Raw genomic sequence first — 144,179 nt, forward strand, 5'->3', positions numbered from 1 at the left:
TTCCCCTAGTTGCCGGACTGCTTCCTAGATCTGAATAAAAGTACTATGCTCTAAACAATACTCACAGTAAGATATAATAAAAACACTAAGTATTGAGCGTAAGTAAAACATGTGTGTTGCTTTTCGAAGCCAGAGAAATGAAGACGATATCTTGTTTTCTCCCGTGAGATTACGTTAAAACGCTTATACTTCTGGAAGTTTGAGAAACATCGTATTTAGACCTTATTTTAGTTTCGAAATAAAATTATCAAAGAACATTGTTAGTGTTTTCACCCTTTTCTTTTCTTCATGGCATTTTGCAGTAAGCAAAGTGCAGTGTCTGGTTTCAATTCCAAAAGCCTACAACACTGGTTTCATAAAGAGCGGTAATTATTCCATTATCAAATCAGTGTTGGAGCCTGAAAGGTATTTGCACAATATGAAGAGTAAAAATTTAAGAATTGTTCATAGTCGATTCAGATGTGGTAACCACAAACTGGCTGTTGAAATTGTGCGGTGGGGAGGAGTTGCTAGAGAGGAGAGAGTATGTAAATATTGTTATGATAATCTGAGTGTATCAATTGTTGAGGATGAAGTTCATTTTATTACATCGTGTTACTTGTATAACAAGTTCAGAAATATCCTTTTGCCAAGTATTTGTACTAGTAATCTTTGTACTCTCGACAAATTTGAGAAAGTTATGACAGATAATTCTTTGTCAGAATCTTTAGCACTGTATATTGTTAAATGCGCACAGGCAAGGCAGGTTTATCTCAGAGGTTAAAGGGAGACAACTTTATATAGTTTACGAGTGCTTCACTTACTTTTGATGATTATAGTAGATCTTTTCTTAATGATTGTAATTGTTGTTTGTGATTTAAAATTGTTGTGACTTAATTATATACACATGTACTCTGGGCTGGAGGTCTTTATTACAGAATAAAAAAGTCTTTAGTCTTGATAATTGATGTCACTTACTTCGTTAATCTAAACTTCTTCAATGCCTTGATTGCCATGTCACTCTGTACTGCATCTGCAGGTCTCTTCTGCATTGCTTAAGAGAGAATGAGTACATAATACATTATTTCAATTACATCACAGCGGAATATAGGAGGAAAGTCAAAAGTGACAGGTTGTACACTATTATTGAAAAAAAAAGAAGTTTACTTTTCGTTAGCACAGTAACAGCGTAATGAGTTGTATTGTATTACAAGGACTTATCTATGATCATCATGTGTAAAAGTACCTACCTGTTGGTTTCATTTGGGTGCCTTCCTTATGATCCGATGAAGCAACAGCAGTCTTCCCTATGGACAATGGGAGAAGTTGAAGGAAAAAGTTTGCAAATCAACAAATTAAACATAAGTGTCAAATTTCCATCAAATATTACTTTGATGAGGCTTGTGAAAATGGTTTGTAAACATGACCAAGTGCCACAATGTTCAAACTGTCCCAAACAATCTCTAAGGAAAATAAACGCAAAATTATTGGCTCTGCATGGAAAAATAAAATTTTGACTGTTTACACATACCTTGTGCATGTTTGACAGGTTTTGTACTCTGCTGCTTTGGAGTTGCTTCATCTATTACCAGCAATGACATTTAAATTTAATTAGAAATAGTGACACTCTGATACTGTTTTTTTAGAAGCTGTGTAAATCTGAGATACCCTCCCACAGTATGACATATATTGGATACCCCCAACAGTAAAACATGAGGGCCCCACTGATGACAGTCCCTTTGTTATCCCCTAATGCCGAGCACCAGTCAGGGAAACAACAGAGCTATATGCTCCACTGTTCACAGAAACTGTTATTCATATTCAGAATTTAACTAGGTAAACTTAACTTTTAACTGAATTTAAGATAAACATAGATTTGTCCTTACCTCTTGATGGAATTGGTCTTGTTCCAATTTTTGCCACACTCTTCAGCCATTTTTGGTCATCTGAATGAACAAATGCCACATAGTAAACAACCATAAGTATAAAATAAATGCTCAGCATATACAATGTTCCAATGAAACCCCTCATGGGAACCCACATGTAATGGGAACATGTCAGCTCGTATAAATCATATTTACTGTAGTGTTTCTTGTACCGGAGGTGTCTGCTTTTAGATCTACCGAGAATTGTAAGAGTTGTGTAATTAAGGTAACTTCCGCCTGTATCCCCCCTCAAAATTAAATAGCATAATTAAATTGAGCGGCAATGCATGCCACGTATAACACATAACTTTTAGGGGAGAGGGGGAGTGGGGGGCAGGGTACGGGGGAATCTCCATACAAAATAAATCGCACATCAACATGAAAATAAAATCATCTGCGACCAATCCATTGGTCTTCGTAGGACACACAAACACCCTCTTGCCCATCCCAGTGATCGATCCCGTTGTGTTGAAGGGCGGCTTACATGCGAGATCATGTTAGGGCTATTCCAATTTATTTACATTTGGAGATGGGCGCGGGGTCACATTGAGATTTTCATAATTCCGTACCAATTATATGCGGTGATGTCAATTGCGAGAAACTTGCAGATAATTATTGTTATATTCCATTATTGTTTTATAAAGCTCCAACAATTTGACTGATGGCACCTGAAACCACATTGATTTGAATGTATATAATTTCAACAGCAAAACAATCGAGTCCGCCATCTTGGATGCTTAACCTTCGACCCAGGTTACCCGGAAGCTGTAGTCGGTGAAAGGGGAGTTAACTTCAAGCATCGCGTGCTCATTCAAAGTGAATTATACCGCATCCATTGATCCCTGTGAGGAGCTCAGTGTCATTCGATTATCCGGTTTATTACTTGCCCAAGAAGAGTTCACCCGTTTAATAAACATACAGCTGTATTACACATTGTGTAATACCAAAATGCGTGCTTATGTACTCTCGGAACACGTTTCACGAACAAATATTGAAAGCTCTCAACATCCCTTGGCTTATTCAACGAGATTGCGTGTGGAGATGATAGATCACTGAGAGGAGCTTATGCACACCCGATGACCCTAGCAACCTTGTTGCTAGGCTGATGTCACATGGCATTGTTTTGCCTAGGGATCTTGCAACAAAATTCCACAAATTACGTCATCGGGTATTGTGACGTGATTATAAACTTTGAGGTGCAAGGCCCCGTTCCACAAGGCGATTTTACTGTAGCGCAACGACAGTCGTTAGTCTAAGTTAAAGTAAGAGTTGCATAACCTTAGTGCTAGGATAAGTGGAACGGACGCGTGAATTGTAAAGGTGGGCCGTTGTATGGTATTAAAATTTCATACTTTTGACGTGTTTAATGTATTATTCTGTTTAACTCGATTGGATTATGCTGTGGATCGTGTAGGTGTCAGCCTATTTACACTCAACAGTATAATTCTAAAAATGTTATAAATGGCGAGTAATAAATAAGATACTAAACTCGTTCCCGTGTGAAACCAATTTTATGAAACTCTTATAATATCTGCAATGTCAGGCGTTTACCATGCTTTTAAAGTTCATCAACGGAATCAGCCACTTCTGACACCATGTTTCACTTGATCAATCAGCTACTTTATATAAGCTTGATTGATTTATAGAAATCAAAAACAAAGTCTTCATTTGACTCATGTATTCAGAACCATGCTACATCTGGTTACAAGGCCTTACGTCACGGGAAGGTAATTCCCGTGCTATATATAGATTGTATAAGGGAATTTCACATGCACCAACACAGAAGGTATTCCTGATAAACATTGAACATGTATCTTATGTGGCATTGATGCCAAATATTATTGGTCATGGAGTTTTTAAATGAAACACAAAATTGTTGCAATAGGAATTATTAATGACTTTTGAAGACAGAAGTAAGCATTGTTGGCTTTTGTAAGTGGCACCAAAATACTTATTTATTTGGTTTTGTAGCAGGATTAAAAGGATTAAAAGCCCTGAGCAGAAGTTGCACTGTTCAGTAGAGTTATTACCCCGAGTTAGAAATAACAGAGTTCCTAGAACTCTTAGAGCCCTAGTGCAAATATCACTTCATGAGCGTCAGTGAATTGTTTACTCCATTGTTGACGACTTTCACATTTTTTATTGTGAAATATCTAGAATGATGTCCCACTAGAAACAACATCATAGCTGAAGATTGTTGACATCATTTCCCAATGGTGGTTTTCTCTGAATGAGTGTTTTTACAAATATTGTATCTGGATGATAATGTAGTTCTTTTTAGAGCTGTTGAACATTGATGGGAGAAGGAGTTACACTCTGAAACTGTGGCAGCAGGGGGTCAGAAGGTCATGCCTGTTTATTGACTGCCCTCACTCTGAGATACAGAAGCTCTTTTCCGGCATCTGAAGGCTGGGTGTGTAGCATGGCAATGGAGGCACAAATGAAGAAATAGCATGCAAAGCGATTGCATCCCTTTTCCTCATTAAAATTATTGCAGATTTCTTTCCCTTTGAACTGGATGCGCTGTCTACTGCGCCAGTCTGTGGATGGATGTGCATTCTTTGGAAAGGTTGTCCTACCCTGTCTTTGACAAAAGTACCCTGTCTAGGACAAAAGTCTGTGTTGTGAGAAAGGCTGCCACACACACTGCACTATCTCTCTTTTCTGTTGGCTGCTACAGAGTCGAGAAGGCTTTTGTCCTTGATGCCCCAATAGACTGGTGTGTTGTAAGTTTCGAGGAGGGTAGCTGCTCTTTGAAAGAAGGCTTGATGGTAGTCATTGAACAAAGAACCCTCGTGTTGATTGGCAATGTCGACTATGTCAGCCATATATTTGTGTAGTTCTTCTCTGCGATCAGCCACTTCGCACACAATGTCAATGTATTTTGTGAACTATGAAACAAAGTCTCCAATGGTAAAGGGTTGAGTTAAGCGTTGATCTAATCCCCTTTTAATTCGAATTTCATTCCCTTCTCCATCCATTATGGTGCAAACATTTGACAACTCATGCTCAGGCAATGTCAATAAGGCGATGTTGACACACTTCCCCTGCTGAATCTTGGTTCCCAGTGCAGATGAGATACAGACTACATTGGGTAAATCATGAGGAGCAATTCTGAGTGAATGCCTTCCGCAAAGCGTGTTGGGATGTCTGGTCGTCTCTTGTGCTGAGAAAGTGGATGTCTGGTCACTTGATCTACCTGGGTTCTCCGCAATTTGTCGAGACAGAGATTCGACTGTTCGTTGTAAACCCTGATTTGATTTTGTAGTGTAGCAGCATTCTCCAGTAAAGTACAAGGCACTTGAGACAGGGGAGACAGATCGGGGGCGCCGCCATATTGGAAAAGGGTCCAATTGGTCTCTCTGGCGTAGGAAAAGTAGTCCCATCTGAATTTTGACATTCGTCACTCGTAACTGTCGAAGATGGTATCCAACGATTTCCATTGGCCTCTAACAAGCGTACTAGGTCTTTTCTGGTCATGTTTGGTGTCTGGATACCGAGATTTTTGATTTTACATATGTCTTGCATCTTAAAATATACCAAAGACACAGTTAAATGTGTTCAATCATACTGCATAATTCCGCACGTCCCGATGTGCTTTAAGTTGCATCTGATATGTATATAATACATGGGGAAAATGTGTGATCCATTACGCAACGAGTTGACAATTGTTTTAGGTACGCCTGTTTGCGCTAAGACGGAACCCGTTCGCAAAAATGGCACGAGTCGCTCTTCGGCTTGTCCCGGAATAACACGAGTTGGTCAAGAATGCACGCTTTCGTAACATCGCCTGTTTTTTTTCCGTAGTTATAACAAGCGATTTCATTGGATTAAAATTTGTTTCTAATGATGCTTTCTTGCCGAAATCTGCTACAAGTTTCGTGATTGGTCAATTTTGAGCATGTGACCTCAGGCAGCCAATCAAATTATAGCTGTGATACCAAGCTCGTGTTTGATAAATTTCAGAAGTTGGCGAAAGATTTTTGTTAAATCGCGTTATTCTGAACGTTTTAAGCAGGACATGTTCGATGCGGACCCGTTGTCGAAATGTGTGTCCGAGAATTTTATTTTCAATAACATCGCGGGAAATAGTGAATAATATTTTAATTTATCGATAAAAAATGATAAATTGAAATGGAATACGTATTTCAGACATTGTGAAATGTGACAGATTTAATAAATGAATGATATTACAGGTAGATCTAGGTCCATAAAAATATATACTATTTTGAGGTGACGTGAGATAAACACATATTGATGATTTGAGATTTGCCGAGCGCGCTCCCCCGCCTCGGCCTCGGTTAAACGGCTCATCGTCTATAACGCCCACCATTTATTTGGACCCCATTGGGAGCGTTGTAGCGAGGGACCACTGGAGTGTGATATTTGACACAGGTCGCACACAGATCTATGGACCATACTGAAGAATAGATCTACAAGAAAACAACCTAACGTAGGTCGCACTTTAAAAACTTTGTCTGCCAACAGCCGCCAATTTGAATGTCAACAAATAACCACCCAATCCGAATGTATTGCCAATATACAATTATTTCAAATTCCAAAACAATATATTACTCAGTTGAAGCATTTAAAGTGTGACCCTCATCTGGAGGGCTTTCGGGTAGAAGTTTCCTGTAGAGTGATCCATGGTTCCATGCAGCAACATGTTACCATACAAATCTTTAAAAAGCAGTGTCCAACCCATAATTGAAAATCAAGGGGGGACTTGTCCTCCCATTATGTAGAAAATAGGGGGGATTTTGAAAAAGTAGGGGGATAATTGCTTTCTTCAAAAATGTCTTATTTTGTATTATGTACTGGAACATCATCATATAAAAGTCTAACAGATCAGAATGAAATGAATAACAATGCTTCGTGAATTTTTTCTATCAAATTTTAATCAATAAATCCAATAATGATTGAATGATTAAGAGGCAGTACAGTCAAACAGATGCAGTGAATGGATAATTGTGCATACTAACTTCGACACTGATGTGTCTACTGTGCTTTGCGACTTTGTCCTGTTTACGAGAGACAACTGGTGATCGCCTGTTTGTGCATGTCTGGATAGTGTGGAGGTTCTAAAATTATTGCAGCCGTCACCAGTGAAAGTGTTACTCATTTTTTTTTGACAGCAATAATCACAAATCATGGCACCAGTTTCATTTTGGGAGAGCCACGGCCACTCTTTCAACCATTTTCTCTGAAATAAGCTTGTCTGGGCTTTTTTTGAGTCACTAGGACCGGGATCGATTTCCCCTTCAGTTTGAGAAGTAATTACTGTGACTGCGCTTTCATTATTGTCTTTCTTAGAACATCTATTTTGATTAAAAAAAGTCTGTACTTTTTTTTTTTTTTGCGCGACATTTTCACTATTCAAAAGATCGTCTGCAATGGCATTTGGCGATTCATATTGTGTGATTTCAGAAACGAAACTAAAACGAACTAAAATGCTCAAAAATATTTTCAGAACTATTCAAGATAGAATATTTATTGTCTTTTAACATCTTGTCAAAGGTTTTTGATTACTAAACAACAAAATACAATATAATTTTTATCAAAGTTTTGATACGCTTTCTACTAAGCTTAATACAAAGACACTTCATATACCGCATCCCATAACTCTAAGCTATGAATACCACAAAGGACACACAGATATAAAACTACTTTCAGTCCTGACAACAAAGAAAAGGAATAAAGACACAAAAACACAAATGAAATGTATACACTGAAATTTATATGATTTGGCATACCACTTATTAAGAAGAAGAAGAAGTTGGTCCCCATGGCATCCTTGTATTTTCCCCCAGTAGTCCCCATGATCTTTTTTAACCCACACCTCGGTGCCAACTGGTGGCACTTTTAGAGGTATGAACGTTTTCCTTGTGTACTACAAATAACAAATGTATGTATTATAAGACCATGCTGTAGTGTTTTGTCACTTGACAGAAAATAGTAATCACATGATCAGGATAAATATAGGAATATTCAATTTAAATATACAATAATTCAATAAAACAATCAAATAATAAACCAATAAAACTGGTGAGAGGATGCAACTCATGTAAAAAAGAAATCACAGCTTTTGTATATGTTAAAACCAGCAAACTAGACCTTGAAGACTTGTATGATAAGGTTTTTAGCACTTCTGATTGGATAATTAAGTATACTCAAATGGAAGTTACCTGCACTGACATTAGTAGATTTATTCAACTTGTAATATCGACTTTACTAGTAAAGTTTTGCGAGTTAATACTACAGTTTGGAAGCGTAAAATTCTTTCCATGGTTGCATAAAATTACAGGTCACTTTATTTAGGAAAGGGACGATATCAAGTTGGTAAATTGTATTGAGTTTTAACTCTTTCAACACCACAGGTTGGTACGCCGGCAAAGCCGTAGCCATGTCAAAATAATATATAATTTTATGAACCTAACTGTCATATCATTCATTTATTTAATTAGACCGATAGAAATACAAATGTTGTTAAAAAGGGAGTTAGGAAAAGTATTACAACTTGCCCTCGGTAACAAATGTGCAAGACAGTGAGGACGTAGTAGAAAGGCCAGGGCTCAAAATAGAATGGACAGGCAGGGTGCTGTGCCCTGCTAAAACGCTCACTTGAAAATACTAATCATGATTTAAAAGTGATTCCTAGCATTAATTAAAACCTGGCTAAGAAAGAAACTGATGTGCTCAATCAATGAATATAAGAATATTTCCATCTTTAATACATTAAAGAATGATGCAATTTTTTGCAACCTGATTCTCTCTGATGCAACCAAACTGAACATTCTTAAATTGAGCCCTGCGTCTGTATCATGATGCCCTTATTTAAAAAACAACCAAACATAACAGTCAACACAAACCTTTCAAAAACACAGAAAAAACATGTTTCTCTCCGTTAACATCAGCTTGGATAAAATGTAGGCAGATATGGACTTGAATCTGAATAAACAACCATTTGAATAAATGACAGCTTCATAAACACTTTGAAGGTTAAAATGTTCCAGATATTTTTTGTCTTCCAACGTGAACACAACCAAATTACCCATAATAGGTTCACCCATGATCTAAGTAATCTGTAAGGATAAATCATTTACAATTTACTTTGTGTTCATATCTCCAAAGAATTTTACATCTAGTCACCTTTTAATAAACTGCTGTTGTAGCAGTGTAGAGAAGAAACACAGAATTTGCAAACGTGCCCAGCAATCGTGGCAAGATGGCAACAATACATATAATTAGGCCTTATAAAAAATGTCAAACAATTCTAAATGAATAACATGACATACATGTACTTCAAGGCATGAAAAGAATGGTAGAAATTAAGGAAAATTACCATTTTGTTACACCAAGATTCTAGTTCATCCTTACCTACCTCTGCAATCTCATGTTTTACTTTGTCTACATCAAACTCAATCTTTCATTATTGATTGCAAATGGGAGCAAGTAAGATGTTAATTCATTGTACAAGTTAAAAAACTTACAGCTCTTTTTCCGATGCCCTCGTAGTTTTCGATTTTGCACAAGTAGCCATGTTGTCTTTTCTGCATGCTGTGGTTATACTAAATCTGCGCATTCGACGCGGGAAAAACTACGCATGCGTCCAGGGAAAACTCTGCATGTGTCGCGGGAAAGAGTTGCCTCCCCTTTGCACTATAGGTGGCAATAGCTATCAGTTACATGGAATGTTATTTTTAGCAACTGTCCATCGAATGGACACATGACGGACTTGGTCAAAATGGTGTCCAAGTTAATTTGTGCGGTCAAATTTTAAAACTTTAACCCAACAGCTATCAGAAAAAAACATTATTTAGTCACCCCACAAATACCAGTTTTTCCACTGAATAATCCCACAATTGCCTTCCAGTGAGAGCGGAAGGACGGACAGACCAATATTTGCACTTTAAGAGGTAACACAATGAGGTTAAGAAACCCATAATTCATGGATCAAAATAAAAAGTGTTCTTACATTTGAGTTTTGGGAGTTAAGAGTCCAACATTTAAAAACAATTACGGGGTTAGCTCCTATCGATCCCATTTCCTTTATTTATACATCTATATATTGCATATGACATGTTTTATACATCTCAATTAAAATATATTATCTAAATCAGGAGAATCTGAAGATGACCGCATGTGAACATCACCAATTTCAATAACTGGAAACGTTAAAAAAATATTTATGTATTTTACAGACAACCCTCATGAAAAAGGCTGGTTTCGGGGTCCATGTATCGAGAGTCGTGTTGAGAGAAAAGAATTACCACAGTATACCCAGCCTTAAATCAGAAAGAGCCTTTTTGAAGAGTGTCAATAATTAGGTTTCCTGTACTTACTACACTGTATGACAGCACAAGTCAATAGATAAACAAGATCATTTTAATGGAAGATGTCTTTATTCGACTCTTCCAAAAATATAGACTTAAGCATGAATAGGACTCAAAGCAAAACCAATTTAACAATAGCTTTGTACATTCACAACCTTAATTTACTAATGTTTCAACATCCAAGGGGCCGTTTCTTGTATATAAACAAATAAAATAAAACACTGCTATTTACACAGTGTGGACACGCAAATAAATTTTTAAAGAAAAAACCTAAATACTGTTTTCAGCAGTGTCTTGTGCTTAAATAAACAACTTTCATAAAATGTAATTATTAACTTTTTCAAACGATATGCATGATACTACACAATGTTCTATTCTTAAATGTGTCAATACAATAATCCCTGTTAAATGCATATGAATTTCAAAAGATTAATAATTTAACATATTGAACTAGCTTCTAGTGGTCTCAAATGCATCACTTATTTGTAAATTGTAGATGAATCTGAATTTAAAAGAGCTATTGTGAAATTAATCATTTAAAGATGCTGCTTTAATTTGCTCATCCTTACCCTATAGCAAAATAGTCCATGCCATCAACTGGGGGAATCAATAAAGCTGAGGCAAGTTATATTGAATTGAATTAACATTAATAAAAAAAATCAGTTCAATTTGATAAAAGTCATTTTACGTGGAATAAAAATAGTTCCACACAATTGACATTGAAATCGTAACACCCATTCACCAAATTGCAATACAAATTCAAAACACATTCATCCTTACATCATTGTGAAAAAACTGACACTTGCTGTTGGGAAACAATTTACCAACTTGTTTGTATGTTTATACCCATATTCCCCATAAGATCAAAACTGCTAACACCAGACAGGCCAAGCAGTATTTAGTCCTTGAATTACTGCATACTGTCAATGTGCACAAAATCAAATGTTCTTCAGACAATGGTTGTCGTAAATTATTCACTATGACAGTACTGTCAATGTGCACAAAATCAAATGGAACTTCATTTCCTTGTTTCAGCATATTGTTTACTTTCTTCTTTATTGTTTCCCATCCTCTTTTCCAAATCTTTCCTTTGTCTTGTGCTGACATCTTAAGCGCATACTTGCATTCAGTCTGTGTTGGACATGTTCGGTTTGGAGATCCATCGAAGTAATGAGGCAAATACTTTCTTAGTTCCTTCAGTTCATCTGCATCCCATCGCACTCGCTTCGCTATTTAAACAAAACAAGATTTTTTTATAGCTATGAATGCAGCTTCATGTCAAAGTTATGTTACATCATTAGGGTATAATCTTATAAGTATTATCATTGTAAAGTAAGCTGTCAATGGAAATTTCACCTGTGATAATTTCAGATCAAGCAATCTAGCAGCAATCAAATACATGTATAAACAAATTTAGGAAGAAAAGTAAATAGACAAAGTTGCATCTTCTAAAATTCACTTGCCAAAAAACAAATATGAATTTTTTTGTATCATTGAGTGGAAAAATCATTGTATCATATACACACCTTTTCTTCCCTCATCGGGTTCAGAAAACAGGTCCGTTGCATCATCTGCATCAACTGTCAAAGAAAATAGGGGCCCAATGCCCCATCAAAATAAAAAAGAGGGGCCCTTGACAAATAGTTTATACTTTTGGCACATACTTAGTAAGATAAATTTTGAAATGTATGATGTTAATTACATGCCTAAAAACAGATATAATTACTTGGAAACTACTAATAAAATGCCATGGCCAACATACACTATATAAAGGGGCTACTATAAAGATGTTTATTTTACTGTAAATGTACCTTTGTGCAACAACAACAAAACACAAATATATAAGATAAATGATTTATTATATTGGGGGCTGTCTCGGTAGCAGGCATGGAATGACTGGGTCTATGACCCTTATGTTAGAAGAGAAGGAGGAACTATGTTATAAATGGATGTCCGGAGGTCATGCCGACCTGGACTGAGGGATCTCCCGGTCCTGGGGTCTCGTGACCCGGACTATCCCATGTTTTTGGTGTCCTGGGGTCATGCCAACCCGGACTGAGGGATCTGCCGGTCCTGGGGTCTTGTGACCTGGACTATCCCATGTTTTTGGTGTCCTGGGGTCATGCCAACCCGGACTGAGGGATCTCCCAGTCCTGGGGTCTCGTGACCCGGACTATCCGATGTTTTTGGTGTCCTGGGGTCATGCCGACCCGGACTGAGGGATCTGCCGGTCCTGGGGTCTCGTGACCCGGACTATCCCGTGATATGGTGTCCTCTTCTATGAATTGGGGGCAGTAAAGCCAAATGAGGTTGAGAATCGACCGAGAGCCCCCAAGAATAAGAAATATAAGTATGTTTTAGAATTGTAGAAATAAAACTCTCCTTGCCATTTGAAACCAAAACAGCGGCCAAAAATCAGGGTGTATAGGCATCTGCTTGAAAGCGTCAGTAATGTCTACTTTGCACATGAGGGCACCTGTTCCCCATTCCTTAATGTTTTTGATAGTGTAATAGGCGCCCTCTAGAGCCTGTAGAAAGGCGCCCAGTGACAGTAGAATTATAGATATATTTGACAAAAGGTCAGATGTTATACTGCGGTATTTTGCGTTGTGTTCTCTTCTCCCTGGGCAGTATTCTTATGTCTCTACATTCTAGGAGGCTCCTGACTGGGTTATCAATTCTAGTTAGAAAGAAAACACAAAGAACAGAGTTAGGTTTAAAGTTTATTTAACATAACAAAACAACAGGGGCAAAATCCTAACCTTTTCTTTTCCTCACGTAATTTTCCCCCTTCCCTACCTACTTAAACCTATTCAACAATATAACTTAAACTTGTACTATTAACCACCCGTCTAACATAACTCCCAGAAGTAAAACGTCTATAAACAAACCTATTCAATCACTACTCTACTTTTCCCCCACCCATACATCTTAATCTATCACCTCAATGAAAGCCCTAAAATAATAATGAATGATCCTGTCGACCGTGCTTACCAGGTACTGGTGAGTGACGACTGACGATTCCCTACCCAGGGTAGGCTTATAAAGCCAACATGCGGAGCATGTGACCAGGAAAACGGACACAACCAATGAACACGCTCCTTACATCTCGGCTCTCTCAATCATGGCTTCCGCCTAGCCGAGCATGCAAGGAGCGTGCCATCGTCACATCTTCCCAGCCACTACGCCCGCGTGGGCATAAGCCACTACGCAAGGACTACAAAGATAGGTACTACGTCAGCCGTTCAACTCACCCTTAAACTAACCCACCCATGACGTTCTTAAATATATATGTTTTAACCCCCGTTCGACTACATCTCCCCCCCCCCCCCCCCCTCCTTAAGTCAAAAAGTTCACCTTTTTGCCACCTTCAAAAATACCAAAAACAAAACCAAAACAATTCTAGATAAATCAACAAGTGTAAAAATATAGAAAAACCTGTGGATTATATCAAAACAAATAAAAAAATAAATAACCGGATTTAGGCACAAAAAATACGAAGAAATGCGATTTGTTTCTCAATCACTAGAGAAGCTTGCCAGCACTTCTTGATCTTCCACGTCTTGTGCCTCTCGGCTCAGGCGTCGTTTTGGTTGAGCCGACCGTAATTGAGCAGCCTGCTCACGTTGTACTCTTCTAGGCCCTGAGACAGGGTCTCTCCGTGGCAGTAAACAGTCTCCTGGGTCATGGAACTGGCGGTTCCTCCTCTGCACAATAGTGATTATTTCTGGAAGGGAATGAGTCTGTGCATGTTTCAATGCCTTGGGTTTACGCTGGAAGACCCTCCGGCAGATGGAGCACTCCCTCAGATTATGGTTAGGGCGGTGTGCCCGGACCCAATGGTCCACCATCTGCCGGTATTTCTTGAAGTGTCTACTTGTGCAACCCTCCACGGCACGTCATGCCTTCGTCTGGCCAGATAGGCCGTTCCCTTTCAGTAAACTCAGACATTTCGGCCTCAATCGCAGCCGCATCTAGTTTCCCGATTCAGGTTTATTGGTAACAGACTGATCTGGTAAACCCAGCTTTGATAAGTAAGGACACCTATCACGAAAATGACCTGGTTGATTGCAGACATAGCAGGTATTGGGCCTAACACTACGTAAGCTACGTTTGAAACTTTCCAGACGATCATCGATCAACTTGGCAACTGCCTCAAGTGTCACCCCAGTACTACCAACTGGTTGAACAGTTTGATTGATTTTTGATGTCTTAAATATATATGTTTACCCACAATAACCCCCGGTCGACTACAATAGCTTGATCAACCGAAACATAGGAGAGAGAACAATCATCCTTGTTGGTGAGACTGTTGAGGCTGGGAACTGTGTCGTTGTCGTGAGGTGCAGACAGGTCAAGGATTGATCCCTTTTTGAGGCTGTATTTTCCTGTAGCCAACCCTAATGGGCTGACTCTGTACACTGGGTAACGAGATTTTGGCAAAGGTCCAATAACATAGCCTTTCTGCACCTCTTCACGGATTAAGTTAGCAACAATGTCGGGTTCAGTCTTAGCACTGGCATTGTTGGTACATTCAAATGGTTGAGATGGGACTGATGAAAGTTTGGGGTCAAATCCTTGACGAAGGCCCAAATTGACAAACTCTGTGAACACTGAATCTGGATGCCCTGCTAGCTCATGAGCCATAACATTAACATCGATGGGGGTGAGAATTGCGAGTCACTGGTGAGAACTGTTGAAGTTTGAGCAATGTTGTTGGCTGTTTCCCCTTACATTGAAGACCCAAGTGAAGGAATGGGCAATTTGACTTTGAACAGCCAAATTCGTTAAAATTGTTACAAAGTTCACAACCCTCATGACAAACACGTGGCCTGCCTCCAATATCAGATGATGGGATATTCTTGGGTTTGTTTTGATTGTGGTGTTGTCTGTGGGCAGGATAATCTGAGTCGGCAACGTTCGGACAATTGTCAGTGGCATGAGCGACGCTGTGGCACACGGAACATGCTTGAGCCCGCAGTCTGGATGTGCAGATGCTTAACAATCTCAAATCTTGTCCTCCAATCAACTGGTATACCTGCTTCTGCATAGGCTGCGATTCTACAAGCAAACATGACATGATAGTTGTAAAAAGCAGATGTATTGCTGTAAAGCTTGGCGAGATCCAACACATTTTGTTGATGTTTATCCAGTTGTACTCTGAGGGTGTAGTTTGAACCACACAGTATATTTCTATAAATGTCAAAGGCCTCCATGAATTCCCTCAGGTTTAACTGCCGGTTGAGACGAGAGGAGGATAAACCATTGCGAGGTTCACCTGTCTTGATCTTGAACCAAGAGTGCAAGATTTATATATTCACCTTTATGAATTTTCTTCACCAGGGCGGCAGGAACTGAATCGATGTAAGGGAGAGAATTTGATTAAACGGCTTTGCCGGCACTTCCCCTCGGACAAAAACTGGATGTAGACACGGTAGTGGTAAGGTTAGCGGGTTGACAACCAGGCTGTGCCATTCACTGAAGGCATGAATGCACTGAGTGCACAAGTTCATCGAATTCACGTCGAGGGACACTGGCGGAAGGGGAAGTCACATTTGTTGCTGCATTGCGCATGTCCATCAAACCAACAGTGGGAATGGTGTCGTAATTGGTATCACTGTCACATTCCCTGTCTAGGGCAGAAATCGTATTCCTGGTAACCGTAACTCCACGGTTATTTGAGCGATTTATAAAAATCAAACAAACACAAATGTAGATTTGAGTGGATGAGAGATATATTTCGTTATGTTATCAATGATAATTATGCACAGGGAAAAATGTTGCATTGAAACACTCGCACCATGCAACTGGTGTGTGTACATGACGTAATGCATGAACACATTTCTATTTCCTAAAAAAGTCACTAATTTTCTATTGTTTCTGACTGTCACGTTCCTCGGTTCTCAGTTGTGACAGTATGCAGCGGACTTGCATTACGTGTAGTTGTTTGTATCTGTCACTTTTTTCTAAGTGCCACAATAAAAGCTCGGCCCCATTAATGGCATCTCGAACGGAGGCTGCCATGGGCTGAACACTGTTTTCACTGTCACTGTTTTCCTCTTCCTCTTCATCGTCGATGATTTCGACGGGCATTGCTGCGGCAACCAACTCTTCGGCAATCGGCAGGTCATCGTCGCACGCGTTCCACATCATGGCCGTCTCTTGGGATACATCGATGCTGTTCTCCTTAGATTAGTCGCAGAACTTTCGTACAGCATCGATAACATCTTCTTGAAACCCCACGAAATCTTCGTCAACCCCGAATGCTGGCCCAAGTCCCTTCATCAAGCAGTAGTTGATGGTGGCTGTCGTCACCTTCATCAAGGCTTTGGCTGTGTGAAGAACAGCATCTTTCACTGTGACTGTCTTCAGGAACGCAACGGGGTCCAATCCTCTTTCAGACAACGCACTCACTAAGAATCTCCGATAATGTGCCTTGTATGCTTTTATTATCCCTTGGTCGAGCTGTTGAATAAGGGAGGTTGTGTTTTTCGGCAATAGGAATGCCTTTATGAGTCCATCATGCGACTGCAAAGTTCTTGCTTGGGGATGGGCGGGGCTGTTATCCAAAAGAAGGATGGCTTTCTCCTCCAGGTTCCATGATCGGAGATGGTCATGGACAGCTGGGACAAACTTGTGAAAAAAACGATCTTCAAAAATCTTGGCTGTCATCCACGTAGTTGCAGAGGCGCTGTAGTGTGCGGGCAGTGTTTCTCTGTTGACGTGATGAAAGCACCTGGGATTCTGGGCACTGCCGATCACCAAAGGCTTCAACTTGTGAGTCCCAGCCCAGCACGTGAACAAAACTAATTTGTCTTCACAGAAGAAAACAACAATTATCCAGAATGTCAAGATACCTGTATTTGAACCTCAGTGCAACACAAACAAATCATGACAACAATACAGCAAACATTTGCAGCCAACTATTGCCAGTAGAGGTGACCCTTCAGTACAGCATACAATAATACAAGCAACTGACAATGGTGCTCTCCAGGAATCATTTGTCTCCTGCAGGTTTCAGTTTAAAAGATAAACCATTCAGTAGATCCTGGTCATAAATACCACTTTGACTACAGGAGGCCAGAACATAGTCAAGTTTAACAACACAGAACCTAAGTAAAACAATCTGCAGTATATCAACCTCATATCATATGAAAAGTAATGTATATTTCTGTCACCATTTCAGTTACAAATCAATGGCTGTATGTCAATGTTGGATACTAAAGTTAAACATTTTTTTTAAAAGTGACCTTTAAGAAAGTACGGTCAAATTAAAACTAGCCAGCTGTTATTAACTGAACAACTAGCAAACAGTAAAAAAATTAAGAATCTTCAAACTAGCAAAAGGCACAAGTTCTCATTGTGGTAAATGCGTGTAGCAAGCTTGATGAAGCTAGGATGCATAGTTAAAAAGATATGGGCTGTACAAAACACCCACCCTAAAAGTTTAAGTTTCTTAATGTTTCCATGGAAACGGCAAAAATTAAAAAGTTCAGAATCTTCAAACTAGCAAAAGGCACAAGTACTCATTGTGGTTAATGTGTGTAGCAAGTTTGGTGAAGCTAGGGTGCATGGTTAAAAAGTTATGGGTGGTGCTTGTCATCGTTTCTGGTCATTTAAGATTAGCTTCCAGTGCTACCTTGCTCAAACAATCATATCCAAGGAAGACTCCTAGCCCACCTAAGAGAAAACACAAATGAACTCCATGATACATGCCAGTTGTACAGTTGCAACAACCTTAAAGATATTGATAATCAGTTGACAACAACAATTCTGAAGTATGTTTTTCACATCTTCATTTACACATTCAGTAACAATGGAAAATAGTTACTGTCACAGACATGAACTTTCGTTCAATCCTTTTCAGAAAAGCAATGAGAAGTTTGAACTGTAAATCATACATAATTACAAACTAAACAAATATGCTACTATATAATAGTTATTTACAGACAATAGTTGAGCAAACAAATGACTTAAACACTAACTATATAAGCATTTTCTTTTCTATGTTTGAACAAAACTGAAAAAGTCTGTACAAAGAAACAACCAAGTTTTGAGAGAACAGGAAGGGGCAATTGTCTTAGGAAGGAGATTTACTTCCGGATTTTTTTATATTTCTCTATATGGGCCCTGCCCAAACTGTTGGGAATGGATTCAGAAACATCTGCTTAGGAGACACACAACGAGTTGTCCTATTCAAACAGATGTAACATTTAACCTTACATTCTTGAAGACCCAGTCCGATGTGTTGACTGGACGAGCTGATTCTATCCTGTCAGTGTTTGTCAAACTAGTAATTCTAGCATTAATGTCCTTCAGTGCCATCTGCACGTTATTCAAGAGTGAATCTGCAATGTTTTGATGTACAGCCTGTACTTGTGAATTTTCTTCAGTGCCAGTTCGTTGTAAATATGCAAAGAATTCCAAATATATTTCCTCATACCCGGTACTTCCCGTATTGACAGTCAATGTTTGCACGCACACTGGTTAATTGTCCCAAATCATCATGTGTCTCTCTGTTTGCCTTGCTAGTTTGGAAAGTTTGTTGACATAATTTTGCACGTTTTCTTGATATAGTTCGTAACCTAGCTCCGTTAAACGTCTAGATCCTTTACGTGATGCCATAGTGTAATACTCACGCACAATTCTTGGAAGAATGATGTATCAATAGATCGTGGTCATCAGAGCGCTGTGCCTCATATACGAGAGTGGCGATGAAGGTTTTTTACTATAACGACTTCGAAAAGATGCTTGTATTTGTTTCTTTAATCGTCATAAACCCGTAGTACAAAAAGGGTAAAAAACCTGTACATGTCAGCACTTGAGTTATGGTGATAAGACCTTTGAGTAGGCGTAGAAACCACTGATTTGAAACACATGCCTTTTCCGGAAGTATGAAAAAAAAGGTAAGAAAAGATAACTCTTATTGACTTAGAAAGTGAAGCGTCCGTAAAATATTGCCTCGTAGTGGGCAAGACAACTAACCAGCCTTGTATCCAAGCTTAATGGCATTTGATGGTGACTGAAGATCTTCCAAGATGTCAGAATCCACCTGGGCACAAGCAAAGGCAGTCCGGACACACTTGTCAAAATGTTGAGGCCTGAGGTAGTCAGACAGATTGTTAATTTCCATACCATCCTGTTTGTAAACTTTCTCTTCTCTCAGGACATACAGGAACTTTGCTGTTAATCTCATAATACCACTGGTATAATACTTCCTGTTTATCCCATTTCCAACCAATCGCTGCATCCATGAATTTCCTATGATGACTATCAATTTGTCTGTTCTGGCAATTTTACCAATGGTGTCATTCCTCATAATAGAGAAAACCTCTTTAACGAGAACTTCACTTGCTTCTGGATTGACTCGTCCAGTCAACACATCGGACTGGGTCTTCAAGAATGTCAGGTTAACTGTTTGAATAGGACAACTCGTTGTGTGTCTCCTAAGCAGATGTTTCTGAATCCATTCCCAACAGTTTGGGCAGGGCCCATATAGAGAAATATAAAAAAATCCGGAAGTAAATCTCCTTCCTAAGACAATTGCCCCTTCCTGTTCTCTCAAAACTTTGAGGTTGTTTTCATGGTCACTTTTCCTTCTTAGAATTGCAAAAAGTTCCTTTACTCTCTTGGGGTTTTCATTTGAACAAAAGATTATTTCCCTCATTTCTTCTTCCTGCTTGTGCCTCCTGTACAAGTGTTGTGAAAAGTTGGATACATTTTTTGCACATTATGGACAAGTATGTCTTGTATTGTAGACACGGTCACTCTTTTTCTTCTTTCCATTCAAGGATGTTGACAACTTCATAATTTTTCTCACGAACGTATTTGGGAATGTAACATCTGGTACAATGTCTGCCACAGTGCTGCAGACATCTTCAGTAATATCATCAGAACTTTTTCTCTTGAAAGCAGAAAGGTTTGGTACTTGTATAATATTAGAGCAATCAGAACTGTCTGGAATCTCATCTGTACTTAGGTTGTATTCTGAACCAGAGTCAAGGTAATCACTATCCATAAGATCTTGTCCAACAGCAGTCAGTGCAGTGTTGTGCTCGTCAATCTTTTCACCCACTTTGGTGAGATTAGCGTTCATTTTACGAATTATGTTAAGCAACGCTGACTACATGTCAGACATATCAACCGACTCATGGTTGGGTTTTGGAGACTTTGTTGCCTTGTGCTTTTTTGGAACTTGAAGTGCCAGGTGTAGTGAGAATGCTGTCGTCTGACTTCGGACTTTTCAAAGCTGCTTCAGCCCTGTTTTACCAACACGTGGTTTTGTATCATCCAGCCACGCAAGATAGGGCACGCAAGAGCCGCTACCATTGAACTTCCCTGGTGTAGGCGATGTTTTTTGCATAATTATATGCTTGATTAGTGTTTCAGTAAAATTATATACTGCTTCACTAAGTTAGTCAGGCCTGAAATTATTCAGTCAGACATAACACGTCTCGACTCTAAGCCGCTAAGCACTGACTCGCGCATTCGCTCTGCTATCTCACGTGATCCGGAAAATTACGGGATTAGGCGGTCGAATCAGTAAGTGACCACACAAGATCAAAATTGAAACATAGGATTAGGTTAAAATTAAAGGCAACATAGATCCAAATACATGTCATTGCACTCACAAATGTTGAGGTTTTCCGATTAGTATCCTGTCTGCACTGGCAGGTAGATATGTCACAATATAAGTTGTAGTAATATAATGTATCCCACATTAAGTTTGTTCCTCATTAGTTCTTTCAGGATGATTCTGGTCTTCTGGATTCCAGGTCTTTCACTTTGGAAAGTAGGTCTCCTCAAATAATGGAGAAACAGACATTCCTGCTGACACTCACTCACTCAGCTCTATCAGATGGCCTTTGTAACCTCAATGTTCATAGTATCATTTTCTGAGGACATCCCTTTAAGACATTACGGGTCACGTCAGAACGACCTTTCGCAAACTTTTACCGACCAATAAGTCAATAAGACAAGAAGTCAACATTAGCCAATCAGAAAACAGCTTTTTCAGGATTTATGGCTCTAGTTTCAAACTGGCAACTACGCTAGAAACATATTTCGACAAATTCTTTATAAATAATTTGAAACTGAACAAAAGAAAATTCTGGAATGGCTAATAGATGGTCTAGATTGTATGGATTCAGTTGTAAAGTTCTCGTTCTGAATACCCTGTGTTAACGTATTCAAGGTTGCATGATTAGAAAACACATTCCGACTGTCACTTTCCTGATGTGGTAAGCGACGCTCTGATTGGTCAGATGAAAGGTCATTCTGAAGTGACGCGAAATGTCCTCAGATCTTTGATTAGCGAGAACTAACATCTGATTTTAATTAGATTGGATTAACTTGTATTGTAGAATAACCTTTCAAATTTATCTTTATTCTGATTCAGCATAATTAATCTGTTTCCCCCTAAATGTAATGCTGATCATCAAACTTTTAATGCTTTCTCCAAGTTTACACAATCCATGCTTGTAGGCCAGGGCCAGTTAACACTGTGAGGCACTCAGCGTGAGCTTTGACAGGGGTCTCCTTGCAGTCATGGTGAAATGTGGTTTGCAGGATTTGCTGATTCATTGAAGTGGCTTTACAAAAAAATAATAAGAAAGTGCAATCCCAAATTAGACTTGTGACCACTTTCTACCAGTTGTCGAACTTTCATTATTGTGGAAGCCCTGGTGGCTGAGTGGGTTAGATCACAGACTTGGTGTGCTGGCGAATAGGTGCCCCACTCACCCAAAAAGTACTTGAATTTGTACTGAACTAAGAAAGAGTTATCCCCAAAATGACTTTTGTTTACAGATCTTGTTGCCACATTTTACAGAACACATTAAAGAGAATTTTAACTTTGTAGGATATTCTTTTCAATCTGTGTAAACATGGTATTGTATATATTGTTGTATACCGGTATTGTAAAAAAAAAAAATTTACATATTTGCATGTGTAGGTCGTCTTGCTTGAATCTCACCAAGTCTGGTTAAGACAGATTTGACTTCTCTGTATGTGCCATATTTGTTGTGACAAAGTTTGTTTGAATGAAGTACCTGCACACTGTCAACAAGTTACAGTAATTATTCTACAGTTCACATCATATGCAATGCTGTATAGTTTTGTGAATAAAGTATGTTCAATGAAGTCATTTTGCCTTGTCACTTTTGTACAGCATATATGCTGTTTGGAAGACACGATGTGTGAGTTAACAAAGGGACATAACTCCTGACAAGTTAATCCACGATTAGTTATGAAAGAACTTTATCTCCTGTTCAGCAGACGACTAATGCCGATTTATTGGTGACCAATATGGAGCCATGATGGCCGGCTTCCCTGGAACCGGAGTTGCAGGCCACACAGTGCTGGATTGTACACACTGGTGCATGGATTTCATGGGCGTATCTTCACATGAGCGAGTTGGTTTTAACACTGCTTTGAACAGTATTCTAGTTACATCACAGTGTGTCAGCTTAATGTGGGAGAAAAGCCTGAAGTGACAGGTCTCAGATATTCACAAGCATGGGTATGGCGCTGACATAACTTAACGATCCATGAAGATCCGGGTTAGAATAGGTCTAACAAGAGGCAACTAACAGCATCGGGTGGTCAGACTCACTAACTTGGATATCCCAATTGCGTAGATTGCTCATGATGTCAATCACTGGATGGTCTGGTTCAGACTGCCATCTCATAGCTTAAATATTGCTGAGTGTGGCGTTAAACAACAAACAAACCGAGTGACAGGTCGAAACCGGATTCGAACCCAGGATCTTAGGTCTCTGGCATGTCATTAATTGACTGGCTGACCTGTGTCCCCCATCTTCACATGGATTGTAAAACAAAACAAACAGAAAGAGAGTTTTACAGTATTTTTTACTGCATGAAAAAAAAAATCTGTACATTTCAATATCAATAATGGTTACAAAATAGACCGCTAAGCAACTGAACTTAGCATTGACTGGAATGCAATACTCCTTTCGGTTAGTTATTACAACACCCCTTCACTAAATACACACAATCAGGGCTTAACAGCTTGCACAGTTAGCCCTAACCATGTATATCTGCGTCAAATCTTGTCAAATCTGTCCACACCCAGCAAGATAACAGGAATTCATCACCAGCCCCAAACATGTGTTTGTATAATCCTGTTTGCCAAAAAAATACAAACACATGTTAAGGGTTCAATAACCTGTTCTTCCTGGCAGGACCTAAAATAAACAAGACTGACTATTTTGGCAGCCAATGGGTGTAGTGGTGTAGTTGTCATAGCCGTGTGAAATCACCCCTAGAGGGGCGAGTCAACCGATGATATTATGAACGTATCATTTTTTGAGTAATACAGTTCAACCTTTTTATTTAAAAAAAATCCAAAGTCATGTATCCAAATTTCCATGTTTTTCCAAAACATCAGTATTACTCAAAAAAAGGAGATCAACTTGGGGTGACATTTCTCAGAATAACCTGCAATCTTGACCATTTTGAGAATAAATATGCCAATATATTTTGACGTATTTCTTGTGTAAAATACATGTGGTGACTAACGGTCACCAACCAGTGGTTGAGACTGCATGTTCTGAGAAGCTGCCAGCTGTTGCTGACTACATGAAATCAGCACCTGTCAATCATATCCGGGTCCTGTCAGGTGATAGCACTAAGAAAAACCTCATTATTATTCATTGTCAGTTTACCGCTTCTAAACGTATACTTCACAGCAACAGTAGTGATAACTTTGTGCATGTTTTTCTTCATATACATTCAATATTGACATCTTTTTTTGTTACAAATATATCTGTATCATATGAGGGTTACATGATATAGACAAATATCCGATAGTTGTAGCATGCTGCCAAACTAGCTACAGAACACATTAATAGGAATATAAGTCTGCCTCAACATCAAATACAAATAATTTTACCAAGACTAGACACCTTTAGACTTGACATTTTTTCATTTTTTAAAAATAAAAGTCCGAAAATTTTGCAAATTTAGTTTTCAAGTTGAGGCAAATTGTTCCATAATCAAGCTAATATTTTTTAATCATTCAATTTTACTTATCAACTACAATAAATATATTACACTCAAGTTCACCTTAACTTATACAGCTTAGATTACACAGGTATGAAAAACCAGGGACTCAAGTTGGTGCACACTAAACATGCATAATAGAGCAAAAGGTTCAAGAAAACACCTCCCCTATGAAAAGTAAACATCAAAAAGGAAAAAAAAGGAAAAAAATCTGTAAATTGGGGATGAAGATATTTAATACTGTTTTGCCGTTAATGTTCTAATAATGTATTTTCTATAAGACGTTTGGTCAATCAAATTGGGTCAAAAGCACTCATTTTATTTCTTTTTATTCTATAGCACTCGTGTCATGTTATGTTATGTCATTATACCAAAAATTCAATTTCATTGGACACCTAGATTGTAATTTGACTACCACCCTCAGACTAGGTAAATGTCCTTTGACTAGAAAAATACTCTACCTAAACATACTTTGTAGACCATATTTTGGACAAAATTAACGTTATTCAATGGAATCGGATCAATTGTGTTTCATCACAATAACTAAGGTATGCTTTTGTGTCATAATGATAAAAACTAAAAATGAGTTTTCCAGTAGAATTAACACTGAAGTTATGGGAAAGATGTTTTTGCTTCATAGTGATTAAAAACTAAAAAAGTATTTTCCCACAGAATAAAGTATCCACTTGACTTGTACACGTTTGTGTGAAGGTCTTACACATAAATACTGTGTTCTGTACAACCCGCTGCACAGTGCGTACAGCATTGCACAGAAAGCGTAAAACAAGTCTTGTCAATATGCTTCAAGACACAAATCATACAATCCATGATCTGTAACCATAAGCTGGTTGTCCAAGTCTTGAGAGAGTAATTCACATGGGTTTCCATATGAGTCATAATTAAAACCTGTCCTCCTCCATGAAGACGTCAAGCTCCCGTATAGTGCCAGAGGTCGTGACATTTAAAAGCACATCCCACAACATGTAAATGCCTAAAATCATCTACAAGATCTTCTCACACACAATCCGTCACGACCTCAAGCTCCTCTGTATAAGAGTCGACCTCTGAGAGAAGTTATCACAGAACGCACAGAGTTAGGATTGCACAGCTTATTGAGCACACTAACAACAAAGGGGGACAACTGCTGATGGCACTACCTACGGCAAGGTTCTACGGTGGCCAGTGGAGTCACTCTATCTAGGAGGCACGAGTAAGGGGTAATATTGCATAGAACCCGTTTTTTGGAAGCGCTGCACTGTGTCGCTATATCGTAATCTCCACGCCATCACCTCAAGGTGACACTCAACTCTTGGACGACGACGGTGTTGCACTGGCCATGGCGCACATGTCTTGGTTATGTTGGTTGTCATGGGAGATGGGGTCACATGATGAGCATTTTAGTGTGGAGTGATTTGCTACGGAGGTTGCCTGAAAATAGGATGATGGTCTAGGAATGAGTATCCACTACAGCAAGGCGAGTTGCCGGGTGGTCGGCCCGTAACCATGACAATGAGCCTCCACCTCATGAGTGAGATAGTAGCCATGGAGCAGCAGAATCAGACCAGCTGATTGCCTGTTGCCATGGTGACTGGTCATGTGACTATCAGAACCAATCACGGCCCTTGTAGTGATGAAACTTGAGCAATCATGTTGAGAACAGCTTCTCGCCTCACTCAAATGACATCAGATTTACAGGAGGCTGAAAAATAAAATGAAACTGTCACAAAGCTGCTAGCATAATTTTTACATACATTCTCACCACAAAAATTTACTCTTCCAAATGAATCCTTACATAACATTGATGATATTGCTAAGATTTATTCCTAGATGATGAAGTGTTGCACTCACCCGATGCGAATACCTCTTTGATGCTTCGCTCAAGTATCTGCACCACTGCAAGGCTTGTGATTGTGAACCCGCTCGAAATTTGTACACATTTCCTGAAATAAACAAACCATCCATCAAACACCTGTACTTATGTTACAGATACTTCAATGTCTTGCACACCGTAAAGAATAATATAACACAAACTTTTACACCCCCAAAAAAGTCTACAAAAATGAGAATAGGCCACAAAGTAATTTCTTGTTTTATTGGATATTCTTGATGAAGTGATGAAGTGGCATAAGATGTTTTATTTAAATGTCAGTTTCCTTAAAAATATTTTAAAAAATAACTGAAAATACAGAAGGAGGTTAAAATATATATATATATTTAATGAAGAACTTATTCAAAATTTAGTGTATGTGAAAGAAATAGACTTAATATTCCAGTGATTGGAGAATGTCTTACCCCTGACAGGATCTGTAAGCTGGAATGCATCAGGCTGAAGTGGGTTATCTCCCATGACCACCATCCAACCAACCACCGACATCATCTTGCTTGGATTCGACTTAAACTGCAATAGGTGGGACATAACATTTTAATTCTTGAGAAAACAATTTAAATCCAAACACATAATTATAAATTTAGCAACAAAATTATTTCACACAAAGTAATAAGTGGCAATTATTTCCGTTACATCACTGATTTGAACAGATGCAATAATAACTGAATGAATGGCTATTTAGAACACTCACAGCATTACGATCTGTACCACGTAAGGATTTTGCTGGGTAGAACAACAGATTTGTACCCCACATGGCGACCCAATATCGTGTCCATGACGACACCTGAAACATAAAACAGTTGGTAATAACTTGGCTTCGACAGGGAACGTTGTGAGTGAATGCTGTTTTGAGACATAGTCATCATGCGACTCCTAAATAATCAATCCTGGACTGGACAAACCAGTGGGTGATAGCACGAGCAACTGATACTGTGACATACCGTTGGTTTCTTCCCCTCCTTGAGCAGCGTCTTCCTCTTCAAACAGCTTTCACAAGTAAAACTGGCCTGGAATATAGCTTCTGGGGGTTCCTCCGAGTCATGGAAATGCACACTGAAATCAGCACCGTCAATGTGAAATATACATGTGCCTGACAAAATCACCACGACAACTATGCCTACAACGCCTGTATCCTCTTAGGGTAAAAATATTATTATACTTATCCTGACTCATACTTAATGCTTATATCTACTCATTTCTGAAAGGTAGTGAAAACCTCCTGAACTGTGTTCCCGGTGAACAGAGAAAACATCTCACCCTAATGCAACCCTGGACCGCATACGTTACCAAGCCCAGTTACTCGTCACTCTCTCATTTACCCTGCTCAAAATCAATTTGCATCCCAAACCAATATCTGGACTGAACACTTACCTGTCTTTATTGGGCCAAAACGACTCGGGTTCACTAGACGTGGAATCTAAGTGCTCTCTACCTTCGACTGAAATTGACAACATAATTATCAAAACATGTTCATCTCAAGGTCATATCACATATACAATAAGCAGCATCAGACACAAACCAGGTATACAAGTATTGATCATCATGGACGGTACACATCCAGGCACTGTATATAACTACTTATCCTCATGCCAAATAACCATTAAAGTCAAAAGCCATTAGATAATTTATTTGATATTTCCAGTCCTGTAAGTGACTTACAATTTTGAAATTTACTACAGACGGATCCGTCGCTGGAGGCACATGGGGACTCCTCCAGGACGCTGTCGTCCAGCAGGTGGCGGATGCCCTGGACGTAGGGGGCGGTGGTGCGCGAGGGGAGGCTGTACGTGCGGTCAGCCTGGGGGTGGGTGCAGCTCATGAAACTGAAACAGTCAACAGATTTACTTAGTTATTGTGATGTATTCATTGTCAGAGTCATCATTTAAAAAGAAAATCCCCTTGACAAGCAGAGATTTGTTGTTTTTTTGTTTAACGCTGCACTCAGCAATATTCCAGCTATATGACGACATTCGAGACCAGACATTGACATCATGAGCATCAATCAAGTCAGCAATCCTGACAACCCGATCCCGTTTGTCGCCTCTTACGACAAATTTTTAACCCGGATCTTCACGGGTTGACCAGCTATTAACATCATCAGAGCAGCAAGTGGCTCCATGGTTGGTGAAGCAACTCATGTCTTTAACTGACCCGTGAAGATCCGGGGTAGAATAGGTCTTCAGCAACCCATGCTTGCCGTAAAAGGCGACTATGCTTGTCGTAAGAGACGACTAACGGGATCGGGTGGTCAGACTCGCTGACTTGGTTGATGCATGTCATCGTATCACAATTGCGTGGACCGATGCTCATATCAATCACTGGATTGTCTGGTCCAGACTCAATTATTTACAGACCGTTGTCATATACTGGAATATTGCTGAGAATGGCGCTAAACAACAAACATGTACTTAACTGGCAGCCTCAGCCACAGAGGAGATGCTTGAAAATGAATAACAAAAAATAGCTGTGATATACAGTCGAGACACAGCGAGGCTTGGTTTAGATAATGTGATATTTGGTTTTGATACAGCAATATTTGGTTATAGCTGACAACATGTGAAAACCTACTTAGCGCTTAAGCTGCGTGACTTTCTGTGCGAAGGTGCGAACTTGGAGCCAGCTCCAGGTGAGAGCATGTTGCGTGGTTCCGTGGAGGGGGAGGCGGGGACGTGGTGATGGGAGCTGACATCCTCCCGGGACGACGAGTTGGACTGGGAGTGAGGGGGTTCCAGCTTCAGGGATAACCTGCAACACGAATACATCATCAATACATTGCTCTCATACTCAAAAACAACACTGCATCAATACATCTCTCTCATACTCATAAACAACACTGCATCAATACATCGCTCTCATACTCAAAAACAACACTGCATCAATACATCTCTCTCATACTCATAAACAACACTGCATCAATACATCGCTCTCATACTCAAAAACAACACTGCATCAATACATCTCTCTCATACTCAAAAACAACACTGCATCAATACCACACTCTCATACTCAAAAACAACACTGCATCAATACATCGCTCTCATACTCAAAAACAACACTGCATCAATACATCTCTCGTACCTAAAAACAACACTGCAGCAAAACATCTCTCTCATTCTTGACAGTTACTTCTTATACATGGCCAAAGAAATAAACCAAAGGATGTTCAAAATTACAGAAAGAATCATTATCCTCAACAGATTGCTGAGCATTTTGAAATGAGTGAGACGTCAAGTTGAACTGGTACATACTTGTAGTTATCATCCTCGACAAACTTCTGGAGCTCCTCGATGTAGCGGACTGACTTCAGGTAGTTTTGTACATGCTCCAACACTGGAAGGTGGTCTGCAATACACCAGATCAACCGTTAAACAACAACAACAACTGGTAGCTGTCACACCATCAACAACTCCTAAATAGCCAGATCAGACTAGTTTCTCTTACAGACTTGTGTAAATTCGGGCTGATGTACAAAAATAGAAAAACACAAAACATTTCATGTGTGCAGTGTTCGCCCTTTATTCTACTACACTGTATAACTTGTTAACTTCACAACTATCAGTAGCGGACAAGCATACAGCAGATGGAAAAAAATGGATTTTAAAATTTAAAAAAAAAAAAAAATCACTTTTAATTTTTTTTTAGGATAGTCAGAATCTGTAACCCAATCTTATTTTAAAGTCTTCAGTACATTGTTTAATGTATATATATATATAGACTTATGAGGAACTTGTACACACCGTATTGCGACTGCTGGAAGTCTGCTATGACTCGCAGGATGTTGTTCATCTGTAGTCTGCGAGGCTGACTCTCCATGCCGCCGTGGTGCGGATGTGCCACGTCAATGTAGATCAAGTCAGTCAGGTACAACCCTGCAGTGGACAAGCGTTCATATCATGTTTGGTAGTTCTTGTCAGATACATACAAGCACATTAGGCCACATAGATGTGTGATAAATTCAGTATTTGGCATTCAATAATTATCTATACAGAAAAAGCATTGGCAAACTCTTTTTATGAATTATTTACATGAAACATTTTTTAGAAGATGTATTTTGTTTAATTAGTTGGCATAAGGTTTGTGTGTTACCTCAGTGTCTTTTAAACCGAAAACCTTTTTGTTCCCTCGATTGATTAATTAATTAGATAAGCTTAAAATGATGTCCTTACACTTCTTTTATTGAATAATTCCTTAATTATACTGATTTTCTACCTGCTGGGATACACAACATATTCAAAACAGTGCAGTACAGGTGTTGTCCAACAGAGGGTTTTGGGGTGTTGCATGAACTATGAGTAGTTGTGAAGAAGCCATGACTGTCTGGCTCATCACAATGACAATCAATATTCCAGGAGTGGATTTGAATACTACGCCCCAGGGTCTCACTGACTCACTCATCCTCACTTGTCAGGATGACACAACCAAATTTTATCATTTGTTATGCAAGCTGTGTCTAATTCTGGGCTAGAAATAGCCTTCTCATGTCCATGAAATATGATGAAATAATCTTCAAAATTTCCATAACATATTCATGATGAAATACCTGTCACAATACACCATTACATCGGGATTTGTTTCACACAATACTTGAAATTAACAAAAGTCGGCTATGATTTTCTGTTTTTATGCATTCTTGCAAATTTGAGAGTATTTCCTGTCATGATATTCAGGGATAATATGTCAGGTGGGTCATAACATCCGTGAGTCCGAACCCAGCCTTGCAATTGCAACTGTAACTTGAGTTAAACATACATTGACAGACCTGCAATCTACATAAACAGCCAGATACCCCTGCTGCTATCGAGACATCAAACTGCTGCCTGCTTGGTGTACAAAATCAGTTTGCAATGTACAACCCTCAGGCAGACTGATATTTACGTCTCGTTTGAATGATGGACATGAAATTGACGAGTAATCTCGGCTGATTGAGCTTAATCTACACGATTATTACAGTGAAATGCACAAGTTAATGAGTGAAATAGACGTGTGGATACATCCAACCTCCTTCCTCCAACATAATACCCTTGTCCAATGAACTTATTTGTTATGCCTGAAATTTTCATCCAAATGCAAAACAAATTAAATGCAAAACAATAAACGTGACATTAAACAGCGCCTTTGATCTGATCTAAATACATGATAAGGATGCTAATCTCTCTCCGTGTTTATTGATTACGGCCAATTTCTAAGTTTCTTCTGATTTTATTTACAACTTTCCTCCCAAGCCCTAAAGAGAATTTGTTTTTGCAGGTGAGAACGACCCCGCCTAACTCCTTACTCCAGCTCACTCCTCCTTCCATATGGTCAATGGCCGTTCAGTTAACTAGGTAGACATTTTCAGTAAGAACCTTGGTTCACACAGAATAAACAGAATTACATAGAGAGAAAAAAACATTGGTTAGCATAACACTCTGTTGTTCTTTCAACTTTATTTATTTTTATTTTTTTAATGAGAATGTGGTAGCCAGACTTCTAACACAAAAGCCTACTCTGGTGGTACTCAGGGTCTAAGTGAAAGTGGTCTGCTCTGTGACACTGTGAAATGTGCAGAAACTCACCTAGATATGGAATACATGGGAGCTTGACATTCTCCATGTAATCTCGTAACTTCTGTCGATTACTGTTCTCAGAAAACAGGTCAGCCATTTTTTCATACATTGATTTGTCTTTCTTGGAAAGCATCTGAAATAAACAAGCATTTATTTTTAACTGGCTAGACAAGCTAATTTCAATAGAATTTTGATTTTATGCGTAGAAATGATACCCCAGCATCCCTCACTTGTCTCAAGTGCCAACTATGGAGAGTCAAGTGATCAAACTGCGTCACCGATGCTCTACCCTGATGGCATGTCTTAATGTTCATGCTTTCAACCACTGGTTCTGGGGATATAGCTAGAATACTAGGTCTTCAGCAACCCATGCTTGCCGTAACAGGCGACTATGCTTGTCGTAAGAGGCGATTAACGTAATCGGGTGGTCAGACTCGATAACTTGGTAATCAATGCATGTCAACATATCCCAATTGCGTAGATCAATGCTCATGATGTCAATCACTGGATTGTCTGGTCTAGACTCAATTATTTAAAGACTGTTGTCATATTGCTGTTATATTGCTGAATGTGGCGTTAAACAAAAAACAAACAAAACAGCCAGGTCACCCACAACAGAGTTTTGGTACAACACTATGTTTGCTAAAACAGATCATATCATAATGTTTACCTACAACACCTTTCATTATCTACCCACAAACTTCAAAACAATTCACAAATGTTGGCTTCATTAAAACTATTTTCAGTAGCATACAAATTCCATCGCAGACAAACAATCCCAAAATAACATCTAATCACCAATTACCTCCATCCATGACCCAATTACAACAAATTCCTGCCTACATAATCAAAAGCAGTCTACACAACTACTCCTGGATGGGCCATTTAGAACATACTGATGTAGCCAAACTGAATATCACAGCCAAATGTCAGGAAAAATTACTCTGTTGTTTACATGGAAATATCAGCTTCCCACCAGCCTTGTTTCCTATCTGATGGAAACACAGAGCAGGAAGTATTGCCTTTACAAAGCTTTAGATACATATCAAACAAACACATGGTACTAATCTAATTTGACCTTGCACAATGTAATTATAACAGCATTTGTAAATACGTCACATGGCTTATTGATTGCTTGGCAACCAAACTGTCATGTCAGGGTAACCTAGACAATGTATTTTGATCTTAAAAAAATATAATTCTGTAATTACATTCCTGAATATTACATATATTTCAGTTATTGCATTTTCTAAATATCGTAAATGCAGAATTACAGGGGAAAAGTTTGGTTAAGTAGCTTAACTGGATTCAAATTGCTGAGGTTTCCTAATTGTATCTGTCTGGCTGGTAAAAATAAAAACTCACCATTTATTTTATTTGATATAATTATATACTGCCCTAAAAAAGTTAAGAACCCATTTTTTTTCATTTGACTACAGTTAATCTGGCAGATGAAGTAGTCTTTTGAAAAAGATCAGGTGTTCTTAAACTTCTTTTGCTTAAATATATTTTATTGACATGGTCAATAGGATTGGTGGCGCAAAAGTTATCCAACCTAGGTGGCCCCCTCCCTAACTTCTTTTGAGTAGTATACATGTTTGATGTTTGTTACAAATCAGAAATTCCCATAATCTAGTGTTATCTAAAAACTACTTCTGTTTGGAAGTGATCACATAAACCAAATTACAAATGGTACAAAAAACTAAATTATCAAAACTCTTTCAACTTCAATTGAATTTGGTTTATATGCTATTACAGAAAACATCAAGTATGATTGACAGGCAATGAAGCGGACATCGGTGAAATTGATTACTGACAATCAATCTTCCATTTGTGATAGGTCTAGAGGTTTATTAAATCAAACAGTGTCTGTACTTTGTATTATGTTGCACAAATTGCGTACTAGACCAAAGCAGACTCGTCAATATTGACAGATTTAGATTGACGCTGACCCACTCTCAAGGGCTAGTCACAGGCCCGTGATTACAGAGTCACAAAATCACAGGATGCACGGGCCAAATCGATGATGAAAACAAAAACTTCATCGTCAGCTCGCAAGGATCGGGGTGGTGTTAACTGTCTAAACACCATCAGATAACTGTCTCAACATCGGGCGCCAAATTTACATATTTGGACAGAAAACTAGCAAACAGGTGATCACCATTTAGGCAGCGAGTGGGGCTTTCTAAAACTAGGGTTCTCTACCGTGCTAAATTTGTTATTCATGCATGGACGCTAAATGCTATAGAAACACACATCAAACACTCTTCAGGATATAAAACATTGATTGAGTGAGTTTTTTAGCAAACACTCTGGGGGATGTTTTGGTATGGATGTATGGCTGCATCATGATGGTGAAATATCACCTGTACTATAATACCAGGACAAACAGATTGTGCCGAGTCAGCAAATACCGATCTTTTACACTGAAGGACGCTGGAAATTACAGGACTATAGTGCATAATTGATGTTCAAGAGTGACATCCAAAAGGGACGTTTCCTTCCACCATACAGAGCCTTACGTTGACATTAAGAGAAAAACCTCTGTTGGTATTTGGCTTCTCCCAGGTGACTGTTGTTTTTGGGGAGCAGTTTGTTTGAATGATTTCTAAATATTCTTCACGATGAGGAACACGCTAACTCCTACAGTCATGTACTATGCAGGTGTTGTTTTATTTAGGACGTGTGCACCAAAGATAGACCTGCACAATACTAGATTCAGACTCTGTCGATCCTAATTTCTTGCCGAATCCAACAGTACGAGAACAATCAAATACACAGCCTTGTGTAGATAATCTGTATCATTGATGACTTCATATATTCATTGATATTCATATTAAATATTAGGGGTGAAACGATACAAGAAAGTCACGATACGATACATATCATGCTAAACAGGTCACGATATGATAAGTATCGTGGTACGCATATTTACATCAAATTGCATGGAAACTTTGTGACTACAAATATTTCAAGACAGGTTCAATAGGAAAAGCTAGCTGTAGACACATGTTAGTAACTACTATTTTTAGAAGTGAACTTGACACGCTAACGCCTCCCTGTAGTGAACGACCTCCTACAACAAGCATGTGGTACTGGCAGCCTCGGCCGCCCCAGAATCTCCATGTGGTGATGGGGGCCTCGGCCGCCCCAGAATCTCCACGTGGTGATGGGGGTACATTAGACCAGGAATATCGTCGTAGATTGCATATGGATTACAAATCCCTCGGTACGAAACAAAATGATAAAAGAACGAGTATAACTTACCATCCATGTTCTGGACAGCCGGAACACTGCAGCACTCTGCAATGCCGAAATTACTGCCATAACTGCATGTAGGTTGTTGAGGTCAAGAAGTTTCTGAAATGTGCAATTAACATGAAATGAGCATCAATTCAGTGAAATGAACATGCAACATACATCCCCACTTACTTGACACATTGTACGGACTGATCTACCCCACTTCTAGCTTTACTTTAAAAAATAAAGTATTCTACTTTCTAAAGTTAAAATGAAAATTTAAATTTAAGTAGAATCACATTCTTTTAACAAGACCTAATTATATCACCATGATCTAATTTGTACTTAAACCATGCAACTACAGCCACTATAACTGGACATATTGTACTCTATGACATGTCGTCTATCACAAAAGTTTGAAACAGAAAATGTTTCAAAACTTGTATTTGAAATTGACATGAAATGTACAAAATTTTCAATACTAACAAGATGCTTGAAAGTATAAATGATATTCAAGACATTCAAGTAGTTTGAACTTATCCATGCACACAATCTGTGCATAAGACGACTTCACAATGTTGTAACATACCTTTGCAATCTTGATAAAATGAGACAAGACCTCGGCTCGGGTCTTCAAGGTTTGACAGTTTAATATCTCCTTTTGTACCCAGAAGTTGACCTGGAAGAGAGTCCAAATGCATAATGTATCTGAAAAACTGTGGTGATGGCATTGTGAAATAACTAGAAAACTATATAAAATGTCTAAAATGAAAATTTTGGGTTAAGCTAACTGTCAAGGGCATGCATCTTCCATCAGGTGTCAAACCGACCACTAGATACTCATTGTGTCTTTAAATCCACAACAGAAAACACCAGCTGCTAAAAAGTTCAAGAATCAACATCAACATTTTCTTGCTAAAGGCATGACCGACCAAAAGGATATGGAAGCATGTCTATTAGCCAAAATATTTTGGTTTGGGGGTCAAATATTATCGCTATCTTCTTAGCTGTGATAATAACACATTTGCTTGTCTATAATCTTAAATTTGGGCTTCAAACGAGCTAGTTGGTTAAGCCAGACATGAAATCGATTACTGAAAGGCAATACGCAGATAGGTACTTGGCACACTGCCAAAGATCGTACATTTCATTCACGAGCATGAAGAACATACATGGGTTTTGTTAGCATAGCTGAAGGGTATTTCAGCAAAGAGCGGTTATCAGATCCTCGTGTGTATTTCACACAACTGAAACTCTGAATGTTTGTGACTTATTAGTAATTACATATCTAGGCGAGCATTGCTGACAATCTTGGCATTGATTCCGAACTGACTGACTTGAGTGCAGCAGTGTTTTGAATGTGACAGGTTGTTTATTTTAGATGTATGGTGTATGAGCAGATAATATGTTGAAGTGAAATGTACTAGTGGAGAAGTGAAATGTACAAGTGGGCTGAAATGAACGCCAATTCCAACCTTTCTATTTTTTTACAATAACAAAACGGTTTTCCATAGACTTCTAATGAAGTGCACTGCATCAGAAAATGACATTGCTGAAATGAGGATGTAACTTACATGGTTGAATCGTCTGGTGAAAGCGACGACATTGGGGGCTTTGATGAGCTTCTCCTTCGTCGTCCACGCACATGATGTAAGCTCCTGAAATTGACAACAATACACAATGTAATGTACGCAATGCATCTCCAGCTCATTCCTCTCATCCCAGGTAGGCAAAGAAACATTGCCCAGAGCACTTGGCCTTCCATCATTGAAGAGCTGCTTACAATACTTCAACTACTTCTTGTTGTGGAAGATACATTGCTTATTTCAAGGCTGCACTGACTTTTCCCCATGTTAAACAAATAGGTAGATTACTGTCAATGTGCAAGTGAAATGAACTCGATTCACACTGACACACAAACTATCAAAGACTGTGAGCCAAAATTTCTACAAGGAGACAAAACCTGCCACATAGATGAGATTTCTACAAGGGTGTCAGTGTTACAGTCATCCACATGGTATGCTTTCCAGACAAGTCAATCTGAAGCGTTTGTAAGTTGTTTTGAGATTGCCACTTGAGGGTAATTAGTGTGAATAAATTGATCTTTTTTCTTTCCCAAGAGTTTCCTGGTATGCAGAAAAGGGCTTGAAATTGATTACTTGTTCAGAGTTTGACAGATACAACAGATTGCTGTTTTGTACAATTTCGAAGCTTCATATTCAACCACTAAAGGGTAAAACCTTGTTTGTTTAACGCCGCACTCAGCAGTATTAGACCTACATACCGCAGCCTGGAAATATTGTGTCAGGACCAGACAATCCAGTGATGTGCCAGACCAAGTCACCGAGTCTGTAGTCTATTTTAACCCTTACTATCAACACAAAGGCCTTTTATCCCAGAGAAGGCATAATACACAAATAGTGGGTCATAGTCACTACATTACTGGGGCACAGTCCTACATTATTGGGGCACAGTCCTACATTACTGGAGAAAAGTACTACATTACTTGGGCAGTCCTACATTACTGGGGCAAAGTACTACATTATTGGGGCACAGTCCTACATTACTGGGGCACAGTCTTACATTACTGGGGCAAAGTACTACATTACTGGGGCAGAGTACTACATCACTGGGGCATAGTCACTACATTATTGCATTGTCTTCCTGATAACAAATGCGGATGTACGAGACTATTTGAAACACTACAGTAGACCACACTTGAAACGTGGGCGTTAAATTGTGCAATGTTCCTAGGTGTGTCAGTTGTATCACATTCTCCATTCAAACAACGAGAGGTCAAGAGGATTTGGGACGTACACACTTCAACATTTCCGCTTATCGAGGACATCTTTACCATCCAACGTACAGACACAATGGTATTGTTTCTGTGTGGTTCTGTAAGAATATACTCACATATTGAGAAATGAAATATGTGGAGAAACATGTGGTATATAACATACATTAAGCCTCCAGTAGATCCCTACATTCCAATTCTTCCACGAAATATTCCCAGACAATAGGTTTGAAATAAAAGCAGTTACTTACATCAGGTTCAATGGACTGGAAAACTGGCAAATCGAGGAGAGTTATCTGACTCTGGAAACAGAAAAAAAATAGTTTAACATTCTGTAAGATATGATTTGTTTGTTTGTTTGTTGTTTAAGGCCGCACTCAGCAATATTCCAGCTATATGACAGCGGTCTGTAAATAATCAAGTCTGGACCAGACAATCCAGTGATTGATATCATGATCATCGATCTTTGCAATTGGGATATGTGAAAAAACATGCACAACAGCCAAACATCTTTGAACAAAACACTCAAACATCTTTGAACAGATGTTGGCTCCTAAATGAACAATACTCTACACCAGCAGGGTTATGTTAGGTGTTCACAAACAATCTTTTTAATGAAACCCCTTATCCGCTGTAGCTGTCATTTTGGTCACCAGAGAAAACCATCCAATGGACGAAGTACCATCAGATGACTCCTCAGCAACATTTATAGAATTGTCATGTAAGCACAGGGTACTTACAGCAAAGTCATCGGGGGACACCTTGAGAACATCGAACACAACAGCATCATAACTCTTCATTCGGGGGAGACTAGATCTCTTCTCTAGTGACTCTTGGCTTCCCTGACTGACGCCCTGAAAACAACAGAGAACATTGTAAGGAAATCACTAATAATTTCTTGAAAGACAAGTCTGAGATGGTGATGTGTGGAGTGGCGACAATCCTGTGATTCAGTGTATAACCAGGTGCAGCAGCCAAGCCTCAAACCATTATGACAGCAAGATTATCTTTGCTTCCTTAGTCATGCTGGTTTGAAAGGATCAGATTATTTCTAGGCTGAGGTTAGAATTTGTACACAAGGTCAAGACTGTAAAGGTCAATTTTCAAAATATGGAGAGAGAAAACAGAATACAAACTCGATGCCTCAATTTTGACGGACAAGAAGGCCTGGTCAGTACATCTTTAAAATGAATAGGCACTCAAAAACATTCTTGAAATTTGCAAACAAATCATAAAACCTTTTCATGTTGAAATTTAGAAATGGAATCCAACTTTTTGAGTTTTATGTCGGCAATTAAATTAAAACCATCTGAAAATATTTCATCACGTTTCTTATCCAAATTACCACTCTTGTTTTCTTCAAAGGCCTCTCTAATGATGTATTGGGCATTTAGACCCCATTAAATTTAAGACACCTTAAAAAAGATTCAACTGATTGAATTTTCTCTCTGGTCACTATGAAATGAACCTTAATAATTTAGTAGCTTTCATTTCCTGATAATCAGGCCACTCCAGCTCTCCTGCAATGGTCTGGCTAACCAACAGATGAAAGATCCCTGGAGATCATAGATTAGATCCCACAGAGGAAGCAATTGCCAACAGGTGTGCCGTTTTTATAATCTCACCGATAACTTTCTCACTCCAAATAAAAACAATCTTCTATCTCTTGTAAGCTCAGAGCGTCTTCACCACTTATTTATAGGACCTGAATGTTTTCACATATTTCACCACCGTAAAAATGTGTTTCCACTTCTGAGATAGTTTCCCCAAATTCATCCATGAAGCTCCCCATGAGGCCGAGCCGCTCTAACAACTGCTTACCCTTTAATCCTTAACATATTTCCCTATTTCGTAACATGGTAAGACCTTCCCTTTTGGAAGTTTTCCCCCATCCATTTGTCTACATGTTATCAGAGAAACAGCTTTGCATGGTACATCCGCTGCTTAATTTTCAAGATGCCCAGGCTGACGTGTCTGCCCCGTTCTCTACCTGCCTGCCTAAAATAGCTCCCAACTTGATGCTAGATCCTAAACCCACGCATCTCTGGCCAGATTATTATCCCAATATAATGGACTTTCTCAGCTTCATCTTTCCCTGGTGATGTAGCAGTTATAAATAGCAACCTGCTTTTACTGGAAACAATGCCCGGCTTCACAACCATCTCCTTGAAAGCATCAACACACTGACAGTGCTTACTGCATGGATATATTGTCTTAGTAGCCATACCTGGCAGACCACAACAGAGTCTTAAATACACGCAGTAAGAGCCTGACTTAGCAAGTCTCACTGCTGCCAAATCCAATATTTCATCAGCTTTAGGCTGGATGCAGTTGTTCAATATTTGTATAATGTCCAGTTTTAATAAAGAATAGTGTCACAACTGTGTCACAACTATGACAATAATTGCAAGAGTATTTCAAGTTTTGATGTTCATATCGTCATAATAATGCAGAGGACATAATTTCATAAAACAGTGTGATTAATTTTTTAAAACGCTTGACTGATTTTTTAAATGGTCAAATCTACCAGTACATTTCATAAAACAAGAATAACATTTCCATATGGTGATCCAAAGTGAAGAATATTTCTTTTGTTCTCAGTATAGACAATCTTAATGTTAATTTGCTACACGATAAGTTGCAGAGGACCACCTCATATTGTTATTGTTGATACTAGGAGGCCAACTTCTTCCTACCTTGGGGCACTACAACAACAGTGGCAAGTATAGGATATGTACGTATACTGTCTACGACCACCAAGGTGATTGCCGACCACCGAGATGATTGCCATCGGGGCTTGCTGTTCAAATACCTTCAGTGTTAAGCACTTCCCATGATGAGGAGAGGCATCGCTTTGCTGGGGATTTGATCACTCATCATCCACATCAGGAACCGATATACTTCTACTGACATACCTAGTCTATTTTTACACATTTGGTGAGTAACTTGATTGTGAAGATACTCCAATACAGACTGGACTACAGGGTTAGAACTAAGCTCAAAAACTTAACTAGCCCCGGTACAATGCTTTTGTAATGTTAAAACAATGGGTAAATTGGTAAATTTATACTAACCTGCAAGACCTTATACTAGCCCAGGGCTATCCCTGGATTATTTAAATCATTTTCAATTATACCAGTAGTCTGAAAACTCAGTTCTGCTTACATTTCAATGCTTAGACAGACAAGTGGGGCTAGTTCTGGACTTTTAATGGACAAACTTCCCCTGTATCCTGGTTGTTATTGACAGAGCTTTTTAATTCCAGTGAGTGAGTGAGTGAGTTGGGTTTAACGCCGCTTTTAACAGTATTACAGTTATATCACGGAGTGTCAGCTTAATGTGGGAGGAAAGCCCGAAGTGATGCAGGTCTTTTTAATTCCAACTAGCACAGAGTGGACTAAGAAAGTAATAAGAAACGAAAGGCATAACTGCTACATACAACTGGGATCCCATGTGAGCGAAGCCGGAACATAGATGCGGGTCCGTGCCCTCGGCACATAGTATACACATGAACATGCAATCCCAGTCCTACATCGTATTAGTATTATTAACAGCTGACATGAATGCTGTGACCAGAATGTTGCTACAAACTCCTGCTAATACTACAAAATGTCTGTCAACCAGAATCAACCTTGAACTTTCAAACTTCCAGGATATTATCAGCATTATTTGACCTTGAGATTTGCAATATTAGGATGCAAATGGAAGCGAGGCAATAAGACGTGTGTGGACCCTGTGCCTGCCCAGGAGGACCAGACATCCAACACACATCAGGTACAAAGTGTTTGTTCCCCACCAAAAGAAAAGTCAATGCCTGATCAATAAATGGGGTCCACAATACTTTGATCCTGATCAATACTTTATCGATCTCCAATTACTAATCCTAGGATTGGCCGAGCCTGGCTATTCTTCAGACAGGCAATTCTGGCAAGATGCCCTGACGGCTGTCACCATGTCAAGATATTTAATAAAACCCAATAAAGCTAGGTCAGAAAGTGGAGGGAATGACCTCTTAGCCAAGCTGTATCATGACATTTTCGTTCAACAACAACTTATTTACGGATGGCATATTTCTCTAATCTTATCACAGAAACTTACAGGAAAATGAGTTCATTAGCCATTTCTTGTAAAAATAAACGTAAAAAAATAACACCTAAAAATAATAAATTTAAGAGAAACAACATGTCTCTTTCTTTCTTGAATCACTGAGTTAAGAAAATCATCGCAACAACCCACCAAGTGTATCAACATGGGATAATTTGTTTAGGGAAATAAATTTTCTAAGTATTTCATGCAACAGGTTTTGAGAGAAAACTGCTGTGAAGCTAAATGAATATGGCATTTTTAATAACACTTTTCTCGTTGTCTGTAATAGGTAATTACGCAAACATGGCCCCAGATGCACAGCAACTTTGTTCAAAGGCTTGAATTATTACTGTCTTCATTCAAAGAGGGCCCTTCGGGGCTAAACTTATTCTGTTCAGTGATACCTTCAGTCTCCCTGTGAAGTTTTCTATAAGATAAGAATGATGCCTATTTAAAAGTTAAATCTTTCATGTGGAAGATTACAAAAAATTTCTCCTAAAGCAATTCAAACATAATTTGATAGGAATGTAACTACATCTAATCAGCTAATAATCATTAAAAATTCACTCTTAATAAAAAATCTGACTTTTTTTGTAATTCGACAATGTAATTATATAAACACTTGTTATGTTCAATACAAACAAAGCTTCAGACAACTTGAAGATACAAACAATTCCCCTAAATCTGTCAGCTCGAGCAGATTCAGTGTTACGAGGAAATCAATAGAGTCCAATTAACAGGCCCTGGCGTGTGACATCACTCTAAATCTATCTTCTCACTCTGCTGTTGGCTGTAGCCAGCCATTCATCAACAGGATTACCTGGAGACTGAAACAATAGCTGACAACTGTCTCCGGACCAACTGTTAAGGAAGATGTGATGAGACAGTTGGACGGAATCTGGTCCACCTCAGGAAACCTAGACTTGCATATGTCTCTATTTATAGAATCATATTTTCTAGATAACATAAATAATAATAAGTTGTCCCTAGAAGAGACTGGCGTACTGTCCACTTATCTAGACTTGGCTACTATAAGGATAGAATTACTATACACCCATGGACCTATCATTCAGTACAGCCTTGGAGCAAGGCTACAGGAAACTGTAAAATGATGTATTGGGCATTTATATATTTCTAGGTTAATAGATTTGTGTGCAAATGAGAAATATTTAAAAAAGAACCATATGTATACCTTTAGCTATCATAACAAGTGAACTACAGCCCAATGTTTGAGAAGTGTACCCCTTTGTCCCTTATGTTACAGAATCAATAATGGATATATTTCATAGGCAAGACAGTGTCCAGGTACCGAGACAATGCTTGTAGTTGCAATGCCTGTTTAAGGAATGGGAGATGAAACCTTGAATTCCAAAGCAAGAGCACAAAAAAATCTCAAAATGACAAGCTATGCTCTTGATAAAAAAAACCCAGAAATCATGCATGTAAAAGCATTGCATACTTCAAATAAGTGTTTACAGAATCTGAAAATACTCTCCAGGGAATTTTGGGTGAACATGAAAAACAACATCACAACCCTGGCATTTTAGCTGCAGGTGGAAAAGACTCCACAAAGCAGTTGTTACTCAACTGTGAGAATAGTTTTTGACCTTTTACATCTGCAATATAAAACCTATTTGCCCCAAACCTGTCAACACAGGCAGCAATAACAACATTCCGAAACATTCATCCTATCTGCACACTGTGACCTACTAACCGATGTGAGCAGAAAAAACCCTAATAAATTACTTACACAAAACATCCAGTCAACTTTCACACTTCCAACATAATCGTAACTGTGAGCAAGGCCGGGTTTATCTGCTGTAACCGTATGCTCCACAAGCCTTGCCATCGATCACAGTACCACTAATAAACACCACATTCCTCTCCTCAGCACCGGAACCAGGACAGTATGCAACAAGTACACGGCCAGTCAACCGCGGCGACTAGTGCACCTGGGTCGTGCAGTAGCGCAGTCAATACCACCATCAGCATCACAGTCACACCTTCCGGCCTGTTCTGTACCACGATGTTTACAACACGGATTTATGTTCTAGCAAAATTCATTATCAGTTGTTGATCTGGCACCTAGCGAGTGAGTGACACAAACAATGATATATAGGAATGACAAAAACACTGCTACAGTACATGCATGTATACACCAGAGGGACCACTCCACAGCCCTGGATCCAATGAAAGAAACTACACAAACCTCCTATATATTTCAATACAAAAGACCCATGCATGAACTTTCTGACAGATCAATTTTGTTTTTGTTCAAAGTGATATACTGGTACATATATTGAAATGCAGAAACCGAAATCTATCATCAAAGAACAAGATCTGTAACCATGGTAACTGCTCCATGGAAGTAGTTATTTGACTAGTCTTTCAAATGCTTCCTCAGCTCCTCTGCATCTCATGACCAGTACTTACGCCCACCTGGAGGGACGAACATACAGAGTTTTTGTACCTACTTTTCTCCAGGTATGGGGGAATCTTAGGGAGTAAACTTTAGTCAATGCCAAGAGCGCTATTTCCAAAAGATACATTGAAGTCCAGGGTATATAACACTAGAGAGAAGGTGCTGAACTGTATTCCAGGTGTAGACTCTGCAGTTCATTGTCTTTTGCCTAGGGTGACAAGGTGGAACCTTGAAGGGAGCATTGGATCCAACCATCACCAAAACGTGGGGTCATCGTGAGTAAAAATAGTTGTTCTGACAAGAATGGTTCACAGTAATGCTGACATAAAATCTAACTCAACTCTTTTCCTAACTCCGTTTACATGTACGTTCATTAATCCAATATAAATTGTAAAATGTTCGACTGAAAATTTAGAGATGTGTGAATACGATAATTTACAGACAGCTGGTCAATGGATAACAATCAGGAAGCTTTTTTAAACCGCAGAGTTAACTTGTTCTAGAAAATGGCTGTAAACAAACTCCACATCTATGTGTCGTTAGACAGGTTGAAAGGATGAACATTTGCAAGAGTTCCTCTCCACGCACAGACCATTGGCAATTTACTTTCAAATACCATTCCACATTACCATTGTTGTTGCAGAGAACCTGATAACGACTGAAATGAACACTACCCTAATACCCATTACCAGCTTGGCCTGAAGGATTAACAGGCATATTGTATGTCTGGCTGCCTGCATCATCTCCCACTACAAAGGATGCTGGAGGATCAGTAGTCTAGTTTGGAATGCTTCAAAAGTTTAACAGTTAGGTTCAGACACAATCCTAAGATCACATCTACAAAGTAACCAACTCTATTTGTATTCTGTCATTGTGTAATTCTGCTCCCGCCAACAAAACTTTGCTGGCTGAAGAAATTAATTCAAGCTTCCTAGAAGAAGAATTCTACTGAACTCTGAACATCCGATCTACAACGGCTCCAGGCAACCTAACAACTATTATTCCTGTTGCCAAAACAGCAAGAAAACAAAAAATACAATCAAACAAAAGTTAAACATTCATCATGATCGATCATGATTGAAGGGGTTTCAGCACTTGTAGGAAAGTAAATGAAGTGTTTCCCTCTAGAGCAGGACGAATGTCACACACGTTACTAATGGAAATAGATTGCAATGGAATTCTTACTTCCCGATGTGTACTCCAACGTTTGTTGAACCTGTTTTCGAGCAGCATCACAAATATCAGAAGAGCAAGTCGACAGACCTGTAACACATCGGCTGCTGCTGGTGCATCTGCATCATGATGTCTTGCAACTTAGCTTTATAATACCAGACTGCTCCCATATCCTGTAGCCAAGAGAGCGCTGAAAGATGCACTCCACATCGAAGGTACACAACGTGTTTCCTCTCACCTGCACTGTAAGCTAGTCTTAACACACCAGCAAAAAACTCTCGAACTATACATCCTTCATATAAACTGCAGCTTCATAAACAGGTTCACTTTGTGGACTTCTTCAATCAATCCGGTTAGGAAATTATCCATCGGGTATAATTTTTTCAAGCACATGGATCATTTTTTACGTCATATTTCCTCCATAACCACATCACACTGATGTGGCTTGCCACAGACATTTTTTACATTAGACTTCCACAGTTACCACAACGCACCATGTGACTTGACTTGGTAATAAGCTACCTTCACTATGAGGACTTGCACTCAGGTACCAGGTTTGGGTGGGCCTGCTCCAGTGGACCTTGTACCCAGTGGCTTTGGTACCAGTGAGAATTCTAGCTGCTTATCTCCATGGTGCCACGGAGTGTAAGTTCTGCACTTTCACACAGCCCTTATTTCAATCATTGATCAATTGATGTAAACCTTAACACTTCAAGAAAACCCTGTATTCAAGTATTTAAGACTGTAATACTTGTGAAATATAACATGAGGTGAAAATTCTGGATTTTTATATTGATGGGCTTGATCAATAATTGCTTCACAACAATCTACTGTAACATGTGTTTATCAATATTGCATAAGCTACAAAATATCAATTCATTATCCCACCTCAAACACAAACACAAGTAAGCCCTAGGCAATCCCACTGTCTTCAAGAAGCTTCATAGTGGCTCGTGAACAATGGATCTGCAAGGTATGTAGTGCAAATCAATCAACAGACAAAGTAATAATGATTACGCAAGTCCCTGGAGGATGTTGGGATTCCCGAACATATACTTCATGCCGGTCACAAATGCCAACCAGTGACGATTGAGTGTCCAGACATCGTTCCCAGATTGTTGTTCATTCTTTCAACCACTGGTCCATCTAGCCTGGACTTACATTCTGCTATGATACAAGTGGAATATTGCTCATCGCGCAATAGTGACAAAACGGTTTCCATATTCAAGAAATCAAGTCGATTGTACTGTTCCGACTTTATGATGAAAATGTGTTCATGAATCACTATCACGTAGTGATGATACCATGTGAGCTGACCCACAGGTGGCACCCATCACAAACACATGCAAAGGCAAGGCAATTGTTCAACTGAAAAAATATGGGAACATATTGTACAACTCAAAAGGGAATTTGGAAATGTCCTCAACATGTCTACAAAAAAAACTTTTCGAAAGCTCTGAGACCTTCCCTCTCTCATATATATTTAGCAAGGTAAGCAGCTTATCAGACAAAAAACCAAGATGAATGCGTGGGTGGAAAGTCTCCTTGCTGTTCCTCATCTTCTCCAGAACACTTCACAGCCAATGCCAAGAATCAGAAGCTATAACATGCTAACTGAAGACTATTTTCTTTTGCCAATACTTGAAGAGAGCTCTTCACACTCTTACTGTCGATGATTTACGAGAGGAAGGTTGCGTTTCTGGCATAGCAGATAGTTAACAACAGGCCTGCTGAACATATAATAACAGAGCTGCTAAACTTGTCTCACAGAATTAACATTTGACAAACATAGGTACAGTGGAGGCAGAGGCCCTGTCGTCATCACCAATGAAGGCTCTGGATGCTGTAACTAGTCAGCAAAGGATGACAACTAGAGCAGGGAAATTGTCCAACAGGTGACGAGCATGCTGCTGGCCGACATTTAACCCATATTACTGGTATTGTCAGTTCAATTCAACAGAGAAACAGATGGAAGGTACAAAAAAGTGAACATTTACAAGTAAGACTGAAAAAAGTTTCTATGGCAAGAAAACATGAATGGCATTATTACAAATCCAATTCACAACTTGCTATTGAAAAAGGCTGATGCTAAACACATTTAGAAACTGAAAAGTTACCTCTATTGTCCTCATGGGTGCTGCCTTCACTTAGCCATAAACACTTCTAGCCAAATAACTCAGTACTGTATATAGAGAATGGCGATTAAACAGCAAAAACAGGAGATTCAACTGAAATCCTTCTGTTGGGACAGGATTCTGCAAACTACCGTAGCGTTGAGAAGATGGTTGGTTCTAATACTTGCAGATGCCAGCTGTTGGCCACAAAAACACATACAGAGCTATATGGATCCTCCAGTATATCACGATGGCTGATGTGGATCCCAGTAATAGTCTCACAGTTGGAAATGCTAGCTGCACGACGGGTAGGAATTGCTTTCAAGCAATTGCTGGCACTCTGTAAACCTGTCATGGGTCTATGAAGTTTTTTATGATGGGATAAAAAGATGTTCAGTGAGCAACATCAATCATGGCCTAAATATCTGCACCAAGTCTTGTTTACTGTTGTTGTCTGGGGCTATAGGTTCCAAACTATTCTCACGAACATTGTATGAAACTAATTTGGTCAATGTATTGTTATCTTGAAATACATCCGACAGAAAAATTAGTCTTGATCATACACATGAAAACACCAGAATTTTTTTTTATAAAGGTGGCAATATCTTTAGGTTTTTTTTTTATCTTCTTTCATGAATTATTTCAATGATATTTCAGGATTCTTTTTCAGACTTTCATAAAAGTGAAGCGTTTCGTGGTAAACTAGGTAAGTAATACCGTAATCGACATAATAAGAGCCCAGAACGCTGTCAAAATTAGAAATACAGGGCTCTTATTAGAATATTATTTTGGTGAAAAACAACAGTGTTAAAAGAGCGTAAATTTTGTGGTCTATGCTGACGACTGATAAAATTTTCAGAATTTAATTTCCCATAATTAAGGATGCATATAACACGCGTATGATACACAAATGAATAAGTCTTGTGTACATTGATCAATTGGAAAGGGTGCTAATTAGGATAGTTCACTAGCCAATATATTGGCAAATATTGCAGTGGGCACTGAATAGAGAGGGTCGCTTATTACATCGAATATGGTACCAATAATACAAATTACAAGGACATCTAACAACATGACCTACTCATAGTTTGGAAAGTATTAAGAGTTCATATGCCTTAAAGTGTTACACCAGAAAGTATTTCTCAATCAGGTTATCACTGAGACAAAACAAGGTGTCTGGACGCAAGTTAGACAGGAACACCTGGCATGCAGACAGGAAACTGTTATGACTTGAAACATGTCAACACTGATAAGAAGTGCAGGTGGCTTTTTCTCAACATCTGCACACATCCAAAATTTGAATACTTTCAAAGCCTTTTAATCACCTAAACAAGGTCTGTTTTGGTCCATATTGATTAAATGAGCAAATCTGTTAGATATTGTTATGACAGTTATTAGGCGTGTTCACATGAATTTAAACCAGATTTGTTTATTTCAAGACACATTTGGTAATAACTTTCCAATTGAAGCTGGGATCTTTTGGGAAGACACGACGGATGGATCAAACCAGCAACCCGGTGGCGCTCTATCAATTACACAATCGACATTTGAAATCTTTTTAATTCAACAGTGAAATACAGTAAACTACAGTTATAAAGAACTCATGGTAAACTAGGTTTGTGATCCCCATAATATAAAATAAAATAAAGGCATCTTACAACATGACCACTAATTGTAGTTCGCTTTAACCGTAGTTCGTATTAAGCATAGATACAGCAAATGGCTTGAACCAAAATACAGTTTGTTATATCTGCGAGTTCGTTATAAGCGTGTTCATTATAAACTGTAAAAACATGTTCAAAACAAATTACATAATCTCATCCATGGGTAAAATATTTTCTGTTGATTAACTTACCCCAAGACAAAGAAGAGGATTGACCACGGCTCCAAAAATGACCATCCCACCAGAAATATCTGACCAACTGACCACATACTCATTACTACACTATGTCCTGAGCAGGACAACTAAGCCGATCAGTGACCAGATTTTCAATAAGCAATCACTCATCCCCAGTGGACAGTCCATGCTCCAATTATACCTGTGTGATCATGATACAGCGTAATAGAAATACAACTACTGTTGAAAGCTAGTATTGAACAGATATCAAGTCATTCAGGCTATCAAATCATTAGAAGGTAACATTGTTAGAACCAGCGAGACCCAATTCCGCTCATGCGGAAACTGGACATTAGTCTATCATAAAAAGGAATGATTTAACGAGTCCGATGCAATGAAGTTTTCATGACCTGTTTGTACGGTATACTGAGTTCACCTTCACATACTTTCTCATTTCTTTGTTCCTTGCCTACCCCAACCACACCGAGTTGCATGACAACTACATGTATCTTTTAATACTACTTGGGGACAAATTGAAGGTTTCTTGGTATGATCGACCAGAATAGACGCTGGTGAAAGGGCTGACCTTTACAGCCGATCTACTGTCAGTGCGGCCCTCAGCTTCTGCACGGGTTGAACATGGCGTCCTGCACCGAACCCTTGTTGCACGGCACGCGATTCCCCTGCACTAAACCCTCTAAAGTACACTATCCAGTCAAAGCGATACAGATGGTCCTATTTATAGATCCATTAACAGTGGTTTGACAATTGATCTCTCGGTATGCCTTAATAAAAGTTTCAGGTTGTATTCCACAAACGGCTTAGGATGGTCACTCACATTTGTCATTAACTTTTTTCAAGTTGTCAAAAATACAAAAATGGCTTGATTTATTCACTGTAAAGGTTAACACTGTTTGAGTCAATACCTAAAAATCCCACACAGCATGAGGAAATGGATTAAACATTGATCATAATCAATCATCTGAACATCACTAATGTTTTACTCAAATTACACATCAGGTTTGGCGTGCGCTGCACTATAGGCGGAGATACTGAGTGTGTGGCTTCTCCAGAGAAAAATCAAATACCTTGATCAGGTAGCACTACAGATATAAAACAAAATACCATTTCCTTTGTAATTGAACAGGAGCAAGTTTATCAATTTTTTCCAACAGAAAAGCATCCAACTAACTATATATACTGTATGCAGGTTTAGAAATTCATGCTTGTCCGAGCCTAGAAAATATTGCTGAGGACAATCTACATCCACTGAGGCTTGGCTACTTACATTCCATTATGGACATGTATGTTGAAACAGGTTTTGCTGCACAGCTGGGGTAGTCATTGTCAGTCTTATAATATACAGAGACTGGGCAGGGACTGTTGATAGAGTCCTTTTCACTACCTTCATGTAGATTCAAATCGACTAGCTACACGACGCAAGGAATCAATTCTCACAAATCCGAGTGATGAGAGTTTCCAAGGCTGGTACGGAGACAGAGGGTGCCGAGTAGGCATGTTACTAATTCTCTCAGAATAGAAGTTTACACTGTTTACAGCAACATTAAATTGTCTACTTCACTCAAAAATAATCAGCATAAAAGGTGGGGTCGAAGGTGTTTACAACATGGCCCCGTCACAATAATGCAGTTAAAAGTGTTGAGTACAGGGTGTTTGTAAGCAAGAAGCATGACACTGCTACCTGACCCAGGTACACCACACAGGGGCCAAGGTTTATGTACCAGGTATGCATACACAGTGACTCATCACTAAGTAGGTCACATTTACGGAAATACCCCAACAACATCCTGTGAACGTGTACTGGCGTCTGACAACTACATTAAAATGACATTACAGCTCAAGCGAGAGACAACCTGTACTCTTCGTACTGGGTCAATGCATCTTGTCAACAGAATCAGACATACAAGTCCACACACCTTCTTTCAATGCCAGGCTTTCCCGGGCATCAACACAAACACTGCCTATTTTCAATCAACAACAATGAAACAGCTTGTTGCAGTGTTGGATGAAATAGTAAACACATTATTTTCCCATGACTAGACATTAAATTACAAGGCGACGACTCTGGGCAATTGTCAGTGTAAGCAGTTTTGAACATCTCAATAGACATATATACTGCATGGACAATCATGCTCATATATACACAATGTTAGGAAGCTATGCTGACAGATTACTATGAATGAGGCCGATTAAAGGGATAATGTCCCTATCAAGCGGCAGTGTAGTAAGTGGGCTTCAGGAATGTCAGTTTGCCTTCTATAAACAGAACAGACAAATCCCCAACCCCGGAACCCACAGTAACAAAAGGCACCACTTCAGCCCCTAGTTGAAGTATTGCTCCAGAAACGTAATACAGACGGACGGACAGACCGAATGATGACTATATTCCCACGCATTATATGTTGGGGGGATAGAAATGTACGTACTTAACGCTTCTGTTGTTGACTGGATTTGCCGTGATGTGGATGGTTGTAGATCTGCATGACTGACTAAACCTTTTCTATTTCTTACAATAGAAGGAATGTATGAATTTGGTGTTCACATCTGACAATTGTATACCATTATCCTACAAAGGACAATGCTAACACACCTCACAATAGATGCAAATATAAGGGTTGGACAGAAGAGGTTCATGTCGTCTTTGAGGTTTGTTCCTATAGTATTTGAATCTGGAGACGCACTAAAACCCTCGTGTTGGGGCCCTGTACACTAATTGGGATGCAAAAATAAACCTGTGCCTGATTTATGATTCCCTAAATCCTTCAATCCTGCTTATGTGAGTGAGTGAGTGAGTTTGGTTTTAAGCTGCAATATTCCAGCAATACAGTGGGGTATACCAGACATGGGCTTCACACAATGCACCCAGGAAAGGAATCAAACCTGGACCCTTGGTATTACGAGCCACCTCTTTTGACCATTAGGCTACCCCATCGCCCCCAATTATGCTTATGAAAATATACATGATGTTATAAAACTTAAGATACATTCAACTTAGTGATATTCAACTGAACAGATGCTAGGCCAAGACAGTAATAGTCTAGACATTCAAACTGAAATTAAATTAAAACCAATTACATGCATGTAACAAACCCAAACAATGTGATCAATGTTGTACTTACATCAGCCAACGATGACTGCGGCGTGACGTAACACTCCCCGCTGCTGTCACTCTCCAGGGACTTGACCATGGACTTGCCCGGGTCATCCGGGGTCAGAATGCGGTGTGGGATGTTCATCTTACACACGTCGCACCTGCAAACAAAGGACAAACACATTAGATGGCTCCTGGTTACATGAGAGATGGCTCCAGGTTACATGAGAGATGGCTCCTGGTTACATGAGAGATGGTTACTGGTTACATGAGAGATGGCTCCTGGTTACATGAGAGCTGGCTCCAGGTTACATGAGAGATGGCACCTGGTTACATGAGAGATGGCTCCTGGTTACATGAGAGATGGCTACTGGTTACATGAGAGATGCTCCTGGTTACATGAGAGATGGCTCTTGGTTACATGAGAGATGGTTACATAAAAGATGGCTCCTGGTTACATGAGAGATGGCTCCTGGTTACATGAGAGATGGCTACTGGTTACATGAGAGATGGTTACTGGTTACATGAGAGCTGGCTCCCTGTTACATGAGAGATGGCTACTGGTTACATGAGAGATGGCTACTGGTTACATGAGAGATGGCTACTGGTTACAAGAGAGATGGTTACTGGTTACATGAGAGATGGCTACTGGTTACATGAGAGATGGCTACTGGTTACAAGAGAGATGTTTACTTGTTGCTCATAAGGAACATGAAACCAAAAAACGGGAACTGTTGCCCATGTAACCAAGTGTCACACACGCTAAATGCAATTGGTGTATTGTGTATTTTACATGTAGTAAAACCTTACCTGAAAGACTTACCAGCACAAATAGTGACAAAATTCTAAGAACACCCAGATTACAATGTACAAATGTCTATCCCTGTCTGCTTGTATTTCGAGAGCAGGAAATTTCAACATCTCATATATTATACATTCAGATAAGTCTGTCACAGATGATTCATAAACCTCAATCATGTTTCAGTATCATTAGCTGGCATAGTTCACAACATTCAATTGAAGAAGCGACTATAGGAAGGTAATTAACACATATATAGCCCATGTATAAAAATAGTAACAGTATTGGGAAAGCGTATGTGGTGTGACATCATGACAGCCTATTGGTAGATAATTAGTTTAACATAATCAATATCAACCCGTCTAGCCAGACAATAATGCAAAATATATCCAAGCAGATCTGATCTGCATCACCTGAAAACCCTGTCCAGTCTAACCCACGAGCAGCCAGACGAACATTACGAGACCACTCCAAACCCTGGACATACTCACATCCTGACATACATCATGTCTAGTGAATCAGGCAGCTCCAGGTAAAACCAACATGATGAAAACACACCATTCCCCCATTGCAACCACCGATCAATTCATCTCCGACATAAAACTGCAACAACTCAGCTAAATTCCCCTGCGTTGGGGTCTATTTTGAGCACAGCTCATCGTGCGTAGGTATATCGTTACAATGCTGGCAGCAGAGAGTATCCTCATCAAGGCTTATACAGTGGATGTGCAACCTTATCATAGATTAGGAAACCCTACACCATATGATTTATTGGCTCCAATTATTCAAAATGACCTGTGATTTTGTGACCTGAGATTGCTTGAGGATCAATGACCTAGTGCAGGTTTATTGGTTTTGGCACGAGACAGGTCCATATGTGGATTGTGTATGAAGTCGTCCGAAGCCAGCTGATAATTCATTTAGAGTATTCACCTATGCAAACTGATAGACACACAATGACATGAGTTCACAACCTGAATAATTCATTCATAGCAAAGGTTTGTAGATATTTATGATCCTGGTGTGAGCTGAACACCCAAACCAAACTGTCGGTCATACTGGCTCATCATTGGTCAGCACATTGGGGACAGTTGGTTCCTGCAAGTTTTGACATGACAGGTCACATCTGAATAATCTGTGGTTATTCAATACACCATCACAAACAAACTTGTACAGCACCACTGAGTCACTAGTGGTGACCGGTGGTGACCGGTGGTGACGGGTGGTCAACTGACTTGCTCAACAGTGAGGCCACTCTGGACGAGATGCATCAAAGCGATGTAGTGTCACACTTATCTGAGAGAGTCACACAGGTTCCACAAAGCTTCATACCACAATAAACTGATAATTTTTTATCTTGTAATCATTACTTTACTTAAGCACATAATCTAAAAAATAATAATATATTTATATTCTACAATCTATCAAATAATGTTTTATCTACTGGCATACTAAATATGTACAGTGGAATCTGTCCAAATCGGCCAGTGTAAAATTTTCCATCCCCTCAGTTCCCTAATAAAATATTAGTAAAATATAAAACTGACCTACAACTCTGTAGTTGGGACTTTTTACAAGTAAAGCTTCAGTCCCAACAACAAATTTACTATTGAAAAAGTGATGTCTAAATCGGACTGGACCAGACTGGACCGGATGTTCTCTTACTTTGAATAACTCAGCTCGTCATTGTCAGCTAGAACAACAATGTTAATCCTACATGTAATCCTATTGATTATAACACTTTGTTGTCTGCCTAGTTAACTAGAATTGACTCACCTGTTAAGAGAAACTCAGCTTAGTTAGATTACCTCAGTGTCATGAGCCAGTAGCATGGCATCAGTAAGCACTGTCTCAGATATACGTATCGTTGCTCTGTTTTCAGGCCAACTTTTTGTACTCTGTGTAATCCGGACCCTGATGTAAACTGGTCCCAACCGAGAATGAATAAGAGAAACTAACAGAATGACAAAATGTAAGATCTTGCTCGATAACAACAAACCATCAAATGCTGAAAATAGGCCATGTTGTTCCTGTCTAAGATCTACCTTCAACCATAATGAGTTACTGGCTAACTCTGGCATATAATGCATGGCACCTAGTGCTACAGGCGCTGTAGATCAATTTCCCAGGCATGTTCAAGCAAATTAGCACTTATGCTGTAACCACACTGTGCACAGCTAATCCAACACAGGCTGTCACAGGTCACAGAGCCACAGAAGAATTCATATTATGGTTATCAGACCACCATTAAGTTATCCCTATGCTATGATTATCTAGTCTTATTGTTACTTCTTCACCATTACAGATCTTATGCCTTCATAACGATTGTTGAACCATTTTCTCATAATCCACCCACCCTTTCTTCACAACTGTTGCAACTCAAAATGTCTTGTCACCAGGTTCCTACTTTTCACATCTCACTTGCAGAAGGTTTTGGGTAAATGTCATCGAATCTACATTTAGTTTCTAACCTACTAAATTTAAATACCCCCTTACCATAAGACCCCTTTTTGCTGTCTGAAGCATAATAGCAATAATGTGATGGATCGCAGCACAGATAGCTGGTCAAAGCAACCTTGGAAATGCCCAGGCAGGTTATAGTGCTCCCTGGAGTTGAGACACAAACTACTTGTGTGTGTATGCAACAAGATTAAAGGCATGCTTGAAACAGACATGAAGTCAATACAAGTTCCTGTTCCTTCCAGTGAGAACAAACATGCATCGAGAGGCTGCAACAGGCCCATCTTCTCCATCCTCACATCATAATCAGTGGATTACATATCACCGTTACACTGGGATTGTTGACATGAAACTTTCCATGTAAACAAGTCAGCTAATACCCATTTGAAATACAGTTATGTAAACTGTCATGTCATGATCATATTTTTTACAGAAAGTATTTTGTTGAGATTACAGTCTGTTTCTACTAGAGTTGTTGCAATAGGCAGTGAGTATCTTTACTAAAGTGAAGAATGGAAGTAATATATGTTTAGTATTGTTTACCACTATGGCAAAACTTAACATAATCCATTGCTAACCTGCTAACAAATCCAACATTTGATACCACAACAGTTTATGACATCAATCTGAGTTGAATGCAGCTCTGTACAGCATGTGGAGGGAAAGCCAGACGTGATGCAGCTCTTGACATTTATCACTTGAAAATGTGAAAAAGTGAAAATCACAAGCATGTGGGTATTATGCTGAACCTAGAAACATCATTGGCTTGTGCCATGCCTAAGGGATGCAACTCTGCACTGATAAGTTTGGCGCCCTAGAGATCAAATCTACATGGGACCCCCTTGTTGCTTAAATTGTAGGTGAGATGGTGAAATGGGTTTTTTACTTATATATAACTTGTATATAGCTATATGCATGCATGCATGCATGTGGATGCTTGTACTAGTTCTGGACTATTGCCAATTTCATAGTGCTACCCCACTGAGATACCATGCCACAGATTAACATGAATACCCCATTCAGTATACTGACTCCAAGCAGACCAGTCCTTGTTTTATCCCCTTAATACCGAGCGCGAGTCAGGGTAACAATAAGTGCAATCTTTTAACATCTTTGGATATCACAGGGCAGGGGATTGAACCGCCAACCTCCTCCACTCCTTGAATTTGAAACCCAACAGGCTTACACTAAAGTAATTCTATGACAGACAGACAGACAGACAGACACATAGCAAGAGCCTTGGTCGTGTGAAGGTAACAAGGCAACCAAATCTGGCCTGAGTTGGATCTGAGGTTGGGGCACAGCCTGATACACAGTCTGACACTTAGTGTTTTTCTGTGAAAACAATGTTTTTTACTGTCATGGACACGTTCCAAAAGAATAATCAAACAAGCTAAAAGAATTGCACATCATCTCCGCATTTCATCCAATTCTTTCCCCTTTACAGCATTAGCCCTGCAAACTTAATTTAGTGTGGTGGCAGATTTGTTTAAATGATTAGACACTTCCACTTCACCAAGATGAAAATGGAGCTTATTTTCATTTTCCAACAATACTTTTTTCAGGCTAACCATTTAAAACAATGGTTACTAAAATTCTGCAAACATTTCTGGAAGTCATTCCTCAAAAAAATGAAACTGACGATCCAATTATAATGAAGTTGAAACAGAAAAAATCTCCTCCTTCCTGTTTTCAAGTTGAAATACATGTTTTATAGCTTGACTGGATATAGTGAAAAGTCAGTCTTCCTGGTGTTATTAAGTACATACATCGAGAACCGAGCTGTGGCATAGAATGCTGTTCTAGAATCACACTAATCAGGTGACCAGAAGTGGACACAGTTTTTTAATTCACATTATTTAGGTGTCCGTAATAACCTGTAGCCCCTCAAAAGGCATATTCCAGAATCACAAGTCTTAAGTGTAAGGAAGAAATTGGAAAAACGTATGTGATCTTAACCATACAAGCATTTCCAAATTATACCAGAGAGCTATCAAAGTTACATTGATAACATCTACATCTTCACACTTAAGTAAGCATATCTGTTCATGAGGCCCATTCCACCCACACTATCTGCCAGATTAACCTACATCATCAGCAGACCTGTTTCACATTGGTTGGCCATGCAACCTAAAACCTCGCCCTGTTTCAGTGGAAGGGTTGAAAGGTCAGGGAGCATTTGCGTCAGTGCAGTAACAAACTGTGAGTGTTGTTATATCACACAGCCAAAGGCTATTGGACTGTACATATGTGCAGCTTTGGAAATATTAAAAGCTTTATGACACAATTTAACCTAAAAAGCAGCACTGGGAAGGGCAGAAAGCAGCCATTAACAGAATTAATTTTTTTAAACGTAATTCACTGGCAATTTGGATAACATGCTAATTTTTCAAAAAATTAGTAAATAAATAAATAAGAATTCAAAATCAAGTGAATAACAACCATGAATCTGTTTGAAATCCTATTTATATTTATGTGTTCCAAATATTTGAAGGGAGAGAACCCTCAATTTGTGTCAGTGATAGGACAGGAGCAAAGTCTGGTCTGATAAGAAGGCTGGCTTCCCTTGGCGCATCTGTCATGCATAGGCTCAAGTAGTTTGAATATTTGAAATTATGCTGATTCATTCTGATCTTATGGATAGTGCTCAATCTCAGACCTTAGATGGTTTGGTTCAGGGACGTAGTTTCATGTGTGAGACTTTCTGCTGCTTTGAACAGTATTTCAGTAACGTCATCTCAGCTTGTGAGAAGAAAGGGTGAGGTGAAATTGGGTTTGACGTCACATCCAAGATTATTGCACTTATATAGCGACGTGCATGCACGTGTGTGTTTGTGTGGCTTCTTGTTCTAGTCCAGACTGATGCCCATTTAGAGTGCTAGCTCACTGAGATACCATGCCGCAGTTTAACATGAATACCCCCACACACAGTACATATAATGACTCCGAGCAGACCAGTCCTTGTTTTATCCCCTTAATGCCAAGCGTGAGTCAGGGTAACAATAAGTGTAATCTTTTAACATCTTTTGGTATGACGCGGCCAGGGATCGAACACCGGACCTTCCGCTCTCAGGGCGGACGCTCTACCACTAGACCACGGAGGCGGTTGATGTAAGTCATGTGCCATGAAACCTAAGAGCACAGGAAAGGTGCTAAAACCACAATCTGCCAGGTCTTCTTTTCATGAATTTGAATCTTCCACATACTGCTCTATACATGATCAGGAAATGAAGATTATCTTTTTACACTTGCACAGATCGAAACGATAAAACCACACCAACCCCTATACAATGGTGACAGACCATGACATCCGAGTTGCAAGGCAAGGACAGATCATCCATAAGAGTTTCCCAGTTTTTCCAATGCCTTGGGAGAAAACAAAATATAACGCTTCTAAGCGTTGGGAACATGAGACATGAAATAGTACTGAAATTTACCTTGACATAAGTGCTCCGTCGGGGCTATCAACATTCATGTCCTGGATATTCGTGTTACCAGTCTGTGATATTCAAGTATCTTCTCAAACAGATCCCCAATGGATCAACTCTGTCCAACACCTCTACAGTGGTCTTTAGATGTAGCTTCAAAAATTCACACTGTCACCTGTCTAACACGCACTTGCTGTGAATAACCTCACACCCAGCTCTAATGGCCAATGTCCAAAACCCTTATAAATCTAACGTAGTTGCTAACTAGACTAATCTTGTTCTGTAAACACATTGTTGTGTGTTGGGGTCACGACAATTGTTTGGTTTTCTCATGATGTAAGTGGCTGAGTGTGACGTGACTATTTGGCCATAACTCACGTCAGCGTCTAGCTCTTAGACATGGGACTATCACCTGTTGCTTTCAGACTGGCCTTGAAAGTGCATATATTCAGGGTATATCTGGGTCACTTCCCCAGGAACTGGGATTTCCCAGTCACCAGGTGTTTCTTTTCCCACAGGTAGATAAGAATCAATACAGAAACAAGTCATGGTTATTTATAAATCATGTATGATGTAAACACTTGTGTGTAGTTAGCATGAGGCTGAAGTGGTTTAAGAGGAGCAGCAAACATGGCTCTTACTTTGGCTACCTTGAAACTTGAACAAATTGCTGGGATATCTCAATGCATGAATCAGTGAGTGGGTGAACACTGAGTCATCAGTCAAAGCTCAGCACCATCAGTACTAATTGTCTGGAGCAGACAATGCATGCTATCAACATTGGTGCATGCTGTATCATGGCCTATACATGCTTATATGGGCCCCGTAAAACACTGTCTACATAGGATGTTTTGACACCTAATCTGCCAGGTAACCACCCACTCAGGGTTAGAACTTGGCCTGATAGCCCAGGGTAGTACAAATTTCTAAGGGCTAGCACAAATTTCCCCTGTTTTAACATTACAAGGGCATTTTATCTTTACACGTCGTAGAATGCTTTTGAGTTTAGTTCTAACCCTGCTGGCAACCCTGAGTATGGGTCAGTAAAGATAATTCTGCAACAAGATCCCACAAGGTTGGTGGTTGATAGCATGAGCATCAAATGTCACTAAGGTACAATGACCTGCAAGGGCTGACAGGTGACACAAGTGAAAGATATCCATAAATCTAGAAATCATTGTGTCTTAAAAGAAAGCAGACAAAATCTGGAATATAGGAACATATTTAAATTTTTCCAAACTTTCCTGTTTTTAACTTGCAATCCAGAACAATGTCTTGGCAACAACCTTTATGACCTAGGGTTCATTGACCAGACAAATGTCAATAACTGTTGCTTCACCAGGACTTGGCCGACATCGAAATAATCCCCATCAAAATCTCATCCTATTTAGCTGATTAATAGCATTCAGCCATCGTGGATTTAAACGATGAATGACGATAACCCCAGACTGACCGTGTTCCCAGCAGACGCTGTACTGGATTCAAGACAAGGCTGAATATCGGGTGGGCCAAAACTTGGTTTTGTGATTAGTAGTAGTGATAGTAGTAGTAGTAGTAGTAGGCTAAGTTCCATCATTGCCAGAACAAGGACCCCTCTAGTAGAAGGCTACAGACTACCATAATCAATCCTGTCGGGAATCCAGGACAGACAGGATTATTTCCTGTCCGTTTTATACAGCCAGAATTGCATCAAATCAGTGAACTCAATCACTGTTTCAGTGACATAAACGTCCAAACCAATACAAGTGCTTCCATCACAATTGAAGAGGAATTTTGATGTTGAATTCCCCTTAAAACAAACACCTTAGGTTTGTGATTTTTGTCAATTTGGATCCACACTTGTATAAAACAGTCTGATTCTAAATTTTTCCCTGTCAAATTTTCCATTTTATTAAATTCTTGCACGCAGGAAGAGAGATATTGCAATGAACTATTGGCAAATAGATATGTTTATTTATGCCAGTCACATTCATGACCTTTCCTTGATGGTAATAAATCGTTATATCAATGCTAATTACACCAATAAAGCAATCATCAACTACACGTATATATATATATATATATCAATCAAGTCGGCATCTGTTACGAACATCACCTACTTGGGATGTCCAATCACATTAAGGTCACTGGTCAATAGGGGCTACCAACAGGTCAAGCCCGGCTGACCACCACATGACAATCAATAAACAACCTCTCTAAGCGTAGTCCTCATATACAAGCTATTAACCTCAATCTGGTCACTGATTTCATAACAGTAGTTTGGACAAGACCCATTGTATGGTCTTAGTGAAAGTATTCTGTCTTCAAGATTAGGAAATAGCTGATATCTTAATTAAAACAAAATGCGTTCACACAACATAAATCAAATCAGGCATGTGATCACTGAAAAATAGATAAACCAGTACTCACTTCATCAAACACTTAAACCTCACAGCAAGTTGTTTCCACATTCTAGAAACTCCAAATTAAGAATGAACGATGAATCCAGAAACATCCCACAAGCATCGTGTGGGTATCAAGCATAACCCACGCTAGCCATGCCCGCCCAATGTGTAAAACATCACTGCCGCTTGTCTATGTATTTTGACCTGTCAACTTAACAAAGGAGGGCTATGGTCAGGGTGTCTGTGTGTGGCAGGTACAGGGCCATCGCTGTCCAGACTTGACCAGCAGTACGTGCTGACCAGCTAATCTTCAAGACAAGTACTTAGTCTACCAGCTTACAATCTCTGATAATCTGGGACAGCAGGAAATATGGATTCTTTCCCATGGTGAATGTTACTGCTGTTTTCAATCTACGCCAACAAAACAAAGACAAATATTCTTTTCAGAGATTCTACAACTCATGATGTGTTTGCATAAGTTATTTATTTTTCTAAATATCAACTGTTTTTCTAACTCCAGGTTTCTGTCTTCAGAAAAAGCTAAGGTCCAAATCCACAATGAGATGTAACTGCTAAGGTGAACGTAAAGGGATCGTTCCAAAAAGCAACTGTAGCGCTAAGATGATTGTAACTCCCATACTTTACGACAGTTGTAGTGCTAAGATCACTTTGGGGAACGGTGCCCGGTAAATTTACACATTCAAAATCTCTAGTCCGAAGTAATGAAGGTCGGAGACATTTACTACTTGGTGGAGCCTATAGCATGGTATGGTGCTTACAAACCAAGTTCGTAATCAGGGCAAATCTGACCTCATTATAGAATCCTGGCATACCCAAGGGATGCAACTCTTAGAAGCATCTCTGAAATGCAATACCTAAGTACATGCCTTGCAAAACTGGGCAACAAGTGCCAGCTCAAATACTGCAAGGCACTGTCATCATCCCAGTCACTTCCTCCTGAAGAACTAGTGAACACCATCATGAGACAGCCGGTACTATCAGTTCCTGTTGGTGTGTGGAACTAGGTTAATGGCCCTTTCACAATCAGCTTACCTTACTCAGTGTCAGCTTCAGTGTCAACCACTCACCAATTAGCTCCGTACAGTGACGCAAGTTGCCCGCCCCTACTATTACTAAATCAGGATTATTGAAAGGAAGGAGCAGGGATTCCAAGTTAAAGATAAAACAAAACTAGGCATTTCCAGGTCTAGGTTAACAGCAACGTGGGTTATCTGCATTCTACCTTGATCTCTGTCATGTGAGTGGTCAGTCTGTCCAGTCATCAGTGGGACGTGCTGGTCACTGGGCCTAGAGGGTCACACCATGTGTCCAAGTTACAGGGCTATCTGGGCCTGGGACGTGTATCAATGAGACAAATGGAGGACAATTCCCCACACAGACATCCCTACTCGGATAGTATGGCTGTCAATGTGGCCTTCATCCTATTCTATACACACAAAGCGTAGAACAACTCGAACCTGGAGTAAGACGAGTTCTATGGATGAACAACTTCTTTATTACAATTAGTGCGATGCTTGATAAAGGTGTTAGGATCTACACCTAAAACGTCGCACTAATTGTAATAAAGAAGTTGTTCATCCATAGAACTCGTCTTACTTCATCACTCCAACTTCTAAATGCCACTGAAAGAAGTAACTCGAACCTGTATGTAAGTCACTTTTTTCCACAAATTATGAAACCTGAGCCCTTCATTGAAACAAAGTGCTAAGAAAAAAACAAACCTTCAATCACAGTAAAACATGGTTTCATTACACTCTAAATCTGCTATTGTCTGTGTTGAGAAACCCAAGTTATTGATGTGTTGGCGTGGGCTATTGTCCCTTTATTGGAGGAGAAATGTCTCGCCCCTAGTGAGACATTTTCAACAGACAATGAATATTCATAAACTATTCACCCTTTTATCCAATATAACAAAATCTTCACAGTGGCAATTTTTACTATCTATATACAACTTTCAATTCTGAATTCACAATGAATTCACAACTCGATAAATTTACAACTACCAAACAATCACAACATGGAGTTGTAATATCCATTCCTGAATTAGCCACAATAAATTCACAACTACGATAAATTTACAACTACCAAACAATCACAACATGGAGTTGTAATTTCCATTCCTGAATTAGCCACAATGAATTCACAACTACGATAAATTTACAACTACCAAACAATCACAACATGGCTAAACCTCACAGCTTGTCACCACACTATCAATCCTAATCATGCTTACACGCAACAAACATCAAACAGTTCGCACAGAAAAAAACATCCCTCTCAGAAACACCCCCAATTCATGGCTGCTATCCCACACAACAAAGGTCCAATTTTGGAGATAAACCTCTTACTCACCTCCGACAAAAGACCCGTCATGTAGGTATCCCAGAACCAAACTTATCGCAATCAGCAAGCCAGTGTTGTGAACAAGCAGCTCTACATTCCACACTCCCACACAACAGACCAGCCTCCGTAGCCTCCCGACCTCCTCATTGAACACACAATGGTGTGGACTGTTACATCACAGTGCGCCACCCAGTCCCAATTAGCGCGCACCCTGCCTCCTCCCCTGACCCCTCTCTGTCCACCCTCGGCTGTTGAACTGGGGGTGATTACCAGCTCTCTCTCTAATCATTAACGCGTCATCTGTTACATCACCCCTCATCTCCCTTGGTTATCAAGACTCCCCAGTAGAATATTAGTTTTAACTGAACAATCCATACCTCCAGTAACCTGGATTAGCTTTGGGAATGTGTTGCTACAGATTTCAAATAGTGTTGTACTTCTGTTGTACTTTTTCCAAATTGACAAAATCAAGGCTATTGTCATTTTTAGCTCATTATAAAAAGTAAAATGGGCCCTAAAATTAAAATTTGACAACTATGCAGTAAAACCTGGACTCGCCTGAACATAACTCCCATTTTATAATCCCACTTCTGACAATCATAACATCTCTTTGGAGAACTGTGGAAGTGGTGGAACATTTAACACTACAGCCATTGGAGGTCTTTCTTAAAATAGGGGAGTTACGATCATCAGATTTTTGTGGGATTGGGGTTTGGACCATGTCACAAATCAAGTTGGATCCAGCAAAGTTTCAACTGGTGTGTTCTCCCACCTGGCTCTCAAATAATCCTTACCACAACACAAGTTCACAACCTTCAGCAGTTTTGTTGAACAATTTTCTAAATGTCTGCCTCACTTGACCAACTTGTCTGACATGAACTATATACCTACATTATATATTAATGCATCATAACATACTATTGCTGCGGCAGATATGACCTCTGAGCTCAACTATCTACGGAATGTCACTAAAGTGTAACGTGAAGATAATGTCCACGCAAGGAATGCGAGCAGAGCTACTACACTGGTGCATCCAGCCAAACAAACAGCTGCATGATTGGGAGTCAGGAGTAACGTTATGTGAATCAGATAGATGTGGTTTTCTAAAAAGTACCTCACTGTCATGAAATTAATAAAGTCATGATGATTCATAGTTAAATCTCTTTATTCAAATCTGTTTTGCTAAATCATGCTCTCATCAAATTGCGCATCATTTGAAAAATAACATCACCTAAACATAAATACAACGCTGTTATATTTTTTTCACATAGTAATAAGCCACTGGTTTTGAAAAGCAATCTTACCCGACTTTCTCAGACTTATTCATGACGTAGCTTTGCTGTGACCTTGGGTACGTTGCCTCCATTGTAATGTTTCAAGGTATTTGCCGACTCCAACTCCAACACCGTACTTTTATCCTCGAATAATACACCTCTTCACTTCATTATGCATGTAGACGTATTCACCACGGGATGGGTTTATTTATCTTCAACCTACCCAGCATTGCACTGACGACAACCAACCACGGGTATGTCACCAGCGTTCAAGAACAGGTTTTAGAAGAAAAAAACCCCAAATAATCTCAATCTTTGATTCACATATATGATTCTCACACAACTGAGCAGAATTTGAACGCCCCTCTCGGGTCTATGAATCTGTGGATGTGCCCTGTGGCTGGTCTCTCGTGTCAACCAAAAACATGTCACTTATGTTGACGAACCAAGTATGAATGTTTATCAAGAGCAGTGATGATGACAGTCTTCACTGATGAAGTGACACAACAAGATGCTCTGCAACCTATCTCCAAAGTTACAAGACACCACAACGTCAAAAGGCCTCCACACTAATTCCTATTCACAATCCAGAAACTGTAGTAAAATATCACATACATCAAAACTTGACAAGTTTCCCAAATCTTTACACAGTGGCAGACATGTGGTCGATCCAACTAGCAGTAGACCTAATTCCGTTTGCTTCATTGAGAGAAAAACTCCTGGTCAAGCAGATGTGAGGGTAAATGGCTGAGGTGGAGCAGGCTTCCTTCACATGTCTTCACTACCCTGACATTCCAGCCAAGTAGGCCATGGAGGAAGCTAGCCTAAGATACCTGGCTGTATGTCAAGGAGGCCCCAGCCCAGTGAAATATGTTCTATTTTTCAGGTTAATGATACAGCTTCATGACAAGAGTGGAGACATGGGAATGTAGTTCACATGCCAAGTCTGTCAGCAGGACTATTAAACAACTCTTCTGCTCTGGGTTATTTCAGTCTTAATTTTAGACCAACAAAAAAAGACAATAGTCGAGGAGGATTCTTAAAGAAATACTGATGTATCATATACAGTTATACACTATTTGTAAACCTGTTGGGGCACGGTGGCCCAGTCATCGGGTGCTGCAATTCGCTGCTCAGAGTTGCGTCCCTTGGGCACGCCAGAAACCTATGATTGTGGGTTCGAATCCCAGATCGCCTTGATTATGTTTCTTGGTGTGTCAGCACAATACCTGTGCTCGTGGGTTTTACCAGGTGGTAAACATCTGAGACCTGTATCACTTCAGGCTTTCCTCCCACATTAAGCTGACACACCCTGATATAACTTGAATTCAGCAGCATCAAACCCTACCCACTCACTCTAAACCTGTATTCATTATTCACTAACACGCTCAAAACAATGATCAAAACCAAAATATACATGATAAAAAAGTGAAAATGTTACATTATTTATCTGGCTGGTCGGTTTGCTGTTCCAGCTATGATGGCAGCCATCCAGCTGTGACGATAATATGATATTATTTTGATATTATGAGCAACGAACCTCGCCCTCAAGGTGCAATGATCCAGACACGAGGCCATTAAGTAACTTCTTAAGTCAACAATTACATTTTGAAAACAGGTGCCAATATTAACCATTAATTCATCTAGGTCAGATATTGGTGGCAATTATACCATCCACCTTACACTCAGTGTTTAGAAAAGCCGCACCCAACACTATAAAAAAATATAGATCATACCAACACTTAAGCGAGTGCAAGTAGGTTGCATTGAACACCTAGCAGATGTATGGCTACCACCTGTCGAGAACAACAGGTTTTCATTGGTCGGGGGATCTTAATGACCTATTTTGAATTGGGTGACCAGGCTATGGTAAACTATTTGTGACTTCAAAGGAAGCATGGATCGAATTGAAATGAGTAAGTGAATCCATACAACACTCAGTGCCATTTATCATGCTGCTTTGCATATGAAGTTTGGTAGGAAGTTAATATACCATATTCAATGTAATAAGCACCCCACTCTAATAAGCACCCAAGGCAAATGCCTAATATATTGACTAGTGAACAATCCCAATTAGCACCCCTTCTGCTTGACCAATGTACACTCAACTTATATATTCGTGAATAATATGCACCCTTAATAATGTGCAAGTAGATATTGGAAACATATATCTGTCGTGTGACTTTTCTTTTGTATCATTTCAGGCTGTCAACAACCACAAAATTTACAATCTTACTTTCAACTGGGTTTTTTTAACCAAAATATTATATTCAAATTACATCCCTGCAACCTGGGCGCTTATTAATATTACATTAAATATGGTATAAGCATGGCATACCATGGTATGATTTGTAAGGGCAGGTTGGAAAAAAAGATTTACATAAAAAAGGTCTGCAATGATGCACAAAGACATAGCAATATATACCACTAAGAAGTCAAAGAACACTTGATTGTTCCATATTATTATGGTTGCCACTTTCTACAAAAAAACTACATCCCTGAAGAGCCGGGTTAAAGCAATCCATGCTTGTCATAAGAGTGAGTGAGTGCGTGAGTTTGTACGCAGTATTCAAGTTATATCGAGGCTTGTCAGCTTAATATGGGAGCTTGAGCCCTAAGTCATGCAGGTCTCGGACATTTACCACTTGCGTGAAACCCATGAGCATGGGTATGGTGCTGACAAACCCACAATCATAGGTTTTGGGCGTGCCCAAGGGACGCAACTTTGCACAGCGAATTGCGGCGCCTTACTTGACTGGGCCATCCGTGTCATAAATGGTGACTAACGGGATCTGGTGGTAAGGCTCGCTCACTTGGTTGATGCATGTCATCGATCCCAATTGTGATCAATGCTCATGATATCAATCACTGGACTGGCTGTCAATATTTACTGATTGCTGTCATATAGATGGAATATTGCTTATAGGGGAAAACAACAAACATCCCTAAACTAACTCCAGTCTGGGCTTAACTAGCATTGCTCAAAAAGGTGGTGACACTTCATTTAAGCACTTTTAAACCACAGACAATACAAGCAGCATCAGTTCTGTGAAGCAAAGACCTACATCAAGCAAGTTGAAAACGAGGAGGATTCATGTTTTAAAAAGCAGCTTTTCTAAAAGCAGGCTTGGGAGAGGAATGGCAGGATAATTTACTCTGGGTCGAAGAGGCTTGGAAAAACTTTCCAATTTTGATTTCATCCGTGTCACAGCCCCTTGCAAATTACTCAATAAGTCAAGCCTCTTACGTTTTAATGACACGATCCATTCTCCCTTGGTCCAACATTACGTCAACCGAGCTGGATGGATGGCTTTAATTCAATATTGGAAAGGCAAAAGCACATGAGTAGACAGGCAGAAGGTCAGGAAAGAGTCTGGTGCAATCCCATCAAAATCTTTGGCAAATGATGCTGGAATTAATGTCAGATAGTGTTACCGACAAAAAAAAATCTTTTGAGAAATGTGAAAGGCATTACTACTTGTCCATCGCCTGATGAGGGAGTTCCATTAACTTTAGTGAATGAAGGTCATTTAATACCAGTCAGCAATATTCAAACACAGGCCTCTCACATCTGGGCTTGGATGTATGATGGCAGCATAAGCAACAATCCCCCATAAAGGATACGACCCACGGTCAGCCCAGGGCACATACTGTGACCAACCAATCCTCAATTCCAGCTGGGTTTTTCAACCAATCTGAAGGTGCAAACAAAACTACATAGGTTCATTAACAGTTTAACCAGTTCCCACTGATCTTCCCTTGACAACCTACAATTGATAAAAACTAGGTTTTTTCACATTGCCAACAAAAGCAGAACCGACTCTCAACAAAAAATATTCTGGGATCAGTCACCTTTCTTACATTTACATGAGTGTCAGTCTGTAAAATAAGCTATTTATCATACTGTGTGCAAGATGCATCAAATGAATCATGTCTTAATGTCACCCTTGTCCATAGCTGTCACACATGTGCATCAAGCCCACTCACAACAGTGCCAGATAACAATGGCCGCCAGTGTCAGTTCAGCTGGCAAATCCTAACATTGTGCATGAAAATTAATTTCCATTCTGGATTAAGTTAGCTACTGGAAATGGACAGACAGTTTGTTTCACGCACAACGGGAGCTTGGTGTGGATCTTCCCTCGACGCGAATCTTCCCCAGCCATCAGATTTTGACTGTCTACATTTCACATCAGCTTCACACTCTTCACAGAACATGCCCAGTAATTGATGATTGGGTTGGAAATGCATGCAATTATTTATTTCTAGTAGCTTGTCTACAGGTCTCTTGCCTCGATAATACATACTTCAGATTTGTGGTGTCGTCATATCTATAATGTATGTGGCTCATTGTATGATGTCATGACAACTCACTATATCATAATCATGTTTAGCATTATTCCAGCTATATGAAAGTGGTCTGTAAATAATGGAGTCTGACAAGACAATCCAGTGATTGATATCATAAGCATCGATCCAATATTTAGGATACAATGACATGCATCACAACAAAGTCAGCGAGCCTGACCACCTGATCCCGTTAGTCGCCTCATACTACAAGCTTTGTCGCCTCTTTCGGCAAGCATGAGTTGCTGAAGACCTATTCTACCCCAGATCTTCACAGGTGTCACACTTCACTAACTATTGGTTCATCAATGTCAAGTCAATCTGATGTCCAGTGAGTGGGTGGAAGCAGGTGCAAGCAGAGTGCAAGCAGAGTGCAAGCAGAGTGCAAGCAGGGTGCAAGCAGAGTGCAAGCAGAGTGCAAGCAGGGTGCAAGCAGAGTGCAAGCAGAGTGCAAGCAGAGTGAAAGCAGAGTGCAAGCAGAGTGCAAGCAGAGTGCAAGCAGAGTGGAAGCAGGGTGCAAGCAGGGTGCAAGCAGTGTGCAAGCAGAGTGCAAGCAGAGTGAAAGCAGGGTTCAAACAGAGCGCAAGCAGAGTGCAAGCAGGGTGCAAGCAGGGTGCAAGCAGAGTGCAAGCAGAGTGAAAGCAGGGTTCAAACAGAGTGAAAGCAGAGTGCAAGCAGGGTGCAAGCAGAGTGCAAGCAGTGTGCAAGCAGTGTGAAAGCAGGGTTCAAGCAGGGTTCAAGCAGAGTGCAAGCAGGGTGCAAGCAGAGTGCAAGCAGAGTGAAAGCAGGGTTCAAACAGAGCGCAAGCAGAGTGCAAGCAGGGTGCAAGCAGGGTGCAAGCAGAGTGCAAGCAGAGTGAAAGCAGGGTTCAAACAGAGCGCAAGCAGAGTGCAAGCAGGGTGCAAGCAGAGTGCAAGCAGTGTGCAAGCAGTGTGAAAGCAGGGTTCAAGCAGGGTTCAAGCAGGGTGCAAGCAGGGTGCAAGCAGAGTGCAAGCAGGTGCAAGCAGAGTGCAAGCAGAGTGCAAGCAGAGTGCAAGCAGGGTGCAAGCAGAGCGCAAGCAGGGTGTCAGCAGAGTGCAAGCAGAGTGCAAGCAGGGTGCAAGAAGGACACAAGCAGAGTGCAAGCAGGGCACAAGTAGGGTGCAAGTTGGGTGCAAGCAGGGCACAAGTAGGGTGCAAGTTGGGTGCAAGCTGTGCAAGCAGGTATCACAATGGGATTGGTACCTCTAACTGAAAGCAAACACTAGACAGTATTCAGCCACAGCAATTTCAAATTAACCACACCACAACCCCTTTAAAACAGTACACACATATATTTCTTAGCAAAGTCAAATGCACTTAATAAATAAATACACCATAAAACCACATTTTGTCAACTATGATCATGCCTTGTGATACTTTGCCTCCGTCTACTTCCTGATTACAAATTCCTTTACCCAACAAAGCTCCTTCATCCAGTCTGCAAGATTACATAACTAGCCTTGGCGTGTTTGTTTGCAAAGTATCTCGTTTCAGATACAGACATGGGCCAGACAGTCGGCTGAAGAAATGAAACAAGGACCTTTTCAGAGGGATATATATGAGTAGGGTTGTAGATCTCCCTAGTGGGAATCTGAGAACGAAGCCACACAGAGCTGAGACTGCTTCACCCACAGACAAGGAAATAAATGTACTACCTACCAGGGGGACACAGATTCATAACAGTAAACAATATGGTGACAGGGTAGGGAGGGCTTCAAGTAGAGCAATGTTGAACATCTTGCCAAGAAAACTAGAACTTGATGAAGCATAAAGTCTCCTTGACCTCAGCGCTATTGGGAACAGATATATTCACTATAATTATTCTCGGTTCTTCTTATCAGTTCAAAGTTGTGCCAGCTTCAGTTTCAACACTTTTTAACTCTTTGAAATCATTTCTCCAAAGTATCTATAACACTGCTACATTGTTCCCAATTCTATCTTTGACAATCTGTTCACTGCAGATTGTGTCAAGCCGTCACTTGTGAACAGCTGGCCATTGATGTTGAATTGCATCAGATACCCGTTGTCATAGAAACCTTTCCAGACATAACAAGGGTGTGACAATATTAAGATATCTCAAACATATGTTACAAAGATATCGTTTACTGTTTACTAACTTGCCCACAGCCACGGGTGTCAATTTCAGTGAAATATACACTTACCTGAATCAACATGGTCTGTATTGACACGTAACTGACAGGAGAGTGTGCTCCCAGCCCTGCCCTGCCCTGCCCTGCCCTGCCCAGCTATGTGGCCGGGACTGACACTCATGTAGGCTGATATAATTATGTGTAGGAAGACACCCTTACTGTGCGGAAGTAGGTCCTGTGTGTAATAAGCATGCACTCGAGTGAAATGTACATGCAAAACACAAGGAAGGGAGGCGCACAGCCTCTACCTCATTGTCAGTGACAACAGAATGACAGCAATAGACACCATTGTGTATACGATCATGGAAGAATTAGAAGTATTAGGTCACCCCACACAAAATAGATATAACTATATCAAATTCTCATCAAAGTAAATCAACCAATGCTAAAATGTAGGTCTCAACCGCAATATCCAACTCCAAAAACGTGGAAATTGAAACAAAACTATACCATGTATACAGTGCTTTCACTTTCCAGGAAAACACAGATCATTGACACCCAAAAACATAAAATATTCCCAGAATTCTGAACAATATGGGTCCTCTGGACATTCACAAAACCTGGCAATCATCTACAGTTTCAGGGTCACTTGACCTACAAGAATTCAACTAAAACTTGCATAATACAAAATTGGCAAAAATATCTGGTATCATTTCAACAGTGAAAACAATAGTAAAACTGAACTCAGCATGTTTTGTCTTCAAAGTCTTTGTGTTGGGAGAAATTCTCCATCCATGACCCTGACTGAGAAGACATGATGCAATATATCTCTATCTTACCTGACATAGACGTAGGATCCTGACGGTCGCCTCAAGTTCCGTCGTTGTCGCTGCTTGGATGGAGGTCCATGGTAGGAACTATGGCGCTTTACAGTCTGAAAATGGTACAACAATCGATTATGACAAAATTCAATATCACAAGCTGGGCGATCAATAGGTGCACAAGTAGACCCATCAACTTGTAGCGAATCTCAGTGTGAGGGTTTGTCCTTTCCCGTGGTGATACATCGCTGTCAGATATATGTCATGAGAATGATAATGACAGATTCTCAAGGTTGATAGACATGGCTTTCTTACATTTAGTTTGGGGTGTTGTCAGGAAAATTAGGTATTTAGTAAACAGTTGACAGCCTGTGAAAGTCAAGCTTGTCCGCTGGCCCAAACTACAAAATGGAGCTGACCGTCCACTGACATTTACCGGGATGAGAATGGATATTTTCCTTTTCAGGCGAAATTTCTTTCCAAGCGTGGTCAATAATTTGGGGGTGTATCCTGGGGAAGCCATCAGATTTTGACAAATTTGTGGTCAAGAAAATTCGCGGATCTGCGGAAGATACTCAACCCTGCATTCAGTCATAGAAATAAAGTTCTTATCTAAAAATATATATCTACAAAATATTAGGAATTAAATCCAAATAGAGCCCAGAACAATCCTTAATCTAAACTTATTTTTTTCTCTAGGATCTGGGGAAAGATAGGGGTGAGGTCTTAAATGACTAGTGACATCTAGACAAGTTCACCCTGCACTGATCAGACTACACATTGAAAATAAACATTATTACATGTCAATGCCATAGTTGTGAAATTGTTATTTTCTGTCTCCGTCCAACTATTACAAACTATAAGGGCTTGTAAATAAGTAAATAAGTTTTTTTCTAAAACTGTCAATCAAATTTTAGTAGTGTTTTTCGGGATTTGTTGATAAAAAGCTGGATATCTACATCCAAACAAGGATTAGTATTGATATACATCATAATGATCATAGACTGTACAGTTTTTATACTGATAATCAAGGAAAGTTCATTAGTTTGAAAAGTACAAACACAATATGCACATGTTGTTTAATCAAGCTTCTGCCCCTATCTCCTCATACTTTATCCCTATCTAAACCTGGTGGAGTTGCTATTCAACATCTGACATGAAAGCAGTATAAAAATTAAAATGACCTTAGTTCAGAGATGATGCCAACAATTTACTGTCACCATCAATCATGGCCCTGTGTGTCTGTCTGTCCAGTGATGAATTGCGATGAACATGCTTTAACAATAGTGGCCTTTGCCCTACTCCAGGCAACAAACATGTATTTTACACCAACATGCCCATGGGTGCAGAGTGACATGTTTATCTGCCATGAGTTGGTTATTGACAAGTATGCCTGCCCATCACACACAGGTCATGAGAGAGGGGAGGGAGAAATGGACATGATATGTACATCATCACCATTCTGCAGCTAAATATGTACCTGGATGTTAAAAAATATATAGCAAACTGGATGTTGAAAATAATTAGCACACTTGAAGCTGACTGCAGCACAGTGACAAAACTGGTGACAAAATGTCACTAATTTATAGAACATAACTCAACAAGAATATTCTACCACACGTTTAACATGTTCTTCAGGAAAACTGCTGTCAGCAAATCCCCCCAAATGCTAAATTCACATGCAATCATTATAATCCCATTACTCTATCACAATGACGAGTCAGCATAATCTTCATAATGAGATTAACCCACATGGGTACAAAGTTACTTTTACAGAACTGCCAATTACCTAAAGCATCTTCACACCTAGTGTGGAACAATAAATCAGTTACATAACCCAACAATACAGAGTTTTATTGCAAAAACAGCCAGCATTGTTTCAGCTGAGATTAACATCAAAGTACTTTAGCACAATGGCATGTGTTCAACAAAGCAGATACCTCATGCTTGAGTTCCCAGAGACAATGAGTTTCGACAAAGTTAATCCCCTTGACTAAACTGTAGATTGAAGTGGGTCTTTGATGAAAACTGCTTTTGTAAGGAAGATGTTTATTTGTTTAATGTCCATCCATTTGTAAAATTACACTCGGTGGATATAGCATTTATGGTTTGGTTGTGTGTACATGTTTTTCTTTATGTAGTGTCAAATATCAGATGTCTATGTCAATGGACTGTATATAAGCAGTATTTTTATATATTTACATATCATAATATGAATACATTAGCTAATAGTTCAACCATATATTGTGACATGACCAACAGGTATACTTGTGCCATACGTGGCAAATAATCTTTTAATGATCTTGCATGACCGTTTTCATTGCCAATCAAAAAACCTGCTCGAAATATCCTGCAACACTTTTATCCTGAATTGAACTGAATTTATGAGCCAAAGTGGGAAAACTATTGAAAAGTGTCCCTCCATCAATTAGGTTTTGGAATAAGGAATAAAAAATGAAACAGGGTCCTATCACCCTCCACACTTTAGAGAAAACTATTTATTTGGTCTTAATAAGAAAGTATCATCTTGGTATTTTTTCAAAGAGAGACAATTTATGGCAAACAAATTTATTTACAGAAAAGATAAGGTTTAGGTATAGATCCTTATACCGCTGTCAAGCAAGGCTATATTTTTTGCAAAACAAACCATGACTAAAAAAAACAAAATTTGTCAGATTGGGCCTCAATGTGTCATTTCCTATTATTATTATTAGATTATGCTAACATGGCATCCAATAGGCTAACTTCTTCGTCAGGTGTATCACTTCAAAATGCCATTCAAAGATTTGAAACAACCAGTTGAGCCAAATAGGCTGCTTTTTCATATGTATGTGTGTTTTCAGCAAGGTAGGATGGGTCCATCTATCACAGGGAGCAATGCCTGCTACGCAGTTATCACCACCGCCATCAACATCGACGCTACTACAAGAATAGCCACACACCCAGTAAATATTTGTGAAGATTCTAACTTTAGCACAAGGGTCTGTTATTTTGAGTGAAGTTCATACGTAAATAAGTGTCAGTAGCAGTTATCTGTTCTCACAATTTTCTTCTCCAGAAATTCCAACAAAAAACAAGTCATTCAGCGACTACGTACAACAACATTTTCTATTGCCAATAACACACAATAAATCATTTTTTGGCTAGATACATATTGCTTGTAAACAAGACTATCAGAATACTGTTGTCTAAAGATGTAAGCACAACACAATGGAAGGGTGTAAGGACGAGTTTCTTGGTATTCAAGTCACAGCAAAGGACACAGGCTTCACAATGACTGGTTTCACCATGATGGGCTTTCACTTTGATGTGGTTTCACTTTGATGTGGTTTCACCATGATCAGGCTTCACAATGATTGGTTTCACTATGATCAAACTTCACAATGATTGGTTTCACTATGACCACATTTCACAATGATCAGGTTTCACTATAATCAGGTTTCCCTATGATTGGTTTGACCATGATCAGGCTTCACTATGTCAGGGTTTCAGTATTATTGGGCTTCATGGGTTGGTTATCATTTCTCCAACACCTCTCAATAACAGCACATTTCAACAAGTTTGAAGTTATCAATCAATCTCATATAATGCTCAAACCATTGAACCGTTTCATCAAAACTATTTACATTTATATATACTATATATTCAGAAAATGTGTGGCACTTTCTAATCAAATCTCAATCCTCGTGCCCTTCCCTAACAACTGCTCACAGTTAGTGGCAAGGACTCTCCACGCCTGAGTGGGTCTAGCCTTGTGGCGGTGGTATATGGGAGACATCTTAGGAATTCTCCCCACAGCAGGGATGCCCACCAGCAAGGCTTGTCCTTGCTAAGTGTGTAACCTCATCACCAAAACAGTCCACAGTCAAACAGACAACCTCGCAGGGGTAGTAACTAACATATTTAGTCCACTAGTCTTTATAATGATAACATACAGCAAAACCCTTAAAAATGGCAAATTTCTACTAGTCCTCATGACTATTGGGCAGCTTGGCAAGGACTACAGGAGTATTGCCAATTTCTAACGCTGCCTCGTCAAAAACTGAAGTTAAAGTGCTGTGGCTTACAGTCAGACACATAATGAAAAAAGATGTGTTATGGTAGCCGTGTGTAGTAGTGCGCATGTACTAGTCCGAACTAATGTTGATTATAAAGTGCTAGCTCACTGAGATAATATGCCACAATTTAACATGAATACCCCAATCAGATACAGTATACTGACTCAGACTCGACCAGTTGTTTAAAACCCCTTGAGCAAAGTGCCAGGCAGGGTAACAACAAGTACCATCTTTTGGTATGACCAACTAGTGATTGAACCTTTTGCTTCCGGGGGGGATGCTCTAAAACTACACGATAGAAGCAGTCTGCAATTCAGTAAGGAAAATAACCTGGTTTCTGTATAACCCCTGATACTGAAGCAGACTTACCCATTGCAAGACTGTTCTAAAGATGTGGATTTACATATAAGATTGGCAGTAAAGCAGACTATCAGCTAGATAACAGTCCCATGATTATACCGAGTTGATCTTGGTCTTCAGCAATCCATGCTTGTCATAGTTGACTGGATCAGGTCATCAGGGTCGTGCCTTGGTTGATGTATGTCATTATATCCCAATTATGTGGATTGATGCTCATTATGTTAATCACTGGATTGCCTGGTCCAAGGTCGATTATTTACAGACCGCCGTCATATAGCTGGAATACTGCTGAGTGCGGTGTTAAACAAACCAACTATATCCCAGCAGCCTTATTGTGGGTTTCAGTTCAATGCATAATACACATATTACTGAGTGATCTTATAACTGTGTTCTACAATGACTACCATCCACACAGAAACTGCATAACTGCAAAACACTGTCAACACTACCTAGAAGTGCATTTAGACTCAGAATGACATACATCGACGTGCAACAAATGGATTTCATCATGTCTGCCAAGCACACCAGGAACAAGACCAAGCATTCTATTATCACCATTATGTAAACACATTGAAAAGAGAGCAAAACTCTCACTAACAGCAATACTGTGAAATATATTCTGTGGTTGTGTAGACTTACCTAAACTGACAATGAGCTAAATGTCTTCTCAAGCTGCGTGTATTTCACTAGATCAGTTTGCTGATGCAGGTAGGCGTTGCACAGCCTCAATGTGTGCATGCAGCGCGGTGACAGGTGTTCGCTACTACACATAACTGCACTACCACACACGATCTGCCAGGGCTACCTCCCACAGAGGGTCAACTCATCAATATATTAACACAGCCAGTTCTAACAAGGTTCCAGCTGGCTTGTTGAAACAGTGAACACAGCTGTGTGTGACCACCTAATCCACATTGCCATGACTGCCATAACGACCACACTTCCTGGGAATCCACCAATTTAGGAGAATATGACCCAACACTGTTGTTCCGAGAGCCAAACACTATGGAGAACTGGTGTAGTGTATTTAGTGTTTATTATGCTCATGTGTGCCTTTGCTTCATCACCATGATCACAAACATGAGTGAGTATGGTTTTACGCCGCTTTTAGCAATATTCCAGCAATATCACAGCAAGGGACACCAGAAATGGGCTTCACACAATTGTACCCATGTTGGGAATCGAACCCGGGTCTTCGGTGTGACGAACGAAAGCTTTAACCATTAGTCTACCCGACCACGCTCACAAACATGAGAATGAGTCACGTGTCAATGGTGACTAATTTTGTTTGTTGTATAAGGCCGTACTCAGCAATATTCCAGCTATAGGATGGCAGTAAGTAAATAATCGAGTCTTGACTACACATCATGAGCATCAACCACACACTTGGGATACGATGACATGCATCACAAAGTCAGCGTGCCTGACCATCCAATCCTGTAAGTCGCCTTTCACTATTGTTTATGTTCAGCATGAGTTGCTGGAGACTCGGATCTTCACAGGTTCAATGGTGACATCCAGAAATCCAGCGTCAGCATAAATAATGGTCGGCAAATCGGGACCACATTTCTTTAGCTTAAATATGATAGGAGCCAAGCTGATTGACCCTAGCTACATGGGACCCTGTCCTTGCTATCAAACCCATGGCCCTGGTACAAAGCGATCTCAGGTGATCATAACTCCCATACCTTAACTCAGGGTTAGAACTTAACACTAGCCTGCTAGCCCGAGGCTAGTAAAAATTTCTTTGGGCTAGTACAAATTTCTCAATTTCCCCATTGTTGTATCACTACATGGGCATTTTATGTGTACCCGGGCTAGTAAAGCTAGTAAAGCTGAGTTTAGTTCTAACCCTGTTAACTTGGAGGTTGTTTTGTCTTAACTCTTACGATAGTTGTAACATCAACTACTCTGCTTGTCCCGATTGAATCACATAAGACAATAAGCATCCTACTGATAACTGAAGTCTTCAGTGAGTGAGGTGAGGTGTCATTTTTGAAATTTCAAGCTACGACAGTGACAATAGAAATGGTCATTGTACCTTAGTCGACCCTGGTACTGTGATTGACAAGGCTCCAAACACCTTGCTGTGTGTTCTAAGTAGATACCGGACAGCTTCCAGTCAGCACTCATAATGCCTGGATGTTCCCTACACTAATCAGTTAAACATGATAAAACATAACCTTTCAGTCAACAGCTGTATGGTGTTTTTGTTGTTCTCAGCTGATGAAGTACAGACATTCTCATGATTCACGCTATCATACACAAAGACATCTTCCAAGTTCACCTCCGGTCATACAAAGCACCATATTAGTTGAGCGCATCACAAAGAGTGCTTCAACATCCCACCCCTGTATCAGCAACTTGCAGCTATTAATAGACTTGTACATATTAGCAAGGTAACAATCCACATTTTTCCAGCAACGCAAGTTCTAATTTGTCAAAGCCTTTCAAAGCCTCCCTTGCAACCAAATTGCAACCTTTGCACAAAAAAACTTGGGTCTGGCATGGCAAGAGTATGCTGTGCAACACTGGGAATAATGATATTCATAATCAATAAGGCATGAAGAAGCTGGACCTACATGAATGAGACGGAGTCCCCCGGCTTGTTGTGATTTTACAGACTTGTTCATCATCACGTTCTGATGTGTTCTAATCCCCCCGACCATGTCCTAACATTGACTAAACAGCAATCTCCTCAGTCCTTGCAAATACACTGAAATGGGTGCTTGTCAATTGGGGGCTTCAGCCTGTGTGATTTGTGTTGAGACGCTGGTTAGCAGGCAACTGATGATGTCTGTGGCGAAATCAGCAACCTGGTGTCAACAATGCTCACAACAAACAGCATGCCTTTCACAGGAATTAATCCTGGATTAAATTCCAATTTTTGCAGTAAAATTGTAAATACATTTCTGGAGATATCTTACAGTGTCATTAAGACTGGAATAAACATGGCAATTTTGTAAAGAGGCAGATCTACAGGTTTCAGGGGGTTAGATCTCGTCCTTTTGAAAGTCCAATGAGTGTGAACTAAACATTACTAGAAATAGATACTCTTTCTGTGAATACATCCATTCTTCTCCCTTGAGACATGTGTATACATGCATAAGTACATTAAACAAAAAGTCAACAATCTAATCCATCCTAAAAAGTCGGGTACATAGTCCAACCATAAAAACACATTTAGGGTACCAATTACGTAATGTATCCTTCCTCACACGAGTCCTACCTTAATTCTTGGGTTAAGTGCACGTTTGTACATGTTTACAATTTACATTACCCATCAGCTTGATGACGAAGCCAGACAGTGAACTTCCATGAAAGCCACTCACCGGTGTGAGTCTATTACAAAAGAGCGGGTTTCAAATTTGAAATGTGCACTGTCTGCCACCTACACAGAAACAAACAGACATCCGGAAATAGACAACTGATATTGACACTTGACCCCAGCTGCTGCTCTCAACGATTTATAAAGAACTTTATTTGCCCTGTATCAACAGAGACTTGCTAAAATCCACGTAGATGGAGTCTTGGCAGAAACTGATCACTGCGGAATGACAGACAGGACGATAAGAGCATCAGGAGTAGTCAGCTTGTTATGGACATCACCGATATAGACTTATCTACGCCTAGATACTCGCCATTCCTGTTACGTGTAGTACCAAAGCTAATATGATGAATTGTCAAAGGATTGCACAAGACTATCTTTGTGTAGATGATATGGCTACTGATGCTAGATGCTAAAGTTGCCTTACCAAACATGATTACAAGGTGCCGAAGTGTTGCAATGGCGTCACATTATACTTCACACATACTAACTGGGCGAGTAGGATCAATTTCCTATAAGAACCGTTCTTGGAACCATCCAATAGCTGCAGCTAAAATATCCCTACAAGCATAAAAGCGGGGTATGGCACTTTTCAGATTTGGGTTCAGTGACCCCTATTAGGAGTAGGCTGTATGATTTCAGGAGTCAACCACTGAAAGATACCTGTCACAGGATTTATATCTCATCAACTGATGAGATGCCACTACATCATGGGGGACCGGGGTGTCATATAGTTTTCATAGTTCTGAAGAACGGAGTCTGAGGCTGCTGCTGCTGCTGAATGTGGAAAGTGGGGAGCAACATGGAGGGTCTGGGGTGGAGAGGACCTGGTCACTCACCACTGCCACCTACCTGACCAGGACCTCTCCACACTGTCCTGATCAATACCTGTCTAATGAAAAGCTGTGTGCACACCTGGGTCGGATTGAATGCATGAGAGATATTTTTCACAGGTGATTTTGAACAGACACAATGTGTACATAAGAAAAGTAGTCTTGAACATTTGTTGAATATATTCTGAAATTCTTTTGCAGGGCCAAGAATCACAATACATTTTTTTGCAGGTTTCAAATCAACAGCGAAAATGTCACATAGACTTTCAAGGTTTCAAAATGTATAAAATACAAAATGTATTTTTAAATTTCTCTACAAAAGAATAACCTTATCATGTTCTATGAGTTCTTTATGAACCTGACGTCCTAGAAGGGATTGAATAGGACTGGGTGGCCATTACGATTGACACAAATTTTCAGTCAGTGACTTTTGTGCTATTCTGTTGTAAGCAAGCCAATCCATACCCACTAGACTGGCACATAGCTTGCTTCTATATGTATGCTAATTCCTTTAATGCTAATATTGCACAAGTGTTCCTCCTGCTTGTGGAGAGTGCATATAGTTTTACGCCACTTTAAGCAATATTCCAGCAAGATCACGACACAGGGGACACCATGAATGGGCTTCACACATTGTACCCAATAGGGAAATGAAGACCAGGTCTTCAGTGTGGTAAGCAAAATCATTGGGAAACGGCCCATGTGTGCATGAAGGACTTCAATTAGAACTGACACACAAATATCCAATGTCTTGTGCTGGCGTAACTGGTAGTGGGTGGTGCACATGATACCGACTCTAGTACCAGCGCCAGACGAGATATGACATCTACGTTGTGGCAAGGAGCGTCACCCTCTGACATGTTATCAACATATATCTGACTGCCCATGTCGCCTGGGGGCTTGTCAATTGCATTCCGCGGTACTTGTTGACAGAGTGATCCACAACAATGCAGCTGATACCAGCAACATGTGACTAGGACATACAACAGTCATACTGATAACAAAGAATGCATTAACAACTCAAACATGCATGCTAGTGAGTTCGGCCAATATTTGTATTTATTTATATTTGAATTTGAAGCCATGGTGAAAAAATTGAGCACACTGTAAACAATATTAAAATATTGACTAGCTATTTAGTAGCTCAAGTAGTGCACTTGCTAAACGTCATGTACAATATATATTCATGTACAACAGTAACATGCATGCTATATATATCTTGAATACACATATGACCATCACGCCTGTATATTGTACATTGTTGTATCACCTGCAGCTGTGCCTGGATATATATAATACTTATGACTGTCCTTTCAACTCCACAACAATGAAACATGACCGTAATGGCATATAAAGATGGGTGCCTTTGAAAGACATTTGCCTTGTTTCACAATGTTCTTGTTATATCTTTGTACATTTCACGTCCAAGTACAGCTGCTCCGGCACATATCTCCTGGCAAGGCAAGGCACTTAGAAGTTTGTAACTGGGGACGGACATGCTCATTTCAAGTGGCTTTATAGAAACAAAAGTTGTGTACAACACCACAGTCGGTGAACTACAAAAAATAAAGCAAGCATCCTTACTTACTTAAAGTAGGAATTTAACGTGCGCTTTCTGATATATGCGTAATAAAGCAAGCATCCCTGTCCCACACATGTATATTTCAAGGCTTGGAGGCAAATCCCTAGAGCTAGCTTGAGCTGGCTAGACTTGCTTTTGTATGCATTTCTAGATATTTAAAAAAAATAAATACATATACTCCATGGTCATGGTGCAGGACTACCAAATCCCTTAACCTGTTCAGAACTACCTTTCAGACACTGTTGCATGAGACATATCCACATGCTTATCCAAGCATGGTTCTGTTTCAAACATCAACACGAAGGTACACACACAGCTAATTTCTATCCAATTCCTACAAAAACCTTGTACAATTTGAAACATCTCATTTGGGAGATTTAGTTTATGAAACCAACCTAGACATATGAAGTCATCCATACCTATACACTGACGCTAAACACTTCATCAATTACCAGCCTTCAGCATGCATATCTCAACACGACATAAATGTACATCTTAGCCATGGCAATGCCAGCTAAATTTCATTCATACCTTTCTCTTAGAAGCGTTGATCTTGTCATAACAGGTACATAATCCAACAGAGATCTGACTGGTAGTGTCCTCCATGTTGACTGAGAGAGTATTGCAGCGGGTCACAAGCAGAGCCTGGTCATAAACCCACTGGGACAAAAGACTCCACTGAGGCCTGCTCACCAGCCCATAGCTGGAGGAGTGTCAATCTATGGCCTCTAGTTGCAAGACAAACAACTGGTGGAGCGTGACAGTCGCACACCAGCCTGCCTGGGATCATTAAGTATTAGCGACTTCAAAGGGGTCACGGATGAGTGGTTCTATTTCAGGTGTAGTCTGGGTATGTGTGAAGTTAGTGCAAGAGATGAGTTGGATGTTGAAAGTCGGATATATTCTGGGTATGTGTTAAGACGGTGCAAGAGTTTAGCTTTATGTTTAAATTCAGGTATATTCTGAGTATGCATATTTGTTTAGCACTGTTTATTGATATTCAAGATTAATCTTGCCAGTTTGATGGAATAGCCAAAAACATCACATTGATATTTTAATACATTTAAATAAATTCAAGTAAGTTATTATTACTAGTAATGAGAATTCTGATGGTAGGGATTGATGAGCAAAATATTTATTGATTTTCTGGAACACAAATATGGGCTATTAACTCGACTTGACATTTTCTTAAGTGGTTGCACATTACTAACAAGTTAGTTTATACATCATCTGAAAACCACAGTTTATCTATTATAATTCTGTTGCAACATATACAAGATTAACATTTAATGAAGTTAGAGTCTTAAACTTCAACAGAAATCAAAATTTGTCACAAAATATTACTGCAAATTACTCTTGCCAACTTAATTATTACTCTTGCCAACTTAATTATGGCAGTTTGCCAACTAGGTGAAACTCAAATTCAAAGCATTTTCTTTACACATTATAAACAGAAAACTTAAACCCCAGCCTCCATGTTACAGAAGTATCCAAGATACAAATTGCTTCCATTTACCAAAACAGTATTAAACAGCGACATTAAACTGCAATCCAATGATCACGAAGGGGTGAATGGAAGGATGTTTACAGGGGGGTCCAGTTAATGGCCTGGGGGCAAGGCTGGCACCAGATGGGGGTGGTGGTGGCATATAGGTCAGTTTGTAAACATCCCTCGGCCTTGAGAGAACTGGGCAGACATCGAGCCCCGCAAATGGGGAAACAGCCACCAGGAAATGACTTCCACCTGACCTGCTGTATTGCACAACTGACTGACCCTCCATGAAATTAACATCAGAGTAATTAACAATAATTAGTCAAATCTGATGATATGTATCACTGCAATGCAATATGTTTATTGCCATGTCGAAATTAACACCTTGTAATACACTCCACTTGACCAAGTATGACTCAATGAAAGTTATTTCCTAATTGCAATTAACAAATTATAACTGGTATAACATCATTAAGCCATCTGCCGTGTATATTGCAGAATAAACATGACACCAGTATGGCTGCATGCAAAGAAAACTCCACATTGTTACTATTGTTAGTGCCTTTACACAAGTAATTAGCATTGTTTCACCATGCTCAGGTCGCCTGTGCTTTTGTTTGTGTAGTGACTTAATGAATGTACAATGGTCAATCCTGTATAGAACAACTGTCTAAAGATAAACATTACAACATCCCCATGTTTACAAGACCAGGGATTAAAGTTGGCTTGAAGAAGGAAATTGAGACCTACTCACACAAATCCGCTCAGCAGTCAATCCAAAGATACCCAACCCCCAAAGCAGGACTCAGGAAGTCCAAACATCACTTTTCAGATTCTCTTGGTGAATACACCAATCAACAAAAGGCTAAAAGATGTCGTAAAGTTATATGTGAGATTACTCGTTTAAAATCTGCAATAATTTAGAATATACACATTTTTTATTGTCTAATGAAAAATATACATTATTATTACTTTTTCAACCACCCTAATTATGATCAAACACAACACCTTTGTTGGCAAAATAGGACAGATTCATTAGTGAAACAAGAAATATATTGTCTTAACATTGTGTGATATGATTTTCAAGAAAACATAGGATAATAACTCCAATCTTAAGTTTAACACTTTGAAATTATTTATTTCGATATTGTAAGTTTCACACTGCAAGATCACCATTATCTACAACAGCAATAACCCTAAGATCCAACAACACTCAACGTGATTTCTGTTTTAGAAACTTATTCATTATGTCTATCCTTAAATAGATGTATATGTATACAATATGTATATAATAGTAATAATGCAACGAGCAGTGAGCATGGTGACTACCTATTTCTATCTCATGGACCAAAGGAGGTTTCAGCCATTGAGAATGTTAGCTTGAGCTATCATTGGCTTCCTCACTCCTATTGGTATCTAAGCATAGTCTTCTAATATCTTTTCAGGAGCTAGCGAACAGTGACCCCAAATTTAAAAAAACAGCTGCCAGAATGTCCAATAAAGCTTGATGGAAACGGGTTGAAGGTGTGATGGCGTACCTATGTTTGATAAATCAACAGGCCCTCAGAATTCAAACCATGTTATCCATGGGCATAAGCCATTCTGACAATGTTTAGGATAGAAATTAATTTGATCCTAGACAGAGACCACAATGTTCCACAGACTGTACATGAGCTTAAGCCATCCATTCATCAGCCCCCACTTTGCCTGATATTGACATGAGCATTTACAGGAGGAAAGGAGGTAGAATAAAGACACAACACTTCCACAGACAACAGCAAGTGACAGGACTCTCGATTCCATGACAACCTTCCACCAGACAAGTAAACACAACTTTATACAACGGCTTTCTTGAAAGCACCTTTTGGTCAAGGTTCCCAACTTGTTTTTTGTACAAGATGGGCGCCTTCGAGGTGGAGGGACAGATGGAAGTGTGAAACTTTTACTTACCGTTCTGGCCCTGTAAAGCGAGGCACTCCGGGGACAGAGCTGGATGCCATCCATCGTCTGAACCAGAACGTCAAACTCCATCAGGAAGATGGAATACTCGGCAAGTTTGTCGAAAAAATTGCTGTCCTCGGATTTAGGGCTGAGCGCCCAAGTTGTGATGATGCCTGTCCATGTGTCTGAAGCCTTGTTGCTTCCAAAAACTTAGCATAACTTACCCAGCTAAAAATAGCAGGGAGGTGAAGAAACAAGGAACAGACTCTGGTAGTGTAAACCTATCTCTCTCCACAGGCATATGCCAATCACAGATCCCATGAGAGTGGGAGGGGAGGGGGAGGCAAGCTGGGAGAGGGGGGTTGGGGGGTTAGATTGGCAGCCACTGCTTGAGGTACATCAGTTCAGCTGTGAAGAGTTTGCTCCTTAAATGATGGTCAAGGTGGTGATAATGGATAGCGGTCAGGACTAGTGTATCATGTCTTGCACTGCCAGCTCCATAATGTCCAACAGGGCTGTCAGTCGATGGCCTGGTCAATCACGGGATTTCTATGAAGCTGAGATGGTTTATTGGTCTGTTTATGGAGCTGGTCAAATCTAAAAGATGATGGCCAGCAAAATGAGAATCATCGATGGCGCCAAAGGACACATGGGACGCAGGTCATGAGGGATGTTGCCAATGGATCGTAGCTGACAGGAGATTACTGCAAGACATTACCCTGGGAAACGACTCCAGCTCTTATAGCCATTAGAAGGCATGGGACTCCATAATCCCACGATGCCATAGCCATAATTTGGCTAATAACACATTTTGAAGATGACAGGTTTTTTTCTGTATATACTGAACACAAAAGTTAAGGATCATGAATACTTTTGGGATATGTTTTGGAGTGAAGGCATTAAAATACCCCCAAAATACATGATCACTAACTTTTTTGTTTAGTATGTATAATCAGTCTCTGCTAAATTCGGTCGAGCCTTCTAGCCTAAACTTGTATCTTCTCTTTACCTACAGTAGGTTTTAGTATGGACCAAGGTCATCTGATCTTTGTGACCTTAAGAAATTTTACTAGACTCTGGCTTCAGAATAGTGGCTTAAGCTACATACTGAATCATACTGTTTGGATGTGAGTAATGAGTGGACCGACCTTTCGTTTGTAAACACCATAAAGGAAATATTTTGACATTTTATGAGCTAAGCATCTCATATCTTTAAGCATCAGATCCCTTCTTCAAACTGTTTAAAAATCCACATTTTAAACAGAAACCCCTCTGGCCGCTAACACTGACAACATCAGCTCCCAGGCCACTCCAACCAACAGATCTACATTTTTACATCTGACACAAGACCTGCAGCCAAAGCTTTCAATAAGAAAAATAAGAAAACTATCCATGACGACATTTGAAAGGCCATCCATGTAAAAATATATTACAGACCACATTCAACACATCTACAGTGCCTTGTATTGGGAACCTCAACAGAATTGGACTCAAAATTATTGTTGTCGAGTAGGGAGTTCGTAAACTTAAAAGATTAAACAATATTAAACAAAATGAAGGAGTTGGTGTTATTTTAGTCTCAGTTCACAATGCCGTCACTGGGTTGATCAGGTTTGGTTACTTCAAGACCAAAGTCTTATCACCCTTTCGACCTTGTGACAGTGCACAGGAAGTGCTAGAAGCCTCCGTACCACAGGGCAGTGCAGTGAAACTGGTACTGCGGTACTCTTCTCCTTGGTTTAGCCGGACACAAACATGGCATCCAAACCCAGTCTGTGGCAAAAGCTTTTGTGACAACTAGCCCGAACAAGTCTCTCAGCCTCATTTTCAGTAGAATCATCTTGGATGATTATCAGCTGAGCTTACAAGACCGAACATAATTTTTCTAGACTCAGGATTGCTGCTGGTCACAGACTGCTGTTCTCACATATTGAAAATGGTTGCATATAATTGACATTGCAAATTTTGGGGGATGCCAAATATGTCTGTTTGAATCATTATAACTCATCGAAATTGTACATATCACAGATATTTCTATTCAGGTAAGAAATAAACTAGAGAAATGAAGCCAAATTATTATTGAAAGCTGACATCTGATTGGCTCAAAACCACATGTATCCTTCAATTTGATTGGGCAGACAAAGTTCATTCATGGTTCCTCTGACATGACCTTTGATGGAGGTGTACTCAGATCTGAGATCAAAGTAAAAGATCTGATTTTAATGAGTTTGCATACATACACATCTAAAATCCTGTAAACCCAATCCTCATTTTAGCCAGGTCTTGCTACAACTTGTTTTGTTTTTTTAAACGCAGCACTGACCAATATTTCAGCTATATGACAGTGGTCTGTAAATAATCAAGTCTTGACCAGACAATCGAGTGATTGACATCATGAGCATCGATGTATGCAATTGGGATACGATTATATGCATCAACCAAGTCAACAAGTCTGACCATCTGATCCCGTTAGTATCCTCTTACAAGCATAGTCGCCTCTTATGACAAGCGTAATTCACAGGGCGCTGCAACTTGTACAAGCATGGGTCCTGAAGACCATTCTGTTGTGCATCTTCCCGAGGCAAGAGAGTTAACTGACTTTAACAGTCCAGTTTCCACCCTTGCCGAACTAGGCTGGAATTACTGGGCTCGATCGTAGCGCCACCAGTGGCTTTTACCAGTTATGTCCCTTCTAAGCCTCTCCTATGGACCAATCACATTCCACTTCTCGTATCACTTGCGTTTGCTTCATACAAAATGAGTCACGACGATCTGATTGATAATCAAGATCTATATTGTGATAAAACGGGTCTTACATCGCAAAATGCATCAAATCACGTGAGCACCTTGATTAAAAACATGAAAAGATTTGGAAAATATCTGCTGACAATGAGTTGGCAGTGCACATGCTTTGCAAATCCTGCAATCGACCGAAATCTTCAGGACAGTTTACGAACCGGATTTCGATTTCGGTGCACGATTTTGATTGGACTATGCATAGACTCGTTAGTCCAGCCAAAATGTAATTCCATAGTACCAGCCTAGTTCGGTAAGGGTGGAAACTGGACTTTTATAGTCAGTTAACTCCCTTGCCTCGGGAAGATGTCTGATGTAGGAATCCCCACACTCCAGTGGAGGTTGTTCATATAGTGAAAAATCATTCAGGCTTTCCCATCTATCAGAGTGAATTGAAGAAATTCAGAACTAATTACCGACATATATTTTATAAGGACTCATTATTGTATTAGAAAGTCATGAAAATGTGAACACAATGAAATATGTAGGACATACAGCCATCCGCAGCGGCCCATGCACAACTAATAGCGGACTAGTAATACGATTGCAATGGAAACATGTCGTTCACATCCGTGAAAAAACAATTTTAGTCAAGCAGCAACATCTTTACCAAAATTGCAACGAGAAGAAAATGGAGGACAACAATAATTTCAGCGGGCGTTACTTTTATATTTCCCAATGTTTCCATGTCTATTTGTACTTACTTTTCCATGCGATTCATTTAGTGACAAACAAGTCCAAGTATAAATATACATGTGGTTTTTATTTTGTTAGATCTGAGCATAATGGCCAGCCAGGGTTCTGTTTTCAGTAAAGACAAGCATGTGAATAGAGTTTGGCAAGGGATTTGCCTCCAAGCGATCCCCCAAATGTATTTAGTTTATAATGTATGGAATGTCTTTCAATTTCTTTCAAATCACAAAAAGCAATTGCCCCACTATAAGCATGCTGAGGGGCCCATGGTGAATTTAGGATATGAAAAGCTACTCGCAATCACCACTAGATCTACATCTTATACGGGTATATAGCAATGAACGTTTAGGACATTCGTAAAAGGGAGGAAAATATGTTATACAATCATCAGTCAAAGTTTTGTAGATATGTTCGTTATTCTATATTCATGACACATTAGAAATCTTGAACTTCGGCCATGTCCGCCATTTTCTCACACCCATTACGTTCCCGAAGTTAGTGCCAATTCACCATTTTTAGCTCTTTTTCATGGAAGCAAACGAAGTGTTTCACCTGCCTGTGCTTCCATGTCCACAAGAAGACATACTCTATTACAAGTGGCTTTGTTTGCAATGAATACGTCTTTATGATCTATCTTTTTCGTTTTCACTTCGCATAGTAAAATTCCTCACACACTATGAATGTTAATGAGGTCAGTTTTTCTTCATTTCACTCTGATAGACAGGAAGGCCTGTGATTGTTATAACCAATACTGCCACTGTTCAAAATCATCCAAAAAAGTACCCCAATTTTTCCACACATCATGCCATCACACCCAGCTATAGCTGTTTCCCAGAGTATTAACCTACACGAGGAACTAACTGATCCTCCTTTCTCATGGGTGCTCTCGTATGTGTGCTTCATACATCCTGCCTTAATAGGATGTTTATGCAAGGCTGAGTGCCTGATCACATACATAAATCAAAACACTCAATCAAGGTGTAATGGCCGTTACTGAAGCTGTTAAGAAATGAGTATTGACTTTTTCTTTAAAGGTTCAGTGAGGTCAGTGTAATTCTAGAGCACTGGAATGATTGCCCGTATCCACTTCGCTACTCCTACCTATGTTTTTTGACGAAAGGTGACCGGGTACCAGCCATGTTTCTAATGTCCCTTCATTAGAATTGGATCGAATATGCCTTGAAAACTGGTGTCCACTCTCTGATGTCGGCTCATTGACAAAACCTATTTCTGTGGGTCAGTACATTTGGCATGGAATATTGTCATAAAAAAAAAGAATTATTATCGGCTAATGCCAACTTCAATCTCATGTTCTCATGAAAATCTGATAAAAAAAAGAATAAATTTGTTGTGGTCTGATGTTTTAATTAAAATAGGTAAAAACATGGCTTGTATAGAAAGTGAAAAATACAATTTCTTCTATAATCATAAGTTTTGATGAATAAGACAAATCAAATCCAACCCCAAAATATCTGTTTGTTGGAAAAAGATGATCATATTACTTGTCAGAGGTTTTATGAGACAGTCCCTTACAAAAAGCTTCCAGTGTATCAACTTTGCAAAATCTATGTAATAGCTATTGGTGATAACATCTGTGGATAATGTTGTTATATGTAAAGATTGTGGCGCTTATGAAGAATGATAAACCTTGAACTTTAGAAGTGTATCATACGCATTTATTGATTACAGTATTTATAACAATAATGGCTGTTGTCATAGCAAACTTCAGTTGCTGTTTCTGAAAGATCACGATCTTAAAAATACTTTCATGAAAATGTATCATGACATAAGCTGAACTCTTTTTTCTGGTCTTTATAATTTCAGGTCATCTACAGTCATATACGGTCCACTTACAGCTTACAAAAAAACTATAGCCAGACTCTAGATAGACTGACATCGGAACAAGAGTTTTCAGATAAACATTACACAGTCCATATGTTATAATCTGTGATTAAATATACCGTATTCAACATAAACTCCCCACTATAATAGCCCCCAAGGCGATATTTGCTAATATATTGGCTAGTGAACAAACCCAATTAGCACCCTTCCGATTGATCAATGTACACAAGACTTTTTTATTCGTGTATAATACGCTCTCGTGTGTTATATGCACCTTAATTACGGGCAAATAAATTCTGTCGTGTATAATACGCACAGACTTTTCTTTTGTATCATTTCAGGCTGTCAACATAAACCACAAAATTTACGATCTTTCAACTCTTTCAGCAAAATTATTTCCTAATAAGAGCCCCCTATTTCTAATTTTGAGAGCACCCTGGGCGCTTATTACGTCAAATACAGTAATTGTATGATTATGCAACATGACAGTGACACATGACAAGCAGACACGTCATGTCCTCACCCACTGGTCCTCTGTCAGCAGGTCCTCTGTCAGCAGGTCCTCTGTCATCAGGTCCTCTGCTTTAACTTACGCAAACAACTTAATTTAAGTATAACTCTGTAGTAATACAGTGATTAATTATTACTCCAGGGGCAAAATATATTGGTGCACACATTTCTGATACTTGCACAGTGTTTCCATATCACTTTTCAGTCATTCTAGGCACATGATTGGCTGATTTGTGAACCCACAATCATAGGTTTCTGGCATGCCCAAGGAACGCAACTCTGCACAGGGAATCGCAGCGCCTTAGACGACTGGGCCACTCAAGCCTGGTGTGAATTAATAAGGAGTTAAGGGCTCATTGGGTCAAGTAAATACACAGACATGATCTTAATCACATGTTTTAGTCTCAATCATAAACAGAAAACATAATTGTATAGTTCCTTCCTATCTAGTGACAGTCATACCATCATGTAAACAAGTCGGTTGCTAAGCGTACAGGATGCTGCAGTGAAACATATGCCCCGAACTGCGTATGAATTCTTAATGAACACCTTTTTACTGTTATAACTTCAACGACCATTTTGATGAGTGAATGACATTGCCAGTGACCTTGTCATCTAATAGGTGGGAAATGTTGATGAACATACATCAATAACTCATATAACTGATCCAACATTTATTGGTAATCTGAAGAGCCAATCTGGATAGTGCAGAGGTCCACATCATGGTTTGTGATCTCTGGTGACCTTGACCTAGCAATAAGTCCCCATATGATGAGACAGAGACTGCTACTCCATACTGACTTTGATTTTTTAAGAAAACATACTAACTTTAATTCCCATGTCATGTTCATGATACAGACTCTTGTTTGTTGTTTGATGCCACACTCAGCAATATTCCAGCTATATGATGGCAGGCTGAATCTTCCCCAGCCATCAGATTTTGACTGTCTACATTTCACATCAGGTCCACACTCTTCACAGAACATGCCCAGTAATTGATGATTGGGTTGGAAATGCATGAAATTATTTATTTCTAGTAGCTCGTCTACAGGTCTCTCGCCTCGATAATACATACTTCAGATTTGTGGTGTCGTCATATCTATAATGTATGTGGCTCATTGTATGATATGTCATGAATTGGGTTGGTACAAAATCCACAACTCACTATATTATAATCATGTTTTTTGGAGTTTGTCGCTCTCAGCAAAATTCCAGCTATATGATGGTGGTCTGGACCAGACAATCCAGTGATTGACAACATGAGCATCAATGTATGCAATTGGGAAACAATAACATGCATCAACCAAGTCAGCGAGCCTGACCACCCGATCCCGTTAGTCGCCTCTTACCACAAGCATGAGCTGCTGAAGACCGGATCTTCAAGGGTTGATAGAGACTCTTACTTACTCTTTTACCTTAGTTCAATAGATGCAACATTACCCAAGTTACAGTACCACTATCTAATACCAAAAGACAAGTCCATATCACAAAGCCACAAATTCCAGCTATATACACCAGATATAGCCGACACTGTTAAAAGTTGGCCCTGGTTTCTATGAACATGGTGGAACTCGCTACATAAAATACACCTACTCAGTGTGAGGTATTGTAAGTGGGGTATAAGTTCAGTCTGTCACTTTAGCCACAAGTCTGTTGTCTGTCTAGTAAACATTTTTTTTGTCTAGTAAGTATTGTTAATAAAAGTTGATACTTTAACTTTCATGATGTCAAGTGACAGGTTCGGGCTGAATGAAAACTAAACTAGAAATCATGCCTCGACCTTCCTGCCTAATTTCCAATTTCCAATCTAAGGGTGCCCTGGGATCTTTCAGGTTTGCTGCTGAAGTATTTGAATGTGGTGACCCCTCAATCTTCAACCATTAATGTAAGGATTATCACAAGGGACTTTGACTTCATGCAAATTTCAAACACTCTCAGTAATAATTTTCTCATTCCCATGGCATTGCTAATGCCAGAAATATTTACAAGAAAGTTCAAGAAGCGATATTAAACAACTTCTTTTCCAATCTTAGTAAAAGCATCTGACAAACACCCCAACCATGCCATCAGAATAATTGATCTTGTTTCTATGGAAACCACACAAAAAAAAAACGATTAAATTTATAAATCTTAATTCCAAGGTGAACTTGGATAATTTTTGTTATGACCCGGAAAACAGATGTGACTGACAGAGCTTATTTACATAATCACCGCCATCTCTGTGGAGCCGTGGGATAATGTAGACAGGTTATGATGCCCCCAAACAAGAAAAAACTATAGAAACGTGTTTGATTCACTCCTACACAGCTGAATTGCTCCCAAACAAGTGAGATAGTTCCGACTCCAAGGACAATACAACTAGCAGACCTGAGTCCTGTACACATAATTATGATTGTCAGGGCTTACACCAGTTGTATCTCATTTCCTCCAGAATAAATCAAAATGAATCTAACACCCTTTGTTCATCTCTCATCACTCACACCTGTATACTTGAAACACAGCAGCCAGGTAGGCAAGGCTGGACAGGTAACACAGTTTAAGACCAAGCCTCTCCGCCCACACCTTCACAAATGTCACAGGATTGTCTGAGAACTACGTTCTCCTTGTACATCAAAACATAATTTGATGGCCATCTCTCACAATGACAGCCTATCTCTCAACTAAAGGTGAAAATAGTTAACTTTTAGCAAATGGAACAAGAATAAGTATATATTTTGTCATTTATCATTTGCAGTGTTTTCACCCCAATGGCATGATAAAAAGTTTGTGACAGGACATAATATTTGTTTGTTTGTTTGTTGTTTATCTGTTGTAGCCTTTTCAGCATGCATACCTATATGACTTTGCAGATCTTTATTTACTGATCGAATGCAGGCTTCATGTACACGTGAACACTACTGCCATGAAGAGTGCATAAGAAGTGTGAAGTGTTTTTTATTTGTTTTTTGTTTAATGCTGCACTCAGCAATACACCAGCTATATGACGGCAGTCTATAAATAACTGAGCCTTGACCAGACAGTCCAGTGATTGATATCATGAGCATGGATTCACATAATTGGGATACGATGACATGCATCAGCCAAGTCAGTGAGCCTGACCACCGATCCTGTAAGTCACGTCGTACCACAAGCATAGTTGCCTGTTACAGCAAGCATGGGTTGATGGAGACGTATTCCAACCCGGATCTTCACGGGTTCCGGCCATACTCAGGGACAACTAGGTACACTGTATCATATTTGCGGAGAGTAAGTAGGTATTCCTTTCACTGGAAGATTATCACTGAGATTTTAATTCCAGTAGCACTAACACTAGTATCTAAAGTGGTTACCATGATGTCACAGACACAGATTCAGGGTGAAACTAACTAGCTGGTATTACCAGTATTTGTGTTGACTGTGCAAAGGCTGATTGGGAGTTGACAGTGCAAAGGCTGATTGGGAGTTGACTGTGCAAAGGCTGATTGGGAGTTGACTGTGCAAAGGCTGATTGGGAGTTGACTGTGCAAAGGCTGACTGGGAGTTGACTGTGCAAAGGCTGACTGGGAGTTGACTGTGTAAAGGCTGATTGGGAGTTGACAGTGCAAAGACTGACTGGGAGTTGACTGTGCAAAGGCTGATTGGGAGTTGACTGTGCAAAGACTGACTGGGAGTTGACTGTGCAAAGACTGACTTGGAGTTGACTGTGCAAAGGCTGACTGGGAGTTGACTGTGCAAAGGCTGACTGTGAGTTGACTGTGCAAAGGCTGATTGGGAGTTGACTGTGCAAAGGCTGACTAGGAGTTGACTGTGCAAAGGCTGATTGGGAGCTGACTGTGCAAGGGCTGATTGGGAGTTGACTGTGCAAAGGCTGACTGGGAGTTGACTGTGCAAAGGCTGATTGGGAGTTGACTGTGCAAAGGCTGACTGGGAGTTGACTGCACAAAGACTGACTGGGAGTTGACTGTGCAAAGGCTGATTGGGAGCTGACTATGCAAAGACTGACTGGGAGTTGACTGTGCAAAGACTGACTGGGAGTTGACTGTGCAAAGGCTGATTGGGAGTTGACTGTGCAAAGGCTGATTGGGAGTTGACTGTGCAAAGGCTGACTGGGAGTTGACTGTGCAAAGGCTGATTGGTAGCTGACTGTGCAAAGACTGACTGGGAGTTGACTGTGCAAAGACTGACTGGGAGTTGACTGTGCAAAGGCTGATTGGGAGTTGACTGTGCAAAGACTGACTGGGAGTTGACTGCACAAAGACTGACTGGGAGTTGACTGTGCAAAGGCTGATTGGGAGCTGACTGTGCAAAGACTGACTGGGAGTTGACTGTGCAAAGACTGACTGGGAGTTGACTGTGCAAAGGCTGACTGGGAGTTGACTGTGCAAAGGCTGACTGGGAGTTGACTGTGCAAAGGCTGATTGGGAGTTGACTGTGCAAAGGCTGACTGGGAGTTGACTGTGCAAAGGCTGACTGGGAGTTGACTGTGCAAAGGCTGATTGGGAGCTGACTGTGCAAAGACTGATTGGGAGTTGACTGTGCAAAGCCTGATTGGGAGTAGCCACTTGAACTACGTCACTGCACTGTAGCCTTGCTACTTGAAGCAGCAGTGTATTGTAGATGACATCATCAAGGGAATGTTGCTGCATGTTAGAATTTGGGGGAAACACTTTGATGAGCACATTTTGATCAAACTGATTAAGAATTGGTACACAATCATACAGAAATTTGGATGTTTTCTGATAGATGTGAAATGAATAGTATCCATAGCCTAGTGTTCCCACTACTAATAAAGATACTATCACATCTTAATACATATATCAAAATTCAGATATTTTCTGACTTTTCCCCCTTGGCAAACAAACATCACTGTCAGTCACCATCTTTCAAGGGGAGGTAACCACATTTTCAAGGCAAACAAAGAATGTCAACTGACACATCCAAGGTACAAATCGCGTCTTGATTCAGTTAAAAATAATGCAAACAATTAATTTTAGAATCTACGAGGACTTAAAATAAAACTGAATATGTAAATAGTCTTAAAATTATCTGCCAGACAATTGGCAGACGGAGGAAATTTCATGCAGTCCAACAGAAAAGTTACCAGCTACGGGCAGGTGGGCAGTTATTTTCGACAGTGTCTTGAATAAGTTGAATTATTAACACATATTACATGAAAGGGGAATTTCAGTGGTCACAAGTTACACTTCATCTGTTTATTTCATATATTAAGTTTGCTAAATCATTCTCCATCACATAATATTTCTCCAAATAACCATTACTTGACATTTCATCTTATTATGCACTGCATCTCTCTACTTTGGAAAGTTATATAAGTTCATTTTGATTGTAAAATATTAGAAAAAAAACCCTACAAATCTCTCCAATGCAAACCAGTGAACATCCTTAAAACATGACTTTGATGCTCGGACACTGGACAAGGTCCAGACACTGCACACGGTCCAGACACTGCACACGGTCCAGACACTGCACACGGTCCAGACACTGCACACAGTCCAGACACTGCACACGGTCCAGACAATGGACACAGTCCAGACACTGCACATGGTCCAGACAATGGACACAGTCCAGACACTGCACACGGTCCAGACAATGGACACGGTCCAGACACTGCACATGGTCCAGACACTGCACACGGTCCAGACAATGGACACAGTCCAGACACTGCACACAATCCAGACACTGCACACAGTCCAGACAATGGACACGGTCCAGACACTGCACACAATCCAGACACTGCACACAATCCAGACACTGCACACAGTCCAGACACTGCACACGGTCCAGACAATGGACACTGTCCAGACACTGCACACAATCCAGACACTGCACACAGTCCAGACACTGCACACTGTCCAGACACTGCATACGGTCCAGACAATGGACACAATCCAGACACTTCAAACGGTCTAGACAATGAACACAATCCAGACACTGCACACAATCCAGACACTGCACACTGTCCAGACACTGCACACGGTCCAGACAATGCACACTGTCCAGACACTGCATACTGTCCAGACACTGCACACTGTCCAGACACTGCACACGGTCCAGACAATGGACACAATCCAGACATTTCACATGGTCCAGACACTGCATACTGTCCAGACACTGCACACTGTCCAGACACTGCACACAATCCAGACACTGCACACTGTCCAGACAATGGACACAATCCAGAGAATGGACACAATCCAGACACTGCACACTGTCCAGACACTGCACACGGTCCAGACACTGCACACTGTCCAGACATTGGACACAATCCAGAGAATGGACACAATCCAGACACTGCACACTGTCCAGACACTGCCCACGGTCCAGACAATGGACACGGTCCAGACACTGCACATGGTCCAGACTCTGCACGGTCCAGACACTGCACGGTCCAGACACTACACACGGTCCAGACACTACACCTGGTCCAGACAACTTAGCCATTGAGTATTTACTCACGTATTATCATTCACTTTGGGCATTGATACTTTTCTTTGGGCATCACTGATGAGTGAATCTTTAATAAACATAAAATGCTAACTCTGCTGTTTCAGGTGACTTCTACTTTGCATCTGTTTTGTTTTCAAATAATACAGATATTCCTGTCATGGAGCAGGACTAGTAGATACCTAACTGTAGAGATATGAAGGAAAAGGGAGACGACTCTGTACTGACAGCTTTGATCTATGAATCACTGAAAGAGTATCAATATTTAATTATTATTGCACAGGCAAAATATCCGTAAGGTCACTTTTCAATAACAGGACACCCAACAAACTGTTTACAATGTCTGCCTCCCATCCTCATCAATTTCCAAGTCAATGTCTGATGTTTCTAATCATCATAATGGACACAAAATGATATATCATGACATAAGAAATGACACATACCGTATTCCACGTAATAAGCGCCCCATTCTAATAAGCGCCCACGGCGATATATGCTAATATATTGCCTAGTGAACAATCCAAATTAGCACCCCTTCTTATTTAATCGTGTATAACATGTGTGTTATATGCATCCTTAATTATGGGAAATTAAATTCTGGAAAAATCATATCTTTGTTGTTTAAACACATTTCAGGCTGTCAGAATAAACCACAAAATTTACGATCTTTTAACTCTGTTGTTTTTCACCAAAATAATATTCTAATAAGAGCCTCCTATTTCTAATTTTGAGAGCGTCCTGGGCGCCTATTATGTCGAATACGGTATACCTCAAACTCACTTTGGGGTCCAGTGGGTACTCTGTCAACGAAATTAATTATGTTTATAATGAACTGTTAATCTCACGGGGGTCACTTGTCTATCAGCTTATCAAAACATCTGCGGTCACAGGCGGCTGTTCAAAGCTGTAATAAACAACTGAACTGAAGGCTAACGACTAACTGGAATAAGTACTGACACCTGGTCCTCAATTTACACCCTCAATGAACAACAGTAAACAGTGATTCGAAACTGCTTGAAAACATTGATGACATTGTTACAGACCAAATCAGGTCAGATCCGTCTTTCAGCCAACGGTAATCAGGTAATAGCAAAATCACAGATTTTCTGACTGACGGCCGTGATTCTTGCATCTGTATATCAATGAAACTACTTTCAATAATATATTTATAACATGTATTTACTTGTATGTTATCATGGTTATGTATTTTATAGTTTTTATGAGATGAATAAACATAGTACAAAAACATTGCACTTGAACTACTCATAACTGCTGTTGTGAGTGAGTGAGTGAGTGAGTGAGTGAGTGAGTGAGTGAGTGAGTGAGATCCTTATTGGCAGGCAATACACATCCACGAACTCAGACAATAACGCATGAGTGAGTGAGTGAGTGAGTGAGTGAGTATAGTTTTACGCCTCTTTTAGCAATATTCCAGCAATATCACGGCTGGGGTCACCAGAAATGGGCTTCACACATTGTACCTGTGTCTGGAATCGAACCCAGGTCTTCAGCGTGACGAGCGAACGCTTTAACCACTAGGCTACCTGACCGCCCCCTAACTTCAGTTGTGATAGTTGCAGATTGATCCTGTTGTCTCATGGTCACAGTTTCCTCACACATATGTAAGATCGAAAAGGGCAGATAGGTAATAAATCGGAAACAAAATATACTGCCAGACAGACAAGAACATGGATATTTACAAAAATGACACACATGGCAAGATATTCAAAAAACATTTTGAAGGTTCTAAAAATTTTCATCTTTTTTTTACTGTTTACTCCAATGGCCACAGCAACGTTTGAAACTAACAGTTTTAGACCACTAGTCCTTATCATGATAGCATATAGTAAAACCCTTAAAAAGGGCAAATTCCTACTTGTCCTTATGATACCTTAACTATTGGGCAGTTTGGCAAGGACTACAGGACTAGTGACAATTTCTAATGCTGCATGGAGAATATCAACAATTAGATTTCAGATTTGGGAGGGGATGCAGAAATATACCATCAAATGTTTGATTTTTTTAACATGGTGAAGTTTTTAACTTTAAGGGGGCAATTGTTAAATTTTGTTTGATACACCCATGGCTGTTTATATTAGTCATGATTGTCAATGCCATTATGTGTTTTATCAGTCTCATTGTAAGAAGCTATTTCACTGATCAAGCTTGACCATCTTGCTTGACAGGAATGAGAGCACAATGTAACCAAAGATATGTTAGATCATGGGGGACGTAATTTGAACATAATTATGACGCAAAAAGTGTACTTGATATTTAAGTGAAACATCTTATATACTGAATAAATGTCTGTTTTGAACTAGTGCCATGCGGCATTGGAGTTGTGTAAATTGTAAATAGTTAACAGAGGTAACTTAATAATCATTTACTCACTTACAGTTCTGTAGCCCTGTAGCTCAGTAGCTCAGTAACCCCTTTTCCAATTCCTTTGTTATGAACGTCATTCTATACTGATGAACGGATTATATTCACCTAATGTTTGAGTATAACAGGAACTCTCTATGTCAGAGACAGAGAGACTTACACATTGTCATAAACTGATAAAGGAATAAAATAATAATTGCATTTTGATGAAAAAAGTTCATTTAAAACTGATAATCATGAAAATGACCAATAGCACCCACTGGTCATTTGACTCTGGATTGTTCCATCATCTACTTCGTAAACAGACCCGTGAAGATCCGGCGTAGAATAGGACTTTAGCAACCCATGCTTGCCGTAAAAGGCAACTAACGGGATCGGGTGGTCAGGCTCGCTGACTTGGTTGATGCATGTCATCGATCCCAATTGCGTGGATCGATAATCATGACATCGATCACTGGATTGTCTGGTCCAGACTCGATTATTTACAGACCGCTGTCATATAGCTGGAATATTGCTGAGTGCTGCATTAAACAACAAACAAACCAACCAACTTTGTAAACATGTGACACAAAGACCATGCTATGTTTACATCCTTTATGATGTTTATAATTCATTACGAATCCCATGAACAAGTACACTGCTAGCTGTAGACATAGATCAGACAAGGTATTTATTTGTTGTTATTTTTGTTATTTATAAACCAAAATCAATGTCAATTTTCTTTCAATTTTGATGATATTAAACCATCATGACATAAAATTGCTAGTCAGTCTAGTGTTGATAAATAAACTGACTCGTTTCAATATCAGTTCTAGGCTAGAACATAAATGTACTTGTAAGGTTATGAACAATATGATAATTTTATGGTCCGATGGTGACTGAACTATCATTGGCGATTTTCACCTTGAAAATCAGTGATTTATTTGGGAGCAAATGTATTATAATTCATGTAAATTTCAGGAAAATCAACGAATTCATCCATCTGTCACTTCATCATTCATTACCATGCATAGTGCCAATGCGAAGAAAGTGTGCAATGAATCTTACCTTTCATGAATACAATGTCAGTACTGAACTTCAAAAATCCAAACGCAGTCAGAAAATTAAATGCACTCAATATTTTATGCAGAATTCAACTGAAAGCTTCCGAAATCAACGACAACGAAGTTGCGCCGCAGTTCAATGTGCACTACAATCGATGACGTCACCAATTGTTGTCATTCGACATTTTCTAAACTCCATCGTTGAAGAGCGATGCTATTTCCCAACAACACATTTTGTTATTTCCAAATTTAGGGCACGTAATTGCACTCAAGCGGCTGTATATTCAGAATGTTTAAGACACCGAGACGCCTTTTAATGGCCTCGTCCGTTGAAAGGAAACAAAAGAAAATATGCATATTACCTCATGTATATTGCTTGAATTGGGGACAATCATTGTTAATTGTTTTTGGAAAAATGTAACGTTTTTGTTATTTAAAATTATCTCCAAACAATATCCTGAAATGCAAATTGTGTACACATTTGGAGACATAAACCATTCAGAGAATAAACCCTGGAATAGTATGGCATAGGAATACAGTAGCTGTACAGGGTGAATAACTACTTTTTTCGTGTGAAAAAATAAAATAATATTTCAACAAAATATCTTCGTGGCCGGGTTATACAGTGTAGAGACAATGTAATAGATTATATGGTCTCTGTACAGTCTAACAAAACGACCCCTATGTCTGAACGTGACGAGTCACACGTGGGTGAAATGAACCTAAAGATGTCGACGACAGTCAGATAATGATGACCGGGGATACTGAAGAATACGGAATCTTATATTTGGGGTTTTATTGCCACAGTAAATAGAGTTAGCTTGGCCATTATACTTGAAGCTGTGCTATAAATTTGGTCAAGTTTCAGATGTTTGCAAACAAATTCTGAGAAGCAGACCGTTGTCCTTATAGTTAAAGTAACACTTTGATAGTGTTTGATTCAAACCACACTCCATTAACTGTCGTTCATAGCGGATTAAACTATGACATAGCATATTTATTTTTTATTAACATAGTAAATATTACATATAGTATGTAGGAATGTTTATATTTTTCCTCAAAATAAACGATTAAGTAGGATAATGGATTCACAGAGAAATGTATTTCAACACCCTGATAAAAAAAGATGTTGAATCGAAAACAAAACTATTGTTATTCAAATAATACCAAGTGTCTTAATATGTTTACAACGTCGTGTCTGTCTCCCTGACCCAATGGGGGGGGGGGGGGGGATATTACGAAATGAATCCAACTCATGTCTAGGTTACCTCAGCTCCTGAAATAAGCATTGCACTGGACTCCATTTAGATATTTTTATTTTGTAGATATATATTAAAAAATAAGATTATTTTATTTCTATTTTTCAGGAACTAAATATTAGTCGAGAGATCGCGTACCCGTGTCAGAGCCAGCCCAGCTATTTAGACGAGTCTACTTTAATGTAGGGGGACACACGTATCATAACGTCTTGTTTTCTCAATAGACAGGTAGGGACGTATCTATTTTAGGAAGGGGTCAGAGTGAGGGTCGACTTGATGTCGCCACAATACCAATACAATATTCATTATCAATCTAATATCTTACAACAGCATGAAAGTGAATTCAAACGGTAAATTCATTATTGTGAAAACCTAGACACGTGTCATTGAACCACGGCCATCAAAGGTAAATTAATTGTTTTTCTTTTTTCTTCTCTTCCCCACAAAACACTAACGATTTTACATGTCGAAGCGTTCGCAACAGCTGACACGCAGTGATTCTTTTACGCGCGCTTCATGTTCGTCAAGGAACAAATCCACATAATTTTCTTGTAACATTTGACGAGCCCACTTTTAGTTTTAAAAACTAATTTTGGGGTTGCCTTTTAATTTAATTTTCTTTTAAATGATTCTTCAGAGTAAATGAATTAAAACATCTGAAAATCAAGGGATTTTTAAATCAAATCCAGTATTTATATTTCTAACTTCAGTTAATTTAAATGGAAGTTTCTATCCTAAGTTACTTCATTTTTAGCATTATTTCAAGGTTGTTCACTTTGCACAAACTAATGTGAAAGCAGTGATTTAAAACTGAAGTATGAGTGTAATAGATATGACGACTGTCACATAAAAGTCATACGTTCAGACCATTATCAAGCATAAATGTGAAAGACCGCGCACGGGTATGGTGCTGACAAACATAGTAACACAATCGGGACGAACTGGTTTCTGGCGCGCCCAAATACACAGCTCCGCACAGCGAATTGCGGCGCCTTAATCAGGCATCGCATACACTTATAGGACAGATTTGACAGCGGATAGGTGTTGGATAGGTAGTGCGGTAGTGGTGGGATGAACTCACTGGACATGCTCGGTGTGTGTGTGTGTGTGTGTGTGTGTGTGTGTGTGTGTGAGTGTGTGTGTCAGCTTGTAACAGTCCGGACTAATGCCGGATTTATGGTGTTTGCCCACTGAGATACCACTCTGCAGTTTAACATGGATACCCAACTCAGACACGGTATACTGACACCGAGCCGACCATTCCTTGTTGCAACCCCTTAATTTCGAGCGTCAGGCAAGGTAACAACAAATACCTTTGACGCAACCGGGGATTGAACCAACGACCTTCCGCTCTCCGGGCTCTATCACTTGACCACGGAGGCGGTCGTATGCAGGTAGGGAATTCCACTAACGTGTCAAAGTCACGAGCTACTTTTGTCCTTCCAGCCTCTTGGCGTTGTTCGATGGCTTCCTTTCACGAATCGTTACAAGTTTGCAATTATCTGAGCAGCGTTTCTGCAAATTAGCCTCGAATTCTGCATCTTAGCGCATTTTGCCAAGGACGTTGCTTTATCTTTGATCAGGAGGTAATGTTTCAATTTTGGGATATTATTCCGTAGCAGACAGTCACCAAAGATGAGTGAGTGAGTGAGTGAGTGAGTTGGGTTTAACACCGCTTTTAACAGTATTCCAGTTATATCACGGCGTGTCAGCTTAATGTGGGAGGAAAGCCCGAAGTGATGGTGGTCTCAGACGTTTGCCACTTCGGTGAAACCCACGAGCACGGGTATGGTGCTGACAAACCTAGAAACATAATCGGGTCGAACCGGCATTCGAACCCACAATCATAGGTTTCTGGCGTGCCCAAGTTCTACGGATTCTGGTGCTACCAAGGGACGCAACTAATTCCGGCGCTTAAGACGACCGCGCCTTGGTAAACAGTACATGCATGTGCGAGCGTGTCAGCTCTGTGACGGACGGGGAAACTTAGTGCTCTCTTGCTGATCCGTCAATGCCGATCGTGTCGCAAAAGTAATTTTGATAAATCTGCCAATGTCTTATTTTACCAATGTTTTTTTTTTATGGAAACCAGGATTCGATTCCGCAAAGCGATTGTAGAGCTGAGATTATCGTATAAAGTCTTTGTATGAGAGTGTCGACAGTAGTAGCACTAAGATCGCTTTGTGTCACTGGACCCAGACCTAACAGAGACCTACGGCAGTCGTACCGCTAAAATCGCTTTATGTCACTAGACCCAGACCTAACAGAGACTTACGACAGTCATACCGCTAAGATCGCTTTGTGTCACTGGACCCAGACCTAACAGAGACCTACGGCAGTCGTACCGCTAAAATCGCTTTGTGTCACTAGACCCAGACCTAACAGAGACTTACGACAGTCATACCGCTAAGATCGCTTTGTGTCACTGGACCCAGACCTAACAGAGACTTACGACAATCATACCGCTAAGATCGCTTTGTGTCACTGGACCCAGACCTAACAGAGACTTACGACAGTCTTACCGCTAAGATCGCTTTGTGTCACTGGATCCAGACCTAACAGAGACTTACGACAGTCATACCGCTACGATCGCTTTGTGTCACTGGACCTAAACCTAACACAGACTTACGACAGTCGTAGCGCTAAGATCGCTTTGTGTCACTGGACCAGAAGTGACATGAAATGGGACTTAACGCCGCTTTCTGGATTATTGCAGCCTCTGTGTGTGTGCGTGTGTGTTTATGTGCGTGCGTGCGTGCGTGCGTGCGTCTGCTTGTACAAGCACATGGAGACACCATGCCGCAGTTTGACATGAATATCCGACTCAAACAATTAAATAAAATAAACTTTATTTCCCTTCGGGCCATGACATGACATAGGCATATACAAAAGTACAAAATGTCTTTGGACACTCGACGAGTGAGGTTGTATGCATAGAGATCAGACATGGTACACTGACTCCGAGCCGACCAGTCCTTGTTTCACTCCTCAATGTGCAGCGCCAGGCAGGGTAACATCAAGTATACCATCTTTACTTACAGAAAAGACGACACTTGGCAGTCATATGTTTTACCTTGTCATGCACTTTTATTCGTTTGGCATTTTTTGTAATTAAGAATGAAAAAAAGAGATTTATTAAACATATTTTATCACAACATATGTGTGTTAGTAGGATTATAAATAAAAAAAGAGGTTTGTTAGTAAAGCTGCAGACATGTCTCTGCATTAACGAAAAACGTTTTTAAGGGTAAACTATGTTCACTGGCTGGAAAAAGTCAATACATATCAGATTAGAACATATACTGTCGGCCAAAAGAAACTATACACTTGAATATTTGATATGACCAAAACAATTTACAAAAGCTATGACAACGTAACTAGGCTGACCACAGTCGCCGAAACACTGCAAATTTAAGGTCCAAAACACAACTATGATTGATATCCGTTTCAAAAACACAAACAGCGATAAACATTTCTTGTATGTTTCATTTTTAACCACCTTCAAACATGGGTTCATACTTTCTTTTGCCAGACAGTTTACATCGAAGAAATATTATTCATGGAAACAAAAAATATATTTAAAAAATAGAGAAAAACGACTTAAAAATATAGAAATACAAAATACGAAAATTCTTAAGTATAAATTGCTCACTAATACGAATATAAACCTGCGTGTGACCTTGCTTTGTCACCAGTTGACTGAAGGTTTATTTCAGCAATTATTTGACTACAAGAAGAAGAATCTCATACAAACGCCAAAGTTTCAGGCACAAAATGTTTAGAATATGACAGCTCGGGATATTTGCGGAATTTGTTGATTAATAGCAAATACAAATAAACAAAATTTGGATCAGAAGAATACTGAATCGAGACAATCCTTAATGTATCATGGATTCAAAAACAAATGCGAAATTAACAAGACAACACCACTTTAATTGTAAGCAACAAGAAAACGCAAACAGGCAATAAATATTGACGAATAAAAGCCATGTGTTCAAAGTTCATGTATACAGTAAAACCCAGCTAAGACCCCGTTAATCAGTTCGATATCATCCGTATAATCAGTATGGAGTAATGTGTATAAGAAGGCGATACAAAGTTATAATGAGGAATGGTAGCGTTCCGATTAAACGGGGTACACATTAACGAGGTTTCACTGTAAGAAAATCATAGGATTGTTCGAGTATCACTAATGAAGCATAAATACTCAAATATATTGAGTCGTATAACATTGAACCAAACTTGTATTATCTTAATAAAATCATTCAATGCAATCTCCATTAAACAAGGGTTCGAGTCCCGGTTCGCCCCCATTATGTTTCTAGTTTTGTCAGCACCATACCCTGTTAATGAGTGGTAAGACCTGCATCACTTCAGGCTTTCCTCCCACATCAAGCTGACACACCGTGATATAACTGGAATACTGTTCAAAGCAGATAAACCCAACTCATTCACTCATTCACTCACCCCATTAAACAATAACAGAAATATACGCATTGCTTTAAACAGCCTATATGCACGCAGGCAGGCTCGGCAAGCCATAACAACAGTCTAAAGACATAAATGTATATAAAATGATGGTTTCCGCTGCACTATGGCAGTAAATTAAGTAGCAATAAAATACTGAACAAATTAGAGTTCGGATTGATTAATCCCACTGGGTTTCAGGGTAACCTTTGTAGAAAATATTAAATAGCACTCCAAACAGTACAGCCAGTCCAAACACTACTGAGGTGACGATTCCAAGCTTCGTCTCCCATGGGTGCCTCTTCATGTTTTTTAAGATTGGCACTCCGAGTAATAAACCTGCAAAATAACAATCAGTCAAGTGAATCAATCATTTAATGAATAAAATCTATGTAAAGTAAAGTAAATAAATAATTAAAAAAGTAAAGTAAAGTAAAGTAATAATTAAATGAAAAATAAAATAAATAAAAAGTAAATAAATAAAAAGTAAAGTAAAGAAAATAAATAACAAAATAAATAAAAGTAAAGTAAAGTAAAGTAAAGTAGACCATGGTTACCTGCCCCGATACCTCCAAGATGGGCGCCAACAGCGATCGTCCAGGAATCTTTTGCCACCACATGTTGATAGATAGCACGGCCTACTTCATAGAATACTGAAATATCACGTATTTAAGAAATAACGTTTCCGACTCAAAAATTGTTTTGTGATAATGTAAACGTATGTTTTAAACTAGGACATAATATGTGTGCTTACAGATGAGCTAAACTCATACGCGAATATTTCAGACATTGGCCCTGGGTCTAATCGGGGATCAGTCAAGCGGAACGTAATGACTATAGTGTATCATTAGTTTTCACAATGGTTCCAGAAAGAACCACTCGTTGAAATCATCATGCGGAGCTCTCTATGTAATCTGCATTCATTTGTCTTTCTGGCAGATATTTGGATATTATATTTATGGCATGATTTGTGAGTTTAATTTTGAAAGTAAGTGAACCCCTACTTATAGTGGAATTCATCCTGTGAAGATTGAAATTACGAGGCATAATACGTAATTATGCACATATCATATTTCCTTCCGATTATACTTGTTGACGAACACTCATCTCAAATATCACTAATTTACAATATTAATTTAGCATGTCAAAGTTCATTAGAAAAGTTAAGTGTCTGCCATGAAGCCGAATAAATTCTCATCTACAGAGTTACGTCCCTTGTACCGTGCGAGGTTCGACAAAGCTCGCCGAAGCGGTAGAGTGTTCTCGTTTTACGGCATATGATGAGAACTACCCAGCCGTGTTAATTTCCAAAAGCAATATTCTCAGTAACCAGTTATCATTCACGAAAACAATACTTGATCAAAGTATAACATTCATCGACGTTTTCTGTTCGCCCGTGTTGTTATGAAGGGTTTTAGTGTTATCCAGATTTTGCGGTATTGGAATACCTCTAAAAAGAATATTAGGAAATGTTTTACGTATAATATTAAGAATAATGTAACATAATTTCCGTCAGAGGATCAACTTGACAATAAAATAGAATTTGTGTCTAACCTTTGTGAAAGTTTGAGACTTGTTAAACCAAAACGGCCCACAGCAAAGTAACACGAATTCAAAGTAAACGATCATTTGTAAAATTTAAAAAAAGACAAGCCCCTAAGCAGCTCTACTTTTTTGTCGACTGTGAACAAAGACCATTTTTTCCGACGTACCTAGGGGTAGGATGACGGCCAGACGTAATGGACCAGTCGGCACTTTTAGTTCTTGATCAAGGCACTCGCAGTTACATCTCATTCGCATCTCTTTCCAGTTCTGAAACAAGACAAAACGTGAGCGGGGCGCTCACTTCTACTCCAACATATGTCTTCGTTCAAAACATGAAAAAGCAATATTTCTAAGAAAATCCGCTTATCGAAATCAAACGTTGCACTACACATCCCTATTGGTAAAGAGTTTGTTTAAGTTACAGGTCGCACAAATGTTAAAATAAGAAAAAAGTTTTCCACATTCAAAGCATGATGCAAATCATATTTTTTCAAACAATACACATGTAAAAATTAAACGGTGCACTGTACGTCTTCTAATTAGTATGGAAACTATTCCCTAAATGTGAAAAGAATCCATAACGTAGCTTTCTAGTTATAGGTCGCACAAATGTTTCAGTTAAACAATTCTAAGTGAAAGATATTTTCATAAAATCAAAATATGGAAAACAAACATCGCACTGCACCTCTCCTAGTGGCATAGAAACTGTAGCCCCAATCGGTAAAGAATCCATGCGGTAGCTTTCACGTTATAGGTTGGACAAATGTTTAAGTTAAATAAATCTAAGTGAAAAAAATGAGAGAAAGCTGTATTTTTTCATGAAATCCAAATATTGAAATCAAACTTCGCACTGCACCACTCCTATAGGTATTTCAAGTGTTCACCAAGTTTGAAAATAATCTATGCAGTAGTGTTCAAGTTATAGGTCACAAAAAATGTCCTCGGAGGGACGGACGGGCGGAATTCCTTGGTGTAACTATATATACCCTCACCCTGTTAGGTCGGGGGTATAATAAACAATAGTATATCAGCTAGACTGGAATGTGAGAGTGAAAACGCCACTGTGAGCATATATTATATATATTTATGTATTAAAACCGTGGGTCAATTTGTCTGACTTAATTCAGAAGAAGGTCAAATTGTCGGGAAGGAGAATTACCTTCATCTTTTCAACAGCCAGATGAGCAAGTCACATGTTGTGTTCTATCTGACTCTTCTGGTAACATCTTCCCGAGGCAAGGGAGTTAACTGACTCTAAAAGTCCAGTTTCCGACCTTGCCGAACTAGGCTGGTATTACAAGTGGCTATAACGAGTTATGTCCCTTCTATGTTCCTCCTATTGACCAATCAGAATCCAGCTCTCATCTCATTTGCATTTGCGTCCAGTCAAGACGATCTGATCGATGGTCAAGATTTATATTATAATATACGTGTTTTACCTAGCGACGTGCATCAAACCACGAACCTTATAACATGATAAGATTTGGAAAATATCTGTCGACGCCTAGTTGACGGTACACATGCTTTGCAAACCCTGCGGTCGACCAAAATCTGTACGTTGAAATCCATGTTGTTTACGGACGTCGATTTCGTTACGCGATTTTGATTGGACCCTGCATAGACTCGTTAGTCCAGCCAAAATGTGACTCCAAAATTCCAGCCTAGTAGGGCAAGGATGGAAACTGGACTTTTACAGTCCGTTAACTCCCTTGCCTCAGGAAGATGCGTGATGACGACAGCGAGATAAGCTCTCACACGTGACCTTGGGTGTTCTATCTGACTCACCGTGATGACGACAGCGAGATAAGCTCTCACACGTGACCTTGGATGTTCTCTCTGACTCACCGTGATGACGACAGCGAGATGAGCGCCCACAAGGGAGAAGGCTCCAGCACTCGCTCCTACCAGGGCTATGTTGTGCTCTACCACAGAATGAAGCAAGCACCCTGAAGATAAACAATCCCTGAGTCATGATAATGGCATGACAAGAAACCTCATACAATTTGTTCTCCTTTGATGTGTACACAAGATGAGGTCTCCACTAAGCAAACATCAATTAAATGCCCAAATCGTTTTCTGAAGTTGATGGTGCGGTTTCCGTGCGTTTCTGTATGTATGTCGTTTACGAATCATGTACAAAATATACTACCAGGTTTACATACACTTCATACGGTATTCACATCGTCGCTACACACCTGCTAGGACGCCGCACAGGTAGACGATCATCAGTCGCCACCACTTGTGGACCATCTCCAGGGTGAGTCCGATACCCAGCTGGAAGATCAGGTTGTTCAGAATGTGCCACCACCTGAAGGACAGTGACCGAGTGAATGGTATTTTTATACTATTTTACGCCTTACAAGAGCAATAGTTGAGTTACATCATGGCGGTCTAAATAGTCAAATCGAGTGTTGTGCAGAGTTGCGCCCCTTGGTGTACCAGAAGCCAAGCTCCTTCCCTTCGTTACACTATCCGTAACATAGTATATCGCTGTGAGGAGCTTGACCATAAGATTATGATCACTGTACAGAGTTGCGCCCCATGGCGTATCAGGAGCTTATGATCTCACATTCGCTCTAATTATGTATATAAATCTGACAGCACCATACCTGAGCTCATGTATTTAACCAAGTGATCGTCTAAGATCTGCATCACTTCGAGCTTTCATCGCGCATCAACTTCACACGCCTTGATGTAACTAGATTAATGTTAAGATGTCGTTAAACCCAACTCACTCACTCACTCACTCACTCTGATGCTAGCAAACAACGCTGACATGCGGGATATAATGCCAGTAATTTACATACCCATTGTGTACAAACATGTACGTGATGAATCTCCACGCCTCGTATCGTTTCGTTGGTCGGTATATGAGGGGGCTGTGGTGCGGGTACCCACTCTCGAAGGTGACGGGAGTGCCTTTCCCGGCGAGTTCCGCGGCATAAACAGCGAATATTATTATCTATGGAGAAGGGAATATACAATATTCAAAATATACGTGGATTAAAAACAATTACGCGTTAAAATAACAACGTGTTGTTTACAAGGCGGCAACCGCAGTGTCCGTACAGGCCGGTTAGTCGACTTGGACACTGGTCACTACTGGGCAGTCAGTGACGGATATTCATGTAAAGGGCTTCATTAAACAATATGAGTGAGTATGGTTTTATGCCGCTTTTAGCAATATTCAAGCAATATCAGGGCGTGGGACCACGGAAATGGGCTTCACGCATTGTACCCATGTGGGGAATCGAAGTCGAGTCTTCGGCGTGACGAGCGAACGCTTTAACCACTAGGCTACCGCATCGCCCCATAATCAATATGATTTAACATGAGAGAGTTGACAGAACCGTGCACGATGACCACATGTAATATAGTGTTCACATTTTCGTGTTTTTCGAATGGTTGATGTACGTTTGTACTATCATTGACGTCATACTAATGACTTGAAGTAATGTGTAATTAAATACAAAAGTCTCTATCCATGAACAAACATAGTGAATAGTGAATAATGTTTTACGCAGCTGTAAGCAACATTTTATCAGTATTTACGTTATATTAGGCACGCCTGTCAATAGTCGACTATGGACCAATAATATCAGTGGTTGATAGCAAGAGCAACGATCAGCAATGCCATGCATATATTTAATCCACCCGATCCCCAACTTTGTCCAAGGGACTGGCAACTTGTGTTTCCAAAGAAAAGTATGAAAAAGATATTACATATATCTTAAAAAATCGTAAAAATGTATTGTACCTGAAACCTAAATCCTTGTCCCCCAACATAAACTTGTCGGCCCCTTATGACAAACATGGAGTTGGGGTCATTATCCTCCATATTAGCCGCCATATTGATTTAGTTTGTTGTTTAACGCCGCACTCAGCAAATTTCCAGCTATATTATGACGGTCTGTGAATAATCAACTCTGGACCAGACAATCCGGTGATTGATATCATGAACATCGATCCACGCAATTAGGATCCAATGACATGCATCAACCAAGTCAGCGAGTCTGACCACCCGATCCCGTTAGTAGCCTCTTACGACAAGCATAGTCGCCTTTTACGGCAAGCAATGGTTGCTGAAGATCTATTCTACCCCGGATCTTCACGGGTCCCGCTATATTGAAGAGTGCCTATGGGTGTGTCATGTTGAATGGAAGTGGAAGGGGGGTGAACTAGGAAAGCTCACCTGGGCGAGACTAATGAATGGCATGAAGACGGTGGGGGGCCAGCAGTTGCACTTGACCAGGTAGTCGCTCTTCTTCACCCCAAGTCCCACAAACGTGATGCACGGCTGCAACATGCATCTCTTGCACTTGTGCATGTCCTCATCCGGGGCCTGAAGATGTATACAAACCCAATACGGTTACCATGCAAAAAGTGAGTGGGGGACTATTACCACTACCACTACCACTACCACTACAACAACTACTACTACTACCACTACCACTACTACTACTACCACCATTTTTTTAACGCGATGCATCATCACGGTAGCAAACTCTTTGTTCGTCAAACTACATTAACAATTTTTTTTTTTAAAATCCCCAAAATATTTAGATATTCAAACGAATGATTTATAAATTTGTAAAAGAAAACTCTCTATCTAACATACGGTATACTAAAAGGATGTCAGCATTAAACACTTACAGAAATTGTTAATGTAACATAAAAGGGATAAATGTAATGGGTTTTAAACAACCTGAATGGATGCCGTACATATATTGTGACTTCTTTTACCTGTAAGGGACTATGTTAAGGACAATTTCTTCATTTAAATATACCATGCAGCTATTATTATACTTTTTTAAATATATTTATAACTACACGTCTTTACTTGAGTATATGATCGAGACTTGACCATGCAAACCAGCACTTGATATTGCAAGCCACGATCCACGCCGTACGATGGCACGCACTTCACCGAACCTGACCGACCCGTGAAGATCCGGGGTAGAATAGGTCTTCAGCAAACCATGCTTGCCGTAAAAGGCGACTGCGCTTGTCGTAAGAGGCGACTAACGGGATCGGGTGTCAGGCTCGCTAACTTGGTTGATGCATGTCATCGTATCCCAATTGCGTGGATCGATGCTTATGATATCAGTCACTGGATTGTCTGGTCCAGACTCGATTATTTACAGACCGCCGTCATATAGCTGGCATATTGCTGAGTGCGGTGTTATACAACAAACACACACACCGAACCTGACCACGGCAAGCAAATGCTTCTTGGGAATTCCCACAGGTTTGAGTATTAAAACGGTCTTACGGCGTTGTTTGTTTGTATTCCGAAATTCCTGCTTAAAGCTATTGTCATGAACACATGTGAATACTATTTGTTATGGTTGTCCATTAAAGGACAAATTCAGTCATGACATCTGATAATGTATGAGTATTATTGCTTTCCAAATATATTTTTGTTCAAAATGATACAATTTATATTTATATCAGAGATTTCTATACTTTACAATAGGAATACGCAAACGCTGCTATAACGTACACGTGTTACTGAAAAGCGCTGGTAGTATAAGAGTTATTCTTCTTGTTTGAAGTAGTTTTCGAGTTCATGTGCCAATATGGAAACCTTCGCGAGCGGCACCTCTTGTCCCGGAATGACACGAGTTGGTTACGATTAAGTCAAGAATGTCGCGGCCAGACGAAAACCTTTGGAACACGTTCCTTAGTCATGAAAGAGTTCGACTGGAAGTGAGTGGAAATTACTGAGTGAGTGAGTTGGGTTTAACGCCGCTTTTAACAATATTCTAGTTATTTCACGGCGTGTCAGCTTCATGTGGGAGGAAAGCCCAAAGTGATGCAGGTCTTAGACATTTACCACTTCGGTGAAACCCACGAGCAAGGGCAACAAAACTTGAAACAAAATCGGAACGACCCGGGATTCGAACCCACAATCATAGGTTTCAGTCTTGTCCAAGGGTGAATCGCAGCGCCTTAGACGACTAGGCCACCTGTGCCCAAGTTAAATTACTGAGAAAATAAAGAAATATATAATATATAAAGGAATGTGTTACGTACACCATTATTCTTTAGAATTCTGCTTACAAACTACGATTGTTCTTGCGTTCCGCGTACCAGACTGCCGAGTCCTGAATACCCTCTATATTCCCCCGTATTCCGCGTACATAAATGTAGTTGGCAGTCCCACCGTCTCCCCTTATTATTGTGGTAAACGTCCTGAAAAATGTCATGTAATTATGGGTTCGAATACAAACTAAACCTAAATCTCGAGAAGTTTATGAACTATTCGACCAAATATTTTGCAAGTATTTTCTATTCAATTACCCATTAGACCATATTTCAATTATCTATAAGTCGCAACGACTATTACAAAAAGACAAAGAAAAGGTTATTGAGACTGTTATATCAGCACAGACACGTTTGGAAGAAACGTTTTAATGCATTATTCGTCCACGAGTTTACATGTGTCACTATTGTTTTACTGAATAATAATAAACTCCGTTACAACCCCATGAAAAAAGGGCGGTAGACTACTCAGGGTCCCCCATTTATTATTGTGAGACATTTTCTAACACATTTTATGAATAAGGAGTTTAGTTTAAATAAGACACATCGATAAACAACATAACGGGTATGTATAAAACACATAAACCAAACATGAATTGTGACAGACAATTATAGACAAAATTAGAAATGCATGAATTACTTATACAATTACCCATAAACCCCCATGTCCCAACAGACGTTTAACATAACTATCACACATAGAGAACGGCGGCATGGATGCTCCCTTCTATATTATTGTTTGTTTTGTGTCTTGTTTGACGCCGAATGCACTTATCAATTTTTCTGCTATTTGTCGACAGCTTGTAAATAATCGAATCTGGTCCGAAAAATCAAACAATTTGCTGGATTCTATGTTCGTAAATTGTTGGACTTAAACTGAATAACTACGGTACTCGTTACAGCGACTTTGTATGGCTATCAAATGCAAATTATGACTCACGCCAAAACAGGTGTAAGAACTGAGACTATTGAAATATGTCCTCTCTGCATTAATCTCCCAGTCGTGGGCGGCACTCACACTAGGGGATAGCGAACTGGCAAACATTAATGTATAGTGATAGACATGTATTCAGGTTATACTGAAAGGGTTAGTGTTACTGTTAAAATTCAAATTAAAAATTATATCTTTCAACATTTTAAAAAGAAAACAGTGTGGGAGTGTATTGAGAGGAGAATTGCAGTAGCGGCCATGACATAAGCGCTTACCGGTGTTACTATAATCATGGGTTGTCGACCATGACACGAGGGCTATATACAGTATTGTACTCTTTGTAAATAGCACTCTTACAAATAGGCCTTTACGTACACACTTCAAATATTCTCATTGAAATCAGATCTTTAACTCCGATGCGATGCCCCTTTATGTAAGATTGACATTTCTTGCAGCTTCAGAACGTTTGAACACAGGGGATATTATTTTGTGAGGTTATAATTTCAACGTGAGCAAAGCAGCTGTTAAACTTCATGCTTGTACGGCATATCTTTAAACCGAGACGATTATTTCAGCGACATCGCGAGTGAGAGGATAGATCAGCGCATGGTTTACTTTGGGTTATGCGATATATCGATATATCGTATAATTTGAGTTTTGATGGAAACCGACTGTTCAGATTATCGAGGTTGGTTATCCGGTTTAACGAGTTTTTTTCCGCATTAAGTGTAGGATAAAACTCCCCTTGTTGGTCACGCTTGGGGATGTAAGACCCGAGGTGAGAAGTGAGAGATAATGTTATACCGAATGCCTGAAGAGTTTTAGGTCCTTCCTTGCCGATCAACGACTTGCATCTCCAAGCATCATCGAAGAAGAGTGTTCTATCTATCTCAGAAACCCTGGGGAAAATCTATTTAGTGAAGGTATTAATAATATTTAATGAACGATATGGCATACGTCGATTATATTCCAAATATAATGCAAACAAAATATTAAACACATTTACTGGTAATCCAGGATAAGTTGAGCCAACTCACACAGCGCACGTGAGACAAGTACAGGTACACGCGATGCATAGAACAACGAAATCGCAGCTATTTCCTTCATAAATAAAAGGGACAATTACTATAATTTTCACGATTCAAAAAACTTTTCTTTCTATACGCGAAGTCTCAGTGACCTGACAGGTAGCGGGATTGTTAGCGAAATGCCAAGCGGTACTGGACACTGTTTTGTAGAACGATGTAAGAGTGAGTGAGTGAGTTGGGTTTAACGCCGCTTTTAACAGTATTCCAGTTATATTACGGCGTGTTAGCTTAATGTGGGAGGAAAGCCCGAAGTGATGCAGGTCTCAGACGTTTACCACTTCGGTGAAACCCACGAGCACGGGTATGGTGCTGACAAACCTAGAAACATAATTGGGGCGAACCGGGATTCGAACCCACAATCATAGATTTCTGGCGTGCCCAAGGGACGCAACTCTGCACAGCGAATCGCGGTGCCTTAGACGACTGGGCCACCCGTGCCCCCTAGAACGATGTAAGAGGTAGATGTTAGTTACCAGAGACGAAAATGGATATTGCAAGATTTGTAAAGAACCATTGCAGAGAGGGTAAAGGTTAATAACCTAACTGAATACGCTTATTAGGGGGACAGGTGGATAAATAGTTTGTATGTACCCCCCTCTAGTCAGCAGAGAGACCCTTAATGAGCGGTTCACAATGTGACGTAGACTGAAGGCCATTCCATGATCGACATTACCATACAAAACAACAGACGTAAGTCACCCTAGATTTGTAACGAGGTAGAGGGGGGTTGAAACAAATGCTAAAATACCCAATACAGCCCATGAAAGTATATAATAGTTGCAAGTCTAGATTACTGCTGTTTCAGGAAAATGAAGAACGTCTCTGGGCTCTTTTTTATTATATTTTTTTAAGATAATTTAACAACTTTTTTTTCTTCTGTAAAATATACCTTGGAATGTCCGATACTATTGGAGGACATTGTCTCAACTATCGCAGTAGTGAAACACGGGGAATCCCCTTCAAGAACGTAGTCCCGTAGTCTGTTCTTCAGTTGTCGAAATATAACTCTCAAATTCAAACAGAATCGCGAAAATTGGATAGCACACATAATTGTAATATATATCTATCTATCTGCAATATGTACAGAAAATCTGATATCCACGACTCCACATGTATAGATAGTAAATTCGTTATTGCGCACCTGGTTTGCAAGACGTTATCGAAATGTACACATATACAGACACACACACCTGTAATTAACCTGGTTTCAAATATGAATCCCGGTCACCTCGTGGGTTAAAGATGTAGGTTTATAGTTTTAATATCACACAGTTTACTATAATTACAATTTCAAGGCGTGTACAGTGAACTGAACGCACTTCCTGTTTCCTGTTAATATGGCCGTGATATGATATGATATGATATGATATGATATATATATGATATGGTATTATTTAGGAAGTCAGTGTCACTTGTGTACACACTTACAGGACGGTTGGAATAGTTTGCGCTTGTGTGTGTGTGATAGCAAGTACCACTGACGTATTCACACACACACACACACACACACACATTCTGAATTTCCCGACCGAAGTAAATGCTATACACTTTGTATGTAATAATTACTCAACTGACATTGAAATATTGACATGAACTTACATAGTACGATTCCCCCGACTGGAGAGCGATGTCAGTTTGGTCGAAGCCATCACGTTCTTCGTCTTCATAGCGACATGTGATTCCCCAACCCATGGCTGGCCCCGCGAGCTGGCTAATGTCACACGGCTCTTAGCAATAAACCCACTACTGTAAGACGACGGTATAACGGGGGACTATGAGTAACGTAGCATATCAGCTATACTATGTTCGTGTTTGCACTCGATACTGTATTTACCACAATAATTACGCCAAAATTATTCAGGACAATAATACGATATTTGCAATCGAGGGTTTGAAATGTATTTGAGCAACAAGACAATGTAGCTACGATCGGAACGCCCGTAGTGTATACATAAAGTATTTTTTCTTTATATTGATGCGTTTTATATATTTGCTAAGTTTTAACAGTTGTGGTACATGAAGTTCGTCTCTACGCTTACAAATATTCAAACATTCCTCCTTCACGGCTTCACTGTGTTTGTATTTTTTCTTTTATGAGGATTTAAGATTTTTAGCGAAACATTTAAAGATACAGAGAGGCATGGTGGCCAAATGGACTCAATCGGATCGGTATGACGCGGCCGGGGATCGAACCCGGGCGTTCTCCGGGCGGACGCTCTACCACTAGACCACGGAGGCGGTCTGCACTACGCAAGATGTAGAAGATGTAGAAGAATCTATGTGTTAATCCATGACTTGTTTGGGATACTAATTTGTCGAAATTTATAATATAATCATACGAAAGTTGTTGGAGAAATATGACACAATTACACACATGGTCACAGTTGACTATTCCCAAGAGATCATTAGTCTGTCGTACAGACCCTGAAACAAATATATCCTATACAGCCCGTGCAAGTCTATGATATTTCGCAAGTCTAGATTACTGCGGTATCTGAAAATAGAGAAATTCCACGGGCTCCTTTTATTATATTTACAACTATGATTTAAAAACTGTTGTTTTTCTGTACAATATGTTCATTTCAGACAAGACATTAGTCTAGGCAGCCCATTTAATTCCAGAACTGGCATGCGTCACTTAGAGAACTATACTTCCGAGTTTTTGTTTCGTATGCTTGTTGTTTAATTCCAGCTATGTGACAGCGGTCTGTAAAATCGGGTCTGGACCAGACAATCCAATGGTTGACATCATGAGCATCATTCAGGCAACTGGGATACATGCATCAACCAAGTCAGTGAGCCTGACCACCCGATCCCGTTAGGCGCCTCTTACGACAAGCATAGTTGTCTTTTACGGGAATCATGGGTTGCTGAAGATCTATTCTACCCCGGATCTTCACGAGTCAAATGTACGAAAGAGAAGGAACTAATCCTACATAGATACAACCCTGGCAAACTGGTGCCAGTTGTTAATTGGGAACTAGGTTAATGGTTTCTATTTCACACAGTTATATTTTTCATAGTCTAAAGTGTTTTGATATCAATCACTGGATTGTCTGGTTAAGACTCGATTATTTAAAGACCGCCGTCATATAGCTGGAATATTGCTGAGTGCGGCGTAACCCCCCCCCCCAAAAAAAAAAACAAACAAACAAAAAAAACAAAAAAAAACAAAAAAAAAACAAAAAAACCAAACAAACAAACAAAAACAACCAAACTTAGTGTTTAGACAGTCTAGTGTTGGAATAAAGTCAATTAAATCTTTTGTTCATTTCAAAGACGAGATGTAAGTCTATTTCTCTAACAGTAAACTACTGTATTCATTGATTATCACCACTCGTCATTTTGGGGCCGCTCGATACGTGGGTATTCCTGATACTATTTTAGGAGTAGTCGCAGCAGGGAAACATGGGGAAGTCCCTCTGAGAGAGTAGTCCCGCAGTCTTTAATACAGTTATTGAAGTATAACACTGAAAATCAATCAGAATCGCGAAAAAAGGCTACCACACACATCTTGTAATCATATCTATCTGCAATATGTATAGATAATCTGATATCCATGACGCCACATGTATAGATAGTAAATTCATTATTGCGCACCTGGTTTGCAAGACGTTATCGAAATGTACACATATACAGACACACACACCTGTAATTAACCCTGCTTAAAATATGAACCCCGGTCACCTGGTGGGGTTAAAGATGTAGGTTTATAGTTTTAATATCACACAGTTTACTATAATTTCATTTTCAAGGCGTGTACAGTGAACTGAACGCACTTCCTGTTTACTGTTAATATGGCCGTGATATGATATGATATGATATATATGATATGGTATTATCTAGGAAGAGCGTACACACTTACAGGACGTTTGGAATAGTTTACACTTGTGTGTTTGTGATAAAAAGTACCACTGCCATATTCACACACACACACCTATGTTACTGCAATAAGAATAACACTGAACCCGATGTCAAACAAGATTTCGCTTCACCTCACTGTGTCCCATGTAATCCACCTCAAGGGACGTTTTAGCGAGAATGCTTCATACTGACATAAAGACATATACGTACATAGTAAGAGCCGCTCGATGGGACTCCCATATCAATTTGGTCGAAGTCATGACGTTCGTCTTCATAGCTGCATTTGATACCCCAACCCATGGCCGACTTTCACTGGCAACTGTTGTCAGACTTATATTTACCAGGCAGGGCAAGAAGTAGGACAAGACGATAAGAGGCATTGCGACCAATGGAGCGAAGCACCTAGTTCCCACACGGTACCGTATACATCACGATAGGTGCGCGCCACCCGTGAAGATCCGGGTAGAGAATAAATATTTAGCAGTCCATGCTTGCCGTAAAAGGGGACTATGTTTGTCGTAAGAGGCGACTAACGAGATCGGGTGGTCAGGCTCGCTGACTTGGTTGATGCATGTCATAGTATCCCAACTGTAGATTGATGCTCATGATGTCAATTATTGGATTGTCTGGTCCAGACTCGATTATTTACAGATATATAGATGGAATACTGCTGAGTGCGGCGTTAAACAACAAACAAACAATGGATGCACCCAAATACTCCACGACAATAAAACGATCTTTGCAGTCGGAGTTCTAATTTGAAATGTATTTATGCAACATGACCATGTGACTACTGGCTCATTGCCTTTTGAGTATATATATATATAATGTATGTTATTTCATTCCGATACGTTTAATATGATATTATTTAAGATTTTTAACAAGTACTGTATACATGTATGTAGTTCGTCTCTTAGATACCGTGTGCTAAAGCTTGTTCCTCCCTCGCGGCTATACCGTGTTTGTACTACTCGTTCAAAGGCTGTAGTCTTATGGTAAATAGTATTACATACACCCACAACACATTATATAGAAACAGAGGGGCGTGCTGGCCAAATGATCACAATCGGGCCCACTACGCTTAATCCGCCGCCTTGTTTTCGGAGTATGAGCTTTTACCTTCTGGTCGACGACCATGCCAAATGAAAAACAAACAGAACCTATCAATTATTCGTACCAGTCAGTATTCGTTTACTTAAAGAGTATAGGTCTTCAGCAACCCATGCTTGCCGAAAAAGGCTACTATGCTTGTGGTAAGAGGCGACTAACGGGATCGGGTGGACTGCGACCAGAACTGTAATCGTGTCATATTTCTCCACTTTGTCAGTTCTCACTCGAAGCCGACCACCACAATCTGATCTCCAAAGACGGTTTCCCTCTGAAAACTAATGCTTGCAAACACCAGTTTGGGTGTTTGAACGTTGCAACAGTTTTATAAACCTCTTCATTGGGATCTCTATTAAGTAAGAGAGTTCTTACTATAGGCATTAAAACCTAATGTAAAACCTCAAATCCCAGGTTTAACCAAGTAACTGAAAAAATGACAAGTAGCAATTCAAAATTTTAATTCAATTAAAATTGAATGTCATGCCTACAGTTCCGCGTGGACATTTAAAAACGACATCACTTCACCCCCTTCGCCCCTTGGTTTTTCCCTCTCCCCAGGGCATGCTCTGTCTACCAAAACCTTGTGAGCGTGTTTTCTCCAATACTTCAAACACGGATATGAAGATGTCGGGCTGAGCTACTCCCACGTCGCCTTTAGGTTTGTCACTGAATGGAATCAAATTGGTACCTGCATGACACGACTTTTATTCTGATCATCAAGAAGAGAACGATGATTCTTATCAAATGAATTATTGTATTCCACAAAAACACACATGTTTGTCATATTGATTTAAATTCAGGAAACTATTTTTTATTTGTATATTTGTAATAATTGTATTGACGCGTATTGAAAAAACTTCAATATCATCGAACGAATTAATTACTTATAAGAAGTGTGCAATCCCAACTATCTATTTAACTACCAGGCGTGAATTCAAAACAAAATATGTTCAGCATCATAAACAATTACTATTTTCTACAAAGCAAACAACATCAAAATAGTATCAATATTTATACCAATTCAGCAGGTAACTAAATTCGATTTGTGTTGTTAAACTGGATCAAATTCGATGTTTTTTATTGTCCCAGAAAATGTTTAAATTTTGTTGTATTCCTCAAACTGTTGGAAGAAAAAAAAATTGAATATAAAATGTTTAAAAAATATATATATTAATTGAAAAATCAAATGGTCAGCCCCTTCGGGCTCAGCAGCAGAGGGATTGAATCAAATTCTTCATCAACCACGTGGAGTTACACAGCTGACTTCAATTTCAATTTGACAGCTGAACCGACAGAAATACTATTCATAAAGGTCCACCAAAAAGTGGGAATACTTAAACTATGCCACACAATATCACATTGGCATTTAACACGATAATGTTTAATATGCTGAGGATCTATTCTACCCCGGATCTTCAACCCGTGCTTGCCGTAAAAGGCGACTATGTTTGCCCTAAGGGGCTACTAACGGGATCGGGTGGTCAGGCTCGCTGACTTGGTTGATGTATGCCATCGTATTCCAGTTGCGTGGATCATTGCTCGTGGATCACTGGATGTTCTGGTCCATACTCGATTATTTACAGACCGTCGTCATTTTGCCGGAATATTGCTGAGTGCGGCGGTAAACAATAAACAAACAAACAAACCTGGTCATGTGATATGGTGACATGAAAATGACGAAAAGATGACATGTTTATGACGAAGTCATTTACACCACGCCGACAGATGGCTTGTAATGACGACAATGTGAATACTCATTTCAGTAAACCGTCGAGGTAGCCACATCAGACTAAACTGTTTAACGAATAACGCCCAGTCCCCCAGTAACTATCATGAAACAACATTTTAAGAATGAACATTAATGACTGTACACGAAGATCATAAGGGTGCCATATTAATTAGCAGAAGTACAGAAATGACGAAGGCGGATATTTCATATCAGTCGAAACCGATTCAACTCCAGTCTGTCGGTGGGTAGCCTTTGTATAACCCGTTAAACAGAACAGCGGCAGTGACGAAGAGCAAGAACACCACCGCCGTGATGATGCCAAGAGTTGTCTCCCATGGAAGCTTAACCATGTTCTTCAGCAGTGGGACGCCCAAGAGGACACCTGCGATAAACAGCGTTCATCAGCAACAGAAGCTCTCTCATCTGAAGCTTATTTTCAAAACAGGTATATTAGGCTTTTCATCGTAAGCAGAAAATAATAATCCCGTCAGCAGTCATAGATGCCCTGGGGAGATAACTTTCCGTTAAAAATTCTGTTAACCTTGACTAATATCAAAACAGGATTTGATCAGTAAAACTTTTACGCCACCATGGCTTGTTGAAGATCAATTCTATCTCGTATCTTCACAGGTTAAGGAGTGAGTTTGATTTTACGCCGCTTTTAGCAATATTCCAGCAATATCACGGCGGGGGACACCAGAAATGGGCTTCACCCAATGTACCCTTGTCGGGAATCGAGCCGGGTTTTCGGTGTGACGAGCGAACGCTTTAATCGCTACCCGACCGCCCCCACACTGGTTAAGGGACGCATGGGTACATTTTAAAAGTAAAACGTTAGATAAATTGTTTAAAACCGAACAGTTAAAAATTGGTTGAAAAGAACTATCGTGTTTGATCGAAAATGTTCTTGTTTCGAATATTGATATTATTTCAAAATCCTATTTTCGGAAACTTCCCCAAATGAATACTGACCTTACAGTTTGGGCTACAGCAAGTGTGATGTACACTGATTGTAGATAACCCGATGTACTAGGCATCTACAGCTAAGAGACTGAGTTACTGAGTCAATATTGAGTCTGGTGATAGTTTCATTTTTTGTCCTTGGTCATACACGTTATAACAAGGGGCGGGGGTAGACTAGTGGTTAAAGTGTTCGCTCGTCTCGCCGAAAACCCGGGTTTGATTCCCCACATGGGTACAATGTGTGAAGCCCAGTTCTGGTGTCCACCGCCGTGATATTGCTGGAATATTGCTGAAAGCGGCGTAAAACCATACTCACTCGCTCACTCACTCATGTAATAATCAGCCACTGGTTTGACTTCTCGCCAGGCTCGAGTCTCGATGGGTGTGATAATGCAGATACATTGGCGAACATGCCCTGTGACCGTTGTGTACTATACCTGCTAGGATACCGCCGATGTGAGCCCCCACTGCGATCTTCCAGTCTTCTGGGGAAGCTACGTGTTTGTAAATGGCACGACCGATTTCATGTAAGACTGGAACAGAGACGATATTGTGATTCCACATTACTTTCAACAATAACCATGCTGTTCCATTTGCTAAAACTATCTCGTTTTATACATATATGTTCTTCGGATTTATTTACCAAATTTACCTATCGATTCTTAAATCTCGCGGGAACTTCATAATTTGATGTGTACTACGTAAACCAATGGTCTTAAGTCTTAAGTTGATAAAGCTGCTTCGATGCACATTCCAGCGTAAACCAACATTCAGTTTTCGAGTGTTCATATATATGACGTCAAAATATACAAGGGTGAGATTCTATTTATCATCCAAAATGATTCTTCCAACTTTTTGTTTGTAAACAGTAAGATCCGGTACAGCTAATTATTTGATTGTGACGTCATGGAAACCGATGACGTTAAAATGGTCTGCAAAAAATTGTAATGCAATTTCATCGAAGTGATATCTGCTAGGTGACATCGCTTGGTCTCACCCACATAATGTCTCCTGTCAGGTGGAAGCGAGTTTGGGATGATATATACTCACCGCCAAAAGAAACACGATACATGGAAACAATAAGAAAAGTATGTACATTAAGAAGAGATGTTTCCAATGTGTACCACTTAATGACAAAACTAACAGTCGGTCAAGTGTTACCAGTGTCTTATTCTTATCATAATATACTGCACGTGATTTCCGAGCTTTGCACAGTATTCCTGCACGAGACAAATGGTGCATCTCGAGTCGGATCTATGACGTCACATGTGATGCGTTCATGAGCATCGGTTCACCGACATACCAGTATGTTCGCTTGTGCGTCGAACCAACCTAATATCTCTTGAATATGAGAAGTCTTCATGTAGCAACCAACATTTATGGTATTCGCGTTTCTATTGGTGGTGAGTATATACACAGTCATGACACCTACCCAATGGCAAGACAACGACGAGTCGTAACGGAGCAGTGGGCAGGGTGCGGTCAAAGTCACTCGGCAGACATTTGCTCTTGCACTCGCACTTCACGCGCATCTGTTTCCAATTCTGAAATAGTTACATTGTAAACACTTCATTAACAGAGTGAAAAGACCGGTAACGAGAGAGTACCGTTATAAATGTCTCTAGCGAAATGTTATTTTCAGTATGGCTGCCTCGCCTAAACACTACATCTACTTTTACGGGCACACGTCATATGACATGAGATCATAGCAGGACAAACACAATATTACTAAAAAATATATGTTTTTGCACACAAACCATCCTTACCGAATTTCAAATTCCATAAAGCTACAAAATTGCCCTTTTCAATATGGCTGCTGTGGTGGCCATGTTTAATCTGAACGGAGTTTATAAGGACAATATTGCCTGAACCAGCTATGCAAAGTTTCAGGAAGACTTCGCGTTTTAAAGGAGAGATAGATGGACAAACAGGTGGAAAACACAGGAGCGCCAAGACTACAGTGGACGCGAATCCAGCTAGATGAGCTCTTGCGATATGACCACACACGTGACAAATTATGTTCTCTCTGACTCACCGTGATGACGACAGCGAGATGACCACACACGTGACAAATTATGTTCTCTCTGACTCACCGTGATGACGACAGCGATATGACCACACACTTGACAAATTATGTTCTCTCTGACTCACCGTGATGACGACAGCGATATGACCACACACGTGACAAATTATGTCGTCTCTGACTCACCGTGATAACGACAGCGAGATGAGCGCCCACAAGGGCAAAGGCTCCAGCACTCGCTCCTACCAGGGCCATGTTGTGCTCTATCATCGAGTGGAGTAGGGAGCCTGCAGACCAGATAGGAGCCTCATGGAAGTCAGCAAAACATGCGGGTAATATAACATTAACAATGTCATTGTTTATGACGTTACTATGCCCACTCTTCTTATCTGTTGAGATGCTTCAATATACTGTATACTCAATAAGGTAGCGAATGTTGTTTAATGCCGCACACAATATTCCAGCCTTGTCAAGGCAAACCGGTGACTAAAAACATGAGCAGCGACCAACGTCATCCCGGCACGATGGCACTCAATCAACCAGGTCACTGAGCCTGACCGTCCATCCTCTTTGGTCGGCTCTTATGATTCAATCATGAAGTACTGTGGTTCTTCCCCGGAATCCCAACAGGGAGACAGACATGGTGTACTGGGGACCTATTCTTCTCGGAACTCAACATAAAAACATTTGTAGGTCATTTACTGGTCTACCCAGAGACCCGGAACGACAATGTAACAGGTGATTCTAACCCAGGACCCTTTTAGTGAGTGAGTTTGGTTTTACGCCGCTTTTAAAAATGTTCCAGCAATATCACGGCGTGGGGGGGGGGCACCAGAAATGGTAGACCCTTTTAGACAATAATAACTATACTGAAAGCAATGATAAAGGAAATATACGTGTGAACATGTAAAGCAGAGGTGGTAAGTGCCTTGTCACGTGGGTCGAATGAAGATCTGCAGTTCTGAACATGAACCGTTGTTTGTCCTGGGTAAGGGAGGATTTCTCCAGGGCAATGCTCAGGTATGCTCTATGTTACAGTGAGTGAGTGAGTTGGGTTTGGGTTGGGTTTAACGCCGCTTTTAATATTATTACAGTTATATCACGGCGTGTCAGCTAAATGTGGGGGGAAAACCCGAAGTGATCTGGTCTCAGACGTTTACCACTTCGGTGAAACCCACGAGCACGGGTATGGTGCTGACACACCAAGAAACATAATCGGGGCGAATCGGGATTCGAACCAATCATAGGTTTCTGGCGTGCCCAAGGGACGCAATTCTGCGCAGCGAATCGCGGCGCCTCAGACGACTGGGCCACCCGTGTTCCCCTCTATGTTCCAGAAACGCCAGGTCCCTTTGCTTGTCGCAAGAGACAACTAATGAGGATTGGGTGGTCACAATGGGTATCCATGCCGCCGGCTGCTGTGAAACAGATGGACTCTCCCTCCCGAGTGGGGCGTGGCCCAAGGCCCTACCTGCAATGATGCCACACAGGTAGACTATCATAACTCGCCACCACTTGTGAATCATCTCCAGAGACACGCCCACGAACAGCTGAAGAAGCATGTTGCCTATCAAGTGTTCCCATCTGGAATGATAATAATAATAATAATAATAATAATAATAATAATAATAATAATAATAATAATAATAATAATAACAACAACAACAACCATCATCACGAACATCATCATCATCATCATCATCATCATGAAACCGTCAATATGTGATTTTGCGCCAACAAAAAGACGTTAAAATGCGCAACAACGCGACAATGTGACATATTGATAATTGTCGCGCTCTGGTTAATTTTCACACTTTTTGCTAGTTTTTGTAAGGGCGACAACGGTACGATGTCCCTCCTGAGATTCCAAAGATATAAGTGTTGGTGGTCAAAGCCGACCCTATGTTCCATGCCAATAAACTGACGTACCCCTGGTGGATAAACATGTAGGTGAGGTATCTCCAGGCTTCGTAGCGCCGTGTTGGCCGGTACACCAGGGGGCTGTCCCGGGGGTACCCGGTAGTGGCGGTGACGGGCGTCGAGGTGCCGGCGAGCTCCACGGCATACACGGCGAATATCACTATCTGTGGAAAGGAATATAAACATCACGAAGAATTCCAAATTGAATGGATACAGTTCTTCAACTTCACCCTAAAACTGGACTGTTGTAATGCCAGGAATAAAGACGTCTCACCTGGACTGTGGTTATGAGAAGAATAAAGACGTCTCACCTGGACTGTGGTTATGAGAAGAATAAAGACGCCTCACCTGGACTGTGGTTATGAGAAGAATAAAGACGTCTCACCTGGACTGTGGTTATGAGAAGAATAAAGACGCCTCACCTGGACTGTGGTTATGAGAAGAATATAGACGCCTCACCTGGACTGTGGTTATGAGAAGAATAAAGACGTCTCACCTGGACTGTTGTTATGAGAAGAATAAAGACGCCTCACCTGGACTGTTGTTAATACAGGAATAAAGACGTCTCACCTGGACTATAGTTATGCCAGGAATAAAGACGCCTCACCTGGACTATGGTTATGAGAAGAATAAAGACGCCTCACCTGGACTGTGGTTATGAGAAGAATAAAGACGTCTCACCTGGACTGTTGTTAATACAGGAATAAAGACGTTTCACCTGGACTATAGTTATGCCAGGAATAAAGACGCCTCACCTGGACTATGGTTATGAGAAGAATAAAGACGCCTCACCTGGACTGTGGTTATGAGAAGAATAAAGACGTCTCACCTGGACTGTTGTTATGAGAAGAATAAAGACGCCTCACCTGGACTGTGGTTATGAGAAGAATAAAGACGTCTCACCTGGACTGTTGTTAATACAGGAATAAAGACGTCTCACCTGGACTATAGTTATGCCAGGAATAAAGACGCCTCACCTGGACTATGGTTATGAGAAGAATAAAGACGCCTCACCTGGACTGTGGTTATGAGAAGAATAAAGACGTCTCACCTGGACTGTTGTTAATACAGGAATAAAGACGTCTCACCTGGACTAAAGTTATGCCAGGAATAAAGACGCCTCACCTGGACTATGGTTATGAGAAGAATAAAGACGCCTCACCTGGACTGTGGTTATGAGAAGAATAAAGACGTCTCACCTGGACTATGGTTATGAGAAGAATAAAGACGCCTCACCTGGACTGTGGTTATGAGAAGAATAAAGACGTCTCACCTGGACTGTTGTTAATACAGGAATAAAGACGTCTCACCTGGATTATAGTTATGCCAGGAATAAAGACGCCTCACCTGGACTATGGTTATGAGAAGAATAAAGACGCCTCACCTGGACTGTGGTTATGAGAAGAATAAAGACGCCTCACCTGGACTATGGTTATGAGAAGAATAAAGACGCCTCACCTGGATTGTGGTTATGAGAAGAATAAAGACGTCTCACCTGGACTGTTGTTAATACAGGAATAAAGACGTCTCACCTGGATTATAGTTATGCCAGGAATAAAGACGCCTCACCTGGACTATGGTTATGAGAAGAATAAAGACGCCTCACCTGGACTGTGGTTATGAGAAGAATAAAGACGCCTCACCTGGACTATGGTTATGAGAAGAATAAAGACGCCTCACCTGGACTGTGGTTATGAGAAGAATAAAGACGTCTCACCTGGACTGTTGTTAATACAGGAATAAAGACGTCTCACCTGGACTATAGTTATGCCAGGAATAAAGACGCCTCACCTGGACTATGGTTATGAGAAGAATAAAGACGTCTCACCTGGACTGTTGTTAATACAGGAATAAAGACGTCTCACCTGGACTATAGTTATGCCAGGAATAAAGACGCCTCACCTGGACTATGGTTATGAGAAGAATAAAGACGTCTCACCTGGACTGTGGTTATGAGAAGGATAAAGACGTCTCACCTGGACTATTGTTGTGAGAAGACTAAAGACGTCTCACCTGGACTATTGTTATGAGAAGACTAAAGACGTCTCACCTGGACTATGGTTATGAGAAGAATAAAGACGTCTCACCTGGACTATGGTTATGCCAGGAATAAAGACGTCTCACCTGGACTATAGTCATGCCAGGAATAAAGACGCCTCACCTGGACTGTGGTTATGAGAAGAATAAAGACGCCTCACCTGGACTATGGTTATGAGAAGAATAAAGACGCCTCACCTGGACTGTGGTTATGAGAAGAATAAAGACGTCTCACCTGGATTGTTGTTAATACAGGAATAAAGACGTCTCACCTGGACTATAGTTATGCCAGGAATAAAGACGCCTCACCTGGACTATGGTTATGAGAAGAATAAAGACGTCTCACCTGGACTATGGTTATGCCAGGAATAAAGACGTCCCACCTGGACTGTTGTTAATACAGGAATAAAGACGTCTCACCTGGACTATAGTTATGCCAGGAATAAAGACGCCTCACCTGGACTATGGTTATGAGAAGAATAAAGACGTCTCACCTGGACTATAGTTATGAGAAGACTAAAGACGTCTCACCTGGACTATTGTTATGAGAAAAATAAAGACGTCTCACCTGGACTATAGTTATGAGAAGAATAAAGACGTCTCACCTGGACTATGGTTATGCCAGGAATAAAGACGTCTCACCTTGACTGTTGTTAATACAGGAATAAAGACGCCTCACCTGGACTATGGTTATGAGAAGAATAAAGGCGTATCACCTGGACTATGGTTATGCCAGGAATAAAGACGCCTCACCTGGACTGTGGTTATGAGAAGAATAAAGACGCCTCACCTGGACTATTGTTATGAGAAGAATAAAGACGTCTCACCTGGACTATTGTTAAGGGAAGAATAAAGACGTCTCACCTGGACTATAGTTATGCCAGGAATAAAGACGTCTCACCTGGACTATAGTCATGCCAGGAATAAAGACGCCTCACCTGGACTATAGTTATGCCAGGGATAAAGACGTCTCACCTGGACTAGAGTTATGCCAGGAATAAAGACGCCTCACCTGGACTAATGTTATGCCAGGAATAAAGACGCCTCACCTGGACTGTGGTTATGAGAAGAATAAAGACGTCTCACCTGGACTATGGTTATGGCAGGAATAAAGACGTCTCACATGGACTATAGTTATGCCAGGAATAAAGGCGTCTCACCTGGACTATGGTTATGCCAGGAATAAAGACGTCTCACCTTGACTGTTGTTAATACAGGAATAAAGACGCCTCACCTGGACTATGGTTATGAGAAGAATAAAGACGCCTCACCTGGACTATGGTTATGAGAAGAATAAAGATGTCTCACCTGGACTATGGTTATGAGAAGAATGAAGACGTCTCACCTGGACTATTGTTATGAGAAGAATAAAGGCGTCTCACCTGGACTATGGTTAAGGGAAGAATAAAGACGTCTCACCTGGACTATGGTTATGCCAGGAATAAAGACGTCTCACCTGGACTATAGTCATGCCAGGAATAAAGACGCCTCACCTGGACTGTGGTTATGAGAAGAATAAAGACGCCTCACCTGGACTATGGTTATGAGAAGAATAAAGACGCCTCACCTGGACTGTGGTTATGAGAAGAATAAAGACGTCTCACCTGGACTATAGTCATGCCAGGAATAAAGACGCCTCACCTGGACTGTGGTTATGAGAAGAATAAAGACGCCTCACCTGGACTATGGTTATGAGAAGAATAAAGACGCCTCACCTGGACTGTGGTTATGAGAAGAATAAAGACGTCTCACCTGGATTGTTGTTAATACAGGAATAAAGACGTCTCACCTGGACTATAGTTATGCCAGGAATAAAGACGCCTCACCTGGACTATGGTTATGAGAAGAATAAAGACGTCTCACCTGGACTATGGTTATGCCAGGAATAAAGACGTCCCACCTGGACTGTTGTTAATACAGGAATAAAGACGTCTCACCTGGACTATAGTTATGCCAGGAATAAAGACGCCTCACCTGGACTATGGTTATGAGAAGAATAAAGACGTCTCACCTGGACTATAGTTATGAGAAGACTAAAGACGTCTCACCTGGACTATTGTTATGAGAAAAATAAAGACGTCTCACCTGGACTATAGTTATGAGAAGAATAAAGACGTCTCACCTGGACTATGGTTATGCCAGGAATAAAGACGTCTCACCTTGACTGTTGTTAATACAGGAATAAAGACGCCTCACCTGGACTATGGTTATGAGAAGAATAAAGGCGTATCACCTGGACTATGGTTATGCCAGGAATAAAGACGCCTCACCTGGACTGTGGTTATGAGAAGAATAAAGACGCCTCACCTGGACTATTGTTATGAGAAGAATAAAGACGTCTCACCTGGACTATTGTTAAGGGAAGAATAAAGACGTCTCACCTGGACTATAGTTATGCCAGGAATAAAGACGTCTCACCTGGACTATAGTCATGCCAGGAATAAAGACGCCTCACCTGGACTATAGTTATGCCAGGGATAAAGACGTCTCACCTGGACTAGAGTTATGCCAGGAATAAAGACGCCTCACCTGGACTAATGTTATGCCAGGAATAAAGACGCCTCACCTGGACTGTGGTTATGAGAAGAATAAAGACGTCTCACCTGGACTATGGTTATGGCAGGAATAAAGACGTCTCACCTGGACTATAGTTATGCCAGGAATAAAGGCGTCTCACCTGGACTATGGTTATGCCAGGAATAAAGACGTCTCACCTTGACTGTTGTTAATACAGGAATAAAGACGCCTCACCTGGACTATGGTTATGAGAAGAATAAAGACGCCTCACCTGGACTATGGTTATGAGAAGAATAAAGATGTCTCACCTGGACTATGGTTATGAGAAGAATGAAGACGTCTCACCTGGACTATTGTTATGAGAAGAATAAAGGCGTCTCACCTGGACTATGGTTAAGGGAAGAATAAAGACGTCTCACCTGGACTATGGTTATGAGAAGAATAAAGACGTCTCACCTGGACTATGGTTATGAGAAGAATAAAGACGTCTCACCTGGACTATGGTTATGGCAGGAATAAAGATGGCCGGGGGGTAGCAGTTGCAATGCTTCAGGTAGTCCGTCCTCCTCACCCCGAGACAGATGTGGGTCACACATGGCGTCAACATACATTTCTTGCAAGGATGCAGGTCTTTGTTGCTCCCCTTAAACATGCATTTTTAACAGTAATGTTAGCCGACCATTGTTTATATTCTTTGAAGGGATGGGGACGGCTGTTATATGTGTAACTATGACAAAGAAATGTCCCCAAAAATGAAGTTCTTTTATTTGTCTTCAGGTTTAACAATATCAAATAAATCTGTCACTGGACATGTTTGTTTTACAGTGTATGTTTCGGAAAGGAAGTTTAATGAAATATAGGATTTTCAATGAAGGTGAGGTTGGTGAGGTGAGGTGAAATGGCGTTTAACGTCGCGTCCAAGATTACTGTACTTATATAGCGACGTGCATGCACGTGTGTGTGTGTGTGTGTGTGTGTGTGTGTGTGTGTGTGTGTGTGTGTGTGGCTGCTGGTATTAGTCCAGACTAATGCCTTACCGTCTGGGAGTTATGGACTAATGACTAATTAAGGGGGAATGTACAATGTATCGGGTTGTGTACGTACGTCACCATTCTCAGCATCCCCCGCATCCTTGCATTTACATCCGCATCCACCACACATGGCGACGTCGCTCCTTACAGTCCTCTGTTGTCTTCAATTGGCCTTAACTCTACTCTGTTGTCTTCAGTTGGCCTTAACTCTGCTCTGTGGCTCTTCAATTGGCCTTCGCTGTGCTCTGTTGTCTTCAATTGGCCTTAAATCTGCCCTGTGGCTCTTCAATTGGCCTTCGCTGTACTCTGTTGTCTTCAATTGGCCTTCGCTGTGCTCTATTGTCTTCAATTGGCCTCAAATGTGCTTTGCTGCTCTTCAATTGGCCTCAGCTGTCGTCAGTCGTTTAGTTGTCCTCAGTTGTGTTCATCTGTCCTCACCTGTAATCAGTTGTCTTTAACTGCCCTTAACAGACCTGGATTGCCCTCAGCTGTCTTTAGCTGTTCTAAGTCGTCCTTAGAGGTCTTTAACAGTTGACAGTTGTCCTGAACTGAACTCATTTGTCCTGAATTGTCTTCAACAGCTCTCAATTGTCATCGGCTGTGCCCAACTGTTTTCAATTGTCCTCAGCTTAACTGTTATATCCTAAGACATGGTGCCCTTGTACTAGTGGGGGTGCAACTAGCAAGGACGTACGTAGCCTGGAACATACCCTGCCTATTCACAGCGCTGCAGTACAAGGGATAACAACGCGTGACTCACAACTGCAGGGGTAGCAAAGATAGTTCTCTTTGTGTGGCTGTTTACGTCGCGCTCTGTTGCAGTGAATATCAACTAGAGTTGCATGTCACTGCGTCTGTTTGCATCACCTAATCTGAAAATTTGTGTAGATTATTCACATTTTCATCCGATGGTATTACTGCAGATGCTTTGATGTGCCCAGTGTTCTTCTTATAGCTAGCTTTAACATTTAACTCAACAAATCTTGTTTTACAATATCAAATCTGTTTTGTGACTTCTGTTATGGGACAGATGTAACATATGTGCCGTGTAACGCATGGTTGATCAATGCAGTTCAGTATTCAGCTATGCTAGACATGTTTAACAGTTTGTATATGCAATCGATACTGTAGATACATCTACATGGAGAGAGAGAGAGATAGAGTGAGAGAGAGAGAGAGAGAGAGAGAGAGAGAGAGAGAGAGAGAGAGAGAGAGAGAGAGAGAGAGAGGGAGGCGTTAGTAAGAGGCGACTAACGGGATCGGGTGGTCAGGCTCGCTAACTTGGTTGGTGCATGTCATTAATCCCAAATGCGTGGATCGATGCTCATGGTGTCAATCAGTGGATTGTCATGTCCAGACACGATTATTTACAGACCGCCGTCATACAGTGCGGCGTTAAACAACCAACCAACCAACCAAGCCTGTTTCGGCAAGCACGAGAGAGAACAAAAAAGTAGGAGTCTTCATTCCAATGTAAACAAATGCTTTAACAGATGATGCCGATTTAAAAAGAGTGACCCTTTTATTTAAACCGAAGTTACCACACGTCAATGTTACATTTAAACAAACCTAAACTAGCAAGATGAACATTAACGTACATCCCACCCCAAATATCAATATCTCCCTTCAGGGAAAAACGTACCTATCGCGTTGTGTAATGAGGTCGTGCTGGTGACCATGCAGTCCACGACGTCACGGCCCTGTTTCCCTCCGTTCATATTCACCTGCACAGAGAGGCCGACGGCGGTATGTCAGGTCGAACACATCAAAACACGGTAGTACTTCGAATAATGTCAATCGTCATCCAATGTCCCTGGATCAATGCCGGCACATGCACCTGTGCTGTTCATTGAGTGCAGGGCGTGGTTGTATAAAGGTGTGATGCAAGTGTGTATGCAGATTCACACCGACTTTGAGGCAGTGTATAGGAAATGAATGTTTACATAGAGGGGGGAGTATTTATTCTCCATCCCCTCATCTTAGATCACGTGACAACACGTGACACAGTAGCCGGGCGATAAACTAGCGTCTGATTATATTACATCTTTATAACATGGTATACTATGCTTTATTTGTTTGTTTGTTTGTTTGTTTCACGCCGCACTCAGAAATACTCAAGCTATGAGCCGGCGGTCTGTAAATAATCCAGTCTGGACCAGACGATCCAGTGACTAATGTCATGAGCATCGATCTAGGCAACTGGGACACGATTACATGCATCAACCAAGTCAGCGAGCCTGACCACCCGATACCATTAGTCGCCTCTTACGACAAGCATTGTCGCCTTTTATGGGAAGCATGGGTTGCTGCAGACTCAACCCGGATATTCACGAGTCTACTTGAGTGTTCATTCAACTTGAACGTCAAGGTCAAGGTTATTCACTAGTTTACATACTGGCAGAGAAGAATAAACTTTCACGTTTCATGTTTGAACACCTATGCAAGTGCAAGTTTTATTGTAAGACTTGGATATGAGGTAAGGTGAAAATGGGGTTAAACGTCGCGTTCAAAATTATTGCACTTACATAGCGACGGCATGCGTGCGTGCGTTCTTGTACTAGTCCGGACTAATGCCGATTTTATAGTGCTAACCTACTGAGATACCATGTCGCAGTTTAACTTGAATACAAGTGATGCAGGTCCAAATGACCTGCATCACAATGAGCCAAATCACATGAACCTGTCCAGCCGATCAATCTTAGTCCACTCTGACAATAAGCAAGGGTACTGGGTTCAAGTCTCCCCGGAATATACATGGAATCTAACATCGGTTGAAAAAAGACGTCTGAATATCTCAACTATCCAGCTGTAAGAGAGGGGATTGAGGCGTGAAGGTTGCGCAAAAATAAACTGACTGCTGTGCATATTTGAAATGAATAAAATTAAAAACTCGGTCAGGTCGGTAAAGAGATAATTAAAGTACGTCGCCTGGGTAGCAGAACCAGGAGCTTACACTCAGTGTTTCTTACTGGTGAGGCTGCCATGGACCGCTTTAATTGAAGATACAGTTTGTGATGCGGTTAGTGACAGGTCCCATCTCCTCTGACAGGAAATACATTGACAAGGCATTAGATTTATTTTCAGTAAGAGATATATTATTCTGAGGCAGCAGTGACTTACATATTTATTGAACCTTGAATGTTATACATACAATAACGAATCATATATTGTTTAAATCATATCATTTATGGGCATTTAAAGGCAAAATGAATATGACGCCCTGAAATATATAGCCGATGCGACGTTTACATATTAACTCACTCACTCAATCTGTTTTGTACTCAGCCTCCGAGGCTTCAACAAAAAAATTAAGTCCGACGAATTGATAGCTTTCGTCCATGGGATCCGTGCCATTTTACACTTGTCAGAGGGGTACACAAAGTACGTGATCTAGACTACCAGTTGTCGGACATTGATTTTTAAGAAAGCCTCTGTGGCTGAGTGGGTCAGATCGCTGACTTTGTGTGCTGGCGATTAGGTGCCTCACTCTGGTAGTGTGGGTTCGAATCCCGGACGGGACTCAACCCCCAAAAAGTACGAGAATCTGTACTTTACTAAGATGTGTTATCCCAAATATAACATTTGTTACATTTGACCACTTTCTAAATGGCATTGTGAATTCATAAGAAGTGACCGTTTTATTTCGAGGCATCAACTTGCTAGCTTGCATATGCTTTAAGCCTTGATTGACAAATGATATGTTTTACTCTGAGCCAGCGCCTTATAGCTTGCATATGTTTTAAACTGTGATTCTCATGTGAAACTGAGTCTGAGATGAACACACATGATCTTTACCTGCTTGTTGGTCCCTATACAGCAACCGATAGGGCGGGACCTGCTGGCCCGTGACATGCGAACACATGGAGTCTGAGATGAACACACATGATCTTTACCTACTTGTTGGTCCCTATACAGCAACCGATAGGGCGGGACCTACTGGCCCGTGACATGCGAACACATGGAGTCTGAGATGAACACACATGATCTTTACCTACTTGTTGGTCCCTATACAGCTACCGATAGGGCGGGACCTACTGGCCCGTGACATGCGAACACCTGGAGTCTGAGATGAACACACATGATCTTTACCTACTTGTTTGTCCCTATACAGCTACCGATAGGGCGGGACCTACTGGCCCGTGACATGCGAACACATGGAGTCTGAGATGAACACACATGATCTTTACCTACTTGTTGGTCCCTATACAGCTACCGATAGGGCGGGACCTACTGGCCCGTGACATGCGAACACATGGAGTCTGAGATGAACACACATGATCTTTACCTGCTTGTTGGTCCCTATACAGCTACCGATAGGGCGGGACCTACTGGCCCGTGACATGCGAACACATGGAGTCTGAGATGAACACACATGATCTTTACCTACTTGTTGGTCCCTATACAGCTACCGATAGGGCGGGACCTACTGGCCCGTGACATGCGAACACCTGGTGTCGTCACTCATTTTCAGTGATCCATTCATATAATTTTCACTACTAGTTCGCCATATGCCCTGGATGGAATCTGTTTCAGCAGATAATCCAAAACTGGTTATTCTCTGGCGTGATGTTACATATTTACTATAATAATCCATGAGCAGTGATAGGAACAATAGTTTCAGGGATGTAGACTAAAGGCGTGTCACCTGGCTTCAAGGCAGTATTGTGACAAATACACAAGTATTGGATTTTACTGTGCTCAGTATGCGGAAACTTTCGGTTACGATCAGTGTGGGCAAAAACATGATGTCATCGTCTAAGACTACTAGTGATAGTGGCTATTCTGACAGTCTTCATTTATTCAGATGTTTATATTTCAAAGGTGCTTACCTGATGATACTAAGTATTAGTGTATATGGGTTGACTATATCTTGTGACAACTATAGCCTGACCACCCAGTCCATATGGTCTCTCCTTTCAACCAGCATAAATTGCTAGGGACCAATTCTAAATCCCTTTGGGGTACCCTCAGTAAATCCCTTAGGGGTACCCTCAGTACCGGTAAATCCCTTTGGGGTACCCTCTGTAAATCCCTATGGGCTATCCTCAGTAAATCCCTTTGGGGTACCCTCTGTAAATCCCTATGGGCTATCCTCAGTAAATCCCTACAGGGTACCCTTATTAAATCCCTACAGGGTACCCTCAGTAAATCCCTCTGGGCTATCCTCAGTAAATCCCTACAGGGTACCCTCAGTAAATCCCTATGGGCTATCCTCAGTAAATCCCTACAGGGTACCCTCAGTAAATCCCTCTGGGCTATCCTCAGTAAATCCCTACAGGGTACCCTCAGTAAATCCCTATGGGCTATCCTCAGTAAATCCCTACAGAGTACCCTCAGTAAATCCCTTTGGGGTTCCCTCAGTAAATCCCTTTGGGGTACCCTCAGTAAATCCTTTTGGGGTACCCTCAGTAAATCCCTTTGGGGTACCCTCAGTAAATCCCTGTAGGGCACCCTCAGTAAATCCCTGTGGGGCACCCTCAGTAAATCCCTGTAGGGCACCCTCAGTAAATCCCTGTGGGGCACCCTCAGTAAATCCCTGTGGGGCACCCTCAGTAAATCCCTGTGGGGTATCCTCAGTAAATCCCTGTAGGGTACCCTCAGTAAATCCCTGTAGGGCACCCTCAGTAAATCCCTGTGGGGCACCCTCAGTAAATCCCTGTGGGGCACCCTCAGTAAATCCCTGTGGGGTATCCTCAGTAAATCCCTGTAGGGTACCCTCAGTAAATCCCTGTAGGGCACCCTCAGTAAATCCCTGTGGGGCACCCTCAGTAAATCCCTGTGGGGTACCCTCAGTAAATCCCTGTGGGGTACCCTCAGTGGGAAGAATTTAGATTGAGCAATCACAGTTGGCTCATGTTTTTACCTGATTTGTGAAGCAATCAGATGTCTTCATGATTTCCTTAATGGTGGAGTAAAACCAAAACACAAATAAAGAGTTATATATTTGATTTAATTCCTTACAAAAAACAGTGCAAGTTATCAATAATCACATATTGCTTGACTTGTTGTCACACACCAATCATGCGTGGCATCTACATTCACTATAACATGACTACAAAACAAAAGTCATGACATGCCTATTATAAATTGATGATGAAAGAGAAATACTGAAACATAACAGCTAACGCAATAAAATAAAATTATGAAATTCAACTGGGATATGTACATGCCATTAGATATAGTTCAAGTCAAAAACTTTCACAACATCACACTGATTAAATGTCACATGCTTTGTGCCGTACAACAACGTATTTAATAAAACTAATTAAAAATCAGCATGTTTTCGCATCAGGAAGCAATGTGTACAAACATACCCCTTGATTAAATAAACTTCAGTTTGAGCATCACATATTCATATTAAATTAGCATGTTTTTTTCAAATTGACATGACATTCTAAAATGTATTTTGTGTGTCACTATGTTTTTTTAAACATGAAGATGTTGTATTCTACATTAGAGGTGGCAGTGGGATAGCCTCGTGGTTAAAGCGTTTGCTTGTCACGCTAAAGACCCGGGTTCAATTCCCCACATGGGTACAATGTATGAAGCCCATTCTCTGGTCTTCCCCGCTGTGATCTTACTGGAATATTGCTAAAAGCGGCATAAAACAATACTTGTTCACTCTCTCTACAAACAAACCCTTCAATAATTCATAATAATTTATTATAATCCAACTGAGGGAAATCTTATAGAATATGTACGACCATGTTTGAAAGGAAAACATGTATTCGAATAACAGCATGACAAACGTCAGGCTGTAGTACTGTACAATGAATTATTCCCATACATCAAATCTCTGCCTGTAATGGGTATTTCTGTCTTGAATATATATTTCAAAAACAACATTATACTTTATACATGGCCCAACACCCTCATTTACCCAAATTATTTACCTTTGATATGATTAAGACAAACATAATTACACTGGAACGAGTGAATGATCCCTTATTCTACTCAAGCACGTGCACACAAATCAGAGCAGTTTCTCGGATGCTGACGGATATACAAGTATCAACTAAACAGGTAACAACATACGTTTTTATTCATAACCCTTATGAAACTCAATCATATGCATATTAAAAAACAAGATTAATGTGCTCTTAATAGATGTTTAAAAAAAAGAAAAGTAGTAGAAAAATAGTAAAATTCTCAAAACACCTTTGACAATACAAATATCAATAGGTAGACACAAGCAGACAAAGTGGTGTCATGTTGGGAAAGAAACAGTTTCATGTGGTATATTATATAATGAAAATACAAAAATGTCACATATGCTTATTAATTCCGTAACGAATATGATGGTTGACATGGCAAGAATTTGACTGGCAAAATGGTGGGAGTTGGATGACAAGTGACAAAGCGATATCTTACACCATGAGAGAATGGAACTAAAACCTTTTCAGCATTACAACAGCCATTTGCTGTTAGAAAATTAGAGCTTTCCGTTGTAGAAAGCAATGTACCAGAAATGGCTTTGAAAAGGCAAAACTGATTGTTTCAATCTGGTGAGGGGCCTCTTAGTATCTGATAATGCTGTTATATGATACTGTCACTTGCATAGCGTCAACCTTTTAATGACAAAACATGAACAGTGAATTATCAGAACTTCTGCTGTTGTTCACATCAGAAATGGGCTACATTTACAAGCATGCTTTTCATTTAAAAATATACCAAAAAAATACATTTTTCCAACAGATTACAAACTTCTTTCATGCCTCTTACTGTTTAAGTTCACACCAAAATACCAGATACATATGTTCAACACTGAGAAAATATCAAGCTATCTCATAATACTACATCAGATCGGTTTAAGTAATACATAGCTACACTGACAGTCTCGGTCACTACAAAACTATAGAAAATAATCAAATTGTACAAATGTATTGAGTCTAAATGAGTTTTTCAGGCAAAACATCAAACAGACTTGAAACTGCATGTACAGTCCAGCAAACATGTTCAACAATTTACTTCAACATCACCGGACTTCTGACCACTTCAGAGGGTCCATGTGACTACACTACAATCAAACAGAGTGTTCGACACGTGGCCAGCTAGTTCATGAAACTTTAACTTCATTATCTCTGAGTTGATCATAAAGTATTGTCATATGAGAACAAATTAGAAACAAAAACATCTTATAATCCTGTCTTGGTATATCAACAATTATTAACTCAAGACTTATTTCCCCATTTCTTGAAAATACCTGTCTAACATTGACCTCCAACAGTCTTCCGGGACGTCTTAGTGTTGCCTTGACTTCTGATAGTGTCAATGACCTCTGTGTCACAACTTGACCTCTTTGTAAGTATGTGTCCTGTTACCTCTTGACCTTTTTGTCACTACAAGACCTGTGGATTATTGACCTCTGTGTCACTTGACCTCTGTGTTACTACTTGACCTGTGTTACTCCTTGACCTCTTTTACTACTTGACCTCTGTGTCACTACTTGACCTGTGCATCATCATCAATGTGTTACTACCTGACCTCTGTTACAACTTGACCTCTTTAAATACTTGACCTCTGAGTCACTACTTGACCTGTGGAAGATTTTGACCTCTGTGTCACTTGACCTCTGTTACTACCTGACCTGTGTTACTACCTGACCTCTGTTACTACTTGACCTCTTTTAATACTTGACCTGTGTTACTACTTGACCTGTGTTACAACTTGACCTGTGTTACCACCTGACCTCTGTTACTACTTGACCTGTGTTACCACCTGACCTCTGTTACTACTTGACCTGTGCTACTACCTGACCTGTGTTACCACCTGACCTCTGTTACTACTTGACCTGTGTTACCACCTGACCTCTGTTACTATTTGACCTGTGTTACTACTTGACCTGTGTTACCACCTGACCTCTGTTACTACTTGACCTGTGTTACCACCTGACCTCTGTTACTATTTGACCTGTGTTACTACTTGACCTGTGTTACCACCTGACCTCTGTTACTACCTGACCTGTGTTACCACCTGACCTCTGTTACTACTTGACCTGTGTTACCACCTGACCTCTGTTACTATTTGACCTGTGTTACTACTTGACCTGTGTTACCACCTGACCTCTGTTACTACTTGACCTGTGTTACCACCTGACCTCTGTTACTACTTGACCTGTGCTACTACCTGACATGTGTTACTACTTGACCTCTGAGTCACTACTTGACCTCTGCATCATCATCAAAATCCACTACAGTAAAAATACCTGATAATGCAAATCATGATTTTTCCATCCCTTTATTTATTTCCAGTCCTAAATGCATACAAATCAGTTCTACATTCTTCAATACTGATGAAAAACACGAGGATTGTCCTGAAACAAACTGAGCATCAACCGAGAAATCTACATTCCATCACTGTCATCCTTCACAGTGATCATAAAAACAATAAATATTATGCATCTATTGCAAACACAACATTAACACACCAAGGTTTTGCATAACATAATAGTTAAGAAAATAGAATAACTGTTCAACAATTGTCTTAATATGGCTTGGCATTTGATTTCAACAGGATTGTCACATGGTATAACTCTTCAAAGGAAATCATATGAAAAGGGAAGGAACTCTTTCACTCATTCACTCTCTATGCAGTATGCCTCTTTTGTTCCATTTATTTTATTTTACCAAAATCTGCATACTTTTCACAGATAACTCAATGGACATGTTTTCGTTTATACTTTGATCAACAGTGCTTTGAAATCGGAAATTAAACTGTGAACCAGCTAAAAAGAAATGTTTAGAAAAACGAATTTACCATATTCCTGATCTGTGAAACCCTGTGACATCGGTGTGGTAAAATTTGACACGTACTCCATTAAGTTTGTCGAGGCAACATACCACACACCATACTAAACATGGGTCTCCAGACTGGATATATAGAAATGATTA

The 144,179-nt window shown here is 40.1% G+C and overlaps 5 protein-coding genes across 22 annotated transcripts in view; all 5 read right to left on the reverse strand.

Moving 5' to 3' along the window:
- Positions 1–23,090: 23,090 nt before the first annotated feature.
- Positions 23,091–101,909, reverse strand: LOC139472917 (ras-specific guanine nucleotide-releasing factor RalGPS2-like). Of its 12 annotated transcripts, none has more exons than XM_071255391.1 (19): positions 101,768–101,909; positions 72,478–72,572; positions 52,500–52,632; positions 38,468–38,581; positions 37,979–38,029; positions 36,508–36,591; positions 35,523–35,612; positions 34,961–35,053; positions 31,703–31,826; positions 29,885–30,016; positions 29,396–29,489; positions 28,716–28,892; positions 27,807–27,970; positions 27,519–27,585; positions 27,089–27,200; positions 26,839–26,931; positions 26,552–26,657; positions 26,108–26,199; positions 23,091–25,958 (listed from the first exon to the last, which is right to left on the reverse strand). In XM_071255391.1, the coding sequence occupies exons 3-19, from the start codon at positions 52,614–52,616 to the stop codon at positions 25,929–25,931; spliced, it is 1,740 nt and encodes a 579-aa protein (XP_071111492.1). In that variant the 5' UTR covers positions 52,617–52,632; positions 72,478–72,572; positions 101,768–101,909; the 3' UTR covers positions 23,091–25,928. The 12 variants fall into 12 exon arrangements, with proteins under 12 accessions (XP_071111492.1, XP_071111485.1, XP_071111486.1 ...); XM_071255384.1 differs by lacking the exon at positions 101,768–101,909 and adding an exon at positions 86,063–86,307; XM_071255385.1 differs by lacking the exon at positions 101,768–101,909 and adding an exon at positions 83,152–83,260.
- LOC139472940 (latent-transforming growth factor beta-binding protein 1-like) lies at positions 97,277–98,335 on the reverse strand. The gene has a single exon (XM_071255415.1). The coding sequence runs from the start codon at positions 98,333–98,335 to the stop codon at positions 97,277–97,279; it is 1,059 nt and encodes a 352-aa protein (XP_071111516.1).
- Positions 101,910–105,854: 3,945 nt separating the features above from the next.
- LOC139472982 (rhomboid-related protein 2-like) lies at positions 105,855–121,335 on the reverse strand. Of its 2 annotated transcripts, none has more exons than XM_071255479.1 (8): positions 121,173–121,335; positions 113,227–113,376; positions 111,842–111,996; positions 111,230–111,342; positions 110,880–110,980; positions 109,202–109,301; positions 108,047–108,142; positions 105,855–107,828 (listed from the first exon to the last, which is right to left on the reverse strand). In XM_071255479.1, the coding sequence occupies exons 1-8, from the start codon at positions 121,260–121,262 to the stop codon at positions 107,671–107,673; spliced, it is 963 nt and encodes a 320-aa protein (XP_071111580.1). In that variant the 5' UTR covers positions 121,263–121,335; the 3' UTR covers positions 105,855–107,670. The 2 variants fall into 2 exon arrangements, with proteins under 2 accessions (XP_071111580.1, XP_071111579.1); XM_071255478.1 differs by lacking the exon at positions 121,173–121,335 and adding an exon at positions 118,698–118,829.
- Positions 121,336–122,510: 1,175 nt separating this feature from the next.
- LOC139473022 (rhomboid-related protein 2-like) lies at positions 122,511–136,225 on the reverse strand. The gene is made up of 9 exons (XM_071255527.1): positions 135,932–136,225; positions 134,363–135,161; positions 133,752–133,901; positions 128,714–128,868; positions 128,256–128,368; positions 126,971–127,071; positions 126,194–126,305; positions 125,199–125,294; positions 122,511–124,180 (listed from the first exon to the last, which is right to left on the reverse strand). Exons 2-9 carry the CDS (start codon positions 134,417–134,419, stop codon positions 124,023–124,025), a joined length of 942 nt encoding a protein of 313 aa, XP_071111628.1. The 5' UTR covers positions 134,420–135,161; positions 135,932–136,225; the 3' UTR covers positions 122,511–124,022.
- Positions 136,226–140,237: 4,012 nt separating this feature from the next.
- Positions 140,238–144,179, reverse strand: part of LOC139473007 (rhomboid-related protein 2-like) — a 93,143-nt gene continuing 89,201 nt past the window's right edge. For 3 of the 6 annotated variants that reach the window (XM_071255509.1, XM_071255507.1, XM_071255508.1), the window contains exon 10: positions 140,238–144,179. This exon is cut by the window's right edge and continues 494 nt beyond it. The gene's annotated coding sequence lies outside the window, so the exon portion shown is untranslated. The other 3 variants (XR_011653915.1, XR_011653917.1, XR_011653916.1) reach the window with 3 other exon arrangements.

This window comes from Haliotis cracherodii, unplaced genomic scaffold, assembly GCF_022045235.1.
Source record: "Haliotis cracherodii isolate W230 unplaced genomic scaffold, xgHalCrac1.p SCAF_26, whole genome shotgun sequence".
In the NCBI taxonomy this organism is placed as follows: domain Eukaryota; kingdom Metazoa; phylum Mollusca; class Gastropoda; order Lepetellida; family Haliotidae; genus Haliotis; species Haliotis cracherodii.

Coding starts and splice junctions, on each gene's coding strand:
- LOC139472917 (XM_071255384.1), bottom strand. CDS start 86,143: ATGGAGTTTGACGTTCTGGTTCAGACGATGGATGGCATCCAGCTCTGT. Junction 26,932..27,088: donor AGGAGGGGAAGAAACCAACG/GTATGTCACAGT, acceptor TTTATGTTTCAG/GTGTCGTCATGGACACGATA. Junction 26,200..26,551: donor GCTTACAGATCCTGTCAGGG/GTAAGACATTCT, acceptor TGTTTATTTCAG/GAAATGTGTACAAATTTCGA.
- LOC139472940 (XM_071255415.1), bottom strand. CDS start 98,335: ATGGCTAAGTTGTCTGGACCAGGTGTAGTGTCTGGACCGTGTGTAGTG.
- LOC139472982 (XM_071255478.1), bottom strand. CDS start 118,790: ATGGGTTGGGGAATCACATGTCGCTATGAAGACGAAGAACGTGATGGC. Junction 111,997..113,226: donor CATTCATTAGTCTCGCCCAG/GTGAGCTTTCCT, acceptor CCTTCTCCATAG/ATAATAATATTCGCTGTTTA. Junction 107,829..108,046: donor TCTTGGAGGTATCGGGGCAG/GTAACCATGGTC, acceptor GTTATTTTGCAG/GTTTATTACTCGGAGTGCCA.
- LOC139473022 (XM_071255527.1), bottom strand. CDS start 134,419: ATGTGTGGTGGATGCGGATGTAAATGCAAGGATGCGGGGGATGCTGAG. Junction 133,902..134,362: donor GGGATGCTGAGAATGGTGAC/GTACGTACACAA, acceptor TGCATGTTTAAG/GGGAGCAACAAAGACCTGCA. Junction 125,295..126,193: donor CGTCGTTGTCTTGCCATTGG/GTAGGTGTCATG, acceptor TCTCTGTTCCAG/TCTTACATGAAATCGGTCGT.